Below are 113,808 nucleotides of genomic sequence, written 5' to 3'. Positions count from 1 at the left end.
CTTAACTTTCGCCGGCTGCCGGCCGTGGCTGCACTAAGACCTTTGGGGCAGGCCTGTCTAGAGTTTGAATGGACAGGCATCAGTCAGAAGAAGAGGAAGGATCAACATGGAATGTCAGCTCCATATATAGAGATCTAACAAGGGTATGAGCCTGGCCGGCTCCATATCTGCAGATCTATAGGTGATTCTCCAGTCTTCTCCATGTATGGCTAGTATCCAGGGTTTGATGAGGTTAGTGTCGTGATCTTCATATATGGAGATGGCCATATATGGAGCGTGTCATGTTGAGGTGTGAGGGACTGACGGCCATATATGGAGGCGTGACAGAGCGACGGACAGGGTTTGCAGGTTTTCATAGTAACCTGTGACCTACGGTCGCAAAAAGCTTAGCTGTATGGCGACTAGATGAAGTAAACAGGCTCTTTAACTTGGCTTTGTGATTGCAGCTTTTTAGGCTAGGTTCGTCTTTTCGCCCTTCACTTCCTCTCTCCTGTGTCTGTGTCTGTGTCTGTCTCTCTCTCTCAGAATCAGGTGACAGGCTTGTGCCACTCTGGAGAGTACATAAACACCAGGCTGTCACACTTATAGTGCTCGTGCGTGTGGTGTGCGTGCGGTGCGTGTGACTGCAGTGTGTAATAATGTTGCTGCAGTGTGGTCACCATAGGGACAGGTAAACTCCTCCTGTCTGAACTGAACAGGCATGGAGCGAGGCAGCTTTCCGACGGCGCTATCGCACCATAAACTGTCCTGATATGGAGCTGTCAAAAGGATTGACATTTTTACTCAGATTAATCACAGCTTAACCCATTCTGAACGGGAACCCCTTTTGGTGTTTTAAGCATTGTTATACTTTAGCTATTTAAAAATAGCAGATCTACAAGCTCATAGTGCGGCACCAAGTGCGGCGCTACGATCTCAAAAATTTTTTTCGTGAAAATGTGTGGCAAAATGTGTGGCAAATATATTCTTTCAGTGCCAATGTTTTTACTCAAATCTTTGCTTCTGGGGGGTCACTGGAACAACATATTTTCAAATGGGGGTTGGCGGCCAATTACATATAATTTCTGGGGTCCTTGACATGAAATAGTTTGAGCACCACTGACATAGAAACATGGGTTTTTCTGAAAACCGTCATGAAAAGAAGACATTTTGTAGAATCGAACATAGGTCTAAATGGGTTAACAAATGAATGAATCATGAATGATTAATCACCATCCGAACTATGTCCAAAATATGCCATGTTTTTCTGTATATTGTTGTGGGAATATGGTGAGATAAATGTTATTCTTAATGACTAATCCAGTGTGGCAGGATGGTGTGTCTCTGTCTCTCACCCCGTTGTGATTTAAGCCTCTATCTGTGTAAATTGTGCAGCCTTTTATGCCAATAACCAACATACCTCTGCTGTCGGGAGGAAACCTCATAACTCCAAAATGTTCATTTTTCGGGAAAATAAAATTATACACAGCCTCATCAAAGTTGGTGTTGTAACTTTATATGTTGTCAATTACTTCCATGAGAGGGGAAGAGCTGGTGGAGTTAGTTGCTTTAGCAGACATTTTGAGGGTCCAATGGAGTTGAGAGGTTTTGTCCAAAGCACTTTTTGCTACTTTCCATTGGTTCAATATTTTCTAAACAACACACAGACATAAAGGGTGTTCAATAGCACTAACCTCAAAAATAGAGTTATGAGGTTTCCTCCCGACAGCAATGATTGTTGGTTATTGGCATCTAGTAGGGCTATAGTGCAGAGTGGATGGGATGTACGGGGCTGGCAATCCAAGCATGGATTAATTGCGTTAAAAAGTTGCAACGCCTGAACCAATTAAAATAACCAATAAATACTAGCGTGAAGATCTCAACCAATAAAACTGTTTGGGGGCCACTGTTTGGGGGCCACGAAACCTCAATCAAGTACAGACTCTGCGAGCGAATATAGGAGGGGTGGACGGACGACGGACGTCACTGCAGTGACTGCAATGCACGCTCACGGTACGTCAGGACGGTCTTGTTGAAAAACACGTTTTGCTCGCTCGCATCGCCGGCAGTGTAGATGTGTTGTTTCTACAGCATACTACAGTATGCATAGTGCATACGGATGTGTTGAAATGCTTACATATGCATGCACACATACTGTACATACACACATCTTACATGCACATGTGCGAGTGTGAAGCACATCTCCCACCATCTCCATTTTCTGGTGCTCTCTCTTTCTCGCTCACGCGCACACGCACACACATACAGTCAACCCCCCAACTACGCACGCACACACACACACACACACACACACACATGCACACAGATGCGCACACACACCTGCAAAATGCATGCGGGTACACATTCACATGCATGCGGGTGCACACGCACATGCATGCGGGTACACACACACACACACGCATGCATACACATATTTCCGCCTGCTCCATGTGTAATGTAATCCCCTGGGCTCTCCATGCCTCCTAACCCAATAAAGATGACAGCCTTCGCCTGCACCACACGCACATGCACGCACGCACACACGCACGCACGCACGCACGCACACGCACACGCACACGCACACGCACACGCGCACACACACACACACACACACACACTCTTCATCCGGAACAATTGATAACACATTCTTCTTTCCTCTGCCTGCCTTTCCCGGCATTCTCCCTCTTTTAGTGTCCAACTGTTAATATTTCACAGCAGTGTTAGTGAATGACTTAAAATCTAATTGGTGTTTTGTCGAATGATGGTGTCGCTGGCTGAAAACAACTGCATGTTGTGCTTTTTTTCTTCTTTTTCTTTTATTCTGGGGACCACCTGGAATGTACAAATGGAACACCTGGAATGTACAATTGGAACCAAATGGACCTGTTAGGGTCCATTTGGTTCCAATTGTACACTCTCAGAGTTAAAATTAACATTGTAAAATCAATGTCCGTAGTCTAATGCATATCAAATGAATCCACCCACCCCCCTCTTATTGGGGGGGGTGGAAGGGGTCCCTGGCATATCTCTTCAAATGGGGCCAATTTTTGGGGTCCTTGACATGAAAACGACATCCACTACTGACATCCACGCATCATCTACTGTATGTGACTATCCTTTCACTCTCTCCTCCTCAGCCATCTATCTCGTTAGCTTTCTCTCTTCATTCCTTCCTTCTTTGCCGTGCTAGTAATGTGCGGCCATGACTCAGGGCCCATAGAAAGAGGAGGGGGGGGGGGGGAGGGTAGAGAGAGAGAAGAAAAGCGGAGGTGTGTGTGTGTGTGTGTGTGTGTGTGGGGGGGCATCGTAGATCAGAGCCATCATGATTGAGCCATCTGCCGAGAAGAGGCTATAGTGAGACGCACACGCACAGACACATGCACACACACACACACGCTTGAAGATGACCACTGCCCCCCACTGGTTGATGCCTATAATACTACATTTCTTCCTCCTGTCTCTGTCTCTGTCTGTCTCTCTCTCTCTCTCTCTCTCATATCAATGGATTGTCCGGCACATGCCAAACCCCAAAAGGGGACGACATGCAACAACAACACATAGCTCTGAGGAATGCTGATCGTCGTTATTGGCTAGCAAGAAAGCCTGTTTTCACTGTAATGTGTGACATCTGTACAGCAGCACCATAACCACTCGCACCATAAGGTCTGATACAGCAGCACCATAACCACTCACACCATAAGGTCTGATACAGCAGCACTATAACCACTCACACCATAAGGTCTGATACAGCAGCACTATAACCACTCACACCATAAGGTCTGATACAGCAGCACTATAACCACTCACACCATAAGGTCTGATACAGCAGCACCATAACCACTCGCACCATAAGGTCTGATACAGCAGCACCATAACCACTCACACCATAAGGTCTGATACAGCAACCACACCAAACGATTAAAAAAAATGTACTTCCACTTTGGTTCTTTGTATCTTCTCCCAGAGTACAAACTCGCCATTTAAAACATGGGTAACATCACTGACAATTTTGACAAACAAACAGGTAGTTTGTGCCTCTACGTGTTTGTCAGTGCTGCTGACCGCCGGAGATACAACTTGAAAAAAGGAAAAGAGGCCACACAGCTCGTATAGTCACTCACGGTGCAAGAAACTGCACCTTTCATGATATGCAGCTCAAAGTGCTTTACAGAGCAATGGAGGGAAAAAAAACATTAAAATAATATGCAGTAATGCAATACAGCGAGGACATGAAGTACATTTTAAAGGCTCAACTAAAAGCAAGGGTGTAGAAGTAGGTCTTGCATTTGGTCAGCTTGGTATTGTCCTCAGACTGTCGGTATACTATGTACATTTATACACCCAGTAGTGGTATTGTCCTCAGACTGTCGGTATACACTATGTACATTTATACACCCAGTAGTGGTATTGTCCTCAGACTGTCGGTATACACTATGTACATTTATACACCCAGTAGTGGTATTGTCCTCAGACTGTCGGTATACACTATGTACATTTATACACCCAGTAGTGGTATTGTCCTCAGACTGTCGGTATACACTATGTACATTTATACACCCAGTAGTGGTATTGTCCTCAGACTGTCGGTATACACTATGTACATTTATACACCCAGTAGTGGTATTGTCCTCAGACTGTCGGTATACACTATGTACATTTATACACCCAGTAGTGGCTTTGCTATACGCGGACCTGCCGGACCACCACAAATGTCTCTTTTTCTTTTAAATGACTTTTTCCCCTCCCCGAACCTCTCCCTTCTCCCGCCAACCAGTCCAAGAACATCCTGTGATACCTTCTCTCTCTCTCTCTCTCTCTCTCTCTCTCTCGCAGCCATCTGACCTTTAATAGATTCATAAACGCTCTCCTCCCATTGGCCAGAGTAGGCTATTTCATCCTATTAGAGATTAGCGTACGGCTGAGTGGAGGAGGAAGTGCTCTTTATATGCTAATGAGGAGATAATGTATGCGCAGTGAGGACCTGCCAGAGCTCCGGTGGGAGAAGCCCCGGTCGTTCCACGGAACACAATCAAAAGAATGGAAGAAAGAAAAAGAAAGAAAGAAAGGAGAAGATATGCGGCACTGTCTTTATCTCTGTTTTGACTTCTTATTCAGGGGCGTTTTGAGTGGGGCTAATGAGCTGGAATGTAACAGTATAGGCAGCTATTCAGATAGAATAGCAATAGGCTCCGGCATTGTCTATTTATGTTACAGTATCTTTTCAGTAGACTATATTGTTAGAATAGGGGACCCCTGTGTGGAGTTTGTATGTTCTCCCCGTGTCCCCTAGGGCCTAGGGTACAGTATAGGTACCCGTCAGGTCAGGTTGTGGCCTCCTGGTGGCGCTCTAATAGGCCAATGTGAAAAGGGTGACATTTCTTCTTACGCCTTGGATGGAAATTGGATGATTTGAGGCATTTTGTTCCAAAAATGTGTTTTGCTAAAATCCACCTGTTGGTGGCGCTATAACAGGCCAATGTGAAAAGGGTGGGATATATTCCTTAGCCTAGTAGGAAAGTCTGTGAAATAATTCACGTAAATTGCACGTTCCGTCCTCCGTTCATGATTTCAGGCTTTTTGTTCAAAACGGGCCAATCCTGGCAACTTTGAAAGCCAATGTTTGCCAATTGCGATGGAATCTCTAATATCGGACAGATCCGTCTTGAACACATGACTATAGAGATAGTGTGTAACGATTTACAGGATCTTTGGACATAATCTGGAGGAGTAATATAAAAAAAATGTTTTTCAAAAGTCTGCCTCCTGGTGGCGCTATAACAGGTCGTTCTGGAAATTTTGGGGCAGAGGTTCATCGTTGGCATCCAGGGAGTGTGTGTGAAAAAGTCGACCGGGGTTAACGGTGCTGGAGATTAGCTGTTAACAGACAGACAGACGGACGGACACACAGACACACGGCCTTCGGCCTGGTGGAGACAACAGCAGATCTAAATGAATCTGTAAATAAAGTGAGGGGCGCTCTAATCATCGTACATCATCATCAAGAATGGTGGTCCCTTATTGGCCAAAGGGTTCCAGGTGACGTACCTAGCCGATTTGCTCAGACACATTATGACGAGCAAGTAAGCAAACATTCTCCATTCATTGTCAATGGCATTTTTGATGTTTGTTCACACAACACAAACATTAAACACTATAGCTGTTTATAGGAGGGGCTAGCGCCTCTCGAAAATGTTTATAGCGCCCCTCAAAAATGTGTCTGCGACCCACAACCGGGTCCTGACCCAGTGTTTGGGGGAAACAGCGAGTTAAGTGATCGTTTAACCAATTAACCGTTCGATTTCACTAAAGCTCTCTCTCTCTCTCTCTCTCTCTCTCTCTCTCTCTCTGAACAGGAGCAGGGCGTGGTGGTGGGCATGTCGCGGCCGCCCGGCGCCGTCCCGCCCCCTCACCCCGCAGGGGGAGGAGGGGGTGTGGGGGCTCCCGGGGTGGGGCCTAACGCGGGGGCGGGGGCGCCGCCGCCGGGCTACCTGAGCGGCCAGCAGCAGGCGGCCATGATGAAGCAGATGATGGCCATGGAGCAGGAGAAGAGGGTGCAGCTCCACCTCATGGAGCAGCAGAAACAGCAGCTCCTGCTCCGCGAGCAGAGGCAGCAGCAGCAGCAGCAGCAGCTACTGGCCGAACAGGTGTGTGTGTGTGTGTGTGTGTGTGTGTGTGTGTGTGTGTGTGTGTGTGTGTGTGTGTGTGTGTGTGCAGCTACTGGCCGAACAGGTGTGTGTGTGTGTGTGTGTGTGTGTGTGTGTGTGTGTGCAGCTACTGGCCGAACAGGTGTGTGTGTGTGTGTGTGTGTGTGTGTGTGTGTGTGTGTGTGTGTGTGTGTGTGTGTGTGTGTGTGTGTGTGTGTGTGTGTGTGTGTGTGTGTGTGTGTGTGTGTGTGTGTGTGTGTGTGTGTGTGTGTGTGTGTGTGTGTGTGTGTGTGTGTGTGTGTGTGTGTGTGTGTGTGTGTGTGTGTGTGTGTTCCATTCCAGAGACTATGACTAAAACTAAAATAGAAATTTGCTGCCAAATACAACACTGACTATAAGTAAGTAAAGATTAAGAAGATGCACAACTCAACCGTCAGAATTCAAACTTCATTATTTTATTGTACATGTGATCACACCAGAGAGATACGGTCAGGAGAGCACAGAGAGTAACAAGAGATGGTCATTCCTTACATGGACTCTATTCTATAGTTGACTCACACAGTATGAAATAGGTTTGCATGAGTCGGCAGTCTCTAATGAGTTTGTCAGTGAAGAACAGGTGGTAATCATGTTTCATCTACTAGTAGGCTACATTAAATTAATCAATACCACAGTGTTATATGAATTTTGCCACGTGTGTGTGTGTGTGTGTATACTATACTATACTATACTATACTATACTATACTATACTATACTATACTATACTATACTATACTATACATGTATTTGTGTTGGTGGTCTCCAACAATGTGCACGTCTCTACTACCTTGTTGTCGTCTGGTTGTGTGTGTAATTATCCTCAACCAGCTCCCTCCTGTGCTCACTACTACGTCCTTTCATCTTTGCTTCCTGTGCACCTGCATGCATGTGCGCACGCGTGTACGCACACACACACCTGCATGCGTGTATACACGCATGCACACGTGTGTAGCCACATGCCACCTGCTGTGATCATTTGTTGTTTTTCTTTTTCTCACTATGAGGGAATCTGGTGTTAAAGAGTATTGACCTCTGAAGTCATGTTTTAATTGGCTGAGCAAACGCACCCACGCACACACAAACACACACACACACACACACACACACACACACACACACACACACACACACCTAAATCTTGTATGTGACAGTTTTGTCTATTTTAGAACATAAATAGATGTCATACCATTTAGATAAAGACCTCTGTTTTAGCAGAATTTATAGTTGGGGGAAAAAACAATTAACAATGAATCGTAGGTTGCATTTCTGACAGATACAAAACTGCAGGCTTCCATTCATTTTCAATGTAAGCCTGTGACAGCGACGTGAAGATACATCTGACGTTTAAACTTAAAGCTATACAACCGCTACAAAGCGACAAGAACGTTGAGCTGGTTTCAACTTCGGATACAAAGCTACAAATGCCGCGTAGCTTTGTATCTTTTGTCTGAACCCAGCATTAAGGGCCTTTCAAACGGGAAGCTAGGAACGCACACGTTGTTGCCTGGATCAACACGGGTCTCCTCCAGGTCTGCTCAAGAGGGGCGCAACAACGCAAGCTTAAATAAAAACATAATCCAGGTATGGTGAGTTGTGGGCGTGTGCACGAAACGAGCATGCGTGCAACAAATTCACGGGACCGCGCTCACGTAAATATGCTTGCGCTGTCGCACCGCGACTGCTCCGCGCAGAAACGCAGGTCTCATTGGAAATGAACTATAGTCGCGTTTTATCGCACGTTTGCGAGGCCCTTAATGCTTCATTGCATGAGGATGACGATCATCGGAAAGAACTGATTTACAAGTGAAAACTCTTTGTGTGATGCGTCCTGCAATGAATTAGACCGCGAGACGGAGAGAGAATGCCGTCACTGTCAGTCAGGTGGAAATCTTGTTCAAAACTTTTCAAGAAATGGAAGCACGCGACATTGCAATCAGAACTGTAGACTCACTTGCAAATTGAATCTTCCGCCGTAGTCTGAAAAAAACCCCACCACTTCAGACTCCACCTTAGCCCGAAACACTTGCCATAGCACTTGCCCTGCAGCCTTGACAACCTTACAGACATATGCAATTTAGATTGGAATTTAGAGTGTATACTTTCATTGTACAGATATTCTACTGTTAGACAGATGTTAGGTTCTTGCTCATGATCCTTAATGACTAATTCGAAACTATTTTTTACTGTAAATCGCTCTGGATTAAGAGTGTCTGCTAAATGCCTAAATTGTAAATTGACATAATGTAGTACTGTAGGTCATTCATTTACGACGCACACACACACACACACACACACACACACACACACACACACACACACACACACACACACACACACACACACACACACAAACACAAACACACACGTTGTTTCGGTTGAAATATGGAGATAAGAAGTGTCTGCACTCTGCAACGATATGATTCAGTATTGAAGTGAGTTTGTGTCTGTGTTTGGCTGTAGCTCCAGCAGCAGCATCTCCCCAGACAGATGGCCCAGGGGCAGAGGAACCCTTACCCTCAAGTCAATCAGTACCAAGGTAAGACATCACGTACACTGGGGTTCATTTAATAATAACAATAAATAATAATAATAATCATAGATTAGTATAGTATAGTATAGCGCTTTTCCAAGTGCTCAAAATGCTTTACAATGGTTCATTCATTCATTCGGAGGTGAAGCTGCGAACAGTCAACGCCGGCATCCTCGCTTCCCACATTCACACACCAATGGTGGCGAGCTACCATGCGAGGCACTGACCGACTCATTGGAGGCAATGCGGGGTTCAGTGTCTTGCCCAAGGACACTTCGACATGTGGACAGGGAGGAGGAGCCGGGATTTGAACCGCCCACCCACGGATCATTGGACGACCTGCTCTACCTCCTGAGCCACAGCCGCCCCACTCAGACTGTGTACAAAATGGACCATTTGTGCACAATCAGTGTTACAAATGGGTAAATTAGAACTGACAAGGGTGTCCCTTGTGGGGAGAGAGACATGTCTTGTAAACCAAAAGGTCATGGCCAGGTTTGATCCCTGCAACGTTAAATAGCTCCCACTTGGCACTTCCCATTAGCTTTCAGTTGAATACAACTAATTCATGTGCGTACAGGTGGCGTGGGGTGACGCACGCACGCACGCACGCATAGAGAGAGAGAGACAATGAACACATTCCCAATTCACATGCTGTGTGCCCTACCTTGTTCTCATACCGTAGAGTTAAACACACTGAATAATGTCTTCTCCAGGCACTCCACCATTTACCTTTACTATGAAAACCTGCATCTCCCGTCCATCAGTCACCCCACGCCTCCATACATGGCCACGCCTCGTGACATCACGGATCACGCCTCCATAATATGGTCACGCCTCGTGACATCATGCCTCCATATATGGCCATGCATCGTGACATCACGCCTCCATTATATGGCCACGCCTCGTGACATCATGCCTCCATATATGGCCACGCCTCGTGACATCACGCCTCCATTATATGGCCATGCATCGTGACATCACGCCTCCATTATATGGCCACGCCTCGTGACATTGATTGATTGATTGATAATTTTATTAGACAATTGGATGCAAACAGTACAGGGTACAGTCAAGCACAGCATTGGTCCAAAAGGATGGTACCTTGCGGTCTTGTTTCCATTCGGGTCCCATGCATTCATTCACAATGACAACAGTGACAACAAACAATACGTTTCTCAAACACATTAAATGTACAGGTTGGAATATAAATACATTAATAAAACATAAAAAAGGGGGGGGGGGGGGGGGGAGCCAATCACCTTCTCTCCCTTTGACCTGATGACAGTGACAGGTGAGTTTTCAGACCCTTTTTAAAGGAAACCAATGATCTGCTTGACATCACGGATCACGCCTCGTGACATCATGCCTCCATATACGTATGACCACGCCTCGTGACATCACGCCTCCATTATATGGTCACACCTCCATATATGGCCACGCCTCGTGACATCACACCTCGTGACAAGTCACGCCACCATATATGACCACCTCCATACATGAAGATCACGACACTGACCATCTAACCCTGGATCATCACCTAGATCTGCATATATGGAGCTGGCCAAGCAACTCTACATCTGACCTCAAACCCTTAGATCTCCATATATGGAGCTGATCTGTTCTGACATTCCATTATGTTGATCTGACCTCATCAAACCCTGTACACTCAAGACACGCTCCATATATGGCCAGTACAGAATTCATTCCATATGTTGATCTGGTCCTCCATGCCAAAGCGCCAGCGCTCGCCGTCACCCAGGAGGATGCGTGGTCACTTCTCGCCCTCAGAGCGTCTTATTGGTACTAGTATGGATCTTGTGGATGCCGGAGAACTCGCCAGTTTACCAACTCGCCATAGCGAAAATTCTTCATCAATGTCTTCATCATTATGCTAACATGCTGTCTTCATCAGTGTAGTATGTCAAATCCACAGCTGTTATAGTTCATTTCCAACGTGAAAAAAATATTTTGTGCAATGGTCAGCTGTATGATGATAAGAAAGTTGAGCATGTGAATACCAATGATAGCAGGCCTACACATTCAGGATACTTGTTTACTAATTAATTACATTGTTTCAATGATAGCAGGCCTACACATTCAGGATACTTGTTTACTAATTAATTACAAAGTTTCTGTACTTTGGTGTTTAAACTTTTGCATTCCTACTTCATCTAGTGTAAACTCTAAACAACTATCCTCTCTCTCTCTCTCTGTCTCTCTCTCTCTCAATTCAATGACATTTAAATGAAGGTGAAGGTGAACTAAAATCCACTAAACCGTGGCGAGTCGTAAAACTGGCGAGTTCTCCGGATGCCACTAGTATGTGCTCAGACACATAAACATGCACATGCACATGTGTGTATGTACATGTATAAACATGTACACACTAAACGCCACTACTACTGGATCAACGTGTAGCCGTCTTGAACCAACTTGAGTGACACTTTGTTCGGCACTCGATGTCATGCAATACCAACGAGCACACCTGCCCTAGTATTCTTTGTCTGTCTTCTCTCTCTCTCTCTCTCTCTCTCTCTCTTTCTCTCTCTCTCTCTCTCTCTCTCCCTCTCTCTTTCTCTCTCTCTCTCCCTCTGTTAAAACCTGAAAAGAAGGGGGGGGGGGAAACACTGAATATTCCTGCTCTGCCTGTTACCACGGCAACCTGTCTGTCCTCCTGGAGCCCCCCAGAGTTTGCGATGAAGTCGGAAAGATGGATTGGGGGGGTTTGGGGTGTTTAAGAGCAGTCTGTTAGACGCTCTATAGCAGAGAGAGAGAGAGAGAGAGAGAGAGAGAGAGAGGTGGGGATTGGGGAACAGAAAGAGACGAGTGGGTGTGAGGTGTATGATGGAGATAAGCGCAGAAGAGGAGATGAAGAAGTAACAGGGAGAGGAGAGTCGAGTTGGAAGCCATTTATATACATCATCAAAGATGTCTGTCTGCCACTGCCTGTGTCACTGGCATTATAACCACTTCAACCCTCTATAGCAGTGGGGGTTCTCGACCAGTGGTCCGGGGTTGCAGGTGGTCCCCAGCTAAATGATGGAGAGTTGGTTAACCAACTCTCGAGCGTAAAATGAAACCTAATGGACCCGTAACGGGTCTTCTTTAACGCTCAAGAGTTAAAGATCTACACGTATAAGGGTCCATTTGGTTACCAACTCTCCATCATTGAGCCTGGGGACCACCTGGAACCTCCCCAAGGACCACTGTGTATAAGTGTGTAAATGTTAGAAGTTAACAGTAAACAGTAAAGCCGTGAGGTGACGGATTAGTGGAACAATGTCAGATTATTAGGGGATTTAGGACCATTTCTGCACTATAGCACGCTTCCACCACAGGCTGCCACACTGTGCCACAACCAAGTTCCTGCAGTATGCATAAATAGGTGGAACTAAGCCAGGTATTGCTGCCATGTTAGGATCAGTATGTTGATTTCGTCGGCTAAAACTATGACGAAAAATGTCCGTCGACTACCTTTTGTTCACTGACAAACTAAATGGAAACTAAATATATTGACAATTTTGTCAACAAATACAAACCAGACTAAAATGTTAGGAAGGGACTAGTGGACAAGAGATCCTGTATAAGTCATTTTACACTTGGTTACTTGTATAATAGCCGATCTACAAGCTCACAACGCGTGTTGTGAGCTCGTGTAAAATCAGTCATTACGACGGCATCAAGGCCGTAGATTCAGAGTCGACTAAAATCATATGATGTTTAGTCGACTACAAAAAAACTAGACTAACACTAAAACATTCCATGTGACTAAAATATGACTAAAACGAAATGTTTTTTTCCCCAAAGACTATGACTAAACTAAAATAGAAATTCACTCCGAGTCTGAGCAGTGAGTCTATGACTCTATGGTGTCATAGTGACCTCATCTGTTGATGCACGTGAACTCTAGTAAGGTCAGCCTGGTCAGTGATTGGGTCAGCATTATAACTTAAACCAATGCTAACCCAAACCTTTTCATGTCAAGGACCCCCAAATTGACACTTAATTAGCCCGCAGACCCCCATTTGAAAAATATATGTCGGGCACATATATTTAAATTTCAAGCACCCCCAGTTTGACATACATATTAGTCTACAGACCCCCATTTAATGGCATTTCTATCTCTGGGACCAATTTATATTGTAAAATCAATGTTAATTTCATTCTGATAGTGTACAAATGGAACCAAATTTGTACACTCAGAGTTACAGACCCATAATGGTCCATTTGGTTCCAAACTATCATTTAGCTGGGGACCCCCTGGAACTCCCTCAAGGACCTTTGCGGGGTCCCCGGACCCCACTTTGAGAACCACTAAGCCCTACTGCTACTTCCCTATATATCCTCCTCCCGTTAGCCCACCTTTCTCCTCTGCTGGTAGTCTAGCTCTCTCAATCGCCTCGTTCTTCTCTTCCAGGAACTCCTCAGGAGATGGCGTCCAGGAGCCAGGCTCTCCAGAACATCCGCGCTGCCCGCCTCTTGCAGCAGCAGCAGCAGAATCAGCAGCAACAGCAGATGGTCCAGATGGGCTCCGTACAGGCCCAGGGGAGCTCGGTGGGGCCCCAGGCCGACATGGGCCTGCCTTACGGCGGCCAGGGCTCCAACCAGGGCTCCTTGTACGGCCTTAACCCCTCCATGAGCCAAATGATCCACCAGCAGCAGCAGCACCAGAGCCAAAGTGTCCAGGCTCCCATGGGCCTCCCGCCTCAGCACAACCCCACCGGAGGCCCCCAGAGACAGGCGGGCGCGGGCCCCGGGGTAGGGGGGATGCCCGGAGGAGGCGGTGGTGGGGCCGGAGGGTACGGAGGACAGTCCATGTTGATGAACTCCATGTCCCAGCAGGCCCTAAAAGGCCCGCCCAATGCCAAAGCTCAGGCCCAGAGACTGCAAAGCATGCTGGGAGTTGGAGGCGGAGCCGGAGCGGGAGGTGGCGGGATGGGAGGTGGCTGGCCACAGCAACAAGGACAGAATCTCCAGGCGATGGCCGGGGGAGTCGTAAGGACTACGGGAGGAGGGGGAGGAGACATGGTGGGCTTCAACCCCGGCCAGGGTTACGGGATGCAGCCGGGTCAACCCCCGCGCATGACCAAACAACACTTCCAGGGCCCGGGCCAGGGGATGAACCAGGCCATTGACCCCAGGTTAGGCAACCCAGCGGCGGGGATGGGCCCGATGATGGGCCCTCACATGGGGGGTCAGCCCAGGACCAACCAGCCCCGGCCCATGGTCATGGGCCAGGGGATGAACCAGGGGCTGATGGGGCAGGGTATGCCCGGGATGGGGGGCTTTGGGCCAGGACCCGGTGGGCCGGGAATGGGACCAGGGGGAGGACCGGGGGCAGGGGGAGGCCCCTACGGACCAGGGGGAGTTGGGGTTGGGGGTCAGCCACAGGGCTACCAGAGGACAGCCAATCAAGACATGTCGTCCTATGGATATGGGGGCGGGCCTTCGGGTGGAGGAGCCTTCGGATTGGGCGATGGTTCAGGGGCAGAGCTGGACTCGGGCGATGGGTGGATGGAAGAATTCTTTCCTGGTCAATAGCCAACGGATAAACTGTCCATCATAGTTTTACTGGATAGACTAAGAGAGAAACTTTAAACAAAAAAACACAAAATAAAAAAATAACTGGGGAAATCATACTGAATGGAAGGCTCGGTCTAGTGACCGGCATGTTTATTTTCTGTAAAACAGGCGAGGTTTTAGGCAAGGTTATAAATGAGTTCTTGTCTCAACGTGTGTGTGCAAGTGTGTGTGCTTGTGTGTGTGTGTGTGTGTGCTTGTGTGTGTGTGTGTGTGTGTGTGTGTGTGTGTGTGTGTGTGCGTGTGTGCGCGTGTGTGTGTGTGCGTGTGTGCGTGTGTGCGAGAGAGAAGAAAGCAAGCGAATGACAGAGGTAGAGATAGAGATCATGATATGTGGCGATGTGAGCTGGCCTGAAAATCTCATCATTATTTTCCTTTTTTTTCCTCCCTGAAATTAAATCATCCACTCGCCGTGTTCCGGTGTGCTTAACCAATCCCTTTTCTTTCACATGGCTGTGTGAGGAGGTGAAAGCATTCACTTCTTCCATTATTTTCCCTTACATTTACACCCTGACATGTCTGTCTGTCTGTCTCTTTCCTTCCTCTCCTTCTCTCTCTCTCTCTCTCTCTCTCTCTCTCTCTCTCTCTCTCTCTCTCTCTCTCTCTCTCTCTCTCTCTCTCTCCGGAGACCTGTTCCCTTCTGTTGATGCTTCTCAGTTTTTTGCAATAAAACAAAATGGATTTTCTTTTGTTGTGCGACACAGACACACTCTAGTGCCCTCTAGTGCTTTTTTTGTCATGCAAGCCGACCTGAACTGAGCTGCTGGTGCTTTCATTTCCTTGCGGAGCTGCTGGTGTTGTTTGTGCATGGCATGCATGCATGCATGCATGCATTATGTGCAAAGCATACATGTGCAGAGAGGTGAAGCGGAGTAATAAATCCTAATTTACCGTATGCTGTGTCTGTCGTATACAACTGAAGATGAGTGACACATGCAGTTTAAATTAGGCTTTTTAAGAGATGAGGCAGCTAAAGCATGCACAAGCTTGGATGCATGACATGCACATAAAGTACACAAACAAATGGCATATGCTCCGGCCCGAGTCACCAGGAGATTATGAACATCTACTGGGCTGAGAGGCAGCTATACTGGGACTAATGTTACAATGACCACCTCCTCATCCATAATGTTCGGCAAAAACAAATCACCAATTTGAAAGCAAGAGTTGGCGTTTTGAATGAATGTATCCGATCACCATAAGTGACTTCATTTTAAAGAAAATACTAAAATTTCAAATATCTTAGAAAGCCCTCCCGCATTGCTGTATTTATTTGTGTTTTATCTTTTTTTTTAAAGAAAGAAAAATACCTGTTGTCATTGTCAGTCAAAAGTTTGAGATGTTTAAATTAGGCTACCTTGTGTTGTCTTTTTGGAAAAAAGCCTATCCTTCCATTGTAAGTCAGCCTTCTCCTGGGGTGCTGCTTTGCTCTGTTGCTTTATTCTACAGCAGCCACGAAATGCCCTTGCTTCAACTATACATAACATAACTGTTCTCTGTTGTAACACAATTGTGAAGATTTGACATACCATCCTTGCCAGGCACTTGAAAAAAATGAACCACTACTAAGCTTGTCTGATTGACTCTGTGACTTTGTGATTTTTCAAAAATAGTAGCAAACAAAACATGCAGGCTTATTAAAGGAGTTGTTATGGTTAGCATAACGGTTAGTGTTTCCAGGCAGCATCTACCCATTATTATCTGCCCCGGGAAGGAATAACAGCATGAAGGAAAATCAAGCTTCACGTGAGGCCTACGGATTTGCTTCTTGTCAATGCCACCTCCAAGCTAATACCACTGTTGATAATCTCATGTTTCTCTTATGATTGACTATACTAAGTCCATGTTGAATACAGTAGTTGTTTATAAAATGGCCCCCTTCTCACACTGTTTTGTAATCATAGTTATACAATGAATGAAAACGTGTGAATGGGTTTGAATGTGCTTTATTTTACAAGTCTTATGTATTTTACTGAAGAGAATGAAAGCTTGAGAATTCTGACATTCTCAACAAACCAAAAAGCCTTTTTCTCTGTAAACTAATTCTTGCCAACCATTTGTTCTCATCGTACAGTACATTCGTCATCATATAATGTAACCCTTTAAATACAAATAGAATTTTGAATAATGCCCATTGTCCTGTAAGTGTAACTACGGTTGGTAGTGCCCACGAATTGGGTTTTTTCTTTTTTATGTTGTGTTGCTATGGGAATGTGTGAGTCTGCAGTGTTTGAGCTTTGCAAAATTCTGTTTGTCGGGAGACATTGGTTTAGGGTTCTCTCTCTCTCTGCCCGGTTCTATCAGAAGAAGACATAAGACAGAAATAAAAACCCTACATCCATGTCTGTGGCTAAGCTGGATAAACAGTTCCTCTTAGATCGATTGAGCCTTTCTGGACGGCCGGAAATTCCAGGTGAGCGGCCGGTCGCTGCTTCCGTAGTTCCATTTCTCACTCGGTTACAACACCTGTAGTCTCGCATTGCCAGACAACTACTCCACAATCTCCGAATGCCTGGAACTACACCTCCCGAAATCCGAGTAAGGAAGCTGCCATTTCCGCTCACCAAGATATATTTTTAATTATATCTTTACATTTTATTTTTGTATTTCCTTTTCTGCTAAAGCAACAAGGTATAGGCCTATATGCTTAGATGATTTGTATGTATATTAGGATAAATTTGCGCGACTGTAAAGACAAAACGAAAGTGGGGAGGAGTCTCCACTTCCGCTTTATATTTTACTCATGATCAGAGCTTCCGTTGTTCCAGACTGTATGACGGAAGCATTTGGGAAATTGCGAGAGGCAACAGTCTGGCAACGCGAGACTATAACGGCTGAAAACCCATAGCACATCATGAAGGCTCAACCGAATGTTCAGAGTGAAGACTCTTTCACCAGCTTAATCAGGGTGTTTAGAAGAAGCTATTCAAGTCTGGCTGTGTCCCTATTTTTGGGACATAGCCTGGATTTTATACTCCGTCATATGCCTGTGCCACGTAAGTCACAAATACCAGATGTACAAGCTTGTAGATCTTCCATCCATCAATTTTTTTGCTGCGTGACTCCGTCGTACGATGATGTATAAATCGGATGGTTAAAGTTGAAAGGGGCGGGAAAGGTAGAATCTCTTCCAGGTCAGAGATATGGTCACAAACCATTCTTGTGACTTTTGGTCTCTGTAGAGACAGTCTGATATGATATGATATATCCCTTTGGGAAGAAATGCTTCCTCCAAATATCATTATATGTACCGGGACCAAGTCAATTGTAGACATTTTAACGAAATCGTTGTTCTTGATGTTCTTTGTTTATTTGTTTTTCTTCTTTTCTTTTTCTTTTTTTTTTTACTGGTGCTGACATATATGTGATTATGAGAAAAAGTATATAAAAGATAATGGCTATTTGTAAATATGTTTTTACAGGTTTAAATACATCAGATAATACAGTCTCTCTACTCTGTAAAGTATTTACTGTTTGTTGGAAAATAGAGAAGTATTTTATTTCAAGATTTTTTTTTGTTTTGTTTTTCACTTTTAACCCATCTGAGCTATGCCATTGCACTTCAGACAATGTCTTACTACTAATTTGTATTGTAAACCTCTTCTCTTTTTTGAAAGTTTTTTTTCATTTGTTTTTCTAGTTTGAGATTTGACTCTGTTCTTAAGCAGTGCTTATTTCTTTTTATCCTGTACAGAATCCTGAAATGTTAACAAAAGAGAATTACAAAAAAAGAAAAAACGTTTTTTTTTTGTTTTTCAAAAAAGATACAATAAAGAGAGAATGTTCTCGCTGATCATAATAAATTAATCTCTCAGTTTTTTGGTTAATGCATTATTGGTGCACATGCTTGCATATCACACCACCATTAGGACACGTGCAAGTACAGTATAACAACAACACGCTGATGGCTGCTCACCCGTGTTTTTAGTATTTTTTCTCTTGAATACTATAGTTTTCTTCATTTAGTTTTAGTCACATTTTAGTCACCTGGAAAGTTTTAGTGTTAGTCTAGTTTTAGTAGTCTAAATATCAAGATTTTAGTCGACTAAAATCCACAATTGATTTAGCCGACTAAAATGCATTTTGGCGGGCCTTGATGCCGTCAACAAGAGATTGTAGATCTGCTATTTTCAGCATGCGTTCAAATGACTTGTACAGGATCTCATGTCCACTAGTCCAGTCCCAACCACTGGTACTAGTACCACTAGTGGTACTTGAGCCCCCCTCTGGTGGTATTCAGAGGAATCGCCCAAAAAAGGAGAAAAAAGACAAAAGTGGAATGAAATATATATATATTACTACAGGTAGTTCTTCTGATCAAGCCATTGGTTGAAAAGGGCTATCCAGCCGTGCTGAAATGAGCATGACAGCACACCTATAGCCGTTAATAGAAGATTTGAGAACTTGCGGAAATTGTAATTGCGGAAATTGCGGAAATGGTGGAAATGGAAATTGCGGAAATGCGGAAATGGAAATTGCGGAAATTGCGATAATGGTGGAAATGGAAATTGCGGAAATTGTGGAAATGGAAATTGCGGAAATTGCGGAAATGGTAATTGCGGAAATTGCTCTTCACTTATAGCTATCTATTTTCAGGTAGATTGTTTTATTTTACTCAGTCAGCCATATCACTACTCATTGGCCATTTTTGTAATGTGGCCCACAGGTAAATCTATTTGAGTATCCCTGGACTAGTGCACAACACTGTATTTGTAGTGGGCCTATTAATGACGGGGATGAGTGCACAACACTGTATTTGTAGTAGGCCTATTAATGACAGGGACTAGTGCACAACAACTGTATTTGTAGTAGGCCTATTAATGACAGGGACTAGTGCACAACACTGTATTTGTAGTAGGCCTATTAATGACAGGGACTAGTGCACAACACTGTATTTGTAGTAGGCCTATTAATGACGGGTACTAGTGCACAACACTGTATTTGTAGTAGGCCTATTAATGACGGGGACGAGTGCACAACAACTGCACACACTTTCAAATAGCACCATGTTTAAGAAAGAGTAAAGGCCCCCACAGGGCCCACACACAGAGCAAGTTTTTTGGATTTTTTGCGGCGTTTGTCCATCGGTTTTCCGAAAAAACGTGTCCAGTGTGCACTGTGCAACCACCTTTACCGCACATTTGCATAATTAAACTTGCATATAATATGCCAAAGAGCAGATCCTTAATTGTAATATGGCAATAACGGTTACCATGAATCATGCAGGCTGTCGTTTGACCAGACGAGAGGGAGGGAGGCGATGCAACCGCACATTCTTATTTTCTCCTTCCACTGTCGTCCTCTTTCAATCTCACTCTTCTTCACCTTCTTTTAACCCCATCCCTCTTCCTCTGTGACATCTCTCTCCCATACCGAAGCGCACTCTCTCTCCCCCCCCTCACCCCCTGGCTGTATTTCTCATCTCTCCCTCCCTCTCTATCCTTTCCTATATCCACCCTGCTTACACTATGCGAGAGGCTGCCCTGTTTCTCCTCCAGCTTCTACAACTACACACACACACACACACACACACACACACACACACACACACACACACAATTCTCTGACATTGACAAATGGAGACTTACAGAGATGACAACATCATTACTCATGTTCAGTAGCGACACCACCTAGGACAGGGAGAGAAAGAGGGAGAATGAAGGACAGGAACGGGACGGAGGGATGTGATTGTGTGTGCGTGCATGCGTGTGTGTGTGTGTGTGTGTGTGTGTGTGTGTGTGTTATGGCCGTAAAAGGCTGCAAGACAGCACATTTCTGACTACAATACATAAGTTATTGAGGAATGTACAGTATTACAGGGTCGGTACTGTATCGCTAGCACTGGTCCATAGCGTTAGAACGAAGGAGTTCTCCCTCCTTCTATAACGTTGTGAACCACAGCTATACCAGCAGAAACTTGAATGCCTGCACGGCTGCACCACACATACAGTATAGGCCTTTAGGCCTATGTCATGTGGGACTGTTGTTATATTGTTAATTTATGGAAGATAGTGATTTGAAGGGTGGTGCCCAATTTGACAGCACCTAAATCTTTATAATCTGTCTGGGGTGTGAAATTGTCTCAATACTGTGGGAGGAAGGTAACAGATTCAGTGTGATCCTCCTGACCATGCACTGAAATAGACACACTGTGTACAGTGTACGCACGCACGCGCACACACACAGACACACACACACACAGACACACACACACACACACACACACACACACACACACACACACACACACACACACACACACACACACACACAATGTCTCTCTGTCAATTCTCGGCACTCACTCAAAGAGCCAGCCATTATTGCTGAAAGCTGTTCTCTTCCTGTATGTAGTCAAACGACAACACACACACACACACACACACACACACACACACACACACACACACACTCTCTCACACACTGAAGAGGGAATTATGCACTCTAATCAGCACATCACGCGAAGTGTCCCGCACCCGCAGAATGGGATATGAGCTACAACTCTTCCTTGTTCTCCATTTCTCCATCTCTCTCTCTCTCTTACTCTCTCTAGAAGAAGTATTTGCTTTGTACTTTCTCTCTCTCACATAGTCTCTGGAAAGTAATAAGGTGAAGAAATATATAGCTCAGGGGAAGACATGCGGAAAGTCAGCAAGAGCCTCAAAGAGAGAGAGATATAAGAGCGGAGTGGGAGACAGAGGTAAAGCTGTTTGGGCCTTACTGTGTGTGTGTGTGTGTGTGTGTGTGTGTGTGTGTGTGTGTGTGTGTGTGAGAGAGAGAGAGTGAGACTGTGTGTGTGAGAGTGTGTGTGTGTGTGTGTGTGTGTGTGTGTGTGTGTGTGTGTGTGTGCGCGCGCGTGTGTGCGTGCGTGCGTGCGTGCGTGCGTGTGTGCGTGCGCTCTCGCCTTGTGCCTGTCTGTGTGGATGGTGTCAAGTTGATGAATGTCTTTGCATCAGCCAGCGTGGTGGTGGACTAGGAGGCCACCAGATAACAGTACAGCATGGCCTAACCTAGTGGCGTTTCTAGCATTGTTTGAGATGAAAGGCAGAATGATGTGTCCATGGGCATTTTGTGAATTTCATGCATTAAATACATACATCTGAAGAAGCACCCTGGGAAGTAACTATAGGTGATAATCATCATGGCAAAAAATGTTGTGGAGGCAAAACTATTGACATTTTAAAAGTGATTGTTCTGGTAAGTTTGATTAACTGGAATTCTTTATTATTTACTTCATATCCGAGTGTGCTACTACTACGAACTGGATCCTGAATCATTTTGGTGAGTTTAACCACTTGAACCCCTATGTGTCCGTATTCTGGGCGTGTCCTAATTTGTCATGATTTGGTGGAAATAGTACATCCTCACCAGTCACCTCAAGCTCACAGTGCATTTCAATGCAGGGAAGCTGGAAGTATACCTTCACTATAATTGCCGGGACAATGCTCCAAACTCTTCTCCATTCTGGCTACAAAACTATGGAATGCACTTCCCATTACAATCAGAACTGCAGCCTCACTCCCAACCTTCCGCCGTAGTCTGAAAACACACCTCTTCGGACTCCATCATGGCCCCTTAGCACTTGCCCTGCCCTAGCCCGACATTTTTATGTAGACTGTACATAGCACTATAAAGTATACATGCAGAGTTCCATTATATATTCCACTGTTACGTTCTTAGCTTACGTATGATTCATGATAACTACTTTTTATGTATGTGATGTATTGCCATGCTTTTTGTTCTTGCTTAATGTAAATCGCTCTGGATTAAGAGTGTCTGCTAAATGCCTAAATTGTTTGTAATGTGGTAAAAAAAGGAGGGTGGCGAAGTATAGACCCCTGGTGGAGTAGGGACCCGGTCAATGGAGTATATAGGGTTTAAGCCAGTAAATCAACATACGTGTACATTTGGGGTGCGGTGGTGTGTGGAAAACTGCATTGAAAAAGGATCAGCTTCTAATTAGTAGTCAATAAAAAAGTGCTTTAAAAGCAACTATGTCGAAGTGTCTGCATATTTTACAAATCACAATGCTATAAGATATATCTGTTTAACTTGAGCTATAACCATAGCCTCTCTCTACTCTTTTCTTTCTTGTAGGTGACTAAGAAAGAAATCTGTCTGCTCACACACAGAAGTGGTCCGTGGACTTCCATCAGTGCTCACTCCCCATTCTGAATGTGCACCATCGTGGATATGTGTGCGTTGTGAGCATCAGGGAAGGGTCTTTGCCCTTTGGTGGACCAGGGAGGCTCACAATCCATGTCAATAAGGGCTTAGCACTTGGTGTTGTTGAGTTTGCACTACAGTAGTCTGTTGGCTTGACCCCCAGTGCCTGCATAACCTAACCTCTCCTGAATTCATTCTTTCTCTCATGCTTTCACACAGTTGCACATACACATAGTATATACTCACCATTTCAGCAATACTTGAGAATCTTTCAGTGTCTGTATAAAAACTTTAAAAAAGTTGCCAGTCAAAGCAAAGCAAAGCAAAGTTCTTTGTTTACCCAGGGAAGTGGACTAAGCTCGAGATGCTTGTTTACAGCCACACCCTGCTCATAGAACATTTCATGGTGGTTCAATGCCTTGCTCAAGGGCACTTTGTAACGGACCCCGGGATGGTCAAACTTTTATTTTGAAGGGTATGGCCGGAAGCGCCAGCCAGCTCCTTCCGGCTGTCATCAGAGGGCTATTCAAACCCAGCTTTGCATGTGCAGGGAGAGGAATTGTTTGGCATGGACGGACGGCATGGGGAATCGCATGACAAACAAGACATGTTTGGTGCGATCCCCATGTAACTTTGAGAACACAAGAATGGACCTTGAGAGAGACATGCTGTTTAGAACTCTTATGATTTAGCGCCTAGCTGGAAGGGGAAAAAGGTATTATTGTTTTTGATGTTTTCTTGTTATTGTTCACTGAATGTTTGGAGTTTCATTGTTTCCTGATCTGTCTAATGTGGATTATGATGGTTTATGGTTCAGGATGCATATTTTGTAATACTTATCAGAAATGTAGACATGTTATGCCAATGCATAAATATGATTTACTTTTATATTATGAAACTGCATATATGATGTAGGCTACTGATATGTGATGCTATTGATGTGATGTTTATTGATCTTTGATGTATGTATTATATGTTTTTCTTTCAGTTTTCACGGTGACGGTTTACAAATAAAATGGTAAAATTCATCAGTCGATCTCCAACTCCTTATTGCCAGCTGGGTCTGCTACAGTGAAAACTTTACCCGGATCATCTCTACATTCTACAAACCATGGAGGCCTGCTGCCTACAGTACACCTGCAATAAAATGGACCTCTCACTCCAAGGCATCTGAGCTCAACCACACTCTTCAATCTTACACACGGTCAGGAAACAAAGAATGACTATATGGAAAGTGAACAGTGAATTCAACTTTTATAATGATGGACATTTACATTGTTAAAGAGCATATTTAAATTGCATAGGCTCTAAGGAAGGTTACATTTTTCTGCTATTAAGGTTTGCAAATGCAAAGGTTAAGTGTTTGTTTTGTTCATTTGCAATACAATTATCTATGGAAATATGAGTTTACTGCGCTACATTAATCCTGGAGTAATTTAAGGTATATTTAGTCGTTTTCAAAATGGCAGACAGGTATTTTTGAACTATATGAACATTGGAAAATGGCAGCACGGGTAGTAAGGAAAAAGTTAAGGTCCAGCGTTGCAGAGAGGGACCCAAGACTTCTCCTTTACACCTTGGAGAAGAGTAAAGACATTTTTGAACTGTATGGTGAAATCCAGAAATGCAGCATCGCACCACCTGATGGTCTACGAGGCCGAGTGGCTTTATGTGAATGTGCTTCAAGAGAGTTTTTCGGAGTTGTTGCTGAGAATACGGTAAATGGAAAGTTTTATGGAATGGAAGTGCATAATTATTTTCATGAAAAGTTTAGTTATGATTCCTTTCACTCCAAAGCCTCATCATGGACAACAGAGTGCAAAGTGGTACGTGAGCAGGGGGAGCAGAGGAAAGCTCTGGAGGCGCAGGAACATGAGATGGAGAGGCAAGAGAAGAGAGAGCAGCAGAGGCTCCTGGCTGCTGAGCAGGAGCAACAGAGGGCTGCCACAGAGGAGAGAGAGCAGCAGAGGCTCCAGGCTGCCGTACAGGAGCGGGAGCAGCAGAGGAGGCTCCAGGCTGCCGTACAGGAGCGGGAGCAGCAGAGGAAGCGCCAGGCTGCCGCACAGGAGCAGCAAAGGAAGCGCCAGGCTGTCGCACAGGAGCAGCAAAGGAAGCGCCAGGCTGCCGCACAGGAGCAGCAAAGGAAGCTCCAGGCTGTCAGAGGAGCAACAAAAGGAGATCCACCACTGCCAGACACAACAGCCAGGTCGGGTGCGCTGGATTGCAAGGAAGAAAAGGGCATCGAGGAACAACTGGAGGTGAACGAGGGAGTGGCAGCAGGGAAGCCCAGAGACTCAGCCCAGCAGGGTGCATCAGCCGTAGCCTCCGATCCCAAGAGGCCAGGGGATTCAGTTGGAGCTGGTGTTCTGCAGGTCGGCGGGGCCGAGCCTCATGCCATCCCTCAGAATCAAGTTCAAGCTGAGGGCCCCCAAGGCAGTGGCTGCCAAGGAAGACACCCTGACTGCTTTAGTAGCGACACGAGCAGCTAGAGGAGCACCACTGCAACGAGGACGACAACCAGATGACGTACAGGCATCCGTACCCATGGTAGGAGGAGGAATCATGGTGGGAGAAGGGTGGTTCAGATTATTGCTACCTATTGTGAAAATCTTAAAATAAATTGTAATTTTTAACTTTATCTAAAGGGTTTTAAAAATCACTATTTTTGGTGGGAGTGTAACGGACCACGGGATGGTCAAACTTTTATTTTGAAGGGTATGGCCGGAAGCGCCAGCCAGCTCCTTCCGGCTGTCATCAGAGGGCTATTTAAACCCAGCTTTGCATGTGCAGGGAGAGGAATTGTTTGGCATGGACGGACGGCATGGGGAATCGCATGACAAACAAGACATGTTTGGTGCGATCCCCATGTAACTTTGAGAACACAAGAATGGACCTTGAGAGAGACATGCTGTTTAGAACTCTATGATTTAGCGCCTAGCTGGAAGGGGAAAAAGGTATTATTGTTTTTGATGTTTTCTTGTTATTGTTCACTGAATGTTTGGAGTTTCATTGTTTCCTGATCTGTCTAATGTGGATTATGATGGTTTATGGTTCAGGATGCATATTTTGTAATGCTTATCAGAAATGTAGACATGTTATGCCAATGCATAAATATGATTTACTTTTATATTATGAAACTGCTTATATATATATATATGATGTACTGATATGTGACGCTATTGATGTGATGTTTATTGATCTTTGATGTATGTATTATATGTTTTTCTTTCAGTTTTCACGGTGACAGTTTACAAATAAAATGGTAAAATTCATCAGTCGATCTCCAACTCCTTATTGCCATCTGGGTCCGCTACACACTTCAGTCCACTTGTACATGTGTGTGGGTATACTATTATGTTTCAACGTATGTTGCATGTTGTTTTATGTCATGATAAGGACCGCCCCAAATTAATGCATATCCCTGTTTGACTAGATTTTGTGTGCACATGAGATTTTCAAGACGAGATTTAATACATAATTCTGTAGGTGGGGAGAAAACAGTGGAGGAGAGTGAAACTTATGATCAGTCATTAATTACTTATATTTTCTCTCATTGGATTAACTTGGCTATGAATAAATAGTTCAATTGTTTCTTGCAGGAAAAAGCTTTGCCCCTGCAGCTGGCCAGGGGGGAAATCTCTGGCGCGTGCCCGGAACGCACATGCCACAATATTTGATGAATTGATTAATTTGATTGAATTATTATTGCCCTCAAAATAGAAGAGAAGGTGGAGAAGACAAGTTTTAATCCGTACAGCGTTAATTGGATAGGACCAACACACACACACACACACACACACACACAGAGCTCTGTTCCAGAGCCTTCCTACTCTTGCTGCCGTTGCATTAAGGGACTACCTTTTACGCAGAGCCTCGGTTTCGATGGGCGCTGATGGGACGCTTGTTTTACAGCGCCGGCTACTACCTTCCTAACCATAACCGCAAGCACGGAGCAGCGCATCCCTCACCAACCTTAATCCGTCGTTTTAACAATACTGGACAACTCACCCTGGTGCTTGCCCGTTTTTCCTCCAGGAATTTTCACCAGTGAGGGGGATAACTTTGTATTATGCTATTGGCTGTTTGTATTCTTTTTTGAAAAATATAAAAAGATAGGTACTCCTGTGGAAAGGCTATATTATTTTACTTATATTGACCCTATAAACAATTTAGTATTATTTAGTATAAGGTTTTGCACACTCAAATGGTACCTCGTCAGATAATCCCGACATATCCTACAACAACTTCTGTGAACAGACTTCACTGTAGTAGCTTTTCATAAATTATATTTGTACTTTGTACTGTCTGTCACCAACCTTAATCCGGTCGCCTGTAAAACAAGCGCCCCCTCAGTGACCATTGACTATACCAGGCTCTGTGTAAAAGGTCACCCCTTTGCAATAAAGGCTATGGAACTGATGGGCTTCCTGCCTCGCATGAAATGCAGACCAGCCTCTCCTCTGTAGCGAAAATAAAAAAAATGTTTTACCTACTCACCAATACAAAGACGGGTTGTGTAATTAGAAAGCCTATACTTTCCTTAGTGGACGCACTTTGGGCTCCCCCAGCCCCCACCACACGTATAAATGCACTTTTTGGCCAGAAAGGGGTTTTGTTTTCACCGGAAAATATATATAATTTTTAGTTACTCCACTGCGCCCTCTACCGATATTGCCAAGATAAAACCCTCATAGAGAAGACTTTTCCTTTTCCTGTCTATAGTTCAAATAAAAGAAAATCCCTTTCTGGCCAAAAAGTGCATTTTAAACATGTGGTGGGGGCTCAAAGTGCGTCTGCTAAGGAAAGTAGGCTTTTTTTTCATTTTCGCTACAGAGAGGCTGGTCTGCATTTATGCGAGCACCGGAAGTCGACAGTAACATCTAAATGTGATGGCATTAGGGCCGATTCATACTCCTATTTTACCGCTGTTTCGGCGCTGTAGCCTAGTGCCGAAATGATTTTGGCTCGTCAGAAATTTTCAGTAGCACCAAAGAGCCGACTTTAGCACAAATTACGTCACATTGTAGGCTCTACAGAGCCGAACCAACTTTTATTCGGCTCTAAAATAGGAGTATGAATTGGCCCATACACACACACACTAGTCTAGGATAATGAAATCTGCAACATTTATAGTAATAGCTGCATTTTGAAATGTCAAGGAAACACCTGTTTGAGGAAGAACTTAGGCCTACTCTAGGTTAGCATAGTAATTTTACATCACGAACCAAGTCGCGGCCATTTTGACCTGCAGGGGCCACCCATCACCACCACGTGACGAGGGGTAACCTCAGCAGCACCCGTGGAAAGCCTGCTTTCTAATTCTATTTTTTGCTCCGTGCTCAGATCCGGTGTAGAGGCCGCCTACTATATCGTCACAAAATACACGCTCACACGCGTACCAATTCGGTATCCGCTCTAGACCGGATCTGCAGACCGCACAGTGTGAATCGAACACAGTCTAACGCGAGAGGGAAGAAAGGAAAGGTGGATAACAGAGCAATCGAACCGAGTGCGGTCGGTGTTGCCATGTCCGCTTATTATAAGTGACTTTGGGCTTGTTTTTCGCAGTAAAGTTGCTTGTAAGTAATTATTTGTAGTTGCGGGTTGCGTTTTTTGGGGGGTTCGTTTCCGTTTAAACCAGTTTTCAAGACAAGGACCCCCGAATTAATATATATTTGTCTGTAGAACCCCATCTGAAAACATTTTATGCCAGGGACCCCCATACAAGATAGATACAAAAATATTCCACATTTTTCTAATATATTTTTTATTCCCCTTTGAAAATAGCAGATCTACAACACGTTGTGAGCTATCTACTATTTTCAAATAAAATAGCTATATAGGCATGTTTAAATTAAAGGTTTAGCTTCAGTAATGACAGTAATAAGACGACAATTAAGTAGAAATAATTAATTTGATCATTATTCTAGCTTCATATACCGTACATAAATCCAAATTTAGTCATTCCAACCCTTCCTTCATTGTGGTTTGTCTTGTTTTGTAATTGTATTGAAATGTATTTAGTCATGCCTGTTATAAAGATTTGTTAATTAAAAATAATAAAAATAAAGTGCGGCAGGGTCGAAGTAAAGGGCTCAATTATTTTCTTTTTTTTTGCCTTGTTTTCCCTACCGAGACCTTGGGGAGGGGGGCTTTCTTTTTGCGCTTTTCTAGTTTCTATCCTCAACACCTGGCAACAGCGGAGCGGGGTCCGGAGAACAAGGAGCTCTGTGGTCGACATCATTGATTCAACTCGCTTTGACTATCCTACCCTGCTGCTAGCTAACCGTTAGCTACATGTGCTGAGGACGAGGAGGGGAAACCGATCTCCGCCGCAACGCAACAACAACCACCATGCCGACAATTACCTTACCGCCCAAAGAGAATGCTCTCTTCAAGAGGATTCTGGTGAGATGTTGACCCTACACGTTGTTGTTTCAGATGGTTAACGGTGTCCTGTGTTCAACATCTATCTATCTATCGACGGGCACACACACCTCGTTCTTTAGCTAGCACCACCACCACCACTACTAGCGTTAGCGGTTAGCCTTTAGCTTCCACCGTTAGCAAAGATGGCATAATTGAATGAGTTGGCTAGTGGTGTGTTTAGGCATGGAATGGATGGTGGTGGTAGTTGTGCGCTGTCATTGTAAAAAACGGATAGCCAACCAAGCAAGCCGGGCGTGTGCACGGCCCGTGTGTTTGTTTCTTTTCTCCCGAAGGCCGGTTATTATCGTGCGTCATGTGTGTGTGTAACAAAATGTGGATGATGGTAAAGAAGGAAAAAAAAACACTGCACGCTATTTACATGGAGCCTTGGTTGGTTCCGTTAGCTAGCCGGGTTATGAGCTAATTTTATTAGGCTACTTGGTTCGTCGCACGAGTATGTCTGTCTGTCGCTCGACGAAATTAATAACGTGATTTTCTGCTGGAGGGGGGAAAGAAAGTGTCCTTGTTGCGACTTCCAAGTTGAAAATGCAGCATTTTTTTGTCGAGCTACACCGGGTTGGTGCGATTATGAAGTGTAGATGGAAAGGTTGTGAAGGCCTCACACACAGCCAGTTGTCAAACACAGCCAACCCCGCACACACTTAACACAATGCCATGCCAATAGAATAATTACACTCGCGCATCACTGTGACCTGAATGCCACTTTTTTTAAACCGTAAACAGCACTACTAAAAGCGATCCTAACTGCCTGTTTGTTTTAGTACAAGTCCACCATCGAGCATCACTGACACACACTCCTCCTGAGTCCTTAGCAAACTATTGATAGCAAGTTGTAGTTAGCCGAATAAGTAGCGTGATGTTGGCTATTGTAGGTATAGTTTCAAAACTTGACATGTCTTGGAAGAGACTGCCTGGGCCTGCGCATTGTATTCCACAAGTCAACGACTTTTAAAGTCCGTTTTGCTCTTTTTTTTGGGGGGGGGGGGGGGGGGGTGAAAGCGAGGCGCAAGAGTAGAAGTACTAATGGTGGGATACTGTGTCAGCACATTTGGGGCCAGACATGTCAGCTGCACGGTTACTTCAGGCCTGCCAGCCATGGCGCTGCCCATCCCTCCCTGACTGTCCAGTAGTGTTTTGAATCCGTTGTGAAGCTCCCTCTGTTTTTTGCTATCTTATTCTTGACACCGTTTCAGCTACAATCTAATCTTCACCCAAGAAGCGCGCGGTCTTTGACGGGCGTGGTGGTGGAGTAAACTTTTAGTCCGAGGTTAATTCTCAGGTCTTTAGGACCAGGCTCAATCCCTGCTGTGTGTGTGTGTGTGTGTGTGTGTGTGTGTGTGTGTGTGTGTGAGTGATATCAACCAGGTTGGCTGACTGGATGCATGCTGGCAGTTGAGGCTCTCTCTCTGCACGAGTACAGTAAGCTAGGAGTAGGCATCTATGACGTTTTTAGATAAAACATTATTTGAGATAAAATCTCTTGGACTGTGATGGTCGATGGACCTGGTGGTTGTAACTTGTTTTTGACCTTGTAGGTCTTAACAGTATGAACTTGTTATAGCCTATTTACAGCTGTTTATACAGTCTTCAATCTAGATAAAGTCAAAATGTCATAAATGTGATCACTGATTTAGCCTCTTGCATTAGTTACCTGCCGCTGTAATTTGATATTCGCATGAGACATTCTTTCTGAATTGAAAGCATGGACCACACCTCCCTCTTTATTTTTGCTTTTGCAGAAAGTCAGGGAGTCTTAATGCACTGTCTCCTAATAGTTGGGCAGGCCTCCAACTTGTGATTGGCAGTGGTGTTGCATGAGGCTCCGTTTCTCTTTCATGCCATGGCAGGCAGTTGTATCCGAACAGTAACAAGTTGTTAAAGCAATATCTTAAGCACTACGGTAGACGGGTGAATTGTTATTATTATAAATAATGATGACCATATAGCTCAAATGAAAAAAAGTGGCGGAAAAAAGTATGGCCTTAAGCGTAATCCTTGTAATACCTATAGTTCCATTTATAGGAATGGTATTTTCTGTCACTATTGTGAACTACACATCAACTCAACACACTGGAAAAGGTCAATTGATTGTTGACCAACATGAGTATGGAATTATTTAAGCTATGTAGTACACGATGGGCAAGAGTGGTTCTCCATGCATGTTAAATCAATTGAGAATCATTTGAAAATACTGTTGTGCTATACAGCAGTCCTCGAGCTTAGGTCTAGTGCTAGGACAGAAAATAGAAATGCTGTTCACTGTGCTTTTGAGCTAAGAGGCCATGGTTGTTTCCCAACTGTTAACTGTTGCACCACAAGTCTCACTACTACACTGTTTGGCAGCTTGCACAGTAGTTGCACTCCCCTCTCGCTGCTGGTCAAGTTATTTTGGGTGAGTTGTAGAACATGCTGGATAAGCACAACGAGTGGTGGTGATGTTACTACTATTAGGTTACATTTACAAGTGTATTTATTTGTGCCTGTGTGCATGAGGCAACAGCCTTTTTTTCATGGACAATTGAGATGCATAATACTGCTTGGGGATCTCTGGAGTGACCATTCCATCTTTTCAAACTGTGTACAGTACAGGATGATGATGGAACTGAATTGTTTTCACAGTTGTAACGAATATAAAAATGTAGCAATTTTAAGTGTCCAGGCTTAGTTTTTACTTTAAGTTATGGCTTCCCTAGGCCATTCAGAGTATGGATCAGAAGTGGCATGGCACATTCTAATTACTTTGTGTTATGAATAATGAGAAAAAATGAATAACATTTAATTAAATTCAATGGGTGCTCTGCAGATTAAGCCACATACCACTGACTCGTCATTTTATATACAACTTTAAATTAATGTAACGTGTTATGCCCCATCTGCCTACTTGCTTCTATTACTCCACTGCTGTCTAGGGTAATTAAAAATGAAGGATTTAAATATTTTTGAACAATTTATGTTTTTAAGTCTAGTGCTTTGGGTTTGTTTTGAAGTTCCACATAACAGTTTGCACAAAAGGCATGGGCCCAGATTTTGCTCAGAAAATTGATGCCCAAGGCCAAGCCCTCCCTAGGCAATGCCAGTCGAGACTAATAGTCTACTCTTGGCTGTCTAATGTCACATCTGGAATGAAGAAAGAGAAGAACTAGGCAGAGAAAAACACATTTTCAAAAGCTTAAGTGGATAACAAGTTTTTCTGTAATTGTTGGACTTGGACCGTCATCTCTCTTCACAGAGCAGAGTCTCATTACTTGCTTGACAAATCATTCTCCACACTCATCTTACTCACTGGTAGTACAGTTAGTGTCTCTACGTATGGAGAGCAACATCAATATATCTGTGGCCATGCCATTGCCTAGATAGCAACTCTGCTCAAAGGTAGGGAAAAAATAACTTTCTCCATCTTTAGAGATTGGAGATTTTCTGCATTCTGATGACTGCATCCTGTGGAGGCAATACTTCATGCTCAGAGGTTTTGGACAGTAGTTGGCATGGTATAGTACTACTAAATCCACCAATATATTTGTTGCACAGCAACATCATTCATGACTCATGTGTAGTACTGTCAAAATGGGTTCTGTCCCATATCATTCGAAAACGCTCTCGAGTCGATGGAACATTATTCGGCTCAATCGAACTTCGCAGCGTTGCCAAAGGTGCCAAATGAAGCTGGAAAGGAAAATCATCATCTCCATGAAGCTTGTCAACATACTGAAGCACAAAGTGCTCTAAAATCTCCTGGTAGATGGCTCAGTAATGATTTGGGGTGCCATGTCATCTGCTGGTGTTGGTCCACTGTGTTGTATCAAGTCCAGAGTCAACACAGCCATCTATCAGAATATTTTTGAGCACTTTGTGCTTCAGTATGTTGTTGACAAGCTTTACGGAGATGATGATTTTTCCTTTCCAGCTCGATTTGGCACCTGCCCACAGTGCCAAAACTAGTAGTAACTGGTGTACTGACCATGGTATTACTGTGCTTAAATGACCAGCCAACTGGCCTGACCTGAACCCCACAGAGAATCTAGGTTGTATTGTCAAGAGGAGAGAGTGGACAAAAAAAACCCAGGCACCCTAACACCTCAACAGTGCCACAGGCTGATCACCTCCATGCCACGCCCCATTGATGAAACATTTTTCAAAAGTAGCCCAGACCAAGTATTGACTGCTTACATTAATATACTTCTCAGATGGTAGACATTTCCCGATCAAGAAATTATTATTCTAGTGGTCTCGTAAAAATATTCTAATATTTTGAGATAGGATGTTTTGATTTTCATGAGCTGTATATGCCATAATCTGAAATTAAAAAGGTTTAGGGATGTGCTGATGAGACATTTTGGCCGATATCCCATATAATTAATTGCCGTTATGGCCGATAACCGATATTACCGTTGTCGATATGATCTCATTCTGTATTGAAAAATTATAGTAATTTTGTCCATTCAGAAAAATACATGTAATAGGGTATCTGCACTGCAGGCTTAGGCAAGTCAGATTTAACTTAAATACCTTTTATATTTAATATTGTGAGCTTGTAGATCTGTTCAAGCTGTTACTTTGGGCTTGTTTATCTGTAAAGACAGACCGATTAATCGGACCGATACACTATGCGCAATTCATTGCGGATATATGATTATATGACCTTTTGAATTACATTATGGAAGAAAATTAACTTTTGCACGATATTAGATTATTTTAGAAGGACCTGTATACTTTATCGGCCCAATAACTAGTCTGCAGTTGTTGTAGGTAGAGACTAAAGAGAGGCACTTTTGAAGCGGGTGTGGTTATAAGTCCCTGGTCCTATGCGATGATTAGTACTGCTGGTTTTTACACCTGGTATGGATCCCATGTTAAAGCCGTTAAAAGGACTAGGCTCCATCATATGCAACTCTTGTCATTGTTTGAGTCGGTGCAGAATGATAATATAAAAATGTAATCCAGATTTAGCTTAATAGTGAGGAATTGGGAGGGCAAGGTGCAAGAGCTGACCAAGTAAGGTGTTGGAATTAAATGCCAAGCAGTTACATAAATTGTAATTATGTACATTTTAGTTTTTTGTCAAATTGTCATGTCTGTCCAGACCAAATTTTATTTACAAAGCCTAAAAGACAAGCAGAAAAAACACTATTAAAATTGTTAGTAGGGAATAGGGATGCACCTGCCACCGATGTATTGCTGTTATCGATCGGCATCGGCAAATCAAACTGACATTAGCCGATAGCCGATATTTATCTGTTGTTGATAAGCATACATTTTGCGTTGGCTATGGTGTGTTGGTTATCTGTAGATTCTGAACATTTATTTATTATTTCAACATGTATTTGTTTCCCAGACACAAAAGGGGGAAAAAAACTAAAGAAACATATCGGTATCAGTATCTGTATCAGTATCGGATAAATAGTTAGTTTAAACATCGTATCGGCCAAGTATTTCCATATTCCATCCCTAATTGTTAGTTGCAATTATTTGATGCTGATTAATCATCAAGGAAAATGTATTGCAACACAGTTTGCATACTAGCAGTGGTGGAAGAAGTGCTGATTTATTTGTTTACTTTAAACCCATTCTGGGCGGGAACCCCTTTTGGTGTTATGGCATTATATTAAGTATTACTTTAGCTGTTGAAAAAGCACTATGAGCTTATAGATCTGCTATTTTTGAAAATTTGTGAATGTGGCGCAAATCTTTGAATGTATATTCTCAAAACCTTTTTCTAAAAGCGGGTCCCTGGAAGTAACAATATATTTTCAGAAGCGGGTCCACGGCCAAATACAGATCATTCTGGGGGTCCTTAACATGAAAAAAGTTGCGCACCACTGACATAGAAACTGACAATAGTTGTTTCAGAAAAGCCCTTTTTTCCCTTCTTTCTAATTATTTGATTGGCCCAAAGCGTTGTTTATTGTCATGATTTGCCACAGCAACAGTTGGCTTTGTCTTTAAATAAATACATTTTAAACGTCTATGGGGAAAATTAATGGGGAATTATCTTCCGGGCCTGTCGTCGTCATGAAAGGGGGCGGGACTGCTTCCCTCTATTGCAGATACTATATTAAAATGTATATATTTAAATTGTTGTAAAGCCTATTCATACAATTCAATAAGGATAGCGGAACGCTAGGAAGAAGGTTAGGCCTTCCCACAATAAGTTGTCTTGTATGATCGAAATCTCTACCTGCATCCACGTGAATCATTACTCCAAGGTTAAAATTATAAATATAGTCCCATGTAATATTTGAAGTTAACACCCCGAACACCGGAGTTATTTAATCCATTAAATCATAGCAGTGGAGCACTTTTACCGACGGACTGAATGTTATCCCGGATGTGGCTGAAGCAGATGGATGTAGCCAAAACACTCTATTGGCGATCGACAACAACGCGACGGGACCCCGGTGGGCCGTCTAACACATAATCTTTGCTTAGAATTGGACGGGATGATTTAGATCTTGAACGTTTCAAGATTTTCGGTCTCGTCGACTAAACAGGGGAGGAACATTTTTTGATGACGTCCCACTGTTGCACAACATCAAATGTTGCGCAACAGACGCTCCCAGCCTGTGGAGCGATGCGATCGGTTTTGATAGCAATAATCTCTGTCCTTTTGATCAATCTTCGTCCTGGGCGCTGGGCGTTACTAATTGAACAGACGGTGAACTTCGTCCTGTGCCCTTCGGGGTGTTAAATGGGGTTTGATTCAGACGGCTTGCTGACTTATTTGTTTCTCTCCATTTGGAATTAGTTGTACTACATGCTGTCATTATTGCTCTCTCATCCTTTTAAAAATGTTCTCAAATCTCTAATATCTAATATGCTTCCTCTCACTCTCTACACAGCGATGTTACGAACACAAACAGTACAGAAACGGACTCAAGTTCTGCAAACAGATCCTGTCCAACCCCAAGTTTGCGGAGCATGGAGGTAAGGCATGTGATGTAGGAATGGATGGAACGCTCTGGTCCAGAGCGTTGGCCAGTTCTCTTTTAACGCTCTGCCAGGCGCTGTTCTATTCCCATAGGCAGCAAGTAAACGTATGAAGTCTCCAACTGTAGTCACCCCCCCCAAAATATCTGGTCAATAGAAAAGAACCATTGGATAGTGTTGAAGAGAACTCGCTGACACTCACACAACAGAGCTAGCATTTACTGCTTTTTCACAAACGAAAACTAAATGAAAAACGCAACAAATAAAAACTACCACATTGTACCGAATATAAGACGACTCTGATTATAAGATGACCCCCATTTTTCAAGACTAATTTGTGGAAAAAGAAGATTGAATGTCAAATAGTCTAGTCCCCGATTTATAATGTGAACCCGTTTTTTGTAAGGATATTTCCATTGAAAAGGCCAATAGGGTACATGAATATGACTAGTGGACAAGACTTCCAGTAGAACTAAGTCAAGATGCCAGGTCATTAACTGGCATCCTATCGTGTGTATAGTTTCTGCTGTTGGACTGTTGATAGGTTCTTGGTTTACTATGCATCTCATGTATTACCTGTATTATTGTAAGTCGCTCTATGCATCTCATGTATTACCTGTATTATTGTAAATCGCTCTGGATTAATGCTAATTTTGTCATTTTATGCTTGGCTGTGTGTGGGTGTCACGCTACGAAAATAGCCCATCTACAAGCTCTGCGACATGTTTTGAGCTTCTAGATCGGCGATGTTTCGGCACACACAGCGAAATATAAATCAGGCTTTTTTTCCAGACGTCACCAAGACCTGAATAAAACATTTCAGATGACTACAATATTACTAACACTAAAGAGAATTTTATTCCAAACACCATGTTTGAACCGAACTCAAAAGTTGCCGTTAAAATGAACGTTGCTGCACTGCAGCCCTCGCTCACTTTGTAACGGGCCCGTCTTGTCCCCCCCCCCCCCCCCCTCTGTCCTCCCTCCGTTCCTTCTGGCAGAGACCCTGGCCATGAAGGGCTTAACGCTCAACTGTCTGGGGAAGAAGGAGGAGGCGTACGAGCTGGTGAGAAGAGGCCTACGCAATGACCTCAAGAGCCACGTCTGTATCCTTTTCACAAAGACTTGCTTTTCAGGGCTTCTTTTGGACACAGGAGTGGCAGGCACATTATGTATAGAATGTGGCTTAGCAGTGGCATCTTGTGTTCCTACCGTACAACACGCACCTATACACAGGGCAGTGATGTAACTAGGTTTTCAAGGTTAGTACAACATGCGGGAACAACGGTCGGACTACCACTCGAACATGCACTGCTCCCGTGCTTGCGGTTAGGGATAGAGGTAGGTTGACGGTCTAATGACTGTTTGACCAATAACTGATTAGCGTCCTTTCTCAATTCAGTGAGTCTTAAGGGTGCAGGATGCAGACTATTTGCATCACTGCGCAGGTGGGGCGATGCAAATATGGGCAGATGTTTCCACCAGCTAAAACCTTTGCAGATGAGTGTTGAGGCCTATCTATAACTCCAATTTTAAGTGATAAGGTGACCACCGGTTATAGTGAAAACAAGAGAGATGTGTTTGGCTGAGCGGTGAGTCCCTTATCACCGCGGCTCAGTGACGCCATGTTGTAGTTTTCGGTGGTCACCTCATCGCCTAAAACTGTAGTATGAATAGGCCTTTAATGTTATCTCGTCCCGAACACTGCCAGAAGTCGACACATCTTGGTGTCTCATAGGACGATGATATTAACCCGCAGAAATACTTGGCATGCATCTTGACAAGTGATAATTGACCGTGGATGTGGGGGAAATAATTTATGCATTTTAATACTACTAATATGACAAGCTATGCCCTTCAAAGAAAAGGGGAGGTTATATATCAAATACAGCTTGCCAGCAACGTTGGATATTCGTTACTTTAGGTCAGATCATCGGTGCATCAAATGTAACGTTTGGATTACATTGGATACATCCGTTCCGTAACATTTTTGTGGTTGATGTTTTTGTGTGAATGAACAAGGAAAGTCAAAGATTACATTAAAGCCCATTATGAAAGCGATGCTACAACCAAGGGTGCTAATGAAACAAAATGAGCAAAGTTGTTGCACTAAGTTCGCGCTTGTGGCTCAGGAGGTAGAGCAGGTTGTCCAATGATCCCTGGGTTAGCAGTTCGAATCCCGGCTCCTCCTGTCTACAAGTGTCCTTGGGCAAGACACTGAACCCTACATTGCCTCCAATGAGTTGGTCGGTGTTAGCTTGCCACCATTGGTGTGGGAAGTGAGAACGCTGGCATCGACTGTTCGCCGCTTCACCTCCCAATGTATGAATGAATGAACCATTGTAAAGCGATTTGAGCACTTGGAAAAGCGCTATAAAATGCAATTTATTATTACTTCAGCATCAGCGGTATAATTCGTTTTTTAAAATCTTTCTAGTTGGATGTGTCCATGCTGATGATATAACAAAATACTTTTCAACCACGATGCAGCTTGCTTTGAGCCTACTAAAAGTGTATACCAGTGGTCCGGTCCTTGAGGGGGTTCCAGGTGGTCCCCTAACCTAGCTAAATGATGGAGAGTTGGTAACCAAATGGACCCTTATATTTTAACTCTTGAGAGTGTTAAATTAAACCAAATGGTTCCATTCACAAATTATTGTTAAACATCTGCATTAACTAATTTCTACACAATTAAAGAATGTAGAATAATTGTTGTTTTGATCAACGTTTGCCTGTTATCTCTCCTACTGGTACCAACATCAATACAGCATGGAAGTGTGTACAAAAGCTTATCCAACGACAACAAAATATTCTTTAATTTTAGGTCTGAGAGGCTAAATGTCATCAAATGGTGGTCCATGGCTCAAATGCCGAATAAATAGTGGACCATGATATGAAATGGGTTGAAAACCACTGGTGTACTGTATACAGCCGGCCACACTTAATTATTTCTCTCACGGATGTGAAAACCTTTTGTAGAACAGTTGAATCCAGCCACGTTCATTCATCATTGCCATGATCAGATTTTGTCTAGCCAGACGAGTGTCTATGCTCCTCAACTCCTCACCCAGGCTGGCATGTGTACGGCCTGCTACAGCGCTCCGACAAGAAGTACGACGAGGCCATCAAGTGTTATCGCAACGCTCTCAAGTGGGACAAGGACAACCTGCAGATCCTCCGCGACCTCTCCCTGCTCCAGATCCAGATGAGGGACCTGGAGGGCTACAGGGTGAGGACACTTGACACATGGAGACACAGGAGTGCACTGTTGGTTTCATCCACAAAAAATATGACTGATCTTTCCGTCGAGTACCTTTTTTTTACCACTGACAAAAACGAACGAAATCAAAAACTAAGCTATGAGGACTAAAACTTTGACTAAATGTACTGACAATCTTGTCAACAAATTAAAACTAGACCAAAATGTGACTAGCGGAGATGAGTTTGGTTACGCTGGGGTTGTTGCGCTCTGAAAATAGCCGATCCACAAGCTCACACCGCGTTGCGACGTGTTGCGAGCTTGTAGATCGGCTATTTTCAGCACGCAACCAAGTGTAAAATCAGCCATTACAGTGCCATCGACGCCTGCCGGTGGTAAAAAATTGTTGACTAATTATACTGTAGATTTAGTAGACTAAAATCGTATATTTAGTCGACTAAAACTAGACTTTAATCACAACTTTTGACTAAAATATCCAAATCAACACTAATGGAATGGGAGTAGCTAAAAGAAAGTGTAGCCAGGGCAATCGGCTCTCCCTACCTACTGAATGCTGATAGGATTTGCTGACATCTGAATTCAATGAATGGACTAAAACTGTCTGGAAACAATTCAGAGATTTAGAAATTACCCGCATCGCAGAGCCAGTGCAAATACTTAAGGGCGGTCCTTCATATTGTAACAGTTTGTGGATAGGTTTTCAACGCAGTGGGTGTAGGTTAGTTGGTGCTTAGCGTGGTGTAGGTTTCTTATTGCTGTTGGTGCAAATTAGAGGCTCAATTTATTCATTTGGCTGCCCTGCAAACCCGGCGGGTCCAATCCGGCCTGCAGAATGTTTTTTGCGAAGAAGTAAAGAAACATTTTTTGGCATCTGTATGGCCGCCGTTCTCTTGCCGCAATCTCTCTCACGATCATGAAATCTTACTGACAATTAATTGTCATACAAATAATTGCGGTTAACAATTTAATTGAATTTTTGGCATTGACAATTAGAACATATGAATACAAATTACATTTGTTTTGCCTTTTTTAGTGTTTTTTTGTTGCGAGTTTTTTTTGCACTGAAAAGACATGGCATCGCTCGAGGAATTAATTAGTTCAATGAGTTAATATGCAAGGCTACTAGGGAGGTAATATGCAAGGCTACAAGGGAGTTAATATGCAAGGCTACAAGGGAGTTAATATGCAAGGCTACAAGGGAGTTAATATGCAAGGCTACAAGAGAGTTAATATGCAAGGCTACAAGGGAGTTAATATGCAAGGCTACAAGGGAGTTAACCCAGTTAGGCCTGACGTCAACATTTAAAAAATGTCTTATAAATCCTGACAGTTTTCAGAAATACCTGCTATTTCTATATCAGTGGTGCTCAATATTTCATGTCAAGGACCCCAAAAATTATATATAATTTGCCACTGACCCCCATCTGAAAATATGTTGTTCCAGGAACCCCTCAGAAGCAAAGATTAGTTAAAAAAAGAAGTTCTAAAATAATATATATTCAAAGATTTACATCACATTTCGCGATTTTTCAAAAATGGCAGACCTACACGCTCCTAGCGCGGCACTCTGTGCCGTGCTACGAGCTTGTGGATCTGCTATTTTTCAATAGCTAAAGTATAACAAAATGTTTAAAACACCAACAGGGGTTCCCGTCCAGAGTCGGTTAATATGCAAGGCTACAACAGAGTTAATATGCAAGGCTACAACTGAGTTATTAACAGAATATTAACAGAAAAAACAAGCATTCCTGCCTTTCAAATGAAATGCGGTCTGTGTGGGAGAGGCAGCTATCCTGGAGTAACCCCAGCTCATTTCCCCTCTTTGCAGTCTGTGCGTGTGTCGTGACCTAAACTTAGTTTAACCCATTCAGGACGGCAACCATTTTTGGTGTATTTAAGAATTTTGTTATACTTTAGCTTTTGAAAAATAGCTCATAGCACTGAATGCCGTGCTACGAGTTTGTAGATCTGCTATTTTTGAAAAATCGGGAACGTGGTGCGAATCATTTAATATATTCTTTCAGAGACAATGTTTTAACTAAATAAATTCCTTCTGGGGGGTCCGCGGCCAAATTCAGATAAAATCTGGGGTGGGGGTCCTTGACATGAAACCACTGACGTAGAAACAGAAAAATGTCAGGATTTAGAAGACATTTGTAGAATCTGGTGTCAGTTCTAAATGGGTTACTTAACACCCCTGTCCTGGCCCAGAGAGATGCAGGGTGAGGTTGGGACAGAGTGAGGAGAAATGCCGCTTTTTAGAAGAAACATAGACCGATTTATTTATTTTTTAAATGTGAGGTGAAAGAATTACTGAAGGTAAACGGGCCCTTCGAAAATATATTGGGCCTTGCAGCTCGGCACCAAAGTGAGCAAAATATGCTATAGCGTAACGGCATAGTGGCATACCCCCATCCTCTCTCTCTCACACACACACACACACACACACACTCTCCCTGGCCTATTGGTGGAAAGGAACTAGGTGCATTTACTTAAGTACTGTACTTATTCCTACATTGCAGTATTGATACTTCTACTAAAGTAAAAGCGTTTTGAATACTTTTCCCACTCCCTGGCCCAGGGTGTACAGTATGGCAGGGCAGAGTGGCCTGGACGGTATGGGGGGATCATGTCATGTACGCAGTCGGCCTCTTCCATGTAGCACACCTCTCCTGGGATACAGTCTTGGATTCAGATGCAGTTTTAGGAGACATTTCAAATGGCAAGATAAAAGACTAGCCTTGGAAGTGTGTGTGTGTGTGTGTGTGTGTGCGTGTGTGTGTGTGCACATCTGCACCCTCCCTAGTCTCTGTGCCAGGTAACATCGAGACAATGAGTCAGCAAAAACACCCACCAGCTTCTTCCCCCTTGCCAATGATCTGTTCTGCTCCTGCTTTTTTTTCCTCCTCCCTCATTCACATTTTAAATCCGCAACTTTGCAAAGAACTGGAACACGTTTGCAATAATAAGCATTATGGGCAAATGCGCTGTTAGGTATTATTCTCCCTCAGTACATTATGGTTCTGACGCTGACAGTCTTCCTTGTCTCTCCAGGGGACGCGGTATATTGGGGTGTGCACGCTTATTCCGACACACCAAAGGTCAGAAATGCGTAAATCGCCCCGTCGTGCTTGCGGTTTAGGTTTCTGGTTGAAGGACTTCAGAGTTTTGTACCATACAATTGTATGGTACAAAACAAAGAATGTTTGCTTTCGCCATCTTTGTTGAAGAAGAGTCTGGGCGATTATGTTTTGGTTCCTTTCATGCCCAGTGTTCATTTTTGGTTGGCTAAGACTAGACTAAAGCTGAATAGTTTAAGTAGCCTAGGTAGTAGGGGTGTGCATCTCTCCTTTACAAGACGATTCGATACATATCGATATGCATGGGCTACGATGCGATTCAGAGACGATACATTTATACACAGAACGATTCGAATTCGATTCGATTCGGTGGAATTCGATGCGATTTCGATTTTGTGGAATTCGATTCGATTCGGTGGAATTCGATGCGATTTCGATTTTGTGGAATTTGAGGCGATTCGATACGATACGGTGCGATCTGACACATTTAACCTTTTTTAGATTTTTAATTTGAAGCTAGATCTATAAAGAATAGGTTTGGGACTTTATTAAAAAAAACATCTAATTAATTGGAGGATTTGTGATGAATTAATCTCAATTAATCACATTTTAATCGCATATCAAATTATCAATAGTCCTATTTGACCTGATCAGTGAGCTTTTTTTTTCAAATGGATTTGGATACGAGTGAATCAATGAATGAATAGGCAATTAAAAAAGTAGTAATAATAATAGTGATAATATTATTATTTATATAATGCTTCTCTGAGTACTTAGACGCTTTTCAAGGGGAACATTAGAAAACTAAGAAAAACAACTTTATAAGAGAAAAACTAAGACTATGGAATAAAATATATGAAAGTGGAATGAGATAGCTGGGAAAAGACATTCTGGGTTTGAACTTATAGGTGGTGGCATATCTCTGAGCTTTGGGAAGTGCATTGTTTTGACAGGTCTGCCTGCTGTGGACAGTGAAACCAGACGCAACGATACAGTCATACTGTCGATGCACACAGATGTCTACAGTAGCTGCTCGGCCTGCTCCAAATTATATTCCCATTCGTCTTTGTGTCTGCCTGTGTAAACGCAGCATCGAGTGTGAGGGTTGGGGAATGGATGGACCATAGAGTTATTAAGGAGGACTCCTTCTAACGATATGGACCAGAGTTAAACTAATGTTAGCTCCCATGCTAACTAGTTGCTACCCTCGTCAGAAACAACACGACCATGCAGATCGGGTGGAAGCTGTTGATATCACGTTGCTTGTGCCCGTGGATGGGAAATGAAATGTAAAAGGCTATAGAAGCGTGGATGAAAGGCAAAGCACAGATGTGCAATAAAGCTGTGTCGTGACTCGTATCTGCGTGTGTATTCCGTCTGACGACGAGTGGTTTATGCTGCTAGTGCTCGTCTGTAGTCGCTGTCTGCTGATGCATATAGAGCGTCATCATAAGCATGCACCCGTCCTGCGCTGGAAGTAGCAGATCTACAAGTTATCTACGTGTCGCAATGCACAGCGGGGGGCGGCGGTGGCTCAGGGGTAGAGTGCCTGGATGGGAACCGCAAGGTTGCCAGTTCGAACCCGGGCTCCCCCAGAGTTACTGTCGAAGTGTCCTTGAGCAAGACACTGAACCCCTAATTGCTCCCGATGTGCTAGTTGGTGCCTTGCATGGTTTCCGCTGCCATCGGTGTATGAATGGGTGAATGTAATGCACAATCTATGTAAAGCGCCTTGGATAAAGGCGCTATATAAATGCACCATTTACCATTTACCATTTACCACAGCGCTTTGGGCTTGTACATCTGTGTTTTTCCCGCAGTTAGTTGAATTATATCGATTCGCAGCTTTAGGATCGTCCGATGCAGACGCTATTTTGACCGATCCAGACACACATGCATCGATGTAGTCCCATCGTTAATGTTAAAATCGATTATCGATTCATATCGATATGTTTTTACACCACTACTAGGTAGGCCTAAAGTTCAATGGTTCTGACTCCGTGTTTCTTTCTCCAGGAGACGCGGTATCAGCTGCTCCAGCTGCGTCCGGCCCAGCGGGCCTCGTGGATTGGCTACGCCATCGCCTACCACCTGCTGGAGGACTACGAGATGGCCGCCAAGATTATCGAAGAGTTCAGGAAAACGCAACAGGTTGGTTGGCTTTCTTTCTTTCTGTTAAAAAGATCCCTGGCTAATAAGACAAATATGCCTTAAAACATTATACTTGCCCTCTACAGCTAAAATAAAAACACCTTAAAATTAAATGTTATTTCAGGTGCCCGCTGGCCTAGCGGTCCAGGCGCATGCCACATATAGGCTCTGGCCTGACAGCGCGTCGTGTGTTCGAGTCCCGTTCATGACCACCTTTGCTGCGTGTCTCTCCCTCCCTCTTTCCTGTCTATCTTCACTGTAACTATCAATAAAGGCACAAATGCCAAAAACAAAATGTATTTCTTTTATAAATCTTTCGCTCAAATCTTTCAATAGGAACTGCTCCTGTTGCAGGTTGATGTCATATGTCCATATGGTCTGGGCCTATGGAATGCATAATGCTAATAGAAAACAACTTGATACTTCCTAAGGATAATATGAGCACCAAAGCAATATTTTAAATACTTTTTTCACGTGCATTATATATTTTCCATAGGGCTGGACCACACAAATTATGCCATAGTCTGTATGTAGTTAGGGTAACACTTTCTGAGGAAAAGCTCAATTTAATCCACCTAACATCTCACTTGTTGGCTATTTTAGTCTGGGTTATACACACAGTCCAGCCACAGCCTTGTCAATATGGGCTCAATATGTTTGGTGTGTAAAGTTGGTCTCAACTACAATGGAGCGCTCTCTGGCCTGTTCCAGATAAGGACAGCTTGCTTCCTGTCTCTATTATGCCCTGCCTATGTATGGCAATTTATCAAGCAGGGCAGAGTGGTCCAACATGCACACAGGAAGAATGTGCTCATTGTGGTGCCGCCTTTATTTTTTCTTTCTTTTACAGTTCAGGACAATTTAGGTAGAATGTATTGTAATCCAATTGGGCCGTTGGTTTATTTCTCTTCTTCTACACCATTGATCATTCACTTAAGAGTGTGTGTGTGTGTGTGTGTGTGTGTGTGTGTGTGTGTGTGTCCAGACATCCCCAGACAAGGTGGACTACGAGTACAGTGAACTGCTGCTCTACCAGAACCAGGTGCTGAGGGAGGCTGGGCTGTACAAGGAGGCCCTGGAGCATCTCACCAGCTACGAGAAGCAGATCTGTGATAAACTGGCTGTGGAGGAGATGCGAGGTGGGTTTATAGATCTGTCCTGTGGGGTCACGGTGGCACAGTCGCCTCACAGCTATAGAAAGTCCTGGGTTCGATTCCCGCTGGGAATGCTGGGGGAGTGTTCCCTCCTCCGAAAGGGCCTTCCTGTGTGGAGTTTGCATGTTCTCCCCGTGTCCCCTAGGGTAGGTACCCTCACAAAAAACATGCAGTATTCCTGGTCCTGGAGATGCGATGTGGGTTTATAGATCTGTTCTGTGATAAACTGGCTGTGGAGGAGTCTGAGAACTACATTGGAGCATTTTAGAAATAGAGGAATGGAAGCGCTGCAGGGATCTGTTTGTGGCTCTTAGATGGGTGCTCTTTGGTGATACAGGCAAAACCATATAGACAAAAGGTATCCTTCCTCCAAGTAGTACTGCTTGTCAAAATGTGAATTGCAGACTTGAAAAGAAAATAATCCAAGGCACTCCGTCTTTGGTGAAAAATTAAATAGTTTATTTGATGATGAGCAAGGCAAATAAATAACAGGACCTACGCGTTTCGACCAAAAGGTCTTCGTCAGGGTCTATCTGCCAGCTTGGCTGATTAGTCACCCTTAAATACAACCAGGTGGTGGGTGTGATCCAATCATATCATTACATCGTTATTATTTCATTGTCATATAAATTATTTCATTTTAGTTACATTATTGTGTTGTGTATATATATATCATGTTGATTACATCAAAAGATGTTCAATAAATCAAAAAATAACAAAACACCCAAAGTGACAAAGTGAAAAGAAAAAGACAATTAATGGGAAAAACAAAGGGATATATATATATATATATATATATATATATATATATATATATGCGCAGGACCAACTACATTAGAGCCTTCCATTCCCGTGTAGCTCCTGAGACCCACACGATTAGATTTACAAGATTGAATGTACAAGATTTACTTGTACATTCGTGTTTCAGAGTAATTTCAGCCATTGCGATGTCACACTAGCCCTTTAAAAAGCTAAACGCGTGTCCCATGTCACCACACCATCTCACCACTGGATACTGGCCCTCTCTTCTGCAGGAGAGCTGCTGCTGGACCTAGAGCGTCTGGAGGAGGCTACGGAGGTCTACCACCGCCTGCAGGACAGGAACCCAGAGAACTGGTCCTACTACCGTGGCCTGGAGAGGGCCTTAAAACCTGGTACTCAATGCCCATGGGGCACTTGGTCTTTTGGTTTTGATTTCTATGTTTTCCAAAAATTGCCTTCCAAAGCCTACTTGTTAACCATTTTTGTTTCTTTTTTTCCTTCATTTTCAGGCAGCGTTGAGGAGAGACAGAAGATTTACGAGGATTCCTGGGAGAAGTTCCCCAGGGGTTTGGTTCCTCGGAGGCTGCCCCTCAATTTCCTGTCTGGTGAGACCAATCATATGTTTATTTACTCCTGCTAACGGCAGTCGAGCTTTGCATCCCTGTCGTTCTGTAGAAGTAGATTTGCATTAAGGGCTTTGCAAACGGGGAGTGATAAAACGCTGGTTCTAGAGTTGTATCTTTTGTATATGAAATAGTCCTGACAAATGGACGGAGGCTGTTCGGCGATAAAACATGTCAAAGTTGAATTTCCGCCATCTTTTCCCATCTCTAGGTGAGAGGTTCCGGGAGGTTCTAGACCGGTATCTGAGGATGAACTTCAGTAAAGGCTGTCCACCCGTTTTCACCACCCTTAAGTCACTGTATCACGACAAAGAAAAGGTACTCCAACCCAGGGATACCCCTCAGTTAAATCCTTTTATCTTTCTGATAATTTGTGCTTGGCATCAAACACTGAGACGGTTACTGGGCATTCTGAGCACTCCAGACCCGAGAGGAGCCAAGAATGTCATTACTGTGCACTCCACAAAGTGGGCCGATGGATAAACCTTGTGTTTGTGTCTCTGTGCAGGTGTCAATAGTAGAAGACTTAGTTGTTGGCTATGAAACATCGTTAAAATGCGGCAGAATGTTCAACCAGAATGGTGAGTGACAAACACTGAAATTATCATTATAAACTGTTATAAGTTGAATCGATGGATAATCAATGTGTTTTCGGTTTCTATTTAGACCAGCATAAAGCATTGCTTCTTCCTGTACCCTAAAAGTGTTAACCCATTAAGACCTGTGTGTTAAACCTTAGCTTTTACAGATGGTGGATGGAGCACACCACAGGTACAAAAAACTTTCTTTGTTGAGAAATATAACAACGTTTCGATCTATTTGATCTTCATCAGGTCATCAAAAACATCTAATGGATCAAAACGTTGTCAGATTTCTCAATAAAGAAAGTCTTGTGTGGTGTGCAGGCTCGAATCCATCATCTGCTGAAGTTTATTTAGCCCAGCACCCAGCCTGTCCATGTGTGTATTCTACGTCCGCTCTACTCTCACCTTAGCTTTTAACCTTATTTTTTGAAAATCATGAAAAATGTGTGCAAATCTTGGAATATATATTCTTTCACAGCAAACATTTTTAACACTTTAAAAATAATGCCTCATAGCGCGGCACCGAGTGCCACGCTACAAGCTTGTAGAACTGCTATTTTATATATATATATATATATATATATATATATATATATACATACTTTCAGAGCGAACATTTTCAACTCAAATCTTAGCTTCTGGGGGGGTCCCTGGAACAACATATTTTCAGATGGACGAGGGGGCGGGTCGGTCGGTGGCCAATTACATATTTTTGGGGGTCCTTGACATGAAAATGTTTGAGAACCATAGAGACATGGGTTCTTCAGAAAACTGTCAGGATTTAGAAGGCATTTGTAGAATCGTCATCGGGTCTAAATGGGTTCATGGCACTTGATTATCAGTCCTGAGTTGTGATGTATGAACTACTCTATGGTTGTCCCTGCTTTGCAGATGATGGAAAGGAGGAGCCACCGACCACGTTGCTCTGGGTGCAGTACTTTCTGGCACAGCATTACGACATGATCGATCAACAGACACTGGCCCTCGAGTACATCAACACAGCCATCGAGAGCACTCCCACGCTCATCGAGCTGTTCCTCATCAAAGCAAAGATATACAAGGTAAGGTAGCGCACGGGTTCACCAATCTGCACACTTTCTATTTAGCCCATTGACCGCAGCTACTGGTATGTACTACATGTGGTACTGGTACTGGTATGTACTACATGTGGTACTGGTACTGCTACTGGTTTGTACTACATGTGGTACTGGTACAGCTACTGGTATGTACTACATGTGGTACTGGTACAGCTACTGGTATGTACTAAATGTGGTACTGGTACAGCTACTGGTTTGTACTACATGTGGTACTGCTACTGGTATGTACTACATGTGGTACTGGTACTGCTACTGGTATGTACTACATGTGGTACTGGTACTGCTACTGGTATGTACTACATGTGGTACTGGTACAGCTACTGGTATGTACTACATGTGGTACAGCTACTGGTATGTACTACATGTGTTACTGCTACTGGTATGTACTACATGTGGTACTGCTACTGGTATGTACTACATGTGGTACTGGTACAGCTACTGGTATGTACTACATGTACTGGTACTGCTACTGGTATGTACTACATGTGGTACTGGTACAGCTACTGGTATGTACTACATGTGGTACTGGCTGCGGAACTCACTGCCTGAGGATCTCAGGCTGGCAAACTCAGTATCCGCTTTTAAATCTTGGTTAATTTCACAGCTTTTTTATGAAATGTTGTATTGTTCGCATGTTTTTTCTTATTGTATTTTTACTGCCGTTATCTGTAAAGCACTTGTTATGGTGCTATATAAATAAAGTTATTATTATTATGTATACACAGTACAGTAGGAATATGTTTGTTTAATTAAAACTCTCAGATGATTTCAAAACCAAGAGATTCTCAGTCATGGACTTTGGATGGATTTTATTTCGTGAAACCATCTTAGGGTCTAAAACCAAAACCACGCCAAAGGGTCGAGTTGGGACAAAACGTTTTTTAAGGTAAACCACATCAATGCAACTCATTGAGTTGCAATGGTTTGCATTGGTGTGGTCTACCTTAAAAACCGTTTTGTCCCAACCCGACCCTTTGCTGTGGTTTGGACTTAAGGGTGCGTAGAACAGTGCTTGCGCAAGCACATGCACTGTTCTTTTGGGCACATTACAGAGACACAGCAGAGATGGGAGCACACTCGGCGCAGAATGAATTATCCAACATTTAATTTGTGCTGCGTAAAATATGCCCTCTGTCTCCAACTGTGTTTACTCCTCACGTTTCATTTCCTTTATTTGATGCGATTGCATTCACATCTGCAGTGAATGGATGGAATGGTGCACTTTGAAGCGAAGCGAAACCCCCATTTTTCTTGGCGAACTAGAATGTGATTGTTTGATCAGATTGTTTGATCAGACAATCGATTGAGCCTTCACACCTGCCAAACGAAGCGCACTTTCCGACAATACGCAGCAGGATTTGTTTTAATCGCAGCAAAGCATCCTGGTGTGAATGTGACATAAGTCTATGGTGGAGACTGTTTTTGGCATCAAATTTCTATTTTAGTTTTCTTGAATAGTTTTCATTTAGTTTTAGTCACATTTTAGTCACCTAGAATGTTAGTGTTAGTCTAGTTTTAGTTGACTAAATATCATAAGATTTTAGTTGACCAAATAAATCTAGAGTTGATTTAGTCGACTAAAATGTATTTTGGTGGGCTTTGATGCAGTCGTAATGGCTGATTTTACACATGCTGAGAATTGTGCGACACATTGTGAGCTTGTAGATCGGCATCAAAGTGTAAAATTACTTCCATCTTGTCCTAGTCCCTTCCTAACATTTTAGTCTAGTTTTTATTTGAGTATAGTTAGTCACCATAGCTCAGTTTGTATTTAGTTTACATTTAGTTCAGTGAAAAAAGGTAGTCGACGAACATTTTTCGTCTTAGATTTAGTCGACGAAATCAACACTGGTGTGAATGAGACATAAGTCTATGGTGGTGACTGCGCTGTTTTTTTTTTGTTGACATTTTGCCCCACTGACCGTTCGCAGCATGCTGGGAACATCAAGGAGGCGGCCCAGTGGATGGACGAGGCCCAGGCTCTGGATACTGCAGACAGATTCATCAACTCAAAGTGTGCCAAGTACATGCTGAAGGCTGGCATGATCAAGGAGGCCGAGGAGATGTGCTCTAAATTCACACGGGTGAGCCCGGTGTGTGTGTGTGTGTGTGTGTGTGTGTTTTTATCAGTGGTGGGAAAAGTACCTCAAATGTTTTACTTTCTGGGCGGGAGCCGGGAACCCCTGTTTTAAGCATTATGTTATGGTTTAGCTATTGAAAAATAGCAGTGCGAGCTTGTAGATCTGCTATTTTTGAAAAATCTAGAAAATATGATGCACATCTTTGAATACATTCTTTCAGAGGGAACGTTTTTAACTCAAATCTTTGCTTCTGGGAGGTCCCTGGAACAACATATTTTCAGATGGTGGTCGGCGGCCAATTACATATATTGTTGGTTGTCCTTGACATGAAAATGTTTGAGAACCACTGACATTTTTCAGAAAACTGTCAGGATTTAGAAGATTTGTAGAATCTGGTGTCAGATCTAAATGGGTTAAAAGTATCAATGCTGCAAAAATGCACTTGAGTGAAAGTACAGAAGTATTGGCATAAAAGTGTCCCTGAGCGACAGAATAAACCCATAACTGTAAATGCTAATGAATTACAGGACATGCAAATAAAAAAAGAAAATCCAATTGTTGGGATATTCTGAGTATTTCCTCTGTCTGTATAAAGAAAAAAAACTAAACTAACTACAGTGTAAACGGCTACAGTGACAAAATTAATCCAACCAGCTCCTCTTTAGAATGAGTTTGTGTTTGCATGTGTCGGACTCCCCCTAGTGTAGGTTTACAGCAGTGAACATGAATTGGCACCGTTTTAAAGAGCATGTGCATCAACTGTTGAACATGTGTGTCTGTGTGTTTTCTCCAGGAGGGGGCGTCAGCGGTAGATAACCTGAACGAGATGCAGTGCATGTGGTTCCAGACCGAGTGTGCTCTCTCCTACAAATCCATGAACAAGTTTGGGGATGCCCTCAAGAAGTGCCACGAGATCGAGAGGGTGAGTCATACTTGTTGCTTGTCTGAATCCAAAATAGACATTGGTTTGTAGTGTTAAGAGTTCAAATACAGGTCCATTTTACTTTGTCTAGTTGAGATGGATCCTTGCCAATTACCCCAATATCTGTTATCATATCTAATGCATTTCAAAATGCTTTAACAGTTCTTCGCTTCTCCCTCTGCCTTCCGCTGCGATCCCACGTAGACACTCTTTGGCCGTAATCTGAAAACCCACCTTAGCCCGTAGCACTCGCCGTAGCCTCAGCGACCATACAGGCGTATGCATAGGCTCAACTTATGTAACTTAGATAGCATTGTATGTAGTCATAGCACTATATAGTGCTTAGTTTCATTATATAGATATTCCACTGTTGGGTTCTTAGCCTACGTGATTCTTGAAGACAATTTTTGATGTATTTTCTTTCTTGCTTACCGTAAATTACTCTGGATTAAGAGCGTCTGATAAATGCAATACATTGTAAATTGACACTCTGAAATACACAAACAAGGACTGTAAATAAACAACCAAATCCAAATCTCACGCCGTCCGTCCCCCTCCAGCATTTTGTGGAGATCACGGACGACCAGTTTGACTTCCACACGTACTGCATGCGTAAGATGACGCTGCGCTCCTACGTGGACCTCTTGAAGCTGGAGGACGTGCTGCGCATGCACCCCTTCTACTACAAGGCGGCGCACACTGCCATCAACATCTACCTGAGTCTGCACGACAACCCCCTCACTGACGACAACAAGGAGCTGCAGGCCGACACGGGTGAGCCAGGCGTCTGTTACCGTGTGCCTCACCTTTCTTGTTTAGCCCATTCAACCCATTTTGGGCGGTACCCCTTTTTGTTGTTGTAAGCATTGTGTTATGCTTTAGCTATTTAAAAAATTGCAGATCTACAAGATCATAGCACGGCACTCAGTGCCGCGCTATGAGCTTGTAGGTCTGTTTTAGGTTATTAGAGAAAGTAAGTAAGATTAGTTAAATTTTTTTCTTCATTTGCTGCTTTCTTTTGTTTTAGCGATTTTTTGCAATTTTTGACGGGGCAGGGGCATTCGAACATATGGCTAAATATGCATTTTATTTACATTTTATAGAGATTTCTTTATTATTATTTACTATAGTCCTATTAGACCACAGAAAATTACATCTGGCCACAACAGATCACGGGATCTACTGAATGTGAAGGAGGATGTGACAAACATTGACATATTGACGTCACACAGTATGGCATCCCCCCTAGTACCTCCCTCTTCACTGGTTGTTTAAAACAAACCAGTTTTAACTGGTCGTTTGTAAATAAGCCACACTGTGCTCTGTGACGTGACCGTCCAGCGCACTCAAAAAACCGGAGCACATTTCTGGTGCGCATATCCGAACGCACCCAACAAAACACTGAAATGCCCATCCCTAATGCACTGTGTGTGTTTGTGTGTGTGTGTGATATAATGTATGTGTGTATATATGAATATCTATATAAACTGTTATTTTCCTTCGTCTCTTTCTGCTTCCTAGCCAACCTCTCGGACAAGGAGTTGAAAAAGTTGCGGAACAAGCAGCGGCGAGCCCAGAAGAAGGCCCAGCTGGAGGAAGAGAAGAAGAACGCGGAGAAGGAGAAGCAGCTAAAGAACCAGAAGAAGAAGAAGGAAGATGACGACGAGGAGATCGGAGGCCCAAAGGAGGAACTCATTCCTGACAAACTGGCCAAGGTGTGTCTGTGTGCCGAATAAATATAAAAATCCACTTTCTGTGTTTAATCAACAGCCACTTAAAAGTTGAATAGGTATTCCAAGTTGTGCATGTTCCTGACAATGTGCTGGTAGAGCATGTAGACTTGGTTAACAGTGCCTCACCTCCGTGACCTGCTTGCTGCTTGCAGGTAGAAAATCCACTGGAAGAAGCCGTCAAGTTCCTGACACCCCTCAAACATCTGGTCAAAGACAAAATAGACACCCATCTTCTGGCCTTTGAGATCTACTTCAGGAAAGGTACATATAACCCTGTCTGATTATGACCATTTATTTTATCCGCAATCAGTGTTGCATTGGCCATTAAACGCGGAGAACACACACGCATGCATTGATAAAATAAAATAAAATAAGTTCACACCTCAGTAGGGCTGCCGTAATTGTCCAAAAATTGGATTCGGATATTCGTTTAAAAAACCCACGTGGATTCGAACAATTCGAGCCATTCGGATTTCGGATTTCAATTCGAGCCAATCGGATTTTTTAATAATTATATTTACACCAATACAACCTGAGACATAACATTTAAGATCGCATTGCTGGCGCAACTCTCTCTCTCCGCGCATTGGTGTTGCTGAAAACTGAGATGGAACGGAACGCATACATTCTCCCTTCTCCAGTAAAACATTTTTCTTAAATGAGCAATCCTACCACACAGCCTTATCAAAACGAGGCACGGAGGCAGTGTTAATTCTGCTGCATTATTATTATCTGTGGACTGTGGGTCTGCTGCCGAGTGCCGACGTTATGAAACTTTTTAGCTGGCTAGCTCCTGTGCTCCGCTGTTATGCTCAAATTAGTGACCCTAAAGAATTCTGAGGCAACATGGCTGGAGACGAGGCAGCCAATCAGAACTGCGCTGCGCTGCGCTGTATAGTCTGTGTTTAGGAAATGTGCTGATTTATTCTTCAATGTATGCCGTTGTCGGCGTGTCGCGTGGCAAATATAACTAATCTACAAGCTCACAAGTCACAACGCTTACCCATGGCACCGAAAACTAATAATAATAATAAATAAAAAAATATTTTTTATTATTATTTTTAATTCGAACCTTAATTTTATATATTCGGTTATTAATTATTTTTTTTGATTCGAATCTATATTCGGATATAGAATATTCGTTGGCAGCACTGCACCTCAGCAATGTTTACAAAGGCTGCCGAGTGTCACACAAGTCTGGAGACTCTTGGGCACCAAATGTGTTTAAAATGGCGTCTCACCAGAGAGAGATTCACCAATGACCGTAATCCATCTTGCCATGTACCAGTCTGTTGAGGAGTTAGTCTTGCATTGTTAAGCGCTTAAACGTAGTTACTGCTCTCAGTTGCACTCGTGGTTATCTTCTATCTAACCCTTTCCTCCCGTGTTGTCATCCATCCCACCCCAAACACTTTCCCTGCCTGTTCTTCAGGGAAGTTCCTGTTGATGCTCCAGTCTGTGAAGAGAGCATTTCCCCTAGACCCAGACCACCCGTGGCTCCACCAATGTCTAGTACGCTTCTTCAAAGGAGGTGAGGAGAGGGGGGGCATGCACCTTTCAGGCTAATGTATACCGGACGCAGTGTTGTTTTTACTATGATTAATACTATGATGAAAAAATAAATGTTTGTCGACTACCTTTTTTCACTGACAAAAACGACATAAAAACTAAGCTATGATGACTAAATATACTGACAATTTCTTCAACAAAATAAAAATGTTAGACTAAAATGTTAGAAAGGAACTAGTGGACAAGAGATCCAGTATAAGTCAGTTTACACTTTGTTGCGTGCTGAAAATAGCAGATCTACAAGCTCAACGCGTCGCAACACAGGGAGCTTGTAGATCGGCTATTTTCAGCAAGTGTAAAAAACGGTCATTATGACGGCATCAAGGCCCGCCAAAATACATTTTAGTCGACTAAATCAACTAGATTTAGTCAACTAAAATCTTATGATATTTAGTCGACTAAAACTAGACTACCACTAAAACGTTCCAGGTGACTAAAATGTGACTGAAACTAAATAAACTATTGAAGAGAATAAAACTAAAATCAAAATTTGCTGCCAAAAACAACACTCACCGGACATGACAAAAAGAACAGATCTAGAACGTGCTGCAGCGTGATCCTATAGGTGGTGTAGCAAGAAAGACATTTCAAATGGGATTGTACCATTCTATATGCTATGCTTTATTGTTACACTGCCTTTCTTTGGGCATTGCACATAGGACTAAGAGACTCATTATTGCACTGAATGATTGTTCTATAGATCTGAAAATGGGGTTATATTCTGGAAAGGTTTTGGAAATTCATTGGTAAAAATGTGTGGGAACCCTGGCCTTAAGTGATATTGTACTGATGTTTGTTTCAGTGTCTGGTCCAAAATAAGTTTATTAAGATGACTTACAGCTAAGAGCTAACGTTTCTACAACAAACTCAAGTATCACTCAATGTTACACCTCCTTTCCATCCTCTCAGATTTCACCACAACTCAAATAATTTGTTCCACTCGTCCCTTCCTTAATCTCCTTCTCACCCTTTTCACTCCGTCCAGTGTCGGAGAGCAGAGACCTGCCAGAGGCGGTGGGGACGGTCCTGAAGCAGGAGATTGCGCGACTGTTCGGAGACAGCAATGCCAAGAGTTTCAACCAGGCCTTCCTCACCAAGCATGCCGACTCTATACCCCACAGACTGGCTGGTAGGGCCTCTCTCTTACACATGCAGATTACACGCATGAGCTCATAAGAGAACGTGCATCTGTGCTGCTGTTATCATATTTTATTCATTGTTCCGGCTTCATTCCATTACAGCTGCTAAGATGATGGCGTATCTGGACTCGTCGACGGAGACGAAGGCTGCGGAACTGGCCACCGTGCTCGACGAGTCACTAAACAATAGAACCATAACAGTAAGCGTGCATTCTTAGTCGGAGCAATGCAGTCCTGACTGCTATTTCAATTACTCACAGTGATGACTATATGGCTATAATTCCATTGAAACATTCCAAGTAGAAGATATTGCTATATTTACTAACTATTCACCTGATTGCTAATTAATTGGAATTAGTGTAGTTCAGGAAACTAGTAAATTAAATGGCTAAAATGTACATGACGAAGTCTTCTGCCTCTTCATAGTTTATTTATTTCTCTCTTCCCCCCCCCCTTCCCTGTGTCAGATCTGCACAGACGTCCTGGAGAACCTCCGGAGCGGCACGTTGGGCGACAATAAGGAGCGGGCGGAGGCGTATCGCGCAGAGTGTCACAAGCTTTACCCTTACACGTTAGCTTTCATGCCCCCCGGATACGAGGAGAACACAAAGATCGTCGTCAACGGAGACATCTCCGTGGAGACCGAGGAGCTGGCCAACGAGATGTGAGGTGTGTGCAAGAGGTCGAGCAGCTGTGGAGACGAAACGGAAGCAGGCCGAGCACAGAACCTTGGGAAATGCCCGGCGGCCATTTTGTAGAGCACAGACACAAGAGAAGCAAAAGAGGAGTTTTTGTTCTTTGGCTGAGCTCCATATGGTCTGGCCTGGCATGGCTTGGCTCTGTCCCACATGGAGAAAATCAGGACTGTGTGTGTGTGTGTGTGTGTGTGTGTGTGTGCTTACGTGCGTGTGTGTGTGCGCGTGTGTGTGTGTGTGTGTGCGCGCGTGTGGATGAGGGGAGGGAGGGGGGAGAGGAAGATGACATAATGGCCATTGTTTGTTTTTTTTATGACAAAATACTACGCTAAATTTGAAAATAAACTATTGTTATTGACAATAAACTGTTCTTAGAGACTAAGACGGTGGGACAAATGGCAGTCTGTTTCCTTGGAGGTAAACGAACAACGATGCTCTGACGTGTCGTGCACATGAACTGTCGCATCCTGTGTTCTGACCAGTGTTCTCTCCAGGTTTTAAAACGAAAACATGTACATGAAAAGAAAATGGGGATACGTCGTCACTGCAGAACGGAGATCTTAGTTGACTGGATCTCTTGACTGATCTGTAAGGAAGCTAAATAACATACAAAAGACCCAAATTTCAGACATGCACCTCCAATACACACGAGTGTCTCTACATCTTTAATTGCTGTAGCAAAGTTTCTGTTTCTGACACCCTTGGTTCATCAGCACTCTTAAAACGATTTCATCTGTGTGAGATAATGGCACTGTAGAAAAGGTTGATTAACAAGATTTTCATCTACGGTACTCTGTTTTTTTTTTTCTTTCACCCACGGATTACAGATTCTGTTTAACATTTTGCTCATGCTTCCTTGCTGGCACTAGTTTGTGGTAAAATCCTAGCTCTGTGGTATAGTTTTGGGGTAGTAGGGGAGCTTTGGAGTGTTAATCCTGTGTCTCAAAGGCAGCGCAGGTTTAAAAACGGTCAAAAGGTTGTATGTTGTGCTCAATTCCAAATGTACTGCAATTCCTAAAACTGTAGCTCTGAAAGAGTTTGGTAGCTCTAAGCAATACTATAGACACTTCTAGTCTAGTCTAGTCCATAATGAAATGACAGGGCACTTAAACTCATTATCGATGCTAATCATTTCTTGATCCACGAGTTTTGGAATAGATTGGGCCTCTGCAGAATGACTTGTATTATAATTGTCACTGTCATCAAATGGTTTCATCTGCATGATTTACCCAGGGCTTTTTTTCTTTTTAAGCAGTCAATATGGAAATGAGCCTCCACTACATCCTATTTCCTCCAAGAGAGCTCATCTCGGCCAGTCAGAAATTCACAATGGTTTGTCAAAGGTCAGAGTTGGAGCTAGCTCTGGTCCATAGCCCTAATGCCGTTGCTGCCATTGCATTAGAGCTACGGGATTTTCAATGCATTGCCCTCGCATGAAATATACCACAGCCTCTTGACTTCTGCTAAAATAAAAAGTTTCACTACATGCCAATATAAAGATGTTTTGGTCATTAAGACAGCCTACTTTCCCCAGTGGACGCACTCTGAGCCCCCCACCACACATATAAACTGCACTATTTGGCCAGAAAATGATTAATTTTTTCACCAGAAGGAAAAATCTTGTCCAAGATCGGTAGAGGTCGCAGTGGAGTAACAAAGTATTTTTCTTCCCGTAAAAATAAATTCCTTTTCTGGCAAAAAGTGCATTTTATACGTGTGCTGGGGGGGCTTGGAGTGCATCCACCGTGGAAAGTAGGCTATATTGGTGAGTAGTGAAAACGTTATTTTTATTTTAGCAGAAGTCGAGGCTGGTCTGCATTTCATGTGAGGGCATTGCATTGAAAGTCCCATAGCTCGAATGCAACTGCACCGGGCTATGGACCAGAGCTAAGTTGGAGCCACCTGTTGCCCATGGTGACAGATGTTACAAGGTAAACGGTATAAAGCACCAGGTTTGTCTGTTTTGCTTTTTTTTTTTCCTTTTCTCCACCTTCCAGTTTATTTTCAGCTCGTTTGATCCCTGCTCTCCCTTTTTTTTCCCCTCTAATTTGGGTTCTAATGTGAAAGATGGAATATGAGATGCTGATGTATATCTGAATTTTGTATTAAAACTAAAAGGAATAATACATTTTGGCATCAGTATTTATCCATTTTTGTTGAGTCTCGTCCAAATTGTGTGACAAGTGACATCTATTGGTGAAAAACGGTATTAAATTGGCCATATGTGGTTGGCTGTGTTTTGATGGCAGGCAATCCTTTTTTGTGTGTAGAAACAAACTGTTTGACTCCACCCATTTCTTATGCCACTTCCCAGTTGCTTCTGTGTTTATTCCTACTAACAACACATGTTTAAGGCAGTAATGTTGACTTGACAGATTAGCCAGGTGATGCAGCATAATCGAATGGTACAGAATCAATGGTGAAGTCACCTGACCATAAGACCGGCCAATGGCTGTTCAGTGGCAGCTAAATACTCTGGTTTCACCAAATGATGTCACATCCGCCCTACAAATGATTCATATTGCAATGATGTCTAGGGTCCATATATGGAGCTGGCCTGTTCTGACATCACAACACTCCGTATTTGGGCATGCCTGACACAGAAATTCATATATAGGAATAAAGGGACACACAGACAGATCCACATGTTCACTGACATGGGTACAATGGGTATTGCATAGCCGGGTGGGGAATGGATCTCCAACTTCCATCGTTTATTCGTTACTGACTGCTCTACAGCTGGGCACCGGTCTAGTACAACAAAAATGCAGTGTTGGGGAGTATTAAGCTACATGTAGCTGAGCTACGTAGCTTAGCTACATTTTGCTGTAGCTTGTGGTATTTTAGCTACATTCATATTTGTGTACCTCGTCAAGTAGCTCAGCTACTTTTTGGGTCATTTTTTGTAGCTTAGCTACTCAAGTTACAAGCTACAATTTTGGGTCTCCCAGAGGGGAGGAGGGGTCTCCCAGAGGGGAGCAGGGGTCTCCCAGAGGGGAGGAGGGGTCTCCCAGAGGGGAGCAGGGTGGGAGGGGTCTCCCAGAGGAGAGCAGGGTGAGGACGAGGAGGGGTCTCCCAGAGGGGAGCAGGGTGGGAGAAGGGGTCTCCCAGAGGGGAGCAGGGTGGGAGGGGTCTCCCAGAGGGGAGCAGGGGTCTCCCAGATGGGAGCAGGGTGGGAGGAGGGGTCTCCCAGAGGGGAGCAGGGGGAGGAGGGGTCTCCCAGATGGGAGCAGGGTGGGAGGAGGGGTCTCCCAGAGGGGAGAAGGGGGAGGAGGGGTCTCCCAGAGGGGAGCAGGGTGGGAGGAGGGGTCTCCCAGAGGGGAGCAGGGGGAGGAGGGGTCTCCCAGAGGGGAGCAGGGGGAGGAGGGGTCTCCCAGAGGGGAGCAGGGGTCTCCCAGAGGGGAGGAGGGGTCTCCCGCATGTACATTCTCAATTTAATGCTGAAAAATAAAAGGTAGCTGAGCTACTTTTCCTATGTAGCTGTAGCTTTACAAGCTACATTTCTCCAGGGGTAGCTATGTAGCTTGATCAAGCTACTGCCATGGTGAGCTACTTGTAGCTTTACAAGCTACGCTTTCAAAGTAACTTCCCCAACACTGCAAAAATGTGTGACCAAGAGACTTGTACTTCATCATACCATGTTGCTCTATTGCCTTAGCACTATACAGTAGGGCATGTCAGGCTGTGGCCTACTGTGTTTGGACATAAACTCTTTCATGTCAAGGACCCCCAAATTAACACTTATTAGCATGGGGGACCCACATTTGAAAAGATGCCAGGGGTCCACATCCCTGGCATATATTTTCAAATGGGGGTCTCCGTTTAAGAGAAGATTTTTACGGTTCTAGCATTGATTCTCAACCAGTTCAAGGGTTCAATTTCAAGGACACCCAGTTTGACGTGTATTAGGTTACAGGCCCCCATTTAATGGCATTTCTATCTCTGAGACCCCAATTTATATCGTAAAATGAATGTTAATTTAACTCTGAGCGTGTACAAATGGTGACATTTTGTACACACTCAGTGACTCTGTACACTACAGCCCCATAAGGGTCCATTTGGTTCCTAACTATCATTTAGTTGGAGACCCCTGGAGGAACTCCCTCAATGACCCCTGGGGGTCGCCGGACCCTACTTAGTACTTTGAGAACCTATGGCCTACCCATAGAGTAGGGCCTACCCCTGTGTTTGGACATACACTCCTCCCTCCAACATCCCACCCCACCCACTTCCTACACTGTCAAATGAAGCGGCGGGCCGCCAGGATCCCAAAACAGCTGTTTGTACTCGCTGCTCATTCTCCCTGCATTCATTCAGCAGTGACTCCTTTTGGAATGTCACACTTTATGAATGAAAACCCCGTGTAAAGAAGAATACAGAGTGTCAAAGTAGTACCTTTTTCCGAGTCACTTAACTTGTGGAACCTTTTGAAATTGGGATCATCGATCATTTTAACACGCCTAGTAGGTAGTTAGTTCCTCCATACAATACTCCATACTGACAAAGGGCCGACACAGACATCATGGACTCATCACTGGAGTTCTCCAACTCGCTGGGCAGCAGCCTTTCGTCGCTGCCAGCTCGGTGTCGGACCTTTAAAATCATCGTGGTCGGAGACTCGGGCGTCGGGAAGACTTGCCTCGCCCACCGCTTCTGTGCCGGAGAGTTCCCCAGCAGTACGCAGGCCACCATCGGCGTGGACTTTCGTGAGAGATTAGTGGAGATCAACGGGGAGATAATTAAGGTAAAGATCGAAACTCTTTTATTTTTTATTATTGTTCTATATTTTTTTGACAAGTGGCACAAATTTAAAGAATCAGTCTAGTAGGCAGGCCTACTGTAAAATTGTAAAAAATAAATCAAATAAATGTATATTGGGGGGACTAACCTTGGTTTCCAGCTCCCAAGAGCCACCAGCAACCGCTTTTTCAGTTTCAGAGGGTTTAAAATACTTTTATTAAAGTCCAGTGACTTTTAAAATGATCCCTGGCTAATAAGCCAGAGTTCCTTTTTAAGGAAGTTAATCAAACCCTCAATGACCTAAACTTATACCTACCTAATCAAAAGAAACAGCAGAAAACGAAAAAGCTACCCACAGTTCCAACAAGGCTTTTAACAAGCATTCTACAAGTGTTGGTTCAGCTGGCAGTCTTGCTGGAAGTGGAAAACGAAGGAAAACGAAGCCCACTCCGGGTCATATTTTGTTGTGTTACCCATTAACCTCAATGGCCTTATTCTACTGTTAAAAGCAACAAGTATTCTCTTCTCTATATCCTTTTAACTGCGATGACTATTTGGAAACCATGCATGTATGTGACTGTTTGTGACATGAAATTAGCACTATTCTATCATTTTATAGATTTATAGTGAATAGTGATGGTGATTAAGGCCTACCATTCGTGATGGTCATTCTCAGTCATGCATTTCCATTTGACCAGTTCTTCTTTCCATTGGACATTGCATAACAACCTCATGATAGTTATAAGGATTAAGGAAGTGAATGTATTAGGCTTTGTTTACTTGTGTTTAGGGAAGAATTTATCAGAATCAGTAAGATTTTTTTCCTTTTGTAATAGTATTGGGAAAGAATATTCATTTTGTAGAAGATTAGTTTCCAACTCTACTGAACCATATAGTTATTTTAAAATGTTGATCAAAAACTATTACATCGTTACAATACATTTAAGTTTTATTGCCAAGTTAGTGTGTTTGTGCCATGGTTTGCAAACCGTAGCCTATATTTGAATTGAATTATGAAGATGCTAAGCTGGTTTAAGACAGTGGAGATCTTTTGTAGGCTCTAAATAGTTGAATGGGTAACGAATGAAGCTGAACAAAATTACATAATATACAACATAAAATAAAATACACCATTAGGCCAAAAAAAGAAACACTATCTTCAAAATAAAATGCAGTGAAGATGTTTAATAGGGAACCAGCAATGTTTCGGCCTATACTGTGTAGGCCGAAACGTTGCTGGTTCCCTATAAAACATTTTTACTGCATTTGAAGACGGTGTGCGGGCGTTGCTTCATTTTCATGACGTCGGGCACTTTGTTGTCCTTCTCCTACCTTCTCTTGTAGGTGTGCTGGCTTTTTATTGAATATTTTTAGTTTGAAATCTGTTATTTTGACAAGTGATTGTTATTTAGGCCTTATGCTGCGTCCACGTGGACAAATGCAAAGATACAGTCTATAATTAATTTTCAATGGAAGCCAGCGACATGCAGATACAAAGATACATCCGACGTTTGTAGCTGCTGCAAAAGCTACAACAGCTACAAAGCTACAAAATAGCTACACATAATGCTGTGTATCTTTGTATCTTTTGCATCTGCCAGTGAGAATGCAACATAACTGTTTATTTTATCCCTCCCCTCATCAGCTCCAGCTGTGGGACACTGCTGGCCAGGAGCGCTTCCGTAAATCTATGATACAGCACTACTACCGTAACGTTCACGCTGTCCTCTTCGTCTATGATGTCACCCGTCCTGCCAGTTTCAGTGGCCTGTCGGCGTGGATAGAAGAATGCAGGCAGAATTCTCTGGGCCAGGATATACCCAGGTATAAATGCAATGCCTCGCAAAGAGTGCCATGACATGACCATGAAGAAGATGCGTTTTACTTGGCACATATGTTCATCATTAAGTTTTCAGGTTGACGGGGGGCATGGTGGCACAGTTGGTAGTGCTGTCGCCTCACAGAAGGTCCTGGGTTCAATTCCCGCTGGGGGAGCGTTCTCTCCTCCGCATCATCAGTGCCCATACCCGAGGCGGGTTTGACAAAAGGGCCTTTCTGTGTGGAGTTTGCATGTTCTCTGTGTGTCCCCTAGGGTAGGTACCCTCACAAAAAACATGCAGTAATCCTCGTCTCTAAACCTAATACCTCCCCCTGGCCAGCCGGGGCGCTTGATGGAGGGGAAAGGAACTGGTCGGAATAACGTACTCCTTTCATGCGCTACGTCCGGCTGGGGAAACTCCCCCCGTTAGGTGAAAAGAAGCAGCTTGGACTCCTCATGCATAGAAGGAAGCATGAGGTCAGTCCGTTGCCTGGATATTGTCAGGATAATAAATCATATTGGTTGTCTGTCTAAGCTTTATCATTTTGGCCAGACATAGGTTAATGATTAATTGCATAATTTAAAAATCAATTAAATATTTCATGTTACCCCATCTTAAACTGATGAATAGGCTGGACATCTGTTCCCCAATTATGTTCCTACCTTTTTTTTCTTGTCTTTTGTCCTCTCCCAGGTTCCTAGTGGGCAATAAGAGTGACCTTCGTGAGCACGGTGCCATCAGGTCGGATGGGCAGGTGAACTGGGAGCGTGCCCACACGTTTGCAGAGGCCCACGGCATGACGCTGTTTGAGACATCTGCCAAAAGCCCTCCAGACAGGGGGACGAACGGAAGAGGAGGGCACAAGAAAAAGATGCCATGCCGTGAGGATAAGGCGGAAACCATTGTCATTGCCGTAGCTGCCAGGCTGGCTGCGAAGAGGCAGAGAACACCCTCCGTGCTGAAACCCTATTACAGCGGCTCTTTTAAATTACCAGCAAAGAAGAGCGCAGAGAAAGACCTGTGGGCCTGCACTTGCTGAGAATGATAGCGTGTGTGTGTGTGTGCGTGTGTGTGTGTGTGTGTGTGTGTGTGTGTGTGTGTGTGTGTGTGTGTGTGTGTGTGTGTGTGTGTGTGTGTGTGTGTGTGTGTGTGTGCGTGCGTGCACAGAGTTGCTGCAGAACGGAAGATAAACAAACTTTAAAAATTAATTTGGAGAGCAATTATGTGACAAGAAATTAGTTAGTTTTACTGAAACTGCAACTCTGTGAACCCCTCTTTGCAGAAGTTATTGTAATATTTAAAGTCCTACTTGTTATTGTAGGCCTATATAAGCAGTGTCGTGAAGCATCAGGGCATTAATTCATGCAAAATGCATTGTTGTGACCTTGGAGATCACCATTGTCAGATGTTATCAATGATGGACAAAACCACCACTTGAGCTGTATTTGGGTAAAGCGGTGATAATATAATGACATCTAACAATATACTCACATTTTCTGAAAATGTAAAATTTTGGAAATGGCTCGTTTCAGCCCAAGATCAGTGATATGATGATTTATTGATTTTATACCTGAAGACTCAAATATAAACTAATGGAACCATTTAAAATGGAATTTCCTCTAATTCACTTAACTTTGGTGTATATTGGTTAGAAATATGTTGTATATTTGTGATTTCATTGGTTGATGATTGTTCAGTGTCAAATAAAATAATGTGTACTTTAACATGGTGGTCGGGATGCACCGGGGTGGTCTGAAGCACCTTCCTGTATCATGGTGGGGGCATCTTTTTGCATGTCTGCTTGTAGTGGGAATCGAACCACAACGTTTCTGAAGTGTTGATGAGTAGGCTGCTAAACATTGAAGGAAAATGGACATGTGTTAGCTTTTGAGTAGGTTTGATTGTTTTATGTTAAAAATCTGTGTTACTTGGTTTGAAATCAATGTTTCAATTATAATTTCTCTGTTTTTGAAGTGTCATCCAGCTTCTGCAACTGTATTTGAAGGCCGATCAAATGCATAATCTGTATAGGCCTATCCATACTGTGCATTCTTATACATCTAAGATTACATACATAAAATGACTTTCAGATGCAGTTTTTTATTATAGGGCCTTTAGAAGCAGAGGCACATCAACTGAGAGGTTACCATTCATTAACTCTAGCCAATAGATATTGCTCACATAACAGCACCATGTCCAGATGATGTTCACATCAGAGTACATTTTGTGCATGAGAAATGTGGGCACTGGAGAATGTATCACGTGTGTTAATAGCTGTGTTTGTGTCTAACCGATGATTCAGAAGCCATCACATGACAGGAGAAAACTTGCCTTCTGCCTAATGTTTTCAGACAGACAATGGCCTGGCAGCACCAGTAGGCCTATACTAATAGCATGGTGTTTGTGTGTGCAGTCTGTGCACGTGTGAGGCTGCAGCAGCATGTTGGTGCAACATTCACCAGCCAACTGGTAGATCTCTGCAGTATCATCTGTCACCTACCTTCATTATTTTAGTCCAGAGAGGGAACAGAGCGGCATTGTGATTATCAAGAACACCCCAGATTTATATGTATTTGAAGGACAACTTTTGTGTTTTAGGTTATTAGAGAAAGTAAAAGATCACTCATTTTTGTTCATTTGCTGCTTTCTTTCGTTTTAACGCTATTTTTGACAGGGGGGGTGGGGGCATTCGAACAAGTGGCTAAATGTATATTTTTACAGCGATTTCTTATAATTTACTATAATCCTACTAGACAACTGAATGAACAACTGACTACTAGGCCCTACGACACACAGTATGGCATATCTATCTATCTATGCCATACTATGTGTCGTAGGCTCAATATGTCAGTTTGTTACCTCCTCCTTTACATTCAATAGATCCCATGATCTATTGTGGCCAGATCCCGGGAGGAGATAGAGATTTAACTGTGTTTCATATAATTAAAAATGGTGGGTGATCTTAAGGTCAGAGGCCAAAAGTTAGAACACAAAAGTTGTTTGACATGATGACTTGAGACACATGTGTATTGATGTTTTATTGCTGACAGATGTTCAAAGCCTGTTCAATGTTTGCATTTTCAATTGAGTGCTAGAGCGCCACCCTTTGGCCAATGGTCGTGGGCTTCACGTCCTCACTGTTTGGCATAGCCCTCTACTATAGTATTGCCAAGTTTCGTGAAAACCGACTGCATGGTTCAGCCAGAACTGCTATTTTTTGGCAGAAGGAGAAGGAGGAGAAGAAGACAAATACATTAGGCCCTATTGGATTTGTCTGTTTTTTTTAATGAGGACCAGAGTCCTTTCGGGCTTGGGCCCTTAAATACCTTTCCAAGTGGTGATTCACTGAGGCCCGGCGGTGAGATAACTGAGCAAGTTCCCTTGAAAAGAGTGACCCCAGCTGGAATGTAAGCGTCGGTGCGGCTGTGTCTGAATATGTAATGCCTATACTATTGAGTATTGACAACCAGAAGAGTGTGACTAAAGCATTATTAATAGCAGTAGCTTATGTTTGGGATAATTAAGGTAATAATCAGATATTTAACATGATATGCAATTTTGAAATGTGATTGTGATGTGATTCACAAAACACTAGCCAACATTTCATAAACCAGGGTGTGAATATGCCCAGTTCAGCATAAGTAAAGCCACCAGGGGTCACTCTTTCATTCTGATGTGTGTTTCTTGTTTCTGGATTATCTCTCCCTCTCGTCGTTGGGCTATAGGCTAGGTCATATCTGAAAGTCATCATGTCAAGCACATGGATGTGAGTTTACAGTAGCAACCTATGGCAGTGCAATGACATTGTAATGTAGGTTGTAGAGTAGACAGTAGCATTAGCATATAGCAATCCAATCTTCCAAAAGGTGCTTCCACTACAGGTCCTAATCAGTCTCTTCCACCGGTTTTGTTGTTGTTTTTTCCCATCATATTAAGGGAGTCAGATATGTTATGGAATGTTGCAAAGCTGCAGTGAAGAATGTAACATATAGCAAATATTCATTGATCAAATGTAGAAATTGAGAATTGGCTGCGGGAATGCATTTGAGGAGGAACCTGTCCTGAACCTATAAAGCCAGGCTCTTTAATTAATTAATGAGTCAAATTCTCACGATTTTTTACAATCTTACAATAGAACACAGTGTTCAATTTTTGTGTTACTGTGTCTATTATCATTGTCACACCCTCCACCCCCCTCCAAAGGACCCATGTTATTCGCACACGTGGGACGTGACGTAACACATGAAGGGGTGTGTGATGTGTTTTCTCCTCTGCTCTGCAGACGGTCTCACAAAAAACAGTTGATGCTCACCTATTCAGTTCAGTGACATCTGGGGGAGAACCTGTCGAACGCAACCACCGTTGGTTCATATAATTTGTTGTTTGTAGGCCGAACTGTGACTGAACCAAGATGTTCTGTAGACGGGCATGGCAGAAACTTGGGCCCCTGGCACGGTTGGCAGTCAAACCATCATCTAATGGTGAGTTTTAACTGTCTCCCGTTGAGCGTTAGAGACTAGCGTTTGTATGATGTACATTAATTTACTAAACCATCATAATAATTACCGTGGTAGGTTTGTGCAATGTGCACGTGCCCGTCAATTAAGATGTCCAAGTCAGGCCTAAATCAAGTTTCACTACCAATTAAGTTTACTAATTTATTTCTTGGGATTGTCCCATGGTCTAATTGTTCCTTTTGCAAATGAATTAGAACACCCTTTAACGTCCCTTTGTACGACGTCGATCTAGTGATTATATTGAATGCATTGCAAAATATAAAACGAGTGATAATAAATGCACTTTTTAGGATTTATATCGCCATGCGGTCGGTTGAATAGCTCCTATTCTAACCTCTGCGATGGGGGAGGTGTGTCGCTTCGGGAACACGCAGTCCTGCACAATTTGTTATGAAACAGCACATCGCTGCCACAAAGGAACGGATCAGATAAACCTTTATGTAACTGTGCTGCATCCATCATGCACTTTGTATTTCTAACGATTGCTGACACTATAGGACTTGGTGTCATTATTTGTAGGCCTGGTGACGACGGGGACAATAAGGAACAGGCCCCACTATTGATTGAACAGAGGGCGAGAGTTAAACATGAACTTGACTTGAGCGTCGAATATATGTCTGTTTGTCTAAAAGCATAATACATAGTGAGATTTCAGTACAAACCATAGATTTCTCTTCGTCTTCCATAAAACAGTAAACACTATAGAGTCAATTTGTTTAATGCACTTATATTGTACCTTTTCACATGATTATGGACAATTTAGACTCGGACACTTAAGTGTTCAGAAGCTGATAGCAAACACATCCAAAGTTTGGAAGATGCCAGTTTTAAACTGTAGACACAGCATCATCTTTGTCTGCAGGGGCAGCAAGAAAGTAATTTTGCTGACTTTTGAGTCCAAAGATAAATGGAGATGAAAAGTATAGCCATGGTTCTGAGGCCTAGTTTGTGTGTAATAATGCATAGCAACGTAGCATATGAGGGAAAACTGGTAGCCTCCATAGTGGGAGGGTTCTACATGTGTGCATTTGCATGCATGCCAAAGGAAAAGAAAATGGCCCCTGTCCAGCAGAAAGAGGAGGCATAGCACTTGCATAACATATAGAGACACAGACTGTGACAGTCCATAGCCTATGGACTAGGGTCTGACCAACCTATCCAAGTTGTGCTTGTCTGTCTGTAAATCATCCTGAATTCCTGATGTAAGCACATACCAGTCCTCCATGCTTGTGTGCACGCATGGCTCTAGCATGTGGACAACCCAATGTCAAATCAGTCACCACACAAACAACATTGGTACATACATGTTTGGCAGCCATCTTGGCTGTTTGTGTTATTTGGTGACAAGTGTGCCAAGTGTTATTTTTGACAGGCTTTACCTGCCTAGGGATTATCTGATTATAGCTTTATACTTTGCATGGGTATTAGAAGAAGAGCTAAGGATGGATGGCTGGCACAGCATCCATGACAAGGCACTATTCATTTTAGACTTTGCACTCAGATTAACAATGGTTGTGAACTTGAAAAGCCTTATTATAATAGGGTTTAAGTGGTTTATGGAGGTTTTGTAATGCATGATTGTGAGAAGAAAGTCTTCTATATACAGAGTTCTTAAATGAGGGGTCTTAATTAAAGATGTGTTATTGCCATTCAGCCAAGACCAGATACATTATTTATGTATTATAGATTATAGGGGGGGATAACTGGTCAGACCAGATCTTTGGTCTTTTGTGACAATTAGCATTAGATGGCTTTTGTGAAAATACATAAAAAATAATCAGTGAGACATTGATTGAGCAAATTGGCCATTGGATACATGGTCAATATTTCTCATCTTTATATAGATAGGAAATGTGTGCTCTCAGAAAGGTCACAGGAAGAAATGTGTTTCGCCTAGCCTGTAGACAGAGTAAAGGGGAGGGGATGAGCAAAGGGGGAGGGGGCACGAGTGAAGGGGGAGGGAGGCTGGGCTGCTGTACATTGTGTTCCCAGAATTTCCCACACTGCTACAGCTAGGTTAGCCAGCTGTATGTATGTGTGCCCACCATGCTATACACGCACCTTCATTACTGTACATGTATGTAGACAGTTTTGTTAGCTTTTTTTTTTTTTTTTTTTTGTCGGCAAGTGAGAACCTTTGCTTTGTAATACAATGTGAACTTGAACCCAGGTCTCCAATAATTTAATTTAGAAATTATCTGTTCTCAGCTGTGTGTGTGTGTGTGTGTGTGTATATATAGTTATTTTTAATCTGCAGGGAGCAGCGAGTACAAGATATCATTGTTCATCTGTTTGATTTAGTTAAATATAATGGACAGAGGAAGAGAGAGCCAGAAAGGGAGATATATCTTGCATTAGATAGTGCATGGCAGTGTCCGGGAGGATGGTTTTATTTATGCCATCCTCTAGTCTAAATGCACCACTGGAGTGGAAATCCTCTAAAACACCACATAATCCTTTAACTGGAGTGCAGTCAGTCAGTGCACAAGTAGCACGTCACTACTGCTCTCTACCAAATCGACAGCCTATTTAAGCTTCTTAACAGCCTATTAAGCAAGTGATGTTGGCAGATCCTTTGCCGTTAGGTTTGTCATGTTCACTCTTTGACATGTGATGAGTTGAGGTTTGTTGTTGATGATGCCAGTACATGAGCACAAGGTCACGTTCAATTACTCAGGTCACGTATTATTCTATTATGTCTCAATGGAAAGGTTTGCCACATACACAATATTGTAAGAGTCAATATTGAAATTGGTCGATAAAATGATTCCGTAGATAAAATCAGGCGGCTGCTAATATGAACTGTATTTGACATCACGGTTTAAAATCCTAGTTTGGCCACTACTGGACGCATCTATTCATCCACTTTGCTAAATAACACACTGTAAAGTTACACAATTCTGACAAAAATATATACAGTGTTCATTTAAGAGTCCATTTGGTTCCATCTGACACGGAGTTAAATGAACAGAAATCTCCATTGTCATTTTTCTAAGGGAACATTGTTGGCATGTTGGAAATGCAAAGAAGAAATTGGCACATATATACATAGGATTGGGACTGGTGCATAGTATACCCTTTCTGGTGTAAGATACTGGAATTCCTTGAGAAATGGGCGGGATTGACGTTGCCCAGAGATCCGTGGCTCTGTCTATTAGGGGACAGAACTGCTGTATCTGGCATATCTAAAAATCACCATTATAAAGGTTGGACTTGTTACCGCTGCCATAATACTGTTGCGTCATTGGAAAGTCCCCAGAACACCTGGGCTTAAAGAATGGAATGAAGAAATTATCAAAATAACATCATATGAATGTTGGGCAGGGTAAATGCAGAAAGCAAAATGAAAGAGATATGGGATGAATTATCGATGTATATGAACATTCATTTATTTGCTTTTATTTATATTGTCACTTTAACTGTTTCGTTTCTTGGACTGGCTATTTGTAAGGTTTATAATGTTGATGCTGCTTTGTACTGAACATAGATCTTGTACATTTTTTAAAAACAAATAGAAACTTGAATTATAAAAAAAAGGAACATTGTTGGCCTTTACTTAACTTTGTTCCTTCTCTCCATGTCTGAGCAGTTCCTGTACGGCAGATGGCGTATGGGATCCCTGGTGGGTCCAACATGACGTACGTTCTTATCTGTGGAGGTGGTCTCACTGCTGCCGCCATCTATGTGAGTATCCCACTTCACCCGCTCTTTTCCAGCTTAATTTCCCCAACTGGGGGCCTTCATGTTTGTTTTCATCGCTCTGTCTCCCTTTCAGTCTTTGAATGCATTTGAAAAGGTTTGAAAATGAAAAACCAGCAAAAACCTCTGGTCCAGCAGTCTGCTGTGATTCCTTTCTTTTTTTTCTTTTTCCTTTTTATGTATTAACTATTAACCCATAGTTTAGTGAAGAGAGGAGAGTCCGCACACAGGTTTGCTCCAAGATGTTTGCTTTTTATTCAATACACCATAAATAAGACACAACGTTTCGGCCGTGAACGGCCTTCATCAGGTGATAAAAACCCATAGTTTACCTTCAAGGAAAAATGAAAATTGCATATACAGGACAGATCTTTAAAGTAAAGTACTCCCTTTTTTCTATTTTAAACCATGTCCCTTTCCTATGAAACAATTAAGATACGAATGCAGGCAGAAGGGCAGTTTTGGACGTATACCATCGTAAGGTAGAATGACCGGCATGATCCATAATTAATAAAAAAGGGTGTGTTAATCCAAGAAGCATTAAGGATATGTTCCACCTCTGTTGTCAAATTACCTTCACTTAACAGTCTATATATCCATTAGGGATCGGAACAATAGACCCGCGATAGTTGTTGCCCAAGCACATCTTCCTCTCAATAGGGCCTGGGCTGCCATTTAGACCATGTGGTAACTGTTGTCGACATGTAACAGACATTAGCACAGTGTATGGAATGGAAAGCATATAAAAGAGCATTGTTATGTGTTCTGAGGACACTGCTTGTTAGGATAAACTTAGCCCAAACATTTAGACTCTCGTAGAGGTTTTTTTTCCGATTCTGACGAATCTCTCTACGAGAGTCTAAAAGATTTACACCTGGCCGCGAGGGGCGCGGCCAATGTTCTGTTGCGCATTTACAATGGAGAGAAAACCAAGATGGCCGCCAGATTCCGAGACAGAGTATGGACAGAGTGGATTAAAATACCTTTTTTTATTGAAAACTACGGTCCTACGGTGTGTAATTGTTTGACACACACCCACCGGACAAGTGACGCAAACAAAAAAGCAGCTTAGATTTTGCATTTGTACAAGGTAAGAGTGATTTTGAGGCACAAACGTTGCTCGTGCGACCATATTTGGGGGAAAATCTTTTAGACTCTCGTAGAGAGATTCGTCAGAATCGGAAAAAAAACTCTACGAGAGTCTAAATGTTTGGGCTAGGATAAACTCATGCATTGTTCAAGAGTGTACATATATACATCAAACATTTATGAACTGTCACTAAAGTACAACAGAGTTGGTTACGAATTCAATGCAAGGGGGTTATGTTGAAATTCTGCTCTGCCTTCCACAGGCCTACAAGACAGTAGGTGTCTCCAAAGATGGTGAGTATTTGAACTACTGTAATGCATACACCAACACAAACTCAGGGCCCCAGGGGTCACCCTTTTTTGGCTGCACAACACATGCACCCAAACGTCTGTCCAGTGCAACTAAAAATGTTAACCTTGCAGTTAGGTCTGTGTGTATGTGGGTGCACCTAAATTATATGCTGGCCGTGTATATGAAAATCACACCTGTGTGAAGTGAGGGGAACTATCTTTTATTTTGTGTCAGTTTAGAAGTGCTCGGAGTCGTTATCAGTAAAGCAACGTCCTGTGCAAATTCAAAACGGGTGGTACGCAGGGCCAGTGATAGTGATATCCAACAAGCACTTCCAAACTTAAAAAAATATCACCTACAAGGAATTTCCTGCCAGGAAGTAGCTCATAACATGTCTACGGTGGATTTTTATGAAACAAACACTTTGCAGATAGAAAGACGATAATTCAAGCTTTTCGTGAGTTTGACGTTGTTTAATACAATCAGATATGACTTTTATGTTTGGATGAATGGGCTGTCTGGGAAATAGTATAGTTACTACCTTGCCGGCAAGATGGACGCCATGTGCATATATAGTCAATGGCTCACACTACACAGTAACTAAATGGCTATTTTAGTCATCTTTTTTTTTTGTCAGTTCTGTGCGGTTGTCTGCTAGTGGAGGAATGTCACACAAGCCACCATAATATTCAGTTCACTACCATAGCTGACTCGACTGCTGGTAGGCAGGAATCTTGTTTGCATGGCTTTTACCAAAGCATGGGGAGAGAGAGCACAGAACATCTGAGGATGGAGCACATGCTTTGGCTATATTTAGTGGTGCCGCCCAAATAATGAACATGGTAGAGTGGTCATTCTCAATGGATTAATCTGGCTTGTCCAGTTGGATTTCAGTCTGTTATTTTGTCTACAGAGGTACCCTGGGGGAGGGATGGCTGTACGCCCAGACTAGCCAACCTAGTCTGTTATGGGACTAAGCTTCTGCTTTCATTGGTTCACCTGGGTACCGCTGGACGAAGAATACAATTTAAAGCCCTGCAGTAGTACCTGTGTTTATTACTCTATGGAAATTAAATAACATAACTTCATGTATACGTTTAGCCAAAATATATTGTTTTGGGAACCAACCCAGCAAACTCCAAAATGTTATAATCTGGCTGGTTTCTGCCCAACAGCAGTGAAAAAAAGTATATATGATTAAAAAAAATATATATATATATATATATATAATATCTCTCTCTCAAATCCTGCCGTTTCATGCGATCAAATGTTATTTCAAATGCTTTCAAGCAATCACGTTAGCCCAACTGGAGTGTTATGATGGCCAGGGTTTAAGAGTTTAGAGCGTGGCATTATGGCAGGCAAAGTTGTTCAGACCAGTCGTAAGTGAGAGGATTAAAACTTTCGAGGGTATGTCCTGTCCCTGGTCACCCAGGGTCACCACGGTGACTGGCATGTTGCTAATCTTGGTGCAAAAGCAAATCTTTGTTTTCACTTCCCCCTAATCCGACCTTTGTCCACGATCGGCAGCTCCAGCAGCAGAGGCTGTAGTAGCTCCCCCGGCTGAACCCGCTGTGGAGGCCGTCGCAGAGCCCATCGCCGCTCCCGCAGAAGAGGCTGCCGCCCCGGCAGCAGAACCCGCAGCGGAGGCAGCCGCTGCTGAGCCCGAGGTTGTCGCAGCTGCCCCGGCTGCTGAAGAGCCCCCGGCTGCCGTAGAAGCACCCGTCGCAGAGGAGCCCGCAGCGCCCGCTGAGGTAGAAGTCGTCGCTGAGGAGGCCCCAGCAGCACCCGTCGCTGAGGAGGCCCCAGCAGCACCCGTCGCTGAGGAGGCCCCAGCAGCACCCGTCGCTGAGGAGGCCCCAGCACCCGTCGCAGTAGAGGCCGTCGCTGAGGTGGCTGCGGAACCTGTCGCAGTAGAGGTCGTCGCAGAGGAGGCCCCAGCACCTGTTGCGGTAGAGGCAGTCGCTGAGGTGGCCGCGGAACCCGTTGCTGAGGAGGCTGCAGCGCCCGTTGCAGTGGAGGAGGCCGTCGTTGCTGAGGCAGTGGAAGCAGTTGCAGTTGAGGAAGCCCCCGCTGGTACGGCGGTAGTAGAGGAAGTCTCTCCACCGGCTGAGGCTGAGACGGCCCCTGCAGCCCCCGAGGCTGAGGCCCCGGCTGCAGCTGAGGTGGCAGCATAAAGGTTTTAAAAGTTCTAGGTTCACCCTGAAGGAAATGGGTATGGGTTACCTGTGGTGTGTATCCCTCTCCTTTGGGCCTAGACTGAATGGATTTTTGACCCTATTTAAAGCCTCATGAAGTCCATATCCAACACCATGGACGTTCACTCAGTTAACTCATACGAAATAGGGGTCCTTCGTTCCTGTTTATTGGTTGACCTTAACCACGAGCCACCCCACCCAGACCAATATTACAACATTTGACAATAAGTTGCAAGGTTAGACTGTGCTATTGTGGACCATTCTGCTTAGTATTCAGTTCCTGCCAGTTTTCACTATCCACAGTTGCATGGTAGTGTTCAGTTTGGGGTATAAGGAGTAGATCTAAGGGATTGAACTAAGAGATGATGAATGTAAATAATGTTGTCCTGATCCTTGAAACCAACTGTAAAAAGAAGAAAAGAAAAATGTTCTAAGTGCCCCTTAAATCAGGATGCAACTGCACCTTGCTCATTCACTTTTGTCTGAACGCTTAAAATTGAACTTTCGCCAGCTTTTCATGTAGCTGCTTGGTGTGTTTTTCGCTTTCAACAGATTTTACAGTCTCAGCCAGGTCCACGACTCCTAAATTCAGATAGACATAGGGGCATGCCCAACAACTGTACTGCACTGGAGAAGGATTATGGAGGTTATGCAAATAATAATATATTGGATATGGTAGAGAGGATTGTGCTTCTTTCCGGCTTTTCGATGGAGGGCTTATTGTGAAATGTGACCAAAGGTCTGCTAGATCCTCCTCCCCTGCTCGTGGCTCTTTATCCTTAAAGGTGCTGTTCTTACAGCCTTTCCTAGAAATAAGAAGGATTAAGTGGTGGTCATAATTGGGCAGGTTCATGATGGTGACATTATTCTTTGTCTTTTAAGGCTTAAGTTATTTATTACCTGCATTCCGGAAGTCAAGCAGCCCCTATTTGTTTCCTCGATGACACGGTCACCATCTAATCCTTCTTTATTCCAGAATAGTGCTCCAAAAGTACAAGTCAGACGCCATTTCACAAGTACAGATTGATGTTTCCCAATCTCAACAAATTTGCGCTGAACCCATTTGCAAATTGTTGAAACAAACTGATATCAAACCTGTGCTGGAGGAGGGCTGTGACTTGAACAATACATCCTTACAAAATACCAGTTGGTTGTGGCTAGTCTCAGCCGGTTTCCATTTGCTTCATCAAACTATGAAACAAGACATGCCTTACAGCTTGTGAATACTGCATTCTAAACTTAATTGTTATAGATTAACATTGGTCTATTGACAAGTAAAGTCTACTTACAACATTCGGCTATAATCCACCGTGATGAATACAAACGTATAGCCTACAGTATTTCTCATACAGTTAACCCCAATGGTAGTTAATCATCCGTTCACTGTTCTTGACTAGCCTTTTCCTCAAAATCAACAAAGCCATTTTTGTTTTCTTATGAGCGACACTGTTCTGGTGTGTCTTGATATTTTGTGTGGAATGACAACACTCTAGGAACCACGTTCATGCACCTATATCTCCTGGCATTGGATGTTGTGTACTTATGTCACTGCTGTTGAGAAATGTGTGCGAATGTTTGAGAAATGTTAATCATAAGGGAAGTTGAAGTTCTTCAATAAAGAGATTGTTATACATGTTTTGGTCCTATATTGCATTTTTCCTGATACGTCAAATGTAATTGGACCTTCCAAGGATTTATTTATTTTTGTCTTTTTGAATTGGTTCAGAATATATAACCTGTGTAAAGGCAGCAGTCTTCACAATATTTACCACACCAAACTGGATTCGTTTTGCTGTAGGATCCCTCCTGCTTCATTCCTTAATGTGCATCTCTAGTTAAGATCACATTAAAGGTTGCTTTAGAGTTTAGATGGTCATGTGTTTGACCCCAATTCTCAAACGTATTTCATATATATAGTTTAGATGCTCCCTAGCTGGACCCAGATGGACTTACTAGAGTTAGATGAGCAGCAAGTATTGAGTTTTTATGTACGGTATGTCTCGTCGTGGCTAGGAATGCCTAGTGTTGCTTGGTTAAAAAGGTTGAGATATGCTACATTTAGAATTTAACATGTTGGCCTTGATTTGCACGTGTGCCTATTGGCCATTTTAACTCTCAAAGAACAAATGAGATTTCACTTATATTGTTAGGGTTGTGTTTTGGTCTGTATTTTTATTTTATTTGATTTAGTTAAACAGAAGGCAGCTGCAGGCATTAACCAGGTATAACAACTTACAAGATTGTATGACCTGTTGAACAAGTTGTAAAGAAAGTTAAAGGGATAAGCCCGCCTCACACTAGAAAACATCCTGTGAGGGGGCTGTGATTTTCCATTGTTTTAATGTAATATATGGAGATGATCTTTATGTCATTTCCAGGACGTCTTCACCAGTTGAAATATAACATATTATGGACTAGATCTGACTAGTTATGATACAACTTTGAGTTGATCTGGCCTCGATTGGATTCATCCAGGCGTGTCCATCTTAGTGGGCGGAATTTATGTTTGTTGAAATCGGGTGATATTCTGGGACAGATCTGACTATAGTTGGTTTGACTTGATCCGGCCACAATCGAGACGTCACCAATTAGTCCAGGTCCTGACCATGCATGCACTACAGTGTAGTCTATTCTTGTGATGCAAAAACATCACAATACAGATTATAAAATCATAGTACATGATGTTCAATGTTAATGAATAAAACACAAAATTCACATTAAAGGTAGGATAAAAAGAAATACTAAATTTGCAGACAGTTCTGAGTCAGACGGTTTGTCTGGTGGCTCAGCAGCAGGTTGGGGTGCAGGAGGTCGCAGAATGGCTACCAACAATGTTCATTTGCACCCTGCTCTCTCCTGTCTGTTTTCTTGCAATCTGAGAACCCATCGTCAAAACATACAGGAAAAACAGCGGCCTCTTTTCCTTGAATTTGACGTGAGTCAACAGTCTGTCGTGAGAGACTATAGTCTTCTTGTAATACTCCTCCGGTAGAAGAATCCTGTTAATGTTATCAAAGTAATCTGGGATTATATGCCCAGAACATTCTGCGCTTTATGATCAGACTTTGTTCAAGTACTCTGGGTCAGGGATCATGAACTAACTCTTTGTTCAAGTACTCGGGGTCAGGGATCATTAACTAACTCTTTGTTCAAGTACTCAGGGTCAGGGATCATGAACTAACTCTTCCCGATTCCGATTCAATACAAAATTACTATTATGAGATTGTGGTAGAGGCGAAGGTAAACTCAAGGTAAGTGGAATGGTCAATTCAAAATGGCACAGCACTTCACAAAGACTAATATTTTTAATAATACAATATACCTTGCAGTACTATTATGTTGTATAACTTGTAACAACACTAACAGGTGCATGCTTTATTAACCTGCTGTATTTTTTGCTACACGTGATAGATTAAGCTATCAGAATGCATGGCCTTCTGCTAGAGAGCAAAACAGCTTGGAAATGGAGAATAATAATATACCAATGGGCAATTGGGCATGGCAGTATTTGCTTGACATGAGGCACAAGAGATCAACATTAACTGCCTCCTTTTTTTGTTTTTCCTTAGAGTCCCTTCCAGATCTAATCTCAGCTGTGAATAACTTGGCTGGCTCTACAGTTGAGACTGCTGCAGCATCTGTTGTGAATGCTATCCAGCAAATGGAAGAAGATGGGACCGACACTGAAGCCTCCGAATCGATTTTAGAAGGTTTTGCAGAAACTCTAGAGGCCAAGGATGAATCTCGAGCAGTAAACAAAGACGCTGCAGCTTCATCAGCTTCAGCAGATGCAACTGAAGAGGAGACGGCACCTGTTGTTGATGCTGCTGGCCTCACAAAGGAAGAGGACAGCACAGAGAATGTGGAGGAGGTTCTAGCTTACAAAGCCGTGAATACAGAAGGAGAGTCTGCAGCAGAGGAAGGAGTAGAACCTGAAGCTGAGGTTCCAGCCGTCGAGGATGGCACTGCACCAGCTGAGAAGGTTGCTTGTACTAGTGCTGGGGGTTCTACCATGGAAGAGCCGGCTGCTTCCACTGAGGAGGATGCTGCCGAAACTGAGAGTGGCCCTGATGCTGAATCAGTAGTGCTGGAAGGCCAAGCAGAAGAGGAAGTAGCACTACCACCACCTGCTGCCTTGGCAGAGGCAGTGCAAGGAGAGGTCCAAATGGCCAGGGAGGGAGCCGGTTTAGCAGATGTGTCCCCTGTGGAAGAACAAAGTAAGACCATAGTGGAGCACTGTGTGACTTGGATCACCCAACTTGACCCAAGTTGGGTGTATTCTACTGTTTAGATGCTTATTACATACTTCAGAGAGACATCAATGCACAGATTCTAAATGGTTTCTTCATGTTCCATTATAAGTAAGTATAAGTAAGCCATGCCGAGCCATGAGGCCCATAGCTCAGGAGCCTATCTCCTGTTTCTGTAGCGTGAGGCAGCTTGATGTACAAGTACACCCCCTGGACATGACGCTAGTATGTCGCATGGATTTACTATCCAGATCAGAGTCTTCTGATCAAACCCCAACCTCCCAGTCTCAGGGCGGACACTCAAACCACAAGGCCACTGAGCTGTTTTCATCTTCCATGCTTGACCATATTTGGCCCTGACTACATCATTCTGCCTTACAGTATGTACACAGTCAAGTGTACATACTGTCAAAGATGTGTCTCTGGTCAGTAACAACCTGCTGCTCAGCCATACAGTTGAGACGGTAAAGATTTAAGCTGAGTCATTACACTGTAGTTAATTGTCATCACTAGCTCCATGTTACACGTGAAAAGTCTATATTTTAATATTAAATTAAAATCAAAACTTTCGGCTTCTGGCTGTAATTGACTGAATAGAGTTTAAGAGTGAAAGGCTTCATACATTCTTGTCCATTCTACTTATATGATAAGTCAATATTACCCCCTAAATCTGTATGTAATACTATGTTACATGTACAGTATGTCAAACAAGACTTGTATTTGTTTGCTTCAACCACAGAGACTATGGTGATGGTGACAGCCCAGTCGTGAAATGATGACGGACAGATGTGCCTTCTGGAACTTTGATTTCCATCAATCAAGTCCGAATGAACAATTCAAAGAAGAATCAGTAATACAAATAATAATGTTCCTATTCCTTACTTTGTCCATCCAATATGCATATCATAACAACTTCAAGGCTCTCTGTTTCTACAGTTTGATATAGTACCTCCAGCTTCAAATGAAATGCATTCATGAATGTACATGCCACTTTCTCTGTTATTCATGGCCAGAGAGACGCCCTACTGTACTGTATGCTCCCAAGGAGGCAAAGGGGAGTCAAGTAAGTCATTCTTGACCAGTTCAATGCAAGTTACTTGATAGTAAGTGGTTACCTTTTCTTGGTCTAATGTGAAATCGCAAGCTGGATTTCATTGTTTTTCATCATTCATTAATCATAAAATTGTATCAAATATTGTTACACTATTTGTTCAGTTCAGCACCCTGAGGGGAGTATACAGGACACGTACAGTATATACACAGAATAACTTATGTACGTATTTGAATCAATTTATGTTGTGTGAAAAATAGTATAACTGCAAACTGTCTGTATTTTGCAAGTTATACAAAGAAACGAGTCCAAACTTGCAACTATTTCTTTATAATGTATAAATTACACAATAATACAATTCAGACTATGCATAGGCCTATATATTTTGATAGATGCTGCCTAGTGTTTGATCTTAAATATGAGTCCTTGTTCATCAAATTATGTCAATCATTGTACTATTGTCAGATATTAAAGACGTATTTGAATAATTGTTAGTTGCTTTATCCATGTAATGATTGTTGTGCTCAAGTTTAATAGGCCTAGTACCAATCTAGCCCAACAGTTTTGTGGAATATCAGTTTATTGTCCATTAGGTGGAGACAAATACTTAATTTTCATTGGGTCCCATGATTGTCCTCATCGTTGGAGAGAGAGAGAGGGAAAGGGGGGGGGGGGGGGGGATAACTTGTATTATTTAAGTATTACTGGTTTTCAACCCTTTTCATATCAAGGACCATCATTTATTCAGCATTTACATTGAGCCACGGACCACCATTTGATGACATTTAGCCTCTCTCAGACTGGTTGGTACCATATATAGTGAGAGACAACAGGCAAACGTTGATCAAAATTACAATTCTTCTACATTCACTTATTGTGTAGATTATTGTGTAAATTAAGTAATGCCAGAATGTTTAACAATAATTTGGTGGTCCCCGGAGTCGGACCCCTGGTGGTCCGCGGACCCCTGGTTGACAACCACTGCCCTAGTACGGTCAACGGTGGTGGAGTCAGTATTGTATTGTACGACGTGACGTCACGAGTGTCATTCGCAGAACAAACAGCAGCAGCAACAGTAAAGTGTTCAGTTTGACCTGGATATCAGTTGGAGGACCACCACCCTTTATTATCACTTTATTTACAGCATTCACCACGAGTTTAAGATCCCTTCGTTAATAGCAGACAAGGCAGGCAACGTGTGCGCCTTAATTCACACACCTTCCGTCATTTCGGGGATAAATATACATCGTAATGATGAAGAAAGAAGAGCAAAAGCAGCTAGCGTTCAATTAGCAGCTAGCCGCTAGCTTCACTGACTGACTGACGGGGGACAACATCAACACGAAGAGGTTACTACTGCATGACACACACACACACGCACACACACACACACACACACACACACACACACACACACACACACACCAACATCTTCTCTCAAGTAACACAGCATCAACTCAAGTAGTTGAGTTTCATTGATATCATTGAAGTATTTATTAACAGTTTGCAGAATTATAGTACATTTCAAGCACAACTCAATACATGTGTATGATCATCTGGTGAGAAAAAACAAGTCATATTTAGTGTTAATAAACGTTACAGTAATGTAGGCCTAGTAAATGTTTTTGGCACTGTGGCAACAGCTCATACAATGTTGACTGTATATCAAAATGTATGTATTATTTTTGTGTTGTCATCATAATTGTGCATTTACCTTGCAAACGTCACTTCTGTAATGGAATTAGTTCATGAATCCATCAGCCACTGTTATCCTACTCTTTTGTAAATTGTAGGCTACTTTTGACTTTTAGGCTAGTAAGGCTACTTTGATAGCAGCTTTTAAATCATTTGTACTATTGTTGAATCTTGTGTCTCACACCTTCCTCTTGATAATACAGATTCTCTGTGGGGTTCAGGTCATGCCAGTTGGCTGGTCAGTTAAGCACAGTAATACCATGGTCAGTACACCAAGTACTAGTAGTTTTGGCACTGTGGGAAGGTGCCAAATCAAGCTGGAAAGGAAAATTAGCATCTCCATAAAGCTTGCCAACATAACGGTACGGTACTGTACATCCAAATGATTCGTTGCACAAAGTGCTCTAAAATATCCTGGTAGATCGCTATGTTGACTCCAGTGTGAAGTTTTCACTGTCAGTGGACCAACACCATGCACATAACTCATGGTCTCAAATCATCACTGTGTTTTATCAATTCCAGAGTCAACACAACCATCTATTAGGATATTTGACAGCACTGTGTGCTTCCGTATGTTGACAAGCTTTATGGAAATACTGATTTCCTTTTCCAGCAGCACTTGGCACCTGACCATGATATTACTGACCATGATATTACTGTGCTTAACAGACCAGCCAATGTTAGACAATTGACACTGGGTGAAAGAAAGGCTTACACAAATCGTGGGATACAAATTACAAAATATATCTCTATCTATCTATCTATCTATCTATCTATCTATCTATCTATCTATCTATCTATCTATCTATCTATCTATCTATCTATCTATCTATCTATCTATCTATCTGTATTGTAAAGTAGATTACAGTATTGTAACGTAAGTGATGTTCATGTGTTAGTATAATTCATAGTTACCGTAATGTTATGTTCGTATGCTTTACATACAGTAACATTCTTGTTAATAGAATAACCTCCAGTGTTTCACTGGAGGTTAGCTGCTCTACAGCTGCAGCCTTGCTTCAATGTTTTTGTGTTGAGAGAGAGAGAGAGAGAGAGAGAGAGAGAGAGAGAGAGGCCTGTAGGGCAGGCACAGAACACGAGGGATGTGTTACCATGGCGACGGGATGGAAGGGGGACAGGGGAGGTTGGAGAGTGTTGATAAAGACACGGAGGGAGTGTTAGGTTTACTTGTCAAACAGTAGGGCGGTTGTTATGTGTGTGTGTGTGGAGTGGAAGTAGAAGCAGAGGCCAGGACACTGTAATTGAGATGGGGATTAATAATGTCTCACTTTGTATAGCACAGAATTCCTATTTTAATCACCATGGTCCCCTGTGTTTGGTTTTGAATGAGGCAGTATTTGATGGTAAGAAATAATTTGTGTTGATTAGATAGACATCTACTGTAGAACCTGAAATGCTAATTGCCATCATGTCACCACCTGTGTGCGTGCGTGCATGTGTGCACACGTGTTTGCATGTGTGTGTGTGTGTGTGTGTGTGTGTGTGTGTGTGTGTGTGTGTAACTGTGTGTGTGTTAAGGGACGGGCACAAGGCAGGGTGTTGTATCGTTAGCAACAGCCATGGTCACTTGGAACAAAAGCTCTGCTGTTGAAGAATCATGTGATGTGTGTGTGTGTGTGTGTGTGTGTGTGTGTGTGTGTGTGTGTGAGATACCCGGGTCATGTGATCTGGGGGCAGGGCTCTGACTGTGAAGTGCTGAGTCGCTCTGAGAGATTCCTTGCTTCCACGACCACATGGAACAGACAGAGTCATACAGTAGCATACAGTACAGAGACAGTACAGTACAGTAGGATACAGTACAGAGACAGTACAGTAGCATACAGACAGACAGAGGTGTGAAGATGGATGACACGGAGGAGACTGACATGCCAGATAGACGGGATGAGAGAGAGAGGGACAAGCCTCGACTCGGAAGCATTCTCCGTCTGTCGAACAGCCAGACTCTGCATTTCCGTCATTCTTTCACTCTCCGCCTCCTCCATCGACCATCATCACTATTGTGAATTTCTAAATGGATGATGGAAGTCTACTTTGTGACTGTCACAGGCTCTTGATTTATGGAAGAGTGGGGTTTGGGAGGCTATAGTCTTGCGTTGGGAATGTCTCCATTGGGATTCCATGGAAGGAAGGAAGGAAGGAAGGAAAGCTGTCCTGTCAGAATGAATCTGCAGTATTCTGACCGGTCATGAGACTCTGACTCATTCACTGACTGGAGTCATCATGGCTGTGTTGGTGGAGTTGTGTGGCCCCATCCCTTTTGACCCTGGTAAGATGAGGTTCGTGTTACAGGCTGCTTCAGTGCGTCCATTATTGATAAGCGTCAACTAGTGCTGCACAATTAATCGAAAAAAGATCGCGATCCAGATTCAGACACCTACGCAATCTCAATTCCTAACATTTGAGCAGGAATCGTACAGCACAAGTTGGCTGACCAATTTATTTTAGTTACTCTTATGTTTTTTTGCTACAAGAGAGAGACTTTAAGAGAGGTTTAAGTCAAGCACTTTGATGTTGTCTGTTTAAAGCCACAGTAGTTGGCTCCAGGCTCCAGTTGCCACATTTTGAATGTAGTAATGTTAGCAACGACAGACTAAAGACAATACATATTTTCATGGACAAAGTGATCTCAATTCTTGTGGAGGAAAACGAGATTCACGTTTGAGTGCACTGATGGTTCTTGGCCTCTTACGTTTCTTCCACTTGGAATCTGTAAAATGGAGTAACTGTAAACGTTGCTTGAGAGTTGCATGTAAAATGAAACTGAAAATGCTCTGTTAACTTGGCAGCTACACGCATGCAGTGTTCTAGACAGGTCCTGTAATACCAGTTTGTACGTACAACTCGCAAGTCTGGTTTTCAAGTAACAAAAGTTAAATGACCCATTTCTGCGTGCGTTGCTGCCTGCCTGCCTGTTTGTTTGTTCAGGGTTAAGTTATTATTCAGACAAATTGTTTTATTTGAATATAAAGCTACTCTGCTATTTGTTTAACCTACACGCAAGATTAAGTTGGTTATTGGTTCTAAATCTCTTTTGATATATTTTTGGTTAATTGCCCAGCTCTAATATATACTCAATTACTCACACTATCTAAACGTTGATACAAAAATAAATAAAGGAACATGATGAGTAAACTGATTAAAGGGTTAGAAATTAGAATAGTATTAGGTATGACAACATAATCAACCTACGGTGCTCGTTCACACACACACACACACACACACACACACACACACACACACACACACACACACACACACACACACACACACACACACACACACACACACACACACACACACACACACACACACAGTACCAAAGAGGGAACTGAAGGTGTATGAAGGAATGGTTGCATTTAACCCATTTAGACCTGAGAAAAATAGGCTTCTCAAACTATTTCATGGACCCCAAAAATATGTAATTGGCCGAAGGTCCCCATCTGATAATATTTTGTTCCAGGGACACCCCCCCCCCCCCCAGAAGCAAAGATTTTAGTAAAAAATGTTGGCCCTGAAAGAATATATATTCAAAGATTTTCACCACATTTTCATGATTTTTCATAAATACTTTTTAATGTTTTTTTAAAAGGAGAATTCCATGCTAGAAGCCTTTCTTACCTTTATTTGTAGTTGTTACGTCCCCAACAAAGAGGTCTAGGTGTTATATTGTGCAAAAGTGCATTATTGGCTATTCCCCCTAATATAAGCCCTTAATGGGGGTTGGGTTTTTGTGTTATTTTGCTTATTTCCATCAAAATAAGTAGTAAAGTCACTAAAGTTTGCCACTTGGGATACTATTTACATTTTGAAGAGAGGATATATACATTTGAGCGATGGAAATAAGCGAATTAACATAACACCCCATAGACCCATTCAATTCAATGCAATTCATTGAGGGCTTATAGTAGGGGAAATAGCCAATAATGCGCTTTTGCACAAAATAACACCTGAACCTCTTTGGTTTGGACTACAAATAAAGGTAAGAAAGCCTTCTAGTATGGAATTCTCCTTTAAAGCAACTGGAAGTTATACGTCATCACTCCAAAATGGCGGAGGCGCTGGTAGTTACTATGGGACTTAATGGGAGTTTCGTCTCTTGCTCTAGAATCTCGCGTTGCCTCCACAATTTCCAAACGCTTCATCATACAGTCTGGGCCAACGGAAGAGCTGTCATGAGTAAACTATAAAGCAGAAGTGGAGCCTCCTCGCCACTTCCGTTTCGTCTTTACAGTCGCGCACATTTATCCTAACATAAATAGAAAACATCTAAGCATATATAGCTTGTTGCTTAGCAGAAAAGGAAATAAAAATATATATTTTCGTGAATGGAAATGGCAGCTTCCGTTACTCAGCTCATGGGGGCTATAGGTCCAGACTCTATATAGCATTCTGTTACTCAGCTCATGGGGGCTATAGTTCCAGACTCTATATAGCATTCTGTTACTCAGCTCATGGGGGCTATAGGTCCAGACTCTATATAGCATTCTGTTACTCAGCTCATGGGGCTATAGGTCCAGACTCTATATAGCATTCTGTTACTCAGCTCATGGGGCTATAGGTCCAGACTCTATACAGCATTCTGTTACTCAGCTCATGGGGCTATAGGTCCAGACTCTATATAGCATTCTGTTACTCAGCTCATGGGGGCTATAGGTCCAGACTCTATATAGCATTCTGTTACTCAGCTCATGGGGGCTATAGGTCCAGACTCTATACAGCATTCTGTTACTCAGCTCATGGGGGCTATAGGTCCAGACTCTATATAGCATTCTGTTACTCAGCTCATGGGGGCTGTAGGTCCAGACTCTATATAGCATTCTGTTACTCAGCTCATGGGGGCTGTAGGTCCAGACTCTATATAGCATTCTGTTACTCAGCTCATGGGGGCTATAGGTCCAGACTCTATATAGCATTCTGTTACTCAGCTCATGGGGCTATAGGTCCAGACTCTATATAGCATTCTGTTACTCAGCTCATGGGGGCTATAGGTCCAGACTCTATATAGCATTCGGAGATTGTGGAATAGTTGTCTGGCTAGAGTTGGCTTCCTGTTGGAGCTCCAGCTTCCTGTCTTGGCAGTCACTTCCTGCAGGCCAAGTTATGGAGTGAAGATATGGTGGGGTGTGTGCGACTGTGCGTGTGTGTGTGTGTGTGTGTGTGTGTGTGTGTGTGCGTGCAGAGAGAGGGGGTGTGTGTGTGTGTGATCAAGTTTTTCCGATCGCTAAGACACAGTTGCCTATCCCTACTCCCGTCCTTTCTCTAGGGTCCACTACTTACTGAGGAGGTGGAACCACCCTCCCCTCCGCGGCAGAGTGGCCTATAGGCTCCCAGAGGCAGAGTGGCTGTGTCGAGGCCTATAGGCTCCCAGAGGCAGAGTGGCTGTGTCGAGGCCTATAGGCTCCCAGAGGCAGAGTGGCTGTGTCGAGGCCTATAGGCTCCCAGAGGAGCATGAGTCATGACGTCGGTGGTTCTGGTTGACAGCGGGGGCTCAGTGGTGGAATATGTCACCGCTGAGGAGGACCCAGGCCAGGTGAGAGAGACACACACACACACACACACACACACACACACACACACACACACACACACACACACACACACACACACACACACACACACACACAGACAGACACATACAGCCCACCGTTATGAAATTCCTGGAAATATTTTGAAATTAGGAAAAAAAACATTTTTAGTCCGGGAAAAGGTTTGGAATTTATTCAGATCTTCAAGCTCACAACGTGCCTTAGGATAGGCCGTGTAGCAGCATTTGGAATTTAATTATATCATTCTATATTCTATGCTTTATTGTTGCTACACTGCCTGTCTTTGGACGTAGAAGTAAGAGACGCATTATTGCACTGAATGATTGTTATACAAGCCTGGAAATTGGGTTTAATCTTCTGGAAAGGTTTTGGAAATTCATTGGTAAAAATGTGTGGGAACCCTAAACAAAACGGTCCTTTCAAACGCACAGCGATTAACACGCCTAGTAATTAATTTTCAATGAGATATGCGTTTCTTTTCTGTGTGCGCGGAGAAGGAGGAGGGGCGACTACACAAGCATATTTATGTGAGCGCGGTCCTGTGAAATTGTCACGCGCGTGCTCGTTTCATCCATACGACTGGTTAGACCTGGATTCTGTTGAGATTGTTTTTACACTTCCGTTGTCGCTCCCTTCATGAGCAGACCTGGAGCAGACCTGTCGTTGATCCAGGCGACAACGTCTGCGTTAATCAATGCCTGTCTGAAAGGCGCTTTAAACTGTACTTATGCCCTAAATAATGCCCTTTCCCCTTCATCTCCCACCCCTTTTTACCTTCTTTCCCCAACATTCATTTCCGCCGGCGTCTCTTCGCACATGGCCCTCCTCCCCACCGGCAGGAGGTAGAGTGTGACGTGGACTTGGAGCTAGAGGGGGAGGCGGAGGGGGAGTGTGAGGCTGAGGAGGATGCCTACGAGGACTTGCAGCCGGACGGAGAGGAGGTGGAAGAAGAAGAGTACACAGCGGTGGTGGTGGAGGAGGTGCCCGGCAGCAGCTTCTCTGCCCAGGTGTTGGTGTTCGACGACGAGACGTACCTCGTTCAGGATGTGGGCGACGAACAGGAGGTGGAGACAGAGGCAGGTAAGAGGGAATGTGTTCTTTTATTTATTTTATAAATATAAATATAAATAAATATTATTACTAACATAACATATGGCTATAACTGGTAAATGGTGCATTTATATAGTGTCTTGCTCAAGGACACTTCGACACTAACTGTGGGGGAGCCTGGGTTCGAACTGGCAACCTTGCGGTTACCATCCGGCCACTCTACCTCTGAGCCACCGCCGCCTATTGTTTGTTTATTTCAAAATCTAGGTATGCTGAGATCTGAGACCTCTTTTTCAGCATTGCCCGGCATCACGCAGACAGTCAGACACATCATACTATAATCATCATCATCATCATCATCATCATACTATAATTCTAACAATGTCTGTCTGTCAGAAACACCGCCGTATCTCCTCATTGCCTGCACCAATCACTCCCACTTTTCACACAGGCATTGACCATATGAATATGGAGGTCTTTTTCGATTTGACACATTAATGATTAATAATGAATTTATTTGTGAATTAACCTCGCACCCTCACACACCTCCGCCCCTTAGCGACACCTGCATCACAGGCCACCGCTCTCACTGTTACCCCACTGGCATGCTTCCTCTAGCTACCGCCGCAACACAACAAAGAGTGCTCTATACAATTTGGCACTGTGTGTGTGTGTGTGTTGCATCCTTTGGCCGTCTTCTCCTACTAAACCACACCGTTTGCACACATCTCACCATGCACAACACCAACAGCTAGCCTGTCCACACCTCAACCACTACTTTGCATTCATATTCATGTCATATTTACAGTACACCGCGGCCACAAGGGGGGTACTGAACAACTCATCTCCCCGCAAATCACGTGTCACCAGTGTCACCAGTGAAATGCATGTTGGGACGGACGCAGATTAATACTGGGACACAGTTTCCAACGCACGACAACGACAGGTCACAGCCCAGCGCGCACCCAGTGTGGCTGCGTGACACACTGAACAGCACGATCACAACGGAATGCTTATCTGTCGGGGTCTCGGGGTGGCCAAATGGAGACGTTTGGGGAAGACAGATCCCGTGCCGTTGGAACAACACAAAATACATACAGACAGATGCAATGACAACGACACGTTCCTAAATCACACAAAACATCAAATTCTTATCCTGATTATATAAAGAACAAACTACAACTTGCTTTGAAGCCCAAAAAGCCAACCTCCGCGTTCACCGTTTAATAGCTTATATCTCCATGGGCAGCAGACGGTGAGCGGTTAGGGACCGTCTACAAAGTGCAACACCGAACTTGAAAATATTCAATAACTTCCATTTATAGGCAGAATATCACCACCATATTTACATCACACATCAATGGTGTACTTATGATTGTACTACAGATATTTAATTAGCCTATACTTTTGTGCCCAACCCAACTTCCCAAGACCATCTGTAAACAATTTCCCCCTATCAGTAATGTGATCTATTACATCGCACACTGAACATGATTTGCTGTTCATCAGAACGGGTAAGGACTAGTACATTAAAACCTGGGAACTGGCCAGTACAACCACAGTCTTGTATTGTTGGCCACTGAGCAGTTCCACTGGAGCAATCAGGGGTTCAGTGCCTTGCTCAAGGGTTCTTAAGCAGTGTGGGTGGGGGACGTAAGTTGTGACCATTTGCTACCCAGATTTTTTTGCAACATTCTAAACTCTATACGGCTTGTGCTTATAACCAGTTAACCACACTCCGCTTCTGTGGTCAACGCGGAAGTACATCTTGCCTACAACAACTGCAAACTTTTTTGGGGTTGATAAAATATAGTTTTTGACAGCAACAGAGGCCCACCGTCTCAAGCGAACTTGAGACACCACCGAGCGAGTGAGTTGTCGTGTCGAATGTTGCGAAGTTCGATTGAGCCGATTCAGGGCTGTTCGAGTTGCGACCCAATAGGCTGTTCTGGCGAGAGCGTTTGCCCCAATTGCTACTCAAAGTGCGTGTCCTTGAACAAGCCGCATAGTTTCGAATGACGCAGATTTTTCCTGCCTGTCCAGGGGATCAAACCAGGAACCTTTCAGTCACAAACAATCTCCTCTAACTTTTAGGCCACAGCTGCCCCCAAGAACACAATTATTAATCAGAACACTTTAGCACAATAGTAGTATAATTTATGGACGATTCTCTGTCCAAATCAGCAGAGGAAGTAGCCCTAGAATGGCTGTGATATTACAGCCGGGTAGCAGACTGATCTTGGCGGCGTTTATACTTGAAGTGCTGTGTGTGTACTCACCCAAAAATGTATTGCTGTGTCTTGGAATCAGATATTGTGCTCTAGTTTCATATCCATTCTGTGTTTAGTCCAATATCTCCACATTTCCATGAGCCACACCCATGACTCGGACAGCATTCTGTGCCCCTGATGGGGCCTGAAATGATTGCTGCACTGAACTATTGAAAACATCCTTTGGGAAGCACATACGTATGGGGCACACAATTGACAGTTGTAATTATTTCCCCCACACCAATCGCAACGCACCTGTCAATTGTGGGGCCCCATACGTTCGTGCTTCCTAAACATCGACTGTTCCCAAATAATGTTTTCATATGTTCAGTCCAGCAGTCAATTTTGGGTCCAGCCTCGTCACTGGCAGAGAATGTTCTGGCAGAAGAAAACACTACCTGTTTTCTACCAGAACATTCAAATGGAGTAGAGGACAATATCTGACTCCAAGTCACAGCAATTAATTATTGGATGAGTTCATTATTGGATGAGTACACGTGCAGCGAGATCAATTAAAATCCTGCCGAGATCAGTCGGCTACCCCGGCGGAAACAGGGCTGATCTATGGATATTTATTTGGAATACATAAAATGTATAGCACAGGTGAGGGGATTTAGGCTGATTAGGCCCACTGGCAGAGCCTGACCAGAGCCTTTTGTGGTGGTTCTGGAGAACTGTCCAACCGACTCGAGGCCGGGCACTGCACTCCCTGCGGGGATTTGGAACACGTGTGTCGAATTTGAAGTCGGTGGGTCAAACGGTTCTCGAGTTACGTGCATTACAACCGTACACACACGCGCACACACGTACGCACGCACACAGAGACGTGGCGCATTTATAGTAGGATATAGATGTGATACATTCACACAGACTTTTGTCATCAGGGGCATATAGCTGGGGGGTGGAGCCGGGGTAAAGTTCAGAGTTCTCCCAACCGGAATAAACAGTGGCGTGTTGGGTTTTCAAACGCAGATCCTTTAAATATTACTAATTTAAAAGTAGGAGTCATGGCTTGCCAGTACAAAGTCACAGATCCTTGTTGCCACTCGACAAGGAAGTGAGGAACGCTACTTTAGAAAATGAAACAAGCTAGAGGCCGATTGGAATGTTTTCCTTGACTGCATGGACATGTTCCAACACAACACAATGGCCTGACATATTTGCATGGTAAGAGACACTTTTCTATAGATATGATCACTGAAACTTATCATAATATACATTTTTAAAAGCCATTAATTCATCAATGATGTTTATAGAACATGTTTTAGTGATTTCAGAGTAGGCTACCGACACCATTCGTTTCGACCGCACTTTGCCAAACGATGGCTCCGTGCCAAGTTCCAAACTGTCTCTAAACTACTTAGAATTCACTACAATGTGTTCTATAAACATTATTGATGACTTAATGGCTGTTGGTTTTTGATATTACGTTAAGTTTAATTGATCATATCTATAGAGTGTCTCTACCAGGCGAGTAAACACTGTGCCGCGGTAATACAATATTTTGTAATATGGAGAGAGAGAGGGAGATTGAGAGGCATACATGTCCGATTTCAGTGGTGGTTATGCTTTTGCAACTTGACGCATGCAAAAAAGTATAAAGAGAGATACTCTTGACTATAAACCACTTGAACCCCAGGTCCCAAGCATAAACCAAAAACGCGCTGTGAGCTCATGGTATCCCTGGCCTGGACTGAAGTGTTTTACGCGTTGTCTCCATTTACAGTCCTTACGGTGTCTTACGCCTACACAAATGTTCAGATTACAAATATAAAGTGCTCACCCCAGGGCCATGGATGTTACAATTCTGGCGGGTTAAGTACCGGTATCTTCCATATTGTTCAATAAAAAAGCAATGTTTAATCAGTTTTTGGCTATGCGCTTTCAACTATGCGCCCCTATCGGTTGGTGCATTATAACTCTGATAAAATGGCCACCGATCAGATTAAAATGCTTTTTATTGAACAATACGGAAGATACAGGTACTTTTACCCACCCGAGAAGGATTGTAACATCCGTGGCTCTGGGGCGAGCACTTTATATTTGAAATCTGAACATGTATGTAGACGTTAACGTTGTAAATGGGAAACGTGCATAAAACAAAATAAGTCGTCGGTCTCGTATACGTAATAATAAGTCAACTTTCCGAGGGCGAGTGTTCCAGATGTTGTCCTGATTTTCTTGGCTGTCAATATTTCTATCATCCAACAAATCGCTCTGAAAGTGATCCAAAGGATCGTACGCTATTATAACTATGGGGAAGACCATTTTCTTCCCACCGGGCTAAAACGGATGTGACGTTTGTGGGTGTTCCTGTCTACCTTCGTGTCAATTTATACAATATATATTTTATTGGAATTAATTATGCAGGTTTTAACACCGTTATGATTGATTACTTTTCCCCTGGCAGCTACTGTACGTCTATATACCAGACAGTGAGTGGCCTTGTGGTTAGAGTGTCCGCCCTGAAACTGGGAGGTCGAGGTTTGATACCAAAGACTGTAAAAATGGGACCCAATGCCTCCCTGCTTGGGAAGCATCAATGGGTTGGATTGGGGGGTCAAATCAACTAATCAAATAATCCCAGGGCGCTCCTTGGCTGTGGCTCACTGCTCCAGGAGTCAAATGAGGAGAACAAATTTCACTGCGGTAACGTGTGAGACAAATCGTACGACTTTGACTTTGATAATTATTTTTCCACATTAGTCTTCCTTATGGTAAAATAAATCAACTTGAATATTTTGTTCCATAGCCGATTTTAAATTAGTTTTTGGCTATAAACACAACTGGCTATTCAATATCACTTTGACTTGGTTGACTTTTTCTGACTGTGCCAGTGAATGCAGTAAATTGAAACGCAGTTAACCCATTCTGGACGGGAACCCCTTTTGGTGTCTTAAGCATTATGTTGTACTTTAGATATTGAAAAATAGCAGATCTACAAGCTCATAGCGTGGAAAATCTTTGCTTCTGGGGGGGTCCCTGGAACAACATATTTTCAGATGGGGGTCCGCAGCCATATACAGATAATTCTGGGGATCCTGCAACATTTTTTTCAGAAAACTGTTTAGAAGCCTTTTTTTTTAGAATCGGCCTCAGGTCTAAATGTTTATTTTTAAGTGGTGCAACCACTTCTACATCCAGCAATGTCCGTGTACCTGTGTCGTACGTCAATGAGCACGAGTGGTGTGCGCATGCGTGCGCGTGCACCACTGGTGTGCGCACGCACCCGCACCCGTGTGTGTAGTGCCGTGCATGTGCGCGTGCACCACTGGTGTGCGCACGCACCCGCACCCGTGTGTGGATGTTGTTTTTAACAATGATCAGTGAATATTCAGTTTTATCCATAATAGCATGTGCCACAGGGTAGACACTGCCACCTTGTGGAAACTCTTGCATATTACTTTTTACTGGACAGTCATTGATTGATTGATTGATTTTTTAATTTCACAGTATACAGAATAGGTACATAATACATTTCAAACGAAAGCACAGGTCAATACAAAAACTGTTACTCTGTCTGGACACACAATGATTAAGCACTCACACTTGTTTACAACAGGGTCCAGCATTGTAAATTCATCAGAGCATTTAGAGACATATAAAAACTTCTATAAAAACAGGAAATCTATAAAGAAAGTAAAAATGGGAAAAAGGCATGTACAGTATGGGGGAAAGGGGGTGGGGGCACTCAGACTTCATTTTTTACGGGGGCCAGTTTGGAATTGCAGCCCGTAGGTGCTACTCAGAATTCTGTAGACATTATTTGACAATATTTAACTACCAGAAATGAATGTAAAATACAGTATAAACATTGTGTATACTGTATACCATAGCTTGCAATTACATATTGCAAGGGTTCCAACAGGTGAAGGTACTAAGAAATAAATTGAGTTGGACCCAATTATGGAATTTATAAATAATTCGTTATTGTTTTTAATTAAATTACCTTTACCTCCCATATTTTGTTACTTTATTTGACAAATAGGTTATAGATGATGCTTTCAATTACCCAAATACACAATTAGGGATGTTAATCGATTAATCAGCATTAATAAATTAGTCAATTAAACTTAACAGTTAATAATTAATCGTAAATAATTGAAAAGCCTGTGGTTCTATCATTGGGTGGATTTCTGCAAATGTAACGCTGTGCGCATGCGTGGCCGGGGAACGCACATACAAAGATGACATTGCCTGCCCTTGAGCAAGGCATTGAACCCCTACCATGAAATGTTCTATGAGCAGAGCCTGGCTGTAAACAAGTTATTGAGCTTTGCCCTGTATCGGATCCTGGTCAAATAAATATTTGATTAAGGAATATAATATGCCTTTTGTATTATTTCTGTATATCAGCAAAATGTAGATTTTTATGTTTGACGTTGAGGGAAATTAAGATTATTATTATTTATTTATTTTTTACAAAAAAACTGCTTATCAACTAACCGGTTAATCGATCGATAAGCTTATCAAAACTATCAATTAATGTATTAATCGATAATTCCCATCCCTATTTGCAATGCACAGACTTTTAAGAAATACACTTTCACTTTGTTTAATAAAAACGTTTGTGACAAAAAAAATCACTGTTTGTTTACAACTAAAATCATGTAATACGGAGTATAAATATATTATAAGGTTGTCGAGTCGGTCCTCTTCCTGTGTTTTTGTTGACGTCCTTTCTACGCAAGAGACCGGAGGATTTCCTGTGTGTGGCACTGTCAGGCAGCGGAAGCATAATCTGTCCGCCGCTGTGTGTGTGCGTGCGTGCACATCATCTATGCGTGGCTGTGCTTGATTTTGAGGAGCTTTCCTTTAGCGGCGGAGTGATCTGAACTAGTAGCTTGCCTATGCGATTCACTCCAATGTGAATCTGCAGCAAGCAAGGGGGAGAAACATGGCGACTTCACTGCATGAGGGGCCCGCAAACCAACTCGATCTGCTCATCAGAGCAGGTAACCCAAACCTTTTAGCCACCTCGATTCGGGAGGAACCGAATTTTCCACGGGGGTCCGCCGTGGCCCCCCCTCGGGCCGGTCCGCCAAGTTAGTTTAGTTGGTGAAGTAACGGGAGGGCAACAATCAGGAAGTGATCACCTTGGTTAGCAACCCTGCATGGCGTCGCTTCTTTCCTCCAAATCCAATTTAAAACATCTAAAAGTTTAAGTTTGGCTCGCGAGGCTGCAGCTTCGCTTACTATCCTGCACGGATTGTGGTCTGCACAGCGAAACGGACACGTCCCGCGTCGGTGCTTTTAACAAGATAACGGTTTTTCTTTGCAGCTGGGGATCGGCTCTATACCCAAACCAGGAAGTGTTACAGATGTTGTCTTTCCTACGTCTTTGCCACGCTGCCTGTCTGACTGTGTCGGTCGGAAGGACATGCGGATGATGTATTTTTTATCAACACCATTCCAAAACTTAACTTAATCGATGTTAATGGTAGTAAATAGTTGTATTGTTTTCCCCATTTATTTTATTTTCTGCCGTTAGACTTATCATCTAAAAAGTATAATTATTACCATTTACATAATTATAGTAGTATAATGAATAACTCTCTGAATAACAGCTCTCGTAATGACTATAATATAGCGGTGTATTTCAGATAGTTTGGGATGTGGATGTGTTTTAATGGTTACGTGATGTGTTGTAACTGCGGTGCGGCTGACCGTTAGCGTCTTTCTCTCCCATGGAGTTGTTGGCGGAAAGGAAGCTTTTTATGTATATCGACCAGCACTTTAAAGTTTTAATTCGATTTCATGTGGCCTGGGGTTATTTTATTTATAATAATGATTCTGGTCTAATGATTACCTGCGCGTGTTTTACCCCCTAATTTATTGTTTATTTAATTTTATTGTGTTGGTGCAGTTTTCCAGGCTCTTTTTTTTGCCGAACTCTATGGCGGAAGCATTGTTATGCGTACGGGCGGGTAGCAGGTTTGATTGACGGGTATCAGTAGTCCAATGACGGGCTTGGGGTGTGAGAAGCGGCTGCCTAGAGCCTATCGGAATTCACCGGGGGGTTGGCCCAGATCGGTGAATCAGCCAATCATGTACGGGGGCGGGTATTGAGTGACGGGGGGGGGGGGGGGGGTTGGGGGGGATTTGTATTTGTCTTCTTCGAAGAGAACTGGAGGGAAAGGATCGAGTGTAAACACGGAAGTGAAAAGAGACGGCACTACTTTTTCTGCTATCCTTCTAGATCTAGTAATCTAGTACTAGATTAATTTATTCCTCAATTTGTTTTGATGCAGGGAGAATGTGAACGAACATTTAACTTCTAGTTCACATTGATTTGGAGACATTTTGTATATTTAAATAATTGCCTCCCAACAGTATAATCATTACATGGTATGATGGTACCATAATTAAATAACTTGTATAATCTGTCTGTGTCTTGTCTATCTCATCATTTACTAGGTCAATACAATCTCAAACTCTGACCTGTTGCCCTTTAGTGTGCGTGCATACTACAGCACTCTGCCTGGCATCAAGGGCATCTCGGCAGCCCTATAGGTTCTCTGACTGCTGTCTTCTAGTGTGACATGTTTGTTTGTGTGCTGGTCTGAATGAAGTGGGATAGTCTAAAGATAGAGCTCTCCTCTCCTATGTTATGCACCGGCCGTCCCCTCAGTCTTGATAGCCAAACATGGACAGAGCAGGGTGTAACAGGATCTATCGTCTACTAGCAAACCAGTGATTGGCGGCAACAGCGGATGCCCCCAGAGTGCCAAAATGGGCTGCGTGATCATTTTCTCTATTCTGTCTGTTCGGGTCAGTTGACCGACTACTATTTTGGTATTAAAGTATAAAATAAAATCCCATTAGATTATGATGAATTGCATCCAACCTTTTTCCTGCCTCAGCCGATCACTTCGTTCCTCTAAGATGAAAGCGTACATTATATATGCTCAATAGAGGTTTCTCTTGACTGGTCCCTGACAAGTCATTGCTGATCTTGTCGAACAGCTGTAAGGCTTAGTTCACACGTTTCCCCCCTGACAACACGGAGCCAATGAGCTGCTTCGTTGGCTCCCAACTTTTAAACCTGTTACAGCTCACATCCAGAATTTGACCCCAAACTCCCCACCACAGGTTTGATGTTTTGTAAATTGTAATCTTTTTTTAAAGATATATTTTGGGCTTAGCCATTAGTGTACAGTATGGTGACAGAGGTGTGTCACCACCCATCAGCAAGCAAAGGTCGTCTGGATTGGGAGTCAAACCCGCTACACACAGTCAGGCTGGCTTAGCAGCCTAGGTGGCCGGACCGCTACACTAGCCGCCCGGGCCTGATGTTTCACTGTTTTTAGCTCCTAGTGTTTATTTTTTCCCCTAATAGAGCACCGAAGTCTGACGTCACTTTCAGTAGAGGGCGTCAGTTCCCAGGTTCATGTATTTGTTTAGTTGCATTGAAATCCCCATTGAGGCGATTTTAGATCGCCTCATATAACAACTGTGTTTGAAAAATAAACATGTCACCCGGCCGCTTCACTCATATGGATATGAAGAATCAACTGACTGAGAGAAAACGCTAATGTTATGTTACTGCTGCTGAATTAGTTAGATTTTCGCTAGAAGCAGACTGTATCATATATGAGTGACTGACTGTTGCAAACGATACAGAGACACCTCCCTAACAATAACGCAGAGACAGCTTGTTTATTTTTGGACCGCAACGGTTATAGTAGACGATATTAAGATCACCCCATGTTATTCTCCATAGAGAAATTACTTCCGCGAACCAGGGGAATCGTCGGGATGAGCGAGTTACGTCAGGACTTCGGTGCTCTATAAAGTTGTTTTTATGTTGTTGTTCAAACTGTGGAGAAAGTTATACTTTTAACAGAATTACACAACCCGTCTCATTGATAGTTTTCTTTTGCACCAAGAACTGAACTGATTAATAGGGGGCGCCAAATGGCCTGTTTCTGTGTGCTGATGATGATTGTGTCACCAATGTGTTGCTGTCAGTAGAGTGTGTATAAAGAAAATGTTGAATGTAAATTAAACGTGTGCGTGTGTGTGTGTTTCTTCAGTGGAGGCTTCCGTTCATGGCACCAGTATTATCCACTGTTCTGACAAGACCATCGAGGCAGCGGAGGCTCTGTTACACATGGACTCACGCAGTCCAGGTAATATACAGTTTAAACGATTACAACACAATTAATAATAACATAATAATCCAAATCTGAGTACCGTATTCATTACTTTACTTTAATTGTTTATTTGGACGGGACAATGCATATTAATGGACATTACATAAATGCAATGTACCTAATGTAAATGACCGGATTCAGCAAAAATGCTAATTCTCATCCGCAGTTCCCACATGAAAGCATAAAGCAAAACAAGCAAACAGTAACCTTACATTAGGAAACAAAGCATTAAAAACATACATACACAAGGAAAGTACAAAGGTGTAAAGTGCATTTATATAATTTAGCAGCTTTAATCTAAACTTTTTTTTGTTCCTTCAGAAGTGTTTGTTCCACCTTGCGTCTCGACACCAGACTTCCTCCATGCGGCCATGCGTCCAGACGTGATGACAGAGACGGTGGTGGAGGTGTCCACGGAGGACTGCGAGGAGGAGGAGGAGGAGGACGAGGAGATGATGGTCACGCTGATGGAGGAACCCGAGGCTGAGCCCGCCAAGAAGAAGAAAGGTACGCAGTAGGGATGCTCCGATCAGGTTTTTTTGGGGCCCATGCCGATCACAGATTAATATTTCCAAAATTATTATAGGCCTATGTCAAAACCCATGTCAAAACTGTTCCTGTGGGGGGGGGGGGGGGGGGGGGGGGGGTACAGGCTTTAGTTCCGACATACTATTGATCCGAAACCTCAATCCTGACCATAGCCGCAAGCACGAAAGCAGCGCATGTCGGACCATCGCATTTTCGCATCGCATGTCCCCGCGCTTCGGACCTTTGGTGTGTCGGAAAAGCGTGAGCACCCCATGTGGGGAGGAAAGGGAGGTTTAGATGTTTTGGCCTGTCACAAATATGCAAAATTATATTCTACTATATATCTGATTGACCTTTATACCACTTAAATGGTGTAAAAGATCGGTTTTTCCAGATAGGGTAAATTGCCGATCACAGATAGGGTAAATTGCTGATCACAGATCAGAGTGAATATGGCCGATCACCAATCGGTGGTGCTGCCAGTAGAACGGCTTCATCACAGCAGCTTCAGCAGTGTTGATTTTGACAGCAGATTTTTAGTCATGGTCTCTTGAATTGTTTTCATTTAGTTAGTTTCAGTCATATTTTAGTCACCTTGGAATGTCTTAGTGTTCGTCTAGTTTTAGTCAGATCTTTAGACGGATCTGGTGGAAAATCTGAGAACTGCAAAGAATGTGTCACTTTTTAGAAAGTGTGAGAGATGCAGTGTTGGGGAAGTTACTTTGAAAGCGTAGCTTGTAAAGCTACAAGTAGCTCACCATGGCAGTAGCTTGATCAAGCTACATAGCTACCCCTGGAGAAATGTAGCTTGTAAAGCTACAGCTACATAGGAAAAGTAGCTCAGCTACTTTTTATTTTTCAGCGTTAAATTGAGAATGTACATTCGGGAGACCCCTCCTCCCCTCTGGGAGACCCCTGCTCCCCTCTGGGAGACCCCTGCTCCCCTCTGGGAGACCCCTCCCACCCTGCTCCCCTCTGGGAGACCCCTCCTCCCCCTGCTCCCCTCTGGGAGACCCCTCCTCCCCTCTGGGAGACCCCTGCTCCCCTCTGGGAGACCCCTCCTCCCCCTGCTCCCCTCTGGGAGACCCCTCCTCCCCTCTGGGAGACCCCTGCTCCCCTCTGGGAGACCCCTCCCACCCTGCTCCCCTCTGGGAGACCCCTCCTCCCCCTGCTCCCCTCTGGGAGACCCCTCCTCCCACCCTGCTCCCCTCTGGGGGCCCCTCACACCCTGCTCCCCTTTGGGAGACCCCTCCTCACCCTGCTCTCCTCTGGGAGACCCCCCCACCCTGCTCCCCTCTGGGAGACCCCTCCTCCCCTCTGGGAGACCCCTGCTCCCCTCTGGGAGACCCCTCCTCCCCTCTGGGAGACCCAAAATTGTAGCTTGTAACTTGAGTAGCTAAGCTACAAAAAATGACCCAAAAAGTAGCTGAGCTACTTGACGAGGTACACAAATATGAATGTAGCTAAAATACCACAAGCTACAGCAAAATGTAGCTAAGCTACGTAGCTCAGCTACATGTAGCTTAATACTCCCCAACACTGGAGAGATGATAAAGCCCTAGTCAAGGGCATAACGCATAATCTAGACACTCTGAACTAACAAAAAAAGATAATACAGCAAAGAACTAAAAGTACAAAACAGTTTTCCACTGCTGTGGATAGGATGTCAAGTGTGTTTTCTTTTGCCCCATTGGTTCGAGCTATAGAGAGTTTATAAGAACTGATTACTCCTGATGCTTTGTAGTAACTACATGAGAAAAATTGCTTGACTAATTATTTTATATTTTTTGAAGCACAGTTCTTACACAGTTAAATTAATTCTATGGGATTTACAATAGGGGGAAAAAAACAACAAAAACAGGAGCTCAACAGCAGTGCCTTCTTTGCCAACCGTGGCACCATCTAGTGGTTAACTTGGAACCAGGCTAAGTCAGTAACTTATGCTCAATCAGCCTTCGTTTGTTCCACTTGTAGCTGGACGAAAGCCAAAGATACACCACTCAGCAATGTCCAACGGCTCGCCAGACATGGGCATCAAGAAGAAGCCCAGAGAAGGAAAAGGTATCGAGCACACTCGCCATTATACTCTTTTATTTTCTCTTGACAAACCAGTGTATAATCAGTAGGTAAAACACATAATTGTGGTGGGTATTAAAGGGACATACTGTACAAGCAGCATACACAGTCAAATCATCAGTGTGTATGTTATCCATTTGTAACCAAATCCATTTGATTGGTTCAATTAACAAATTTAGCTGTGTACTAAAGGGCTGTGTGTGCCTGCGTGTGTCTGTGTGTGTGTGTGTGTGTGTGTGTGTGTGTCTGTGTGTCTGTGTGTCTGTGCGTGCGCCGGTGTGTGTGCTTTCCAGCAGGTAGCACTACATACCTGTGGGAGTTCCTACTGGAGCTCCTCCAGGACAAGAACACGTGTCCGAGGTACATCAAGTGGACCCAGAGAGAGAAGGGCATCTTCAAGCTGGTGGACTCCAAGGCCGTCTCCAAGCTGTGGGGCAAACACAAGAACAAGCCTGACATGAACTACGAGACCATGGGACGGGCTCTCAGGTGAGGAGGACAGGATACTTAAAAAAAATAATCATATAATGGTTTATTATAAATAATTTCATAATTCAGTTTTATTTCATGTACTCCAGTAAGTAGTTACAGCAGTTGTAAAGGACGGGAACCCCTTTTGGTGTTTTAAGCATTCTGATATTCTTTAGCCATTGAAAAATAGCAGATCTACAAGCTCATAGCGCAGCCGCGCTACGAGCTTGTAGATCTGCTGTGTTTGAAAATGTGGTGCAAACCTTTGAATAATATATTCTTTTAGAGCGAACATTTTTTACTCAAATCTTTCCTTTGGTGGGTCCCTGGAACAACATATTTTCAGATGCGGGTCGACGGCCAATTACATATATTTTTGGGGGTCCTTGACATGAAATAGTTTGAGAACCAATGACATAGAAACATAGGTTTTTCAGAAAAAAGTCAGGATTTAGAAGGCGTTTGTAGAATCGTCTCAGGTCTTAAGATCTAACATTGTAAAGCCGTACGTGCCAACTGCTCTCCCTCTCCCCATCTACCAGGTATTACTACCAGCGTGGCATCTTGGCTAAGGTCGAGGGCCAGAGACTGGTCTACCAGTTCAAAGAGATGCCCAAAAACATCGTCATCATCGACGACGACAAGGCGGACGCCTCCGGCCCCGACGACCTGATGATGGTCTCGGAGACGGCGATGTCCTACGAGCGAGTGCCGCCGCCGCCCGACATGCTGCTCCAGGTGTCCGAGGTGACGCACTCCAAGAGGCCCAACATCCTGAGGGGCGGTGGGAACAGGACCGTCGCCAAGGGCAACAAGCCGGTGGTGGTAGAGGGTGGTGCGGTGATGTCGGCGGGAATGCCCAGGATCGTGACCGTTTCCGCAGCGCCGGACGGGAGCCATACGCAGCATTCTCACACAACGATCATCTCCACGGCCTCTGGGCCCAGGTTAGACTGACTTTTTAAAATCTATGTACCTTGTATTAGGCCTGTGGTTTTCAACCTTTTTCATGTCAAGGCCCATTATTTCTTTCAGCATTTGAGACACGTATTTGATGAGATTTAGACTTGCTGATGCTGACCCAAAACTGAAGAATTTTGTTATCGTTGGATAGGATTTTGTCAACAATTCCATTCTCTAATTAATGAATTATGTAGACTTCTTGTAAATTAAGTAATGCAGACCATCAGGGCTCGAAATAGCGACATTTTGGTCGCAAATGCGCCTGAATTTTAATCTTTGCAACCTAAAAATATATTTGGGAGCACCAGTGCCACTACAAATAATTACTGTGGTGCGCCTGGCTACAACGATCGATTGTAGAAAAACGGGCGCTCTGAGCCGCTCTCTGACATTCACTGCACTGCTCCTGTCTGCTAGCTGCACTAGCACTTCATGCTAACAAACCAACGTGTGAAGTGTGTAGTTAACTAGTACTCTTTGACACAACGGTACGGGACAACGTTGAGCGCTGCATCGCTCACATTCCACTTCCAGAGCGCCTCGGCTCGCAACTTCACCATGTGTCAGAAAGTACATTATTTCAAGCGTTCAGATTCAGAAAAGACCGGAGCCTCTAGCCAGCTAGTCCTACGCTACGGACTGTGATTGTGAATGTAAAAGAAAAGGAGGCGGACAGGCTGTGTGTGTGTGTGTGTGTGTGTGTGTGTGTGTGTGTGTGTGTGTGTGTGTGTGTGTGTGACTGTGTGTGTGTGTGTGTGTGTGTGTGTGTGTGTGTGTGTGTGTGTGTGCATGCGTGTGTGCACGCACAGCCGCACACGCATGCAAGAGAGAGAGGGAATGAGAGCGAGAGGGAGGGAGAGAGAATAGCAGACTTGTAAGTGTTTCTACATAGCAGCAGTATTGATACTTTTACTTAAGTAAAACATTAGAGTAATTTATCCACCACTGATTAGAAGTGAGTAGACATAGCTATAAATATAATGTTTTACATCGAAATTATTTTATATTAGAAATTCTAATTATATGATCTAAATAGGCTATGAAGGTGAAAAACACAAAACAAAGAATAAGAAAACAGGTGATGTGACTGGCCGGAATCAGTGTAGACTAGAGGGTACTCATCTGGAGATGTTTGATGCCTCTGTCTCTTTGAAGAGATGGATGGATGAGGGACAGAAATCTGGACACTACATTTTAAATTCTGGCATGCATTTTTATACTTTGGTCATTTCATGTTATTTGGTCATTTGTTATATTATTGTTTTTATGAATGTAAAAAATCGATTACATATTGATGCTCCTCCATTTTGGTGGGTGCTCCTAATTTCTTTCTGGTGCTCCTTCATTTTGAAATTGGTAGCACAAGCGCTACCAAGTAAAAAAGTTAATTTCGACCCCTGCAGACCATGTTCTTTCTTTTCAAAATCTTTTTATTCAGGTTTTTTGTAACAAGCCCAGGGGCAAGTATTAAACAGACATATAAAATATAAAAATAAAACTTAATCCCCTATCCCACCCTCCCCCCACCCACAATACCAAGGATAATGCAGACCATCTTATATACAAGTGAAAAGGTGTACCCATACTCATTCTTCATGCTCTATCTCCGACCGAACCACACTTTTACCACACATCTCTATATGCAAAATAAATTCGCCACCCTCCCCGAACTGACATAGCCTATTTTTTAGCCGTTCAAGTTTCTTATTTACTCTGCAAATATTACTTTTATGAAAATCACGATCGAGCCAGCAGATAAACGGGTGCCACAACACGCCGAGAAACAAGGAATTTAACCACGCTACTTGCATACACTGCAACTCGCTTACAATTCGCAAACCTGGCAACACTGCCTGCCTCTTACGTCACCAGCTCTGCTCCTCCTGGCCTCCGTAGTCCGTCGCGCTCACAATCTGTCGCAGCCATCTTGCTTTTCTTTTGGATGGGCGAGTGGACATTTAATGCTAATAAATTAATTATAGGTCCAGCAAGCAAATCATGATGGTCTGATTGTGCTCAATAGGTCACAATAACATTCCGAAATTAGGTGTTGTGTTTTGTATGGCATTTTCCCCAGTAGTAGTTGCATATCTATCTCAGCTTTTGCCTGATAGCACACATGCTAACGTCAGCAGCCATAGCAACATAATCACGATCGAGCCAGCAGATAAACGGGTGCCACAACACGCCGAGAAACAAGGAATTTAACCACGCTACTTGCATACACTGCAACTCGCTTACAATTCGCAAACCTGGCAACACTGCCTGCCTCTTACGTCACCAGCTCTGCTCCTCCTGGCCTCCGTAGTCCGTCGCGCTCACAATCTGTCGCAGCCATCTTGCTTTTCTTTTGGATGGGCGAGTGGACATTTAATGCTAATAAATTAATTATAGGTCCAGCAAGCAAATCATGATGGTCTGATTGTGCTCAATAGGTCACAATAACATTCCGAAATTAGGTGTTGTGTTTTGTATGGCATTTTCCCCAGTAGTAGTTGCATATCTATCTCAGCTTTTGCCTGATAGCACACATGCTAACGTCAGCAGCCATAGCAACATACAGTGTGCGCAGACATAACATGAGTTGTTTACAACACAAACACACGGCCTTTTCACCACGCAATACACACAACAGCTCGGGAGTTATTAAACCGAACGTGGACGCTGTTTCAGTGTTACATTTGCTGCGCATATCGGAATAATTGTAACGGCATGCATGATAAATGTAACAACGCTAAAAAACACCATTAAACATATCGTTTTCACCTTAAAGCTATTACATTTCATTGAAGCAACTCCTTAGCATTGTTTTCATACCATGGATGTGATAAGATAATGTATCAAACATAAGGGAAATATTAAATAGGATCGGGTGTACCAGTTTGGCCATTTCTTTTTTTTCAATGGGGCAATACATTGATTAAACAAACGTTTGATTGATTGAGTTGTACAACGTTATACAACCCTAAACTAATTTTAGAATACACTACATCCCCAGTAGTAGTTGCATATCTATCTCAGCTTTTGCCTGATAGCACACATGCTAACGTCAGCAGCCATAGCAACATACAGTGTGCGCAGACATAACATGAGTTGTTTACAACACAAACACACGGCCTTTTCACCACGCAATACACACAACAGCTCGGGAGTTATTAAACCGAACGTGGACGCTGTTTCAGTGTTACATTTGCTGCGCATATCGGAATAATTGTAACGGCATGCATGATAAATGTAACAACGCTAAAAAACACCATTAAACATATCGTTTTCACCTTAAAGCTATTACATTTCATTGAAGCAACTCCTTAGCATTGTTTTCATACCATGGATGTGATAAGATAATGTATCAAACATAAGGGAAATATTAAATAGGATCGGGTGTACCAGTTTGGCCATTTCTTTTTTTTCAATGGGGCAATACATTGATTAAACAAACGTTTGATTGATTGAGTTGTACAACGTTATACAACCCTAAACTAATTTTAGAATACACTACACAATACAATACAATTTTAGAACATATTTTGCACGTTCCATTTTTTTACTCAGAGATCCCTTTAGCTACACATGTAATATTTCCAGGCAACGGACCTACACATGTCAGCTACCATAAACCACTTCAAGTTATTAGGACGAAATAACTGACAGGAGTGACGGTGCTGTGCTGTGAGTAAACTAATAGGGGAGAGCCGCCAAGGATGTAACATTTTGCACGTTTCATTCTTTTACTCAGAGATCCGTTTAGCTACACATGTAATATTTTCAGGCAACGGACCGACACATGTCAGCTACCATAAACCACTTCAAGTTATTTTTTTGATAAAACAGGTCGGGAGTTATTCAACCGAACGTGGACGCTGTTTCAGTGTTACATTTGCTGCGCATATCGGATCAATTGTAACGGCATGCATGATAAATGTAACAACGCTAAAAAACACCATTAAACATATCGTTCTCAGCTTAAAGCAATTACATTTCATTGAAGCAACTCCTTAGCATTGTTTTTATACCATGGATGTGATAAGAAAATGTATCAAACATAAGGGAAATATTAAATAGTATCGGGTGTACCAGTACCAGTTTGGCCATTTCTTTTTTTTCAATGGGGCAATACATTGATTAAACAAACGTTTGATTGATTGAGTTGTACAACGTTATACAACCCTAAACTAATTTCAGAATACACTACACGATACAATACCATTTCAGAACATATAATATTGGCCAATATGTCAAATATGTAAATATTACATATAATGGCATTGAATGGAAGCGGACCATTTGTAACACATGTTACAAATGACCCGCTTTTGCAAGTTTTCTTTGCAGTTGCTTACAGACCAGAATGAACGTGAATTCCGTCTAAACACGATGCAAACTAATGAAGAACATAAGCATGAACACATCCATGTGGATTTTTATTCACCAACACCAAAGACAAAAATTGTACCACACATATACTCCAGGTGTAAAATTAGACGCATTTTGAAGGTAAACACTTCAAACTTCAAACTCCTGGCCACGTAGAGTACGTTGCTGTACACATACTGACGCGATGGCGTCATGGTGGCGTTGACCAATCAAGATATAACGTCCATGTTACAACCGTGAAGCGTTACAACCTTGGCGGCTCTCCCCTACATTTGTTACTAACATTAGGTTGTGGCGACGTAGACACGTGGCCAGCAGATACTGTGTTTTGGACAAACAGGCTAGGTATTGGTGTTGATTTGGGTCAACTGGACAAACAGCGTGGTGTTGTTTTGTGTCTGTGTTTGTGTTGGAGCGCCTCAGTGTGGCCGTACAGGTCATGTGCAACCTCTTCCACAGAGAGATGGAGACACTAAATCTCAGCTGGACAAACATGTTTGCATGCATGCATCGCTGCCTTGCATGCTGTGTGCTACTGTTGAGTCTGTCACTTACTTTGACTGATTTATGGCATTGTCTTTCTGTTAAAATCCAACTATGTTAATTTAAGAACTCTGGGCATATAGGTCATTGTTTATTCACTGTGCACACGTGTAGCCTATTGTATGTCAGACTGTATGTCTGTCCCACAGTCACAATCCTTTAGTACTTAGGCTGTGGAAATATTCAGGACAAAACAATGGTACATTTCCAATAACCCATTCGTTACTACATGTGGAGTCAACTCCCGCCATTTATTTCTTCCCATAGTGCGTGGCAAAGTCGCTCTGGGATGAGTGCGCGCGTAGCGCGCACGAAATTCTAGTGTTTAACAATGATTTAACTCTTGAGAGTGTAAAATGAAACCAAGTTTAATTTTACACTCTCAAAAGTTAAAGAACGAATAAGCGTCAATTTGGTTACAAACTCTACATTTAGCTGGGCACCAACTGGAACCCCCTCAAGGACCACTGGTTGAAAACCACAGTATTAGGCCATGTGAAAATATTATTCCTATGTATGAGTTGTAAAGTTCTGGAAAAAGAAATGTAAGGCATTTTGAAGTAGAACATTATAAACCCTTGTTGGCATTATCAACATTTTCGTCACGTTGACTGTAAATTAGGATGCAATATCTGGTCTGCAGGACAGTACGTGTCGCTATGCAAGTGCCAGTCGTCATGACAACGTCATTGGGCCAAAAGATCTCCACAGTGGCCATGCCCCAGGCCACACACAGCCACGCAGCAACACTCCTTACCAACACCTCCCCCATCAGCACGGCAACTGGCACCGGCAACTCCCAGCAGCAGAAGGTGTGTAAATGATTGCTCAGAACAATGTCCAATCTTTTAACAATATTCAGATATAGTGTATGTATGGTAACCGGAGAACTTGTCGGTTTTCTGATTCACCATTTTAGTTTTACTTCACCTTTATTTAAATTGCATTGAATTGAGAGCGAGAGAGAGAGAGGATAGTTGTTTAGAGTTTAAAGTTAGAGTTTAAAGTAGGAATGCTAAAGTACACCAAAGTACCGAAACGACTAATGAATGTAAACAATATACTGAAATAACATTGGTACTATCATTGGTATTCACATACTCCCCTTTTTATCCTTATCTAGCTGACCACGTAATTGCACAAATTAATTTGATCACTTTGGAAATGAACTATAACATCTGTGAGTTTGACATACTATACTGATGAAGACATTGAAAGTTGTTTCTCTCCACTTTTCGCTGCGGCGAGTTGGTAAACCTGGTGAGTTCTCCGGGTATTCTAGTGTATACACTGTTGGCTGTCTTTTAAAATACTGTTATTTCCCCCAGGTGGTATTCCAGACAATCCCCACCATGGTCCCGGCCACCGCAGAGAATGGAGACAAGATCACTGTCCAGCTGGCCAAGATCATCACCATCCCTGCCCACCAGTTGGCTCAGTGTCAGCTCCAGACCACTACGGGCGCACCCGGCTCCGCCAAGCCCAGGTTTGGGACGTCCCCAGCCGGCATCAGCCTGCTCGGGGGGCCCCTGACGGTCCGGCATTTGGCCCCGGGAACACAGGTAATGAGACTGGCTGTGCCTGCTCATCATCAGACAAAACCGACTCTGGTGATGTCCCAGCCGGCAAGCTCTGGTTGCAGGCCCGGAGGAGTGGTTACGGCAACGACGGCCACTCGGACCGTGGCCGCCGGGCAACCTCACGTCATCAGTGGCATCATCAAGGGCTCAGAGCTGCTCATAGGGGGGATGACGACACCCTCGGCCGGGGTAGAGAGGAGCATGAAAGCGGGTACCGTCCAGGTCCAAGCTGTACAGGTGCCGGTCTCGCTGACACTCCAGCAAAGCCAACCGCAGCTCCAAATTGTACAAGTCCAGAGCCGTTCAGATACAGTGGTGGCTAACAGATCAGTGGAGAGCGAGGTCGTCAAAAGGGAGCAGCCCGTCGTCATCAAAATCGAGGAGCCAGAGTGTTGAAACATGCAGAGAAGTGTGTTTGTGTGTGTGTGTGTGTGTGTGTGTGTGTGTGTGTGTCACACAAACACACACGCTATACCCACATTAGCCTCCACCTTTATGTCGGAGGGGCTTAGTTTGTACAGCCTTGATGTCAAGTTTTCCTCTTATTCTAACCAGCAACAGTCTTGATAGACTTTAAAGACTTCTAAAGTTCCCTTCTTTTAAAACCCTTCACCCGACACACCCTTTCGAACAGAACCTTTGCTGAACTCAAACTCACAGAAGAGCCTCTTCTGACAGAACCTTCATGCACATAGCTTCAGACATCCCTGCCACACACTCTGAAATGACTGCTTCAGAAGGTCGAAAGGGACCAACCTTCAATCACTACATTCTTATCCTCCCAATAGAGCGCTGTCAAAATGGGACAACTTTGGGGTGAAAAGAACTATCTGAAACACTACAGAACAAGGCAAATTGATCAGAACGAACCAAAATGTGAACTGACAAAAATACAATTAAAAATTATGATTAATTGGGGATGTAAGGAAGCATAGCTTTTTGTATAAAACATTTTCATTTTTAAACCAGCAACTTGTTTCTGACTATCACTGTGCAGATCTAGGTATGGCCGGTGGCCGGTGCTATTCGAGTCCTACATGTCAAGAAAACATAATCAAGAGGAGAAAGCAGAGCTGGCTAGGAGTTAACATAATTATGAAAAGGGACTTGTGTGTGTGTGTGTGTGTGTGTGTGTGTACATATATATATCTACTATACAGTTTATGGAGCTAAATATAACAGAACAGCCTTAGATTTTAAGTTTTACTTTTATTTGTTCCTGTAATGTCTGTACAGTAAGCTGATATTTTTGTTTTGATACCTTGTACCAAGCACAGTATTATTGAAAATAGGGCAACTCATGTTTGTATTATAGTTTCCTTGCCTCGCTTATCAAACCCTTAAATTGTCATTTGAATCTAATCTCATCTCTTAGGATCTGGAGTTTTTCCCCTCATGAAGTTGTCGAAACTCAAGGCATCTGAATGTCAGATTTATTTGTGAAGGGTTGGTAGTAGGGATGCACCGAAAGGGAAATTCTTGGCCAAAACCGAATACCGAATATAGGAAACAGTTGGCCGAAAACCGAATACCGAATATCCAATATTAAAGCTACCTGATTTATGGCTAAAGAAATGGTAATGGCAAAACTTAACTTAAATAATAATCACTATTATGGGTCCATAAAACATTTTTTCAGCCCTTTTGAATGCATTAATTGCATACACTATTCGGTGATATATTTTCTTCCTATTCGGGCCGAAACCGAATAGGCCGAAAATGCATCTTTAGCCATTTTCTGCCGAACGTTTTCTGCAGCCGAATATTCGGTGCATCACTAGTTAAAATAGTATGTTTATACAGAGTAAGTAAAGAATAAATAATCTCTCAATCACCTGGTAATGAGTCCTGTAGCTGAAAGGTCAGAAGGTCAGTCCTTGCAACCACAATGTTTCCAGCCAGACAGGTCTAGTCCAGAATGCCACTTAAGCACTATATACTTTGTTGTACAACAAATAGCGAAAATAGTTGACCTTCAAGCTTGTAGATGTTTGGAAAATTTGAAAGCTTTAGAAAGCTTTTGCCTATAATGCCATGTTGAAACTTAACATACCTACACCGGCACAGTATAATTGGTATGAAGTGTAACTGAATATCGCTGTTTTAGTATCCCCACTTAACCCATTAAGACCTGAGTTTGAGTCTACAAATGTTATGTTATGGTTATGGCAAAACTTAACTTAAATAATAATCACTATTATGGATCCATGAAACATTTATTCAGCTCTTTTGAATGCATTAATTGCATACACTATTCGGTGTTATATTTTCTGCCTATTTGGGCCGAAACCGAATAGGCCGAAAATGAATTTCTAGCCATTTTCTGCAGAATATTTTCTGCGGCTGAATATTCGGTGCATCACTAGTTGGTAGACATTTGTTGCACCACCTCTCTCATTTGTTGCACCCCCCCCCCCCCCCCCCACAATCTCACACGGGCTAACTGCATACAGACAACGGAATGCATGTCTGAGCAAATGCATGCAGCAATGTCCCTTTTTTTTTGTCCATTTACGGTTATGGGTGCATGGAAACTAAAGACGTTCAACTTCTGAGTCCGTATTTTGGACATGTCATAGGAAATTTGTTTCATAAAATGGCAAAAATAGCATGTCTGCCTCAGCTGGCAGCTCAATGTGACACGTGGAGTCAAGAGGTTCCTGTCACAGTACGTTCCAACTCCCATTTCTTGTTGCTCGTAACGGGTCAATGGAATGGTAAAGACCACCATTTTAACTGCCCATACATTTCCCCTTTACACTTTGCTTTTTCTTGGTAATCTAAAAAGAGGAATATAGAGAGATTTGTGTTCAGACTGAACTGTTTGTATATTCAACATTTGAAGTATATTCTATTTTGTTGTACTCTTGTTTCAAAGTGTATTCAAGTAGATTTTACTGAAATATAAAATGACATTTAAATTGAAACCTAACGGATGCTCTTCCTGTTACTTGAAGGAATGTTTGGTACACAACACAGACGAGGGTAGTAAAGTGTACACCGTGAAAACACTGGCAGATACTGATGACTCATCAAAGATTGTGACAAACTGCTTGTCTGGATATAGACTAGACTCTAGTCTATATCCAGACAAGCAGTCTGCAACCAGGATTACTACCAATAAACATTATCACTGCTTAACAAGATGACACTAGAGCAAGGGCATCTTGTTAAGCAGTGATACAGTTTTACAAGGAAGCACACATTATTGTAATACATTATAGACCTTATTTCTCACACAAGCAAAGCAAGTTAATCTCATGGTCCCTAAAGAAAAGCAGTTATGTGACTGTGAATTGATATGACTGAATGGTAACGGATTTCATATAGTTTAGTTCCCTTGTAGGTTAATTTAATGAGGTTTACATCATTTGCAATCCACCATTGCCTTTAAATTAGGAATAATTAGGTTAACTATTTGCATCGATTAACCCAAATTTAGCCAAACTAATATTGTTTAATGGTAAATCATCTATCCACTAAAGGTCCCTGCACACTGCTGCGTTTTTCCGATTTTTAGCAGCGTTTTACTAATCTTATTTTCAGTAAAACAAAATGGAGAATACAAGAACCGCGGCACCGAGCGGTCGTCGTGAGGTCGGCGAAAAGAATCGAGGGGCGAGATGGTTTAGGGGCGACCGTACCTACTACCTTCAAAAGAAGCACTTAACTGCAATCACTGCTTGAATTGTACACTGTGCTTCGTTTACACTATGGTGTATGAAGTACCGTATGATGAGCACAGGGTTCTGAACG

At 43.1% G+C, this 113,808-nt stretch overlaps 5 protein-coding genes across 14 annotated transcripts in view; all 5 read left to right on the top strand.

Moving 5' to 3' along the window:
- maml3 (mastermind-like transcriptional coactivator 3) overlaps window positions 1-18,572 on the top strand; it is a 146,394-nt gene extending 127,822 nt beyond the window's left edge. The window contains exons 4-6 of the mRNA XM_080760369.1: window positions 6,333-6,623; window positions 9,124-9,199; window positions 13,614-18,572. Coding sequence (XP_080616495.1) covers window positions 6,333-6,623; window positions 9,124-9,199; window positions 13,614-14,737 — 1,491 coding nt within the window. The 3' untranslated portion in view covers window positions 14,738-18,572. The remainder of the gene's footprint in view (window positions 1-6,332; window positions 6,624-9,123; window positions 9,200-13,613) is intronic.
- A 10,625-nt stretch (window positions 18,573-29,197) lies between these two features.
- Window positions 29,198-59,366, top strand: naa15b (N-alpha-acetyltransferase 15, NatA auxiliary subunit b). Its single transcript, XM_080759914.1, has 20 exons — window positions 29,198-29,347; window positions 36,226-36,310; window positions 37,315-37,419; window positions 39,385-39,542; window positions 44,630-44,764; window positions 45,750-45,903; window positions 46,953-47,072; window positions 47,190-47,285; window positions 47,515-47,621; window positions 47,812-47,884; window positions 48,779-48,948; window positions 50,916-51,068; window positions 51,859-51,987; window positions 52,548-52,761; window positions 53,509-53,702; window positions 53,873-53,981; window positions 55,153-55,251; window positions 56,275-56,418; window positions 56,531-56,628; window positions 56,896-59,366. Exons 1-20 carry the CDS (start codon window positions 29,294-29,296, stop codon window positions 57,094-57,096), a joined length of 2,598 nt encoding a protein of 865 aa, XP_080616040.1. The 5' UTR covers window positions 29,198-29,293; the 3' UTR covers window positions 57,097-59,366.
- A 2,100-nt stretch (window positions 59,367-61,466) lies between these two features.
- LOC308311629 (ras-related protein Rab-33B-like) lies at window positions 61,467-65,501 on the top strand. Its single transcript, XM_080758394.1, has 3 exons — window positions 61,467-61,867; window positions 63,509-63,687; window positions 64,377-65,501. The coding sequence occupies exons 1-3, from the start codon at window positions 61,646-61,648 to the stop codon at window positions 64,720-64,722; spliced, it is 747 nt and encodes a 248-aa protein (XP_080614520.1). The 5' UTR covers window positions 61,467-61,645; the 3' UTR covers window positions 64,723-65,501.
- A 2,473-nt stretch (window positions 65,502-67,974) lies between these two features.
- LOC308313270 (uncharacterized protein) lies at window positions 67,975-77,111 on the top strand. Its single transcript, XM_080760307.1, has 4 exons — window positions 67,975-68,164; window positions 71,790-71,884; window positions 73,252-73,282; window positions 74,811-77,111. The coding sequence occupies exons 1-4, from the start codon at window positions 68,095-68,097 to the stop codon at window positions 75,455-75,457; spliced, it is 843 nt and encodes a 280-aa protein (XP_080616433.1). The 5' UTR covers window positions 67,975-68,094; the 3' UTR covers window positions 75,458-77,111.
- Window positions 77,112-81,846: 4,735 nt separating this feature from the next.
- On the top strand, window positions 81,847-112,916 carry LOC308313347 (ETS-related transcription factor Elf-2-like). Of its 10 annotated transcripts, none has more exons than XM_080760442.1 (10): window positions 81,847-82,128; window positions 87,759-88,025; window positions 88,881-89,121; window positions 99,398-99,493; window positions 99,842-100,024; window positions 102,020-102,106; window positions 102,415-102,610; window positions 103,135-103,539; window positions 109,095-109,284; window positions 109,801-112,916. In XM_080760442.1, the coding sequence occupies exons 2-10, from the start codon at window positions 87,951-87,953 to the stop codon at window positions 110,446-110,448; spliced, it is 2,121 nt and encodes a 706-aa protein (XP_080616568.1). In that variant the 5' UTR covers window positions 81,847-82,128; window positions 87,759-87,950; the 3' UTR covers window positions 110,449-112,916. The 10 variants fall into 10 exon arrangements, with proteins under 10 accessions (XP_080616568.1, XP_080616570.1, XP_080616567.1 ...); XM_080760444.1 differs by having other exon boundaries at window positions 99,839-100,024; window positions 102,418-102,610; window positions 109,116-109,284; XM_080760441.1 differs by having other exon boundaries at window positions 99,839-100,024; window positions 102,418-102,610.
- Window positions 112,917-113,808: the final 892 nt, after the last annotated feature.

The sequence above is a fragment of the Protomyctophum bolini genome (genome assembly GCF_963924005.1).
Source record: "Protomyctophum bolini genome assembly, chromosome: 3".
Taxonomy (NCBI): domain Eukaryota; kingdom Metazoa; phylum Chordata; class Actinopteri; order Myctophiformes; family Myctophidae; genus Protomyctophum; species Protomyctophum bolini.
The sequence above is the reverse complement of the archived record's forward strand: the minus strand, read 5'-3'. Positions and strand labels throughout refer to the sequence as shown.

Excerpts from the sequence above, each read along its gene's own strand:
- LOC308311629 (XM_080758394.1), top strand. The coding sequence starts at position 61,646 with ATGGACTCATCACTGGAGTTCTCCAACTCGCTGGGCAGCAGCCTTTCG. Across the intron at positions 61,868-63,508 it reads TCAACGGGGAGATAATTAAG|CTCCAGCTGTGGGACACTGC; the intron begins GTAAAGATCGAA and ends TCCCCTCATCAG. Across the intron at positions 63,688-64,376 it reads CTGGGCCAGGATATACCCAG|GTTCCTAGTGGGCAATAAGA; the intron begins GTATAAATGCAA and ends GTCCTCTCCCAG.
- naa15b (XM_080759914.1), top strand. The coding sequence starts at position 29,294 with ATGCCGACAATTACCTTACCGCCCAAAGAGAATGCTCTCTTCAAGAGG. Across the intron at positions 47,073-47,189 it reads GGAGAGGGCCTTAAAACCTG|GCAGCGTTGAGGAGAGACAG; the intron begins GTACTCAATGCC and ends CTTCATTTTCAG. Across the intron at positions 52,762-53,508 it reads GGAGCTGCAGGCCGACACGG|CCAACCTCTCGGACAAGGAG; the intron begins GTGAGCCAGGCG and ends TCTGCTTCCTAG.
- LOC308313270 (XM_080760307.1), top strand. The coding sequence starts at position 68,095 with ATGTTCTGTAGACGGGCATGGCAGAAACTTGGGCCCCTGGCACGGTTG. Across the intron at positions 68,165-71,789 it reads AGTCAAACCATCATCTAATG|TTCCTGTACGGCAGATGGCG; the intron begins GTGAGTTTTAAC and ends ATGTCTGAGCAG. Across the intron at positions 71,885-73,251 it reads TCACTGCTGCCGCCATCTAT|GCCTACAAGACAGTAGGTGT; the intron begins GTGAGTATCCCA and ends TGCCTTCCACAG.
- LOC308313347 (XM_080760438.1), top strand. The coding sequence starts at position 87,951 with ATGACGTCGGTGGTTCTGGTTGACAGCGGGGGCTCAGTGGTGGAATAT. Across the intron at positions 99,494-99,838 it reads CATGGACTCACGCAGTCCAG|AAGTGTTTGTTCCACCTTGC; the intron begins GTAATATACAGT and ends TTGTTCCTTCAG. Across the intron at positions 103,540-109,094 it reads TCCACGGCCTCTGGGCCCAG|GATGCAATATCTGGTCTGCA; the intron begins GTTAGACTGACT and ends ACTGTAAATTAG.